Source organism: Artibeus jamaicensis, unplaced genomic scaffold (assembly GCF_021234435.1).
Source record: "Artibeus jamaicensis isolate MK-2021 breed Jamaican fruit bat unplaced genomic scaffold, CSHL_Jam_final contig_3142, whole genome shotgun sequence".
Classification (NCBI taxonomy): Eukaryota; Metazoa; Chordata; class Mammalia; order Chiroptera; family Phyllostomidae; genus Artibeus; species Artibeus jamaicensis.
Genome location: NW_026521726.1, coordinates 721,079 through 865,257, shown reverse-complemented (window position 1 = coordinate 865,257; position 144,179 = coordinate 721,079).

Genomic DNA, 144,179 nt, shown 5'->3' with positions numbered 1-144,179 from the left:
TTTGCTTTAAGAAAGAGGTTGGACACTCTTTTGTTAAAAGAGAAACTTATTCCCTGTGGATAGAGTGGTGAGTTTGCTCCATAGCTTTGGCCAATGATGATGTACCATCTTTTTGGTATGGATAATAATGCACACCAGTTTAGTTTTGCTATAAATGCTAAATGAGATATAACACCTTTTTAAGCTGTGGTACTAGACGGAGTCATATTTTTACATGTCAGCTATTATTTATTTGGAAGGATGTTAACCAATCAGCATGTAACTGCCAAAACCTTAATAATCAGCAGATAACAGGATCCCAGTTAGGTCAGTGGAGAAGGAGATCAAGGAAGTCCTTTGACACCAGGTGCAGCTGGGGAGAGTGGGCCACAGAGAAGCACTGCGGAAGGCATCCTGGGCAAGCAAAGCCATGGGCATAAGGGGTGCATGTGTGTGTGTACACAGGCACATGTCTGTGTGCTTGCATGTTCATGTACACACGTGCAAGGTGGGCATGGATTATGGAGAGGAATGGAGCTATAGTGGATAAGCAGAAGAAAAGGAGTGGCCTCTGACAACTGAAAAAGGGCCCACTGAGCGAAAACCTTTTTCTTCATTCAGGGCAGGCCCTACATGTATAATCTAGTGGTTTCCAAACCTGCCTAAAGTTCAGAAAGAAGACAAGAATCTTCCCATGCACTGCTCAGGACAGATTTAGTAAGTCTGTGGTAGCGCCTGGGCATTTATACTTTTTAAAAGGCTTGCTGCCTGGTTTCAGAAGCTGTAACCACCCCCACCACCCCATGGCTAAGGCTGAGTGAGTGACCTTCGGACCATAAGCCGCTAAGGAAACAAAGCTTATGTCCCTGGCAGGGGTGCTGCCTCTGCCCCTTTTACTTCACCCTGCCTGGTTGCCAATGCATGATCAGTTAGCCAATGATGGGTAAGATTCCTCAAGGGAGGGACGACCTAAGACAGGCATGATCATGGGAGGCCTTAAGGAAGGACTAGGGGGGGCTATAGCAAAAGGAGGTGATGGGACCTCGCCCCTTGGCCTTGACATAGCCTGAGTCCTCATTCTGTCTGCGAGAAGTCTCCTAATCTCTGGGCTGCCTTACTTCCCCTGCCTGACTTAAGCCTGAAACAATGACAGAGGTCGGTAAAACCCTGTGCTGGAAAGGGTGGGCTCCCCAGGGTGATCAGGCCTAAGAAAGAATACATAAAACCCTGTGAAACTTGCTTTGCTAAGAATGCTCTCAAATAATGATAAAGGTTTGAGCAGGAAATGAGTTTGTTTCCCAAAGTTTTGTAGCCCTTTAGATAATGGACCCTGACTCAGAATAAGCCCTCATAGTTCTTTGTATGTTATCTATTGTTTGATCCTTACTGTCTGACAATGATGGATGAGTTTTTACTTGTATTCCTGTGCAAAATTAACCTAAGAAAAGCCCATTGAGGAAAAGTCTCTTGGCTTTCCTCCTTTGAGAGATTGGTTACCTTTCCTCCCCAAGCAAATAATGTCTTGGTAGACTTATTCTCATTCGTGGCCACCAGGGGCACCCTGTAGGTGGAATGCCCCCACATTTCTGGGTGATGTTCACTGAGTGCTCAGACATCAAGTAAAGACTCTGACCCTATGGCTTTTCCACTTCACACACTGTGCCCTCCCTTCCTCCCTATAAAACTGCACCTGTTTTATCTCCTACTCACCCAAAGCTCTCAGGCTGAGCATCCCCTCCCCAGGCTCCCTTCACTGACTTTGTCTACCTCAGGATCCTTTGTTATGCAATCTAGAAAGCTGAGTTCTGCTATGTCAGAGAACTCATCTCAATTTGTAAGCATATACTCAGAAGGTGAAAGTTATGAATGTGAAGCAGGCACCATGTTTGCTTCATACAACACCAGTCCCTCCCCAGCACCTAGAACAACCAGAACGTGACTGGTAATTAACCATGTATATAGTGTGTTTTCTTTGTCTTAGGCTGGGTTCCTTAGACCAGAGGTTTTTATCTGGTGTGGCACAAGAGTTTTTAAAACATGCAATACCTGACTATTTAGTCAGGGGTACTGACCTCTCTTCCCTTACATTGTGACATATAAAAGTGACAATAGTCAACATAGCAAGAGCCACTTGGTGTAAATGAATCAAAATTATACCTATTTTTGTCAGATTGGCAAAAATAATATAATATAATATATTTGGGGGGTATTGCAGAATTTTAGTAATTAGTTTATGTTTGCCATTAGATGAAAAATGTTGAAAATGGATGCCCTAGACATTAGAGACAACTAAGGGACTTAGCAGCTCTTTGTTGGGTAGTGTATGTATTCCAAGGGAAAAAACAGAAGGACTAAAGGGAACTGAGGCAGCGCAGGAGGAAAAGCAAACACGAGGAGAAACACTGTTGAATTGGCCACAGCTTTATAAAAGTGCAGCTGATTGCTTGGTTTACCGTAGGCCTTCCAGAAGGCCTTACACATTACTGTGTTTATGGGGGGAGTGAAGAAGGGAGGACTTACCTGCCTTTCATTGGTCAAAATTCAATTCATGAAGCATGAACTTCCCTGCACTTCTTTTTTTTTTATAAGGATTTTATTTATTTACTTTTAGAAAGTGGAAGGGAGGGAGAAAGAGATGGAGAGATACATCATTGTGTGGTTGCCTCTCTTGCTCCCTCTACTGGGGATCTGGCCCATAACACAGGTATGTGCCCTGACTGGGAATTGAAGCGGTGGCCCTTTGGTTCATAGGCCAGCACTAAGTCCACTGTGCCACACCAGCCAGGGAGCCTGCACTTCTTGGTGCTGTCATTAGTAGTGGGACCAGGAGCTCAGTCATGCCTGCATGAAGGGTTTCTCAATGTGTTGCAGTGGCAATGGCTGCAAGAGCTGCTGGGCTCTGTGACTGTGGTTAGAACACAAGTTTTGCTGTGGCCATGATGGCTGCAAAATGAGGCTAGGATGGAGATTTGGTATCTTGCATTAACTGAGTCCAGTTTGATATTAGGTGAATAAATGGATCCAGTCTATTTCTCTGTTGTAGTCAGGTTGAGTCTGCAAGTGAGCTGCCCAGGGTAAAGACTGTCAAGAACACAAAGTTGATGACCATTATGATGTTCCTGCTGACTGGGACAGGAAATGCTTCGTCATCTCCACAAAGTGCCATACAGGGAGCTTTGTAGAACATGCACATATACAGAAAACAGCCTACCCACTCTGAGAAAAATTTAAGGCAAGCTAATTCATTTCCAGCATCACTATCCTAACTAGACCCTCATCACTTTCACCCTGATCACCCGAAGAACTTCCTAAACTGGTCTTATTTCTTCCATCTCTTCTCTTTATTTCATCCCTTTACCTCTTGATCTTCCTAAAATACTGCTGTCACCATGTCAGTCCTTTGCTTCCTTCCTCATATTACATGAAAAGCCTCTACTCGTCAGCCAAGACCCTTTATTCTCAGACCCACCCTTCCTATTCAATTTGATTCTCAAGGATGTCCTCCTGAGTGGGATGGCTTCCTTCTTGTCCCACAAGCATGCTTTTGTTCACTCCAAACTTTGTGTTTCTTTTTTATGCCAGTTTCTCTCTAGAATGCAACCAAGTTGTCTGTTTATCTCCTTGACAAATCCTTTTTATTCTTCAAGATCCATACCATGTTTAATTTTCACCATAATTTTTTCTGTTATGTGTTGAATTGTGTCCCTCCAGCACATGTTGAAGTTTTAACCTCTGGTACTTGTGAATTTGATCTTATTTGAAAATAGGGTCTTTGCTGATAATCAAGTTAAGAAGAGATTGTTAAGGTGGCCCCTGGTTAATATTACTGGTGTCCTTATAAAAAGGGAAAATTAGGAGACAGACATGCACACAAGGAGAACCATGTAAACAGGAAGGAGAGATCAGGATGATGTGTCTATAAGCCATGGGGTATCAAAAATTGAATTAAACCACCAGAAGTGATGGGAGAGTCATGGAAGAGATTCTTTTCCACAGTCCTCAGAAGGACTTAATCTTGCTAACACCTTGATCTGGGACTAGTAACCTCCAGAATTGTGAAACAATAAATTTCTACCCAAAATAGATGCCCAAAACCATCTAGATAAAATAGCATATACCAAATTATTTGTAGGAAATTGAACATATTTTTTTAAGGAACCATCAAAAGGAGGAGAGTATCAGTGGTAGGGAGAATTTTTTAAGGTTATGAGAATGGCTGAAGCTTGAGTTATGCTTTTCCAGTTACATGTTCAAATTCTGCCTTGGTCACTGGTCTTTCTCCAGAAGGACATACAAATAGAGATGGGGGATATCGGGGTATTGGTCACGACAGCAAATCTGAAGCCCAATTAGAGAAAAGCCTTGTGACCTCCCATCCCCTAGGAATCACAGATTTCTCAACAGTCATTCATTCAGCTGCTTAAATTTCCTTGTAAACTAGGAAGTTAAAAAGTTGACTGAGGGCTGGATTCTCCATTCTCTCTTGGGGAATGGGACTATTAATCACTAAGTTGGGTTCGTCAAGCATTTACAACATTGTACAACCTGGTAAATCTTTGCAATCCTTGGACTTCATAACATCATGGAGCCTGTTCTTATTGCACTTCCTTGGCAATGAAGGCTGTGTCCACTTTGCAGTGAAGAGTTTAGGTGTGTCGCTCTGACTGGCAGGTGGAGTAGAAAAGCATTGCTGTTTGACTGGATCTGGCATAAATGACTTTATAAAGCTAATAATCATGTACTTTTGGGGGAGGGTTACATTTGGGTTAAGATAGGGGTGTACCTGAAAATCTGAATTTCTAAGAGCAAGCCTGATAAGATGGATCTGGCTTTGGAATTGGATTCTTACCTGTCTCTTCAGATGGGTTGGAATATATTAAGCTGTTAACTCTGCCCTGTAAAGGTTTCCATGATAGTTAAGTAAAATGATAGTTAACTTGGCACCTGCACAACCCCAGAAGTAAGAGTCTTCATAAAATGTGCACCCAAGCACTTCTTTTGTTCTGTCCTGTTAAAAATACCCAGTATGACATTTGGCACAGTGTAGATACTCAGTAACCAGAGTCCACTTTCTTTCATCTCAGTTAACGAAATTGATTAGAGCCACTTACACCTTTTCCTCTGGGCTGGACCGCAGACTCCATCAGTGTTTCCCATTCTCCTCTAGATCTCAAAGTCCTGCCCAGCATCAGTCCATGTGCGGGTGGAGAGAGTGAGATTTTGGGGTCTTTAGAAGGAGCCCAAGGAATTGCGTGGTTAAAATGAGCTCAAGGCCCTGGCTGGTGTAGCTCAGTGGATTGAGCGCGGGCCTGCGAACCACACGATCGCGGTTCGATTCCCAGTCAGGGCACATGCCTGGGTTGCAGGCTCGTTCCCTGCAGGCCAGTTCCCAGCAGGGGACACACAAAAGGCAACCATACATTGATGTTTCTCTCCCTCTCTCCTTCCCTTCCCCTCTAAAGATAAATAAATAAAATCTTTAAAAAAAAATGAGCTCAAGAATGCCATTCATCTTGTGCCTCTGGCAGGATGAGGAGCCAGGTGGCAGATTCAGCCACAACTCCAGAGGCAACTGTAATTTTAAAGGAAATGTTGAGAGTATGTTTTAGGTCCCTAAGACATATTTTGTTTGGGAAGGCAGGTTTTTCAAGGATTCCTTTTTGATTTCCATTAGATTGAGCTCCTCATTTGAAGTGACTTAGGAGAGACAGATGGCCTCTGTTTAAATCTGGGCTCGTCACTCTCCATGTGACCTTGAACATGTTGTATGACCTATATTTTGATTTCCTCATCTATCAGAGGGTGATAATATGGTGTCTACTTTATAGAGGATGTGAGAAATATACATAAAGTACTAGCACAGTACACATAGTAAGCTCTCAGTAACTGTTTTCAGTGGCATTGTTATTATGGCAGTGACCACATGGAAGAGGAGGGCTATCACTCAACTACAGAAATTCTCTTGCACAGCAATCTATTGCTTTATACACACTGGTTATGGGTAGGGAAGGTAATTTTGCTTCACAGAAGAATGCAGCTCAAGAGAATTTTAAACAGCATAGCCTCCACTACACTTAAAATATGACTCATTTCTCCAACCTAATTTACACCCTTTATTTAGAAATACACCTTTGTAAACAGCACATACCTGCAATATACTTGCGTATTAATAGCATCCACTGTAGAAAGTCAAGTTGAAGAAAAGAAAGACATTGAAGCAACTAATATTAACAGAGTACCAAGCGTGTGCTAGGGAAATATATTTTACATTATTTTATTGATTCTTCTAAAGAGTCTATATATAGTCTACTCTTGTGCCCCTTTTATAGATGAGGACATAAAAACTAAAAGAAGTAAAAATTTTCCAAGGTCAAAAAACTGGTAGGGGGAAGAGCTGCTATTTGAATCTCTGTCTATTGTCATTTTATTAGATCATGGAACTCTTGACAAGAGTGATCTTTATTCCTTTTCATAATCCTTTCCTGTCTCCCCCGGTTATCCCCTTCCTATTAACCAATTCTGCTCCCCTTGAACTCTTATCTAAGGACCCTCCACATTTCTCAGAGAAGAAAAATGAGCCTCATTGGCTCAAGAACACATTCTTCTGGGGTGTGGGAGAGCATCATGCACAATTGGAAGCAGGGATACAATACTGTAATGCAGCTTAATTAAATTAGCTCAAGATAATGGTAGATTCTGAAATGGGAACACATTCATTAATGCTGTTATTATTATCAAGGACACGAATGGCCCATTGAGGATTGATGAGAGAATAAACTGTCCATATGCTGTGAACCATAAGAAAACAATTGATAGGAAAAGCCTCAACGAGGAACATTGAATGGGATTGAAAATGCATCCTCCACAATAAAACACACACACACACAGTAAAGGGATATATGTTTGGCATCTGGTTAATCAATGAACTGTGAAGGAACTGAGGCAATAAAGTGAGCAGGTTCCACATTAATATTATAATATGATATGTTTATAAGATGGGAACATTCAAAAGTGATTCCAGCAGCAATGTATAGGAACTATTTTAATTGAGTTTGTGTTCTGCAACAGAAACACAGGCTTCATCCATCACTTGAAGAAGGGGGATCATAGGAAAAAAAAATTTCAGCCTTGTTTGTCCCTATAAGTGACCTTTGGTTTTTATTAGATGCAACAATACATTATTTAGCTATTGACTGTTATGCCGAGGAGGGTGTTTAGGATGACACAAGCCTTGTCTGCCCTATACCCAGAGGATGTTAAAATAAAATATGCATATCGTAATGCCTTCCTGAAGCCATAAACCTGGTTTGGTTCACTGGGGATCCATCTCTGCCTGTATGATCTATGGTGTTATGGACAGAGGAGAGCTGAATGTAGCCAATTATACCTATGGAGCAAATCCCAAGAAGAAGAGATGTAATACAGGTTCAAGAAATGATTTGCTGCTGAAAAGGGCTCCATTAGCCCAAGAAAGAGGTTAGAAGGAAAAGGCTCATAGCATAAGGATGCAGATGTATGCCAGAGAATGTCATGAAGGGCTGCCAAGGATGAAACGAAGGGGAACTCCCCACCTGGAAAATGTTCCTTCTGACAGCAATCCGTTCCAGGTGAAATCGAATGGTTTGCACAAATGTGTTGGGAATCATAAATGTTTTGTGTGTTTGGGATGTAAAATTATTCAATGATCAGGCCTTATGCATAGCCTGTGGATAGCTTATGAGTAGTGACATTTGGATCTTGATAGGGCACCCTGGATTTGCTCTTAGGCTCACATGTTCACAATGGAGATATTCTCTCCAAGCCTGTTCAAAGGAATAGAACAGCATCCTCCTCCAAAAGCCACTACCCTCTGCTGTCAAGCTCTGACATATCTTGGAAAAGTAACCCAACACCAGACTTCTCGGTTAGCCTCCTCTGGTGGCCTTAACTAGGTTGAGGGTTGGAAGAAATGCCCTGAGGGTATTTTATTTCATATTTCTAAGGATTCGAAGGGGATTTCTTCTGTATATCCCTGGAGGAAGCAATAAGGGGAAAGAAACATTTCTAGTCCCTCTGTCACCCCTTTATTTTCACTTCATGATGGAATATTTATCTGATTGACAACAATGAAGTCCACTCCCATTCCTCTGTCTTCCTCTTCTTTCTCCTTCCCTCTTCTCTCCTTCTACCTATTTTCCAGTAGTGCACATTCCATCTACCTTTATTCCCCTTGAGGTCAGCACCCAGAGCTTGGATTGTCCCTGGTCATTAACATAGTCTTCATTGTTCCTCAGAGACCTCAATGCATTATATGCATCCTTCTTTCCAGTATCTTCACTCTCCCTCCCTGATGGTTTCTCACCCCCACTTTATTTACAAACTCAGTTGTACTCAATCATGAGACAGCAACAACAACAACCATCTTCCCTGGACTGCACATTTCCTTCTGGGTCACCTAATCACTTCCTTCCCTTGCATTGAAGCTCCAAGAAAATGAACTTGCTCTAATGTGATCTCATGTACTCCCAGCCCCCAGCTCTGACTCTGCCCCCTGCAATGAGCCTCTGTCTCCACCACTGCAAACTGCTTTCTCAAAGTCACAAATGATGCCTTATTTCTAATTCCATGGAAATCTTACTTCAACTCTTACGTGAATTTGTTCCTGTTGATCAAATCCTTTTTCTTTCCCAAATTCTGTCCACCTGGAGTGTCTCTGACATGATGCTTTCCTGTTCTTCATGTTTCACTGGACATTTCTCTTTTTCACCTCCTTTGCTGACTCCTCTTCCCCATTGTCTCCTAATTGTTTGTGTTTCCAGGTTTCTGGCTTGGTCCTCTTTTCGTGCAATTCTCTCATGAATTTAACTATGCGGTACTTAAATGCTAATGATATCTCATCATTGCCACCTTCTGGTCACAGGACCTCATACCTGGACTGCTGAGACTGCTACCTGTCTTCACACTGTTCCTTCCAATCCATTCTTGTTCTTGCAGCCAAAGACAGCTCTCTAAAATAGAACACTGATTATGTGGATCCAGTCTTTAAGTTACTCCAATGGTCCCCCATTGTGTTTGTGTACCAAACACATTTTCTGGCTGACCCTTAATGACCACTAATTGAGTTGTGTATGCATATGCCAAGCAGTGTTGGGGCCCTATACTGTGCCAGACCCCATGCTGAGTTCTAAGAATACAAAAGTGACCTAGATAGGCTCAATCTTCTGCTCCTAGGTCTTGTTTATAGTTAGTGGTGGAGGTAGTTAAATCAGTAATTACAGTAAAGTGTGATAAATTCTAAGGTAGAAGTAGAAGTTACCATAGGAGCAGATAGCAGGGACTAGACTACAACAGCAGGGAAGAAAGACATCCCAGAGTAAAAATATTTAAACTGGAAAATAAAAGAGAAACTACTTCACAAAATTGCCCATTATTCTTGCAAAGAGCAATGCTGCCTCTTCAGTATCATATCACGCCCCCTTCCTCTCATCTTCTACTCTCCAGCCCTGAGGAAATCCTGAGAGGCTCCTGAAAGGGCCATGCTCTCTCATATCTCTGAGCCTTTTTATTATAGTATATCTTTTTCACAAGTCAATTCCTATCCATCCTTTAAAACTATTTTCATCAGGAAGTTTCAAGAAGGCAGCATGATTGGTAGTTAGTGCTGTAGCGTAGTAGACCAGGATTCAGTCTGATACTGCCCCTGAGTTGTTAATCCTTAGCTGAGTTATTCTACTTTTCTGATACTCATTTTTTAACTTGCAAAATGGTGATCATAACAGTACTTACTATTGAAATTTGAAGGGATCCAATAAATGGTAGTCCTCCTTTGCACACAAGATTTAAACAAATTGGAAAACATGACAAAATAATAAAGCAGATGAGACCCTGAACATCCTTTCTATTAGTGATTAGGCTGGTATTAAAGAACATGGTTACTGTATTTTACTGATTCTAAGATGTACTTTCTGTTCACATTTAACATCTCTGAGTTAAGGGTGTGTTTCATAATCCATAGCATCTTACAATTGCTGCTGGCTAGCTGGCAGTTATGACGTAGTTGTTAGTGCCTACATGCACATAAACTTAGGTTATTTTTGGTAGCAAGACTAGGTCACTGCAATTCTTGTTGTTTTTGTCAATAAACTATTGAGGATCATTTAAGGAAAGAATATAAGTTCTCATGTTGCCTAAAATCCTTCCATTGATACCATCTGAAGGTAAAATGCAAACATGAAAATGTACAGAATGGATGTCTGCAGCTTGGAAGATAATCCCCAAACGAGGAGTTTAGTGTTATATCTTGATGGCAATGAAGAGAATGTTATTTTGTAAATTAAGGATATAGATAACTTTGAGTCAAAATATGATTCAAAACACTCAGACTATGAACGTAAATTTTTTATATTTACATATGTTATTGATTATGCTATTACAAGTTGTCCCAAATTTTTTCCCCTTTGCCACTCTCTGCCTGGTACTCCCTTTCCCTCCAGCAATCTCTCGCTTATATCATGTCCATGGATTGTGCATATAAGTTCTTTGGCTTCTTCATTTTCTATACTATTTTTAACATCTCCTCGTCTATTTTGTGCCTACCAAATATACTTCTTAATCCCTATACCTTTCTCCCATTCTCCCTCTTCCCCATACCCACTGATAAACCCCCAGGTGATCTCTATTTCTATGATTCTGCTCCTGTTCTAGTTGTTTTCTTTGTTTTTTTTTTTAGGTTCAGTTGTTGATTGTTGTGAGCTTGTTATCATTTTACTGTGCATAGTTTTGATCTTCTTTGTCTTAAATAAGCCCTTTAACATTTCATATAATAAGGGCTCAGTGATGATGAATTCCATTAGCTTTACCTTGTCTGGGAAGCCCTTTATCTGCCCTTCTATTCTAAACGATAGGTTTGCTGAATAGAGTAATCTTGGTTGTAGGCCCTGGCTTTTAATCACTTTGAATACTTGGTGCCAGTTCCTTCTTGTCTGCAAAGTTTCTTTTGAAAAATCAGCTGACAATCTTATGGGAACATTTTTGTAGGTAAATCTCTCCTTTTCTATTGCTGCTTTTAAGATTCTCTCTTTATCTTTAACCTTTGGCATTTTAATTATGATGTGTCTTGGTATGTTCCTCTTTGTGTCCAACTTCTTTGGGACTCACCGTGCTTCCTAGACTTCTGTGTCTATTACCTTTGCCAAACTAGGAAAGTTTTCTTTCATTATTTTTTCAAATACATTTTCAATTTCTTGTTTTTTCTCTTCTCTTTCTGGCTTCCCTATGATTCGAATGTTGGCATGTTTGGAGATGTCCCAGAGTCTTCTTATTCTCTCCTCATTTTTTAAAACTTGTTTCATTCTGTACTACTTGAGTGTTTATTTCTTCCTTATGTTCCAAATTATTAATTTGAACCCCAGCTTCTTTCCCTTCACTGTAGGTTCCCTGTGTATGTTTTTTTTATTTCACTTAGTGTAGCCTTCATTTCTTCCCTTATGCTTTTGCCATATTCAATGACTTCTCCGAGCATCCTTATTGCCAATATTTTGAACTCTGCATCTGATAGATTGCTTATCTCCATTTTGCTTAGTTCTGTTTCTGGAGTTTCAATCTTTTCTTTCATTTGGGCCGTATTTTTTGTCTCCTCAATTTGACAGATTCTCAGTGCTTGTTTCTGTGTATTAGGTAGAACTGCTTAGATTCCTTGTCTTGGCACACCTGTTATGTTGTAAGAGCCAGAGCCTTAGGTAATGGGTAGGGTGGGGCAACCCACTTCACTGCTTTGTGGTGTTGTGTGTGGAAGAGAAGTCAGAGAGGGAACAATGATACTTGTTTGGCTCTCACCCCATTTCTGTAACTTCCCCCACTCCTGTATGTGCCTGGTATTCTTCTAGCTGCTGCCCTGGTGCTGAATCCCTGAGTAGGTGGGTTTGTGTACATTCTAGGACCATGAGGGTCCTTTAAATGGACTCTCCTGGGAGACCTGCAGTTTCTTCTGCCATCCTGACCCCCACTGATGTTTACAGCCAGAACTTAATGAGATTTTATCTTCCTAGAGCTGGAACCCTGGGCTGTGCAGTCTGGATTGGTCTGAAATTGCTCACTTCTTAGGTGTCTTTCCTGTTTTTTTGGCCACATATGAATGTGGGACTACCCATTCTACCGGCCATCGCTGCTGCTGCCTCACCACTACCTCCTTGCCACTGCCACACTGAGTACTGTATGACAAAGCTCCCTGTCTCCACCCCTCCTACCTGTCTGGATGAACATTTCTTCTTTAAATCCTTGGTTGTTGGACTTCCATACAGTTCAATTTTCTGGCAGTTCTGGTTGATTTTTATTTTTTAATATATTTTATTGATTATACCATTACAGTTGTCCCATTTTTCTATCCTTTATTCCCCTCCACCCTGTGCTCTCCTTCCTACCAGTATCTCCCCCACCTTAGTTCATGTCCATGGGTTGTATATATACATTCTTTAGCTTCTCCATTTCCCATATGATATTCACCTCCTCCTGTCTATTGTACCTACCATTCATGTTTCTTATTCCCTGTACCTTTCCCCCCATTTTCAGCCCTGTCCCTCCCTGCTGATAACCCTCCATATGATCTCTGTTTCTGTGAATATGTTCCTGTTCTAGTTGTTTGCTTAGTTCATTTTTGTTTTTAGGTTCAGTTGTTGATAGTTGTGAGTTTGTTGTTATTTGACTGTTTGTATATTTCAACTTCTCTTTCTTAGATAAGTCCCTTTAACATTTCATATAATAAGGCCTTGGTGATGATAAACTTTAACTTGACTTTATCTGGGAAGCACTTTATCTACCCTTCTATTCTGAATGATAGTTTGCTGGATAGAGCAATCTTAGATGTAGGTCCTTGCCTTTCATGACTTCTAATACTTCTTTCCAGCCCCTTCTTGCCTATAAGGTTTCTTTTGAGAAATCAGATGATAGTCTCATAGGAACTCCTTTGTAGGTAACTGTCTCCTTTTCTCTTGCTACTTTTAAGATTCTCTCCTTCTCTTTAATCTTGGGTAATATAATTATGATGTGCCTTGGTGTGTGCTCGTTTGGGTCCAACTTCTTTGGCACTCTCTGAGCTTCCTGGACTTCCTGGAAGTCTATTTCTTTTGCCAGGTTGGGGAAGTTTTTCTTCATTATTTGTTCAAATAAGTTTTCAATTTCTTGCTCTTCCTCTTCTCTTTCTGGCACTCCTATGATTGGGATGTTGGAATGTTTAAAGTTGTCCCAGAGGTTCCTAAGCCTCTCCTCATGTTTTTTAATTCTTGTTTCTTCATTCTGTTGTGGTTGAATGTTTATTTCTTCCTTCTGCTCCACACCATTGATTGAGTTCTGGTTTCCTTCCTGTCACTATTGGTTCCTTGTTCATTTTCCTTTACTTTGCTTTTCAAAGCCTTCATTTTTTTCTCTATTTTGCTACCATACTCAACCATTTCTGTGAGCATCCTGATTACCACTGTTTTGAACTGTGTACCTGATAGGTTGGCTATTTCTTTGCTCTTAGTTGTATTTTTTTTTGGAGCCTTGATCTGTTCTTTCATTTGGGCCATACATTTTTATCTCAGCATTCCTGTTATGTAGTAAGGGATGGAGCCTTAGGTATTAGCCTGGGCGGGGGGCATCCCTGGTTGCTGCCAACATGGTGCTATACGTGGGAGAGGGTTCCAAGAGAGAACAATGCTGCTTGCTCAGCTTTCAGCCGGTTTTCAGTCACTTCCTGTGCTACCTAAAGCAAATATGGCCCTTCTGGTACTGATTCCCAGGTGGGTGTGTTTGTGTATATTCTAGAATCCTGTGGGGCTTTCCAATGAACTCTCCCATGAGGCTGGGAGTCTCTCCTACCACCTTAACCCCCACAGGTTTTTTCAGTCAGAGGTTTTGAGGCTTTATTTTCCCACCCTGGAACTCTGGATCACATGGTCTGTCCCCTCAGTTGTTTCTTCCAGTTCAGCCACATGCAAATGTGTGACCACTTGCTCTGCTAGCCACCACCTGGCCTGATCCACCGGCCACCACCTTGCCATGATTCCTCACCACCCTGGCTGCCCATCTCCACCCCTCCTACTAATCTGAATGAATATTATTTCTCTAACTCCTTGGTTGTCGGACTTCTATACAGTTCAATTTTCCTGGCAGTTCTGGTTATTTTTTGTTTTTAAATTTTTTGTTGTCCTTCTTCTGGTTGTGCAAGGAGGCAAAGTGTATATACCTATGCCTCCATCTTGGCCACAAGTCTGTTTTTTGTTTTGAAGTAGTTCTAATCCTTCTTATGGTTGTGCAAGGAGGCGTGTCTACCTACACCTCCATCTTGGCAAGAAGTCAAAATCTGAATGTAAATTTTTAAAGAAGATTTTATTTATTTCATTATTTATTTTTAGAGAAAGGGAGGGAGAAAGAGAGGGAAAGAAACATTAATGTGTGGTTGCTTCTTGCATGCCCCCCCACTGAGGACCTGGCCCAAAACCCAGGCCTGTGCTTTGACTGGGAATCAAACCAGTGACCCTTTGGTTCACAGGCTTGTGCTCAATCCACTGAGCCACACTAGCCAGGGCTGAATGTAATTTTTTTAAAGAAATATGGTACCCAACTTATTTTCCTTTTTATGTATATAAAAGAGTGATGTCGTAAACACATGTGTCTAAAAGAAACAAGCTTATTAATAAGTACTGAAAAATTGGAAGTCAAAGAAAGGAACATGTTGCTTGATTGTCAGTGGTTTTCTTTCTCTGTAGTGCATAAAATAATGGTCCTGCCTTCCATGGTTTCTTCCATGAGATGAAATACAGTATCTTCAATCATGCAGGCTTGCACATACTCCCAAATGCTGACCCATAGAACTAAGTTGTCTTATTCACGAGGATGAGAGCTGGCTACTTTACAGTCTGTAGAGACAGAGGAGAACTATCTCTTCTTGTGGAAGCTTGCTTCCAAGAGGAGGGAGACAGAAGAAGCTGGATTATACACAACTAACTTTTTCTTCCAAACCTGCAGCTCAGATTAAGTAACTCTCTCTCCCTGAGAGAGGGTGGAATGTGAGCTACATGGAGGGAACTCTGCGTGGAAGAAAGCACCGGAAGTAAGAAGTGTCTGTCAGCAGTTATTTCATAGGTTTGGCATGAAAATAAAATAAAATGAGTGATTTAAATATTGGGAAATTGTCTTCTAGCATTTGGTGTTGCTGATAAGAAGTCTGATGCCTGATTCTTATCATTGTATCAGTAGCCTACTTTATTTTGTTCTTGAATTCTTTTTGTAAGATTTTCTTTGTCTCCTTAGCCTTAGTATTTTGAAATTTCGAAAAGGTCTGTCTAGGCATGAATTTTTATTTTTTAGTTCAACTGTTTAGAATTTTGTTTTCTCTTAAAATTTGAAACTAATAATGTGTCTGTTCATTTCTGGGAAATCATCTGTTACTTACTTGATAATCTCCATCCTCTATTTCTCAGCTTTAAATTTCTGGAACTCCCCTTAGTAAACGCTGGAGTTCTTGGATTGAATGCCTGTCTCTCTCATCTTTCCCATCTCTTTTCTGGATTTTATTTTTTATAATTTTTGAGACTATTCCATGCTTCAATTTCTAATAATTTCAGAATGCTTCTTTTTCATAGACTCTTGTCCTTGATTTTGTAGATGGAATATTTTCCCAAATCTCTCCAGAGACTTTTGGCCAAGGCTGGAGGAAGTTAGAGATGTGAAGGAAAATGGGTTTGATGTTGACTATTCTACTGATGTGGTCCTGGATGCTTCCCTAGGTGGTATGATAACTTCTGGTGTTACTGCTTCCTGGAGCAACACATTCTGTGCAGATGGTTTTAAAAATTACTGCTCCCTGGTGCTTCCCATCTTCAAGAAAATCTGGGTGAGGAATTTCCATATACTTTCTTGGCACCATGTGTTTGCCAGTATCAGAGCACAGATTTACTGAGTAGCTACTGTGTGCTAGATTGTCTACATTCTTGCTTCAGCACCTGGATCATCAGGTGCATTCAATAAATGCTTGTTGAATGAATGATTTCATTTTAATACATTTCAATCAATGATTCTTAATTAATTGCCTCCTATCTATGTGCCCAGCAGAAAACAAGGCAGTGTTGTCAAAAACAAGAATAATAAGAATAACATCAACAACAAAAAGTCACATCCAATGTCACTGTGGAATTTTGAAGTTAATAGAGGAATTAAACTAGCACAAAGAGCAAAACTCAAGAACAATATAAGAGCGTATTCAGATAGGTGTCAGAATGCACACATTGGACTCTAAGTGCTATCACTGTTCAGAAGTTGATGTTGCTGAATATGTGTGTTTGGGTCAGGCTTCAGGAAGGAAAAGATCTTCGAAGGGACCATTCCTATCAGGGGGCCACCTGCAACAAAGTTATAGAAAGACAAGAATATGTAGACCTGAGTATCACTGTCACTCCCTTGTTATTGTCATTCAAACAGTGCTACTTACATCACATGTCTTTCTCTAGCCTCTAGAGAGCAGAAGGAAAGTTCCGAGGCATTAAGTATGCTTTGCCACTTCCTGCTTGGATCCAATACTAAAATGAGTAGTTATCATCTGCCTAGCAGTATTCTGACCTGCGGCAGCTGTTGCTTTGTGGGAATGTGGCCATTCTTTTTCCCTCCTGCTCTGTGCTCATTTCCCAGGCTGTGTACAAGCCCATCGACTGCCATCTCTTCGATTTGTATTCCTGTGATGCCTTGTTATTTTTCCTTCATTGTTTTTCTTTTCTGCATAATGGCAGGTGGCAGCCACTTGGATAGGACTCAAACTACTGCTATTTCTTCTTTTTCGTAGATTTCTTATATTATTCCTACCAGAAGCTATTAAATGTTGCCGTTGACATTTTCTTGTTGGCCACATGACAATAACAACACTCAGTTCTCTAGCCAAACACCTGCTCAGGAAATATGTTACTGAGGAACTTGAAGACTTCCTTCTTTCTGTCATTCTTATCCTGCAGCCCTGGGGATGTTGCGTTCCTCCACAGCATGGCTTTAACGTTTACACTTCTTAGCCTGGCACTCACAGTCTTTGTAGTTAGATCTATGTCTACTTTGCCAAGGTACTTCTATCTGATGGGCCTTCTCTCATTTGAACAGGGATGTGAAAGGTCACAGGGTTAGGCAAGGGGCTTGTCAGGACAGAACAAAGATCTCTGATTTCTAGGATAATATACATTTCTTTTCAACATACAATCTGCCTTCAGTCTTCCTCTGCAGCCAATGGGAATTCTACAGCATGTATTGATGCTTCCTGATGAGATCCTGTAGTATATATTGACCAGGCCTATCAATTGACATTTTTGGAGGGGAGTAATTTTATATATATATTTACATATATTATATACTTATTTATAAAATATAAATTTTACGTTTATATATAAATAAATAAAAATAAAAAACATATATATATTTAAAGTTTTTAAAAAAGATTTTATTTATTCATTTACAGAGAGAAGGAAGGGAGGGAGAAAAAGAGAGAGAGAAACACAAATGTATGGTTGCCTCTCATATGGCCCCCACTGGGGACCTGGCTCATAACCTAGACATGTGCCCTGATTGGGAATAGAACTGGTGACCCTTTGGTTCGCAGTCTGCGCTCAATCCACTGGGCCACACCAGCCAGGGCTTATTATATTTTTTAATGACCATACAATAAAACTGACTTTTTTCTTTCAGCATAGAGTTCCATGAATTTTAACATATGCATAGATTTATGTAACTACCACAATAAACAGGATACAAAAGAGTTCTATTACCCACCCCCTCTCAAGAACTCCTTTGATCCACTGTTCTTAACTGAGATATAATTGGCATATAACATTGTGTAAATTTAAGGTGTACTATGTGATTTCATACACTCATTTATTACAATATTGTTATCACCATAGAGTTAGCTAGCCCCTCCATTATGTCACAACATTTCTTTTTTGTGGTAAAAACATTTAAGATCTAGTCTTTTAGCAACTTTCAAGTATATAATACAGTATTGTTGACTATAATCACAATGCTGTGCATTAGATCAGAACTTACTCATTTCCTAACTATAAATTTGTGCTCTTTGACCAGCATCTCCCCAATTCACCCATCCCTAGCCCCTGGTAACCAATCTTCTACTCAGTTTCTATGAATTCAGCTCTTTTAAATTCTCAAGTAGTGCTCTTCATTCTCAGTTAACTCTGTCCAGAGTTGATAATTAGTCAGTAGGTTCCAAATGTTAAAATATCAAAAAACTTCCATGGTGGTTAGTAAATAACTGTTACTTTGAATCCATAAGTAACAGGAATACTAGGGAAGGAATGTCACCAGCCTCCCACAAGCAATTTCTGTTTGGATTCAACCAAGACCTCCTCTTTGCACTTTTATACCTAACTATAACTTCATAGAGGGCATTTTCCTCCTTTATCATTCAACATAGGACTAGGAACCTTGTCAACATTTATTATAACTTCATTGAATGAAGGTGTGAATGGATGCATTTCTTTGATGGGATTATAGCTACAGTTTACACTAGGGGCTTATTTTGCTGTGTGTCATAAGGCTTTAACAATCTTATGAACCTCTTGGAATTAAAAACAAAGATTCTATATATGTGAGATTTTTTGAAAGGGAGGTCTATAGCTTTTTTCCCCCCAATGTTTTCAAACAAGTCTATACTCACCTACATTTAAGGACCCTTTAAAAGTAGACCTTGAGGATGTTAAAGGTGTCTTCTGCTCAGATAAGATTTCATAATATTTAGTGTCTCCATACCTCAGTCTGGAAAAATGTGGATGTGGGTGTCTAGGTAGGAATAGACCACTCTCCAATGTTGCTAATCTTAGAGGAAAGGACTCGATGTTTTGTTTTCTTAATAGTTAGACTCGGCACCCTCCTGCCTTAGCCTGGGCCTTACTGATGTGGAATCCTCTTTGAGATCATTGTCCCCTGTCAGCTGGGCAGTCTACCAACTCATGCTTATTTCCTGGTCTATCTGTGTCCCTGTGAACAATATCACTGCATTTTCAGGCAGCCTGCTTGCACTTGCCATTGAGATCATCTCTTTTTGGCAACTAACAGAAGGCCCCCAAACACACACCTGAGTCCTTTCCTTTGGAATTATACCCAGAGGGGCACTGAGCAAAAAAGGTGCTCTGTTAAGGACATCTTGGGTTGAAAACATACTTAAGATTATCCTTTCAAGTCTTAGAATTCTCAAATCAGGCTACTCTGAACCCATGTTGCTTTTATTAAGCTAGGATATTATAGAAGAACAATATTCAAAGTGGGAATGGGCATGGGGGTCTTTAATTGTGAAGCATGTCATCAAACTGATGTAATTACAGTGCTCTTTGACATGGGAACTAACTTCTCCAGCATTGAAATATCATGACCTGGCATTACCCTACTTTTTCAAAGCAGCGGGGAACAGTTTACTTTTAGAGCAACTAAAAACAGTATCAGCACTCTTAGCACTTCAGGAGCTGAAGTAATCACAACTTTCTTTTTATAATAATACCTATAACTGGCTAGACATTCATAAGACTTTTCACAGTCTTTGTATTTCACTGTCTGTGGGAGGGGTAGATGGGAAGATAAAAGAGAAATGAGTCAGGACTTGTAGTCAAAGCTCTCAGTAGGAGGCAGCCCTTCGAGGCAACCTCCTTCTTTTTCTTCGAAGAGGAAGGTATCAGCATCATAAATTATCATCCCTGGGGAATTGGCTTGTCCCTTTAAGGCTATTAAAGTGTCCAAGATGAGCAGCATTTCCAAATGAGCTTTAAGGATTACCGTGCCAGGTTGGAAGGTGGCTGCCCAAGGTGGGGAGAGAAATTGGCTTCTACTGTGTCATTTTGGAGCTGTCCAGCATTAATCCCCAGAGTGATTTAAGCAGTAGGAACTTTGCTTCTGCCTGATAATAGCCAGTGCTCTCAACAACAGCCGCTTATCCCCAGGTGAGGGAATGGGAAAAGTGGTAGCCTTAGACCTGGGCGTTATGATAAAGGAGTGAAGTAGGTGGGTGCCTGGAGAGGGAGGAACAGGTTTGGGGAATACAAGCATCATCTCAGCACCCAAACAAGGATGCTTCTGCATTAAATCCTGGGAAAAGAGATACTTCTGCCAAGATGGAGGCGTAGGTGGAAGCACTGTGCCTCCTCCCACAACCAAGTTTAAAAACAATAAAGTTTTAGCAACAAAAACACAGCCAAAACCACAGAAAATTGAACTTCACAGAAGTCTGACAACAATGAACCCTTCAGCCAAACTAGTAAGAGGGGCAGAGCCAGCAGCAGACCAGGGTCAGGCAGAAAAGATCCACCGGACCGACCCGGGTGCACAACCCAGGCGTGCTGGCAGCCGTAGGCGGATCCCAGGTGTGGAGAAGTGGGCGGACCCACTGAGGGCACAAGGCAGTGGACTCACTGAAGGCTGACCATGGTCACACATTTGCGCGCAGATAAACTGGTGAAGGAGGGAGCGGTGAGACAGACTTGGGCAGGCCCCAGTGGCAGGCAGCTGCAGAGGGGACCACCATTGTCCCTCTCTGACCCCGCCCCCACCTACAGCATCACAAACCAGCGACCTAGGTGGCCTCTTTCTGACCTGCCCCCACATACAGCGTCACGAACCGGAGACTTGGGTGGCCCCACCCTGGTGAACACCTAAGGCTCCACTCCTCATACCTAACAAGCACGATCAAAACATGATCAAAACAGATCAAAACATGGCTCAAGAAGAACTTAGAGCCCCAGAGCTGATAAATCTAAGCGATGAAGAAATAGCCAAACTTTCAAATGCACAGTTCAAAACACTGGTGATCAGGATGCTCACAGAACTGGTTAATTTTAGTAACAAATTAGAGGAACATATGAAGGCTAAACTAATGGAAATGAATGGCAATGCACAGGAAACCAATAGTAATGGAAAGGAAACTGGGACTCAAATCAAAGGAGTGGACCAGAAAAAGGAAAAAAATGACCAAACAGAAAAGAATGTAGAAACAAGAATTTAAAAAAATGAGGAGAGGCTTAGGAACCTCCAGGACATCTTTAAACACCAGAATTATATGGGTGCCAGAAGGGGAAGAGGAACAGCCATGAGTGGAACACTTATTTGAACAAATAATAAAGGAGAATTTCCCCATTCTGGCAAAGGAAATAGACTTCCAGGAAATCCAGGAAGCTCAGAGAGTCCCAAAAAAGTTGGACCCAAGAAGAAACACACCAAGGCACATCGTCATTACATTAGCCAAGATTAAAATGAAGGAGAGAATCCTAGAAGCAGCAAGAGATAAGGGGACAGTCACCTACAAAGGAGTTCCCATCAACTGTCAGCAGATTTCTCAAAAAAGAGACCTTACAGGCAAGAAGGGGCTGGAAAGAAGTATTCCAAGTCATGAAATCCAAAGACCTACATCCAAGATTACTCTACCCAGCAAAGCTTTCATTTAGAATGGAAGGACAGATAAAGTGCTTCTCAGATAAGAACAAATTCATGGAGTTCATCGTCACCAAGCCCTTATTATATGAAATGTCAAAGGGACTTACCTAAGAAAAAGAAGATAAAAAAGATGAACAGTGAAAGGACAGCAAACTCACAGTTATTAAGAACCACACCTAAAATAAAAGCAAACTAAGAGGACAGCTACATCAGGAGCAGAACCATAGAAATGAAGATCACATGGAGGGTTAGCAACAGGGGAGTGGGAGAAAGAGAAGGGGGGAGAAGGTACAGAAAATAAGTAGCATAGATGGTAGGTAGAAATAGGGGGGAGGGCAAGAATAGTAGGGGAGATATAGAATCTAAAGAACTTGAAACACGTGGTCATAAACTAAAAGGGGGAACGGTGGGGGAGAGGGTGTGCAGGGTGGAGGGGAATGAAGGGGGGAATAGAACAACTGTAATGGCATAATCAATAAAATATATTTAAAAAAATAAAAAAATAAATCCCGGGAAAAGAGATCAGGCCTGCTCTCATTTGGCAGAGGGACATCGCCTGGGGGCAGATGCCATTCTTCAAAGGCCGGAGCTAATTTTTCTCCCAGGATTAAGAAGATTCATGGGGTCAATGGTGCAAGCTACTCAGAGGTTGTCCTTTGAAGCATCAGTCAAGCCTGGGGCCAGCAGTCCAGTCACGACCATTTGCAAATATCTATTTTGAGCTGACCCTATCCTGACTTGCTGGAGGCAGGAGATGTTACTCAAAGTGTCAGAGAACTTATTAAACTACTAGATGACAGCTTTTTAAAGTTAACTTTTAATTTAAACACATTCTGGAAAAATGAGCTTTGAGAGAGTCTTGGGATAGTTTTCTGAGAGGTAGAAGCCTTAGCCAGAGCCTTCAGTTGGATGGATGAGTTATAGGCTTTACCAGTTCTCATACAAACAATTTCAGTCTGCTCCCCCATCCCCGCCCTTTCACCCCCTGCAACTGGCCTTATCCTCCGAGGTCTCCCCACATCAGTGCCTTCTGTAGTCTACACAGCTGTCAGTCTACTTTCTGTAACAGCATAATAATGAAATGCCTGTGCTTAAAAACCTTCAGAGAGTCTGTTTTTATCATTAATGCAGTCCTAATTCCTTAGCAAGTCTGTTACCTTATTTATAATCCAATTCTGACTTCCTCAGCCAGCCTTATCTCCTATCACTTCTTGCCCTGAGGGTTCTACTCTAGCCCCCAAGAATGCACCTGCTTTTCTGTACCTGTGCTCTTCTTCAGACCTTGGCTTCTGCTGGTTCCTCTAACTTTAATCCTATTCCCTCTTCCTTTTCTCTGGCAGATGGATTCTGAAGAACCAGTTCCAATGTTACCTCACTTGAAAAAGTCTCCTCTGGCCACCCACTGTCCCATCCTTTCCTATTCAGGCAGATTTCTTTGTTTCCTCTGTTGTTCTCCCAAAGCATTTTTGATGGATTTTTGCTAGAACACTTACCCATACTATACAACTTATATTGTATTTTTTTGTTTACACACCTGTCTTCTCCACTGAAGTTGAAGATTATTCTCATCCACTTTCTCACTCTCCCCTACCTCACCCCAACTTTAGGACCTAGCACAATGCCTGACAGAGAGGTACTCAGCAAATACTTAATGGAAGAGAAATGAATGAAGGCTTGAATGAATGTAGAAAGTGGAGTACAGACACAGGTTTAGAATTTATAGATAGAAAGACCTATAGAAGGTCATCCAGTTCTGTGCCCCATCAGCCCCTCTTCCAACCCTCTGCAGGCAATTTGCACTTTTACGTTTCTGTTCCATCATGTCTGGTTGCCCTCAATTGCTTTAGTCTGACATTGACCCAGCATGACAAGCAGATCAACTCCTAATATGCAAGAGCCCCAGTTTTTCTGGGGCTCCTGACAGAACTGGAGGAGAGGAAACTGTCAGCCCTCACTTGTCAGTTCCTTGAGCAGCCTGTCCAAGGCTTAATTTGCACCTTGAAATCCCCTGGGGCCATTGGAGCTCTGATTGCTGGTTTAGGCTCCTTCAATAGTTGCCCTTAGGAGATAAGTGAGGTAGAAGGGTAGAGGATAGGGAATATTATCTCGATCTTCAAGCATCTCTAAAAAGCAGTGCTGGTAGGGGTGTGGAGAGAGGATCATAGGCAGGAAAACAGAAAATGAGGAATGAATAGACTGGTTTTAAGTTTCATATCACATTGGAGTACTAATGGGGAAATCGAGTGGGGAAACATTAAAAAACTCAGAGATGAGTCCTTGTAAACAGCACCATCCAAAAGGCTGTAGAACATCCTCCACCCACGGAGAGGCTGTGAGTGCTAAGTTATACTCAGTAATAATAAAGGAGGCAGTTAAAAACCAGAGATTTCCCCCCATCTGCTGGGTTTCTATCGCTTAATCAAAAGTGACTCCAACTACGGCAGCTGCAAAAAATGTTCCCAACCTTCCATTAATTTCCATACAATAACCCTGTAATGGGGGAGCTGTTCAGGGGAGGAGGACAATCAATCTGGCCTAATGACACCCCCGGGACCTGGGGAAAATGCAAACTTGGAGCAATTTCATGGCAGGTGCAACCTTGGAAAGCATTACCATTTTTCTAAGTTAATTTGTTCCCTTGATATGTTTGAAATCCATATTTGTACTTTAAAAGTATAAAATGCAAGATGATTAAAAAATATAACCAGATTTTTGTAAACTTTTCCGCAGTAGCAGGTGATCTATTAGCCATCTTAATTCTGCCTCTCCCTGTGAGCAGGGACCACTTTGCCTTCTTTCATTCATCTGAGAGACTGTTGAGTCTCTGCTTTGTTTACTTTTTTCACGTGTTCCCCACCCCCTCTGGCCCCCATGCTCCAGCTCTGAATGCTGGATCCATGTGATACCCTGGGCAGAGCCAATCCAGGAAATTCTGACTGCTGTCAAAAAGGCTGACTCTTGAATGGGGTCCCTGACTCCTGAGGAGGCGGAGCAAGGAAATCCCAGCCCAAGATTGGTTGCTGAGAGACTGTGATGTCTTCTCTCTGTTCCCAGCTCCTCCTCCCTGCCTGGCTTTTCCTCCCAGCAGGGTGAGTGAGGAACAATCCAGTGAAATAGAATGAAAACCTGGTGCATGATCTTCTTTCAGTCCTGTGATTTCTCAGTTTTACTAGGTCTCTCCTGGCCTTGAAACTAGCCTCCAGACTTACACTGATGTCTTTCTTAGATGAACTTGTCTATTTCCTTTTTTCCTAGATCTTGTCTTAGGAAATAAAAGGAAAAGTACTCTGTCCCACTGAAATGCATTCTTCCCTACCTCACCCACTTCTACAAATGCCCACTCAGAAAATAACAATGTGCAGATTTCTTGTCCCCCATCTGACATCTTGCTAGAAGTTGAGTAGACTATCTCCATTTGTGGAACATGCAGGTCATTTCTTTCCCTCCCCTATACCTTAGTCTGGGGAACCTCACTCTGAAAGAACCCTTTCTGGAGTTTTAGGGATTCTTCTCCCCATTTTTTCACTTCTTATATTCCAAGAGCAGAAGTACATCAGGAACTCGGATAAACTCTCGTTGGCAGGACAATTCCAATAGCCAGAACATCACAAGTTCTTCTAGCCTTTAGAAATAAGGTGGCATTTCATTCCTTTTAATGTTAGGGTTCATAGATTAATCCAAAAACTCTTGGTAAATGCATTTTCCATCACATTCAAGGATTTTTAGATACTATAGTCAGGGATTCAGGTCTGAAGCTCAGGCTGGTGCTTTAAATTTTATGATACTCTCTAGTACCTAGTGCTCTGGGATGCATTGCCCCTGGAGCAAGTACAGATCTTTTAGAAGTAAAAGTTGGGAGATAGTTTCTTCTGAGCATTCATTAATTAGGTCTTTGGAGTCTTACTTTCTTCCTCAGGAAAAAGGAATTAACATTCATCATATATTTAGGAAGTACTCTCTTTACTGCCCTGCATTTGTATAATCCCTGCACCATGAGAATTTTTCATGTAGCAGCGAGGAGAATGTCCCTTACAAACTTTCAACTCCAGGGAGTATAACTGACCATCCTTGGTCAGTTACATGGTCAGTCCAACCCAGCTGATGGACTCTGAGCTCCTTCACTGCATTCAGGATGAGGCCATACCTCCCATGGGTGTCTCCCAGCCGCTGACTGAGGTTGGCAAGAAAACTAAAATCAACCAAGCCCTGGTTTTGGCTGGATGACTTCATAATGACCCAAGTGAACCTTCATGAGACTGCATGATGGATGGTGGTCTAGGACAACTTCTTCCCCCCTCCTTCCTTCAGAATTCTCAGACTTGCTATGTGGTCTGATGGCTTTCCAGCCTGCCCAGCTCTCTTCTCACTTTCTCTCTAGAAAAATCTCCTCACTATGTTTGATCTTACCTTGGTGCCTGCTTCTCAGAGGACTGGGCTATCACATGTAGTCACAGGCACCAGGGAAGTGTATCTCTGGGAGATGAGGATTCAATTGGTTAAAGTTCTATTGTTCTCCAGGAGTTCAGATAGCATTATTCATTCAGAATTTCAAGGTCAGGCCCTGAAATATAAAACAAAGCCCGAAGAACCTAGATTTGAACTCCTAGATTTTTTTCTTGGTTTTGGAATCTTCCAACTGTGTGCAGAACTCACTGTATTCCAGAAATGTGTTGCCTTTCAACTTCTCATCACATGATCTGTGTATGGCACTCCCGGTAACAGGGCTTGACATTTATTGTTAAACCTGCTTCTTGAATCACTCAGAGGGAGACTGTAAATGTCTCAGATGTAATTCCACATAGAGACTTAAAATGGCAATGTTATCTATTTGTACAATTATGATTCTCCTCTCCCTTTCAAGAGATTACCTTACAAGTGCTGGGAAGAGGCTGCAATTTTTTCACTGGTGAGGCAGGGTGAACAGTAAATTCAAACAAACACTGTACGGCCATGAAAACGTTATCCTGGTCCACCTTCTAGGACCAGATTTATTGAACAGAAACGCTTTCTTAGATCCAGAGTTGAAATAACCAGGTCAGATTCCAGGGATTGTAGTAGGTCTTCCATGTGGTACACTTGGATATGCACAAGTTCTAATGCTATCACTTCACCTTTTGCATATTACACATAACCCAATTCTAGTTCAAATCCTACAGAAAACTTCCAGCATTTTTCTAGCTCTACTATACATCTCTATTAATATTCCTCTTTTTATTATCATTTGTATGAAACAAGAAATATGCAGATAGACTGTTGGTTTTCAATCTCTGTTTTTCTCTTCTATCTTTTACTGAAAAAAATAAAGTCAGACCTTGTTGAGATAGGTAGTGTTTTATTTTGTAGCAGAAGCCAATATTTGACTCATATATTTAATCAGGGAAGTTTTATCCTTTGTGCCTTCCTTCATCCTTCTGGGCAGAGTGCTTCTGACATAGTTTACTTCTTTATAACATGGAAGAGTTGAAAAACAACTCTTGTTCCTTGTTTTCTTCTTATTATTATGTGTTTTATTTCTGTGAAAGCATAGCAACTGCTGTTCTTTATTATTTATCTAGAGGGAAGGTGTGAGATGCCATGCATTCATTTGCTCTTTCTCTCACAAATATTTGTTTAAATTTGGTACAACAAATATTTATTTGAGCAACTGCTATATGCTAAGTGCTGGGGATACTGGAATGGACAAAATGAATAAAATTTCTATACTCATGGAACTTATTCCTAGTTGGAGACAGAGAAAATAAACAAACAAATAAATACACAATAAGGTGAAACCAGTAATATTTCTAATAGATTCACTGTGGGGATGTTAGAAAAAGACAGAGTCAAGGATGAGTGTAGGGAATTTAGCTTAAGAAATGATGTACAGATGAGCAGAAGTTTGAGGGAGAAGCAGGTTTGGTGGCAGGCAGACCAGGAAGTGAATCAAGAACTTTGTTTTGAACATGCTTAGTGTGAGATGCCTATAAATATCCTGGTAGAGAACTTCAGAAGAAGTTGGATGTATATGTCTGGAGTTCAGTGTATAAATTGAGACTAATAATACACATTTAAGATGTTACTTAGGGCTTTGGGACTGGATGAAAATCTCAGAAATGTATTGATGGAGACAATAAGCATTCTAAAAACTAAATTCACCCAAGAATCAAGCAGAAGAAATAGATTCATTAGAGGAAGTACTCACCATGTGCCAGGAACTAAGCTAAGTGGTGGAAACACAATGCAGCTTTACATTCTTTGAGGACAGGAAATGTTTTCCTTTCTTTGGATTCTAGAATTTAGCACAGTTTCAGTCACACAGGGCTTTGTTTACCCAAAATATTGAAATGGAGGGCCCATGCAGAGCTCAATTATGAACCAAGCATTTTTCTTAATCAAATTCTGTGTGAATGGGGTCCTATTAGAAAATAAAACAAAACAAATCAAACATCATAGTTCAGTGGAATAGCCAGACAGGCAAAGAAGCCATTACAACATAGAGTAGCTGTTTCTCAAATGCAGCTTTGTCCAGAATGTTTTGGGAATGTCAGGCACAGCAATTTCTGAGCAAAGCTGTCACCAGATGAGGTTATGCTTCGGTGGGGAGGAGAAGAATGGATGGGTTATCACTAGGAATCCAAAGCTGAGAAGGGCATTCATCAAATTATGGAAGTCCAACAATTTTGTTGTACAATTTGGTATCACTGTTTCCTGGGTGGCAGGAAATTCTCTACTACGAACTCCCCATACTTCTCAGCTCTGACCTCATGTTTGGATCATTTTTCTGCTACAGTTATGTTTGTCTCTTAAAAAATAATTTAAACAAAAATGTCTCTTTTGTGCCTACCCAATTAAATTCCTTCCTGCATTCAAGAAGCTTTCAAACAATAAATTAGCAGTAGATGTTAGCAGTCAACAACAAGCCAAGTCAAGATAAAAACATTCTAAACAGAGTTAGGAAGATGTGTTACAGTCATGCATGGGGGTGAAGAATTGGTTCTGATCAAGGATAAAGGAAGGCTGCAGGGAAGAAGTAACACTGAGCTGATAAGTGGGGTTTTATAGGATAAGGAGCAGAGTGTATTTCAGGCTGAGGAAATAGCGTGAGCAAGCATAACTGTAAATACAATGTTTAGTGTGGGAGGAGCAGTGAGGCATGACTGTCAGTGTTTGGAGGGATGCTCTAGGGAGATTGGCTCAAATGCTATTTGCAGTCAAGTCATGGAAGGCTTAGGATGCTGTGGTGGAGAGTTTGGACTTCACTCTGTAGGCAGCAGGGGTATGCCTTCACAAAGGAGAGAGACTTTGGAGCAGCCCCTCAAATACCAACTCAATAGGAGAAAATTCTTCGTGAAGTTGAGAAATTTTCTTTGAAATAAAGAGAAAGGGAGAGCATTACATCCTACCTTTACTGGAAAAGGTTTTTATAAATCAGAATCCTAATTTTTACCATTCCTTTAAGACTTGCTTTTAGTCCATTAGTTTGGGGATGTTAACTTGATATATTTAGTCATGTGGCTCCAGAGTATTCTCAGAGATAGTTCTATATTTCTATATCCAAGACAGAAAGGTAAACCCTTAGCCTGGCTATGGGACTTCTGAGTAAATATGGTGGATCAACAACACATTTATCTCTTCTCCTTACTTAAGCTTCCTGAAGCAACCACAAAGAAACAAAAGAGCAAAGTGACTGAGGCAAATGACAACAGTGGACAGAATGTAAATTTTACTTTTGCTCAGTTATATTTCCCTGGAATCTGGCACATGGTAGGCAAACAATTTTTGAATGAATGAAAAGGTGAAAAAAAAAGAAAGTCTTTGGTGAGATGAATCAATAATGAAGGAGTGATAACTGCAGGTGGCAGAAAGGGGGTCATTACAAGCTATGAGTCTACAGATGGGAAATATTGATACAAGGACAGATTGTGCTCTTCGTTGATGTCCTGCTCTCTCTCTGTGGTTGGGGTGTGTAATCCTGGTGCAGTTGTTAATGTTGCTGCAAGTCAACTCTTATCCAATTCTGTATGCTCCTTAGATCCAGAAACAGGCATGTCATGTCTTTGCGGATCTATCTGCTCTGCCCAGTTAGATATTGTCATCCTTACCCAAGAAAAATCCATTGGCTCCGGTAAAAGCTTCATATTCAGCCTCAGCCACAAAGAAGAGTGAAGCAATTTCAAATTTGGTACCTTGGAACCTGTCCCATGGCCTTTGCTGAATGTCTGCAGGAAAGCACTCTGGCTTTCTGCTTTGAATTGAAGGTGGTTGCTGCTGGTTTGTTTTTTGTTTTGTTTTGTTTGATTTTGTTTTAAACTGTAATTTATTGGCTCTGGTGCCCGGGCCAGGCCTCTCTTTGTTCTGTGAGGCTCCTATGCAGGTTTTGGCCTGGTGGCTCCTGAGCCCTGTCTGGGGCCCCTGCAAGGAGATTTGGAGGGGCAGGTGGTCTTGCAGGTCCAGCTCCTGCTGTTATTATCAGACCTCACGAACAGCCCCTGCTGGGCCAAGGGGCTGGCTCCTTCCTGTCAATAAGTGACTGTCCTCGCGAGAACACTGCAGCCCCTGGAAGGAGCAGGTGGCTCTCAGCAGCAGCAACAGCCCCAGGTGAAGCGACAAGTTGGGGAAGAAAGGTGTGGGATTCCACAAACAGCAAGCCTCCTCCCACCACCACGTGGCTCATAGGGCCAGAGCAGAAGGGAAGGGAGAGTTTGCTTCCTGGGCCACTTCCTGCACCGGGCAGTTGCAGGGCAACATTTCCACTTTTATTTTGTATGTTTTAAAGTATTTTTTATTGATTATGCTATTACAGTTTTCCCAATTACTCCCCTTTTATCCCCTCTTTGCCCTGCACCCACAACCCTCCAGCATCCTCCCAACTTAGCTCATGTTCAAGGATTATACATATAAGTTCCTTGAGTCTTCTGTTTCCTATACCATTTTTATCTCTCCCTGCCTATTTTATGCCTACTAATTATGCTTCTTTTTCCATGTACCTTTTCCCTATTCCTTTCCCCTCCCCACTGAATCCCTCCATGTGATGTCCATTTCTCTGATTCTGTTCCTGCTCTAGTTGTTTGCTTAGTTTTTGTTTTCATTGTTTTTCTTTTCTTTGAGGTTCATTTGTTGATAGTTGTGAGTTTGCTGTCCTTTCACTGTTCATCTTTTTTATCTTCTTTTTCTTAGATAAGTCCCTTTAACATTTCATATAATAATGGCTTGGTGATGATGAACTCCTTTAACTTGATCTTATCTGGGAAGCACTTTATCTGTTCTTCCATTCTAAATGAAAGCTTTGCTGGATAAATTAATCTTGGATGTAGGTCCTTGCCTTTCTTGACTTTGACTACTTCTTTCCAGCCCCTTCTTACCTGCAAGGTTTGTTTTGAGAAAACAGCCTGATAGTCTTAAGGGAACTTTTTTGTAACTGTCTCTTTTTCTCTTGCTGCTTCTAGATTCTCTCTTTTTCTTTAATTTTGGGTAACTTAAATATGATGTGCCTTGGTGCGTGCTTCTTTGGGTCCAACTTCTTTGGGACTCTAAACTTCCTGGACATCCTGGAAATCTGTTTCCTTCACTAGACTGGGAAAGTTTTTCTTCATTATTTGTTCAAATAAGTGAAGCAAAAAGGGTTGCCCTGCCCTAGTGAATATATTTCCCCTTTTATTCCTCATTTTTGTCCACCAGAGTCTTGAAAATATGATCCTCCTATGAGAGTTACAATAGTAAAACCCAAATGTAATGCATGTGATTATCCATTTGTAGAAGATCCTGCAAAGGTATTCTGTAAATGGCAGCTGAGTAAGATATGGGGATAGTGATGGAGGGGAGTCTTTGGTGGACTGGTCTAAAGTGAAAATGACTCAAGAAAATAAAGCCTAATGGCATGAATCAGCTCCTTTCTAAAGAGACCAAAGCATGGTACTAAAGAGCATGACTTTGGGAATACAGATCTGGCTTGCCCGTCAGCCTTGGGTGACTTTGTGTAACCACTTATCCTTTATGACAACCAGTTTCTTCATCAGTTAAGCGAAGATGATTGACATGTCTTTGGGGTCATGTGCTGATTGATGAGGTGTAAAGCATTTAGCAGAGTGAGTTATACATTTAACAAGTGGGGCTGCATGGAGCTGAAAAAAGGAGGACCTCAAAGTACCAGAATTTGTCATTGTTCATCTAACACATCCAGAGGACATGGACACCAAGTATGAATGTTCAGGTCTCTGGGGAGGTGAACTTGTGTGGGACTGGTGTAGCTGCTCAGGATTTCCTGTGGCTTCTAGGACCTATCCTTCAAGGCTCCCCCCACTTCCCACTCTGTATTCTCATCTAGACAGCATTGTGCCTGGAAGAGGGAGCTCTAAACACTGGGTTCCAGTAATCTGGTAACTTACCAAAGAGTATTTCCATTCTAAATGTATGAATTATAATTTATACATTGTCTCTTGTGAGTTTTGTTTACATGAGCCATCATCTAATCTTGATCTGTCTGGAGGTGAACTCAACAAGTAAGATTTTTTTGCATAGAGTCATAATTTTTTCTACAATGTCTCCATTTTCTCCCTTCCTTTTTCAGGAATGATCTATATCCTCATAACATTGGTTCCTCTCTGTAGATTCTCCCACCATTTAGCCTGTTCTACTCGGTGGCCAGTCAGACCTCTCTGATGTCCAAAGCCCCTACTGTGGGCCACATCCTCTATCACTACAGGGGCAGCAGCTGTTTTCAGGTGTCCTTTGGCTCTGGGAAAACATGTGATCCAAAGGGACATACTGAGCCCAAATGTCTGATGTCTGGTTTTCCCAGAATACAAACCTCTTTGACCAAGGCTTCTGTACCCACTTGTCTTAAGGGGCTAATTTATTTTGGAATTGAGGTAGTTTCCTTCAAAGCTGGAGAGTGGATATAGCCCCTGCCTCTGGCCCTCAGAGGGGCTTCTCTCTGACTCAGAACCTGTTTGTTAGTGCAGCAAAAATTTGCTGCAAGCAAAATTTTCCAAAATTTCCATTTCATGTTCCTACATGAATGAATGTGATTCTGCAAGGGGGTTTGAGATTAACTGCCTATGGAGTAATAAGTCCCCCAGCCTCTCTGAGGTATTGGTCATTGTCCCCAACTCCAGCCAGTTAGTTCATTTAGGACCTATTAGAATTAGTTGCAGATATTGAAATTTTATTTTTCTAATACATTTCCCAGGGGAAGCCAACTTATTATCACTCCCCCAACCCTCACCACTACATCCAGCCTTTCACATCTTTGAACCCTAAATGTTTTCATTGAGTTAGTTTCTGGCTAGTCATAAGGGTAGGTACAATATTTTCTTTCTTTCTCATTTTTCTACTCTTCAGCTGCTTTTGAGGTATTATTTACTTTTCAGTAAAATTTACCCATTCAGCTGCACAGTTTGCTGAACTTTTGTCATCATATACAATTGGGTAAACCATCACCACAATCTAGACATCGTTTCTTTACAAAGTTTTCTCTTTATGCTGCTTTTGAAAGGTGGCTAAAGATCCTTGGAACACCATCTACCTCATACTTAAAGATCCTTTACAGGGAAACATTTAAGGGGAAGTTATATTTAAAAGTTTTAATCTGAGTGACAATGTTCAAACTTCTGGTTTGGGAGACTTGTAGGTCTAAAGTCCATTGTATCTCTGTGATATTCTCTCAGTTAAAGGCCACATTTGTCATCTATATCTGCTGTTGTTGTAGAACATTTTCACAGATGGCAGGTGTCTTGGGCAAAGACTAACCCACTGGCCTTATTCCCTTTCCAATCCTGCCAGCTGCTGTTTTAACAGTTCTTAGTCAGCCTTGCAATTCATCCATTAATGTCTAGTCTTTCCCCAGCCAAAGAAGTGAGTGAAGTGTCAGAGTTCCAAGAAGCTTTGGAGAACTGTGCTGTCCAAAATGTGATACAGTCTTTTCAGTTCTTTGTGAGGTCTCTCATTCCATTCAGCATTACAACTCTTCCTTCAAGCAGATGGAAGTCTTTATTTTTCCATGCTTCTTCCATTGTATACCAATATCTGTCTATTACAGTCAGGTATGACCTTAGTAGCGTAACTATGTCTAGGTAGATCTCTATTTCCATCTGTCCATGACAGTTAGGTATGACCTTAGTAGAGTAATTATGTCTTACTAGATCTCTATTTCCATTTTCCATCTGTCCACTCAGTCATTAATCAATAAGCATCCAATGTTTGAGTATGTAGTTTTCATATGGCAGCATTGCACCTTCAATATCATATAATTTGATTCCTAAAACAACACTGATTTTACATCTGAGGAAACTAGGTGACTTCTCTAAGGAAACCAATTACCAGTAAAGATAGTGTCATGACTCAAATCTGATTCTTCTCCGATTGCCAAGATTGTACTCCTTCCTGAGTTCTTGGTTGGTTGTACTTTGTGTGTATAATACAATAGTAGAGATATTTAGTAAGATTTGGCTCTATGAGTCTGAAGTTGACTTGAGAGGTATGGGGAAAAAACAGATTTAGGAGTCGTTGATGTGTGGATGGTCTTGGAAGCTTTGCGCATTGATGAGGTTAAAATCTGAAGAGGTGATCTGACTAGAATCATAGCCCAGATTTGGTCTGATTCTAACATTTCATGCTTCTCTGGACTCCACATGTTTATATGATTGCTTGTCTCTATCAGCCACACTCCCCAATTTAACCTGGACAAGACTGAAATTTATCATTGGGTTCAATTATTCTAGGAAACAAAAGTGTGGAAAAACAAACCTCAAAACAGACATGAATGCTTTTAGAAAGTACAAATTTTGGATCCTGTTTTTTATATATGTTACACATATGATATATGTATATATCATATACATATATGTATGATATATAATCTTGTTCCATATATGTGGAGTACATATATGTATATATAAATATACATATAAATATAAATAATCTAGCCAGAGACTTGCTTATTGGTGCTTTCTTATGGAGTCCTTCCCTAAACCTTGATCTTTCTATTTCAACACTGCCAAGCCCTGCCTCAATTCAATTTTTTAGAACTTTTGGCATTCTCCCTTCAACTTGTTCCTCTAGGAGGCCTAGATTTATCCTGTATTGGTTTTGGTTAATAAGAAGGTTCTGGTTAAAGACTATTTCACTTTTGCGGATCCCCCTTTAGACCCCTATGACCTCCTATTTAGCTTTTGTAGATCTCAATTTAGATGCTAAATTAGGTGGTTTATCCCACCTGCATATACTCCATACATTCAAAGGTGACTAAAAGTTATTATTATTCCAAGGATATCCAGAGCCAGACTTGGGACTGTGCTATGTATGTAATTAATGTTTATCCTGAGGAGAAACTCAGTAAAACAAAAAATAGGAAATAGGTTTGTATTTCTTTAAAAAGCCTTGGGTTAGATATTTAAAAGACACTTTGACCCTGAGGAGGAGTGAAATTTTTGACACAAGGGGATTGTGGCAATCCTTGTGGATATTTTTGTTTTCTAAAGAAAGAAAAACAAATCACTTTCTAAAGATAGTTTAAGTGACATCCTGCCTGGAGGAAGAGCAATGAACTAAATGACTTCTCAAGGTCTTTCTGAACCCAAGGATTTTTATAGTCACTCATCCAGAAAGTATAAATATCATCCAGGTGCAGTTTTCGAAGTAAGAATTCAAATATACTCTTTTTCCAGGTTTCAGTGGCATGTTGCTGTTCCTCATTATAAACCGGAGCACCTTCTCCCAGATGCCGGAATCTTCTATTACCAGGACAAGTAAATGTCCATTTGCCTCAGACATCTGAGAGATCTCCAGGCAACTCTGAGTTGACAGATTCAGTACTAATTATTTGCCTGGGTGGCGCTGTATCCTCAGTATCTGGGAGAAATAACTGAGGGCTCCGTTTGTTCCAGCTGTGGAATAAGCAGTCTATATTTGTGGTTAAGGGCTCAACATCAGGGATTGGGAAACTCCAGTCTGGGCCTGGCTCAGCCACCAGATAGCTGTGGCACAAACTTCTGTACCTCCTTTGCCCTCATGGTATAGAGGATAGAGGCACAGATGTTAGAGTCTACCTGGGTCTACCACAGTAACTGAGTGACCTTTTACAAGCTACCGAGACCACTGCAACTACGTTTACAGTTTTGTCTGCTATAAAATTTTGATAATAGTGTCCACTTTATAGAAGCATGGTGAAGAATTAAAGGGCATAATTGATGCATGTTGCATAGACAGTCACCGGTACAATAGCAGGTACTCTCTACCTGTTTGGTATTATCATTAGTTTAGTTTTCTTATTTGTAGAATGAGGAGATTGGGTAAAGATAGAAGATCTTTTCAGCATTGAGAGTCTGTGAGTTTATGTTACTTTTTCTACAATGGCACCTATTTCATCTCCTCCTCCCATCTTCTTCTGCTTGGGGTCCCCACAATCTCCCCCAACCACACGGCCCAGTGGTATGTAACCTGCTTTGCTGACTTTCCTCTTTCCATAGTACAGGGCCTTCCCATGCCACTCACTTCTCCACATGGTGGTGCAGTGTTTGACGAAGGATCCTGTCAGGTGTACAAGTGTACATCTTCCTCCTCCCCAGCCATTAATCCTGTCAAATGCTGAGCAATTGTATTGCCCAGCCTCTCTCTCCTGTGAGCAATCTGAGAGACTGCCTGGCATTCATAAGTTCCGGAGCTGAGGATTTTCTCCCCCTCCCTAAAACAAAGTCATCTCCAAACTTTTACATTATAGATCATCCTGGAGCTTTATTTTCACCATCACTGAGCTGGAAAGGGGACTAAGATATCCTATATTTCCCTGCTCAAAATCAAACATCTCAAGTAAAAACCCCTTTGCTTCTCATCTTTCCCATTTTCTCTCCTAGTGCTCAAATGAAAATGAGACTTTGTCTTTTGATTTTTGCTTCTTTGTCAATTTTTCAGTGGCTACCAACCCAAGAGCAGTGGGGACAAGCTCCAGCAATTCCCCATGGGTGAGAATGTGATGATGGCAGCCCCATCACCAGGCAGATGGGCAGCCTGGGGGTTTTCTCAGTGCCAGTTTTGCCAATGCCCTGGGACTAGTTTGATTAAATAGCTTTTACAACTGTGAAGTCTGTGAGGCAGTCTGGGAGCTAAACTATTCTAAATAGCATGGGTGTGTATAGTGTGTTCATACATAAGGTAGGCAAGAATGTTGGAAGCCAGTCTGAATTTTCATCGCCTCCTGGGCTTCCCTGTGCTTTCAGAATAATTTAACCCTCCAACCACTCTCAGAGTGTAATTGGGCTCTGGACCCCTAGTTTTCCACATACGCTTCTATTTGCCAGGTTGTTTCAAATATTGCTGAGAAAAATTCAACAACAAAACCAATAAGAAAGAGATGGTGAAAATACAACTGAGGCCTGGCCTGATGATGGGAGAGGCCACGCGAGGTGAGCCCGCCCTTGGCTCTTCAAGGAGCCAGAGGTGACCAGAGGCTTGGGTTCTGATGAAATCTGCCAATAGCAAGAGAAAATCATCCAAGAACAGGTCACAGACCTTGATGCCTTTTTTAAAAATCATAAGTTGCAAGAAACAAATGGGGTGAGAGATTGGGAATGAGCTGGATGAATAAAATGAGATAATCAATGACCTTGCCAATCTGGTGCGGAACACAAATGAGAAACTTCACCTTGAAACTGTGTGTGAATATGGCGGACAGAAAGTCAACATCTTGTGCTAAATTATGGAGAATGGATTTTGTAAAATGAGTGGCAGGTCAGTCCACTACAGTGGCCCAAGTAGGAGATGGTGGAATGATTGATGCCTTCAGGCCTCTTTCCTTGGACTTAGTATGTTTAGTGTGTTTAAACTAAAACTGGATGTATGGTTTCTTCTCCCTGAACCCCCACTAAAAAGAATATAATCAGATGTCCTAATCTATAAAAGGATGCTAATAATTTATTGTGTTGACTGTATCAACAGCACTTGGCATTTGAATGAAGACCACATGAAAAGGATGCTTAACCTCCAATATGCTCTCTAATGATGCAATCTCAGGGAGTCTACTAGCTGATTGTGGAAAATATATTTGCTCTGAGGTGTCTGCCTAGTGTTTCTCAAATCATAAATGTAATTAGTTCTGTGGCTGTAACTATATTTAAACCTGATTTTAAACACACACACACCCATGTCCCTGCCTTAGGCGGGGTTCTCTCCCCATTTTGCCACTGCCTGATGTGCTTGGACTGATATCAGACTGGCCCAGACTGGCAAGAGTTCTTTGTTTTATTAATAAATGATTATTAAGCTTAGTTCTTCTTTCCCTTTGAATCTTTGAGATATTGGTTTTTATTCCACCTGGCTCTCTACTGAAAGAAAGGGGAAATTTATTTGTCAGGCGTAGTTCATTGTTTTGTCATTTTTCTATTCTTTTGTCATTTCCCCTCTGAATCATTTATTTGCATGTGTTTTCACTGTATTTCTATTTCTGACTTTACTTTCCTGTCCTTATCATTGTTCCTCTCTCTTTCTCCTTTCTCTCTTTCCTCTCTCTTTTGCACACTGTCTCTCTCTCTCACACACAGAATAGTTTTCTGATTGGATCTATTTGATTTTTAAATAAATAATTCTTCCTGCCATGTTCCATAGCTTTGATGCTTAAGTGATATCACTCGCTGAGCTATTAAATTATGCTTACCCCATGGGAGGCAGTCATTGCTCATGCTTAGAAAAGGTGTTTGTTCCTGGATCCCGAAGTCCTTCTTGTTTCTTCCTTTGCTTAGACATACACATTCTTTTTTGCTTGATGGTTTCAGTTGAGAGTTTATTGACTACTATCTTGTGATTTATTCTAATGGAGAGTAACTACTTATATGCTTGAGACAGAAATCTTTGGCTAACCTTGTTAGTTAGCTTGGCAATGTTAAAATGTAGATGCGATCCAGATTTTGTAGGGCCTACAGCTACTATTAAAAAATGACTTTAAATTTACAAATAAAACATCATATGCTGGGCCTTAGAAGGGACCCATGCAGGTGCAGAGCCCAGAAGCTTAAGCATCATTCCTTTTATGGTAAATTTATTTCTACTAAAGTGGACTCCACTTTGCAAGACCCTGAACTGTTTTGCTTCTCTAAAGTCCTATTTGCTTTGCTATAGTTCTTTACAATGCCCTCGATTGTACACTTGCATGTAATCGCTTACACTTAAATAAAGGAGAATTGCCATTTGGCTTTTGAGCATTAGGCCACCCCATGGCTACTGTCCTGTTGCATTTGTTCCTGACTCATGATTTTGGTTCCAGCTTCTGGCACCTGAGGTCTTGGTTTTCTCTTCTGTTTATCCTTGGGTTTTATCACTTCCGACCACTCCTTTTCCAGGCTAGATTAAATTTCCCTACATTTCTGATTTAGATAGAAATTTTCTATTGTTCTTTAAGCCCCAAGGAACCCAAATTCTACCTAAATTTCACTCCTGGATGTAGTATCTAGATAGGCTAGATCTGGGCATCTGGTTAGAAATGGAGGAGAGGTTTTAGACAGTTACCTAGCTTTAATTTCATCCATAAAGAGTCCAGGTAAAAACTTATATAATTTTATTAACTGATATCATCCCAACAAATTCAATAACCACCCCCAACCCTGGCAAATAGGGTACAGGTCAAGCCTTTGACTTGTCTCCATCAGACTTTTTAGTCATATGCCAGCTCCTCCAACCACAATAGAGAAAAAATATCTTTTCAAAAACTGTTACAATCTCATGTTATGTAAAGACAAAGACTTCCTGTTGTATCATTTGATAACTCAGGTGTGCCCAGGTGGCTTTGGGAGCACAGGTGAAAGGAACCGAACCCACCCTAAGAATTCCAGAAGGTTTCCATGAGGAGGTCATAGAAGTCTATGGATGCCAAGTCAACCGGCTTGAACTTTATCTTTAGAAAAAGTGGAATCCACTGGCCAGGCTGGTGCGTTCATCAGCTCCTGCTTTCAGAAATCTCCTGCTAGCAGCTCATGGAATATAGGTTGGAGGACGCCATACTACAGGTGGGGGAAAGAATTGGTCAAGCACTGTGATCCAGAGTGAGAGACTAGGACAGTGCTGGCAGGGAGGGAGAAGTGACAAAGGAAATGTTTAGGAAACAAAGTAAGTAGAACTGAATATATCAGAGCTTGAAATTTTAAGTCACAGCCACTAGCAGGGCTACACGAGGTCCACATTTGTCCTGCCCATCTTGCTCTACCTCATCTCTTTTCTAGCTGGCGATAAAAAAATGGGGGAGGCATGCATGCTTCAGTTTTTTGTAAGATTAACTATGTTTATTTGCCAACTTGTGTTACCAAATATAACCCATGGAAGATCAGAGATGAGTGAAGGAAACACCACTCAAGGGGATGTGAAATCCTGATCAGCAACAGACCCCGTTCAGCTGCCATGGTTTTAGGGCTCCCACTGTCTTCGGTGCCCAGCTGTTCCTCACGGGCTTGCTTTCTCTCTCAGGCTGCTGATTTAACAGGGCAGCCTTGCCTTTCACTGGTGTTTATGATGGGTGACACATAGACTCTTGAGGCAGAGAATGCTGTAATTCACAGAGCTCACAACTTCCACTGGGCGAAGCTCAGATATATAAGGTCTGGACTAGAAACCAAGGCCTCCTAGATTCTAATCAGACAAGCCTGATTCCTCTCCTTCCAGTAGCTTTTACGACCCATCCTTGCCTGAGATGACAAAGTTCCTCGTTGTCCACCAAAAGGTAAAAATACATAAGAAGCAATTCAATTTCACAGGTCATAAAGTTATATGTCCACTTCTTGCACTTCTTCTTCTTGTTTATTGTGGCAGGAAACTTCTGAGTTCACCATCTATATTTTGTCAGTGGATAGAAATTGTTTTATCTTACACATTTCTCCTTCCTCCTGCCACCCTCTCTCCTCACCTTGGCCTTGCTTGTATCTCATTCTATTCCTTACCTAAGAGACCCCTTAAATCAAGGCCTCCCACTTCTTGGCAAATAAAAGCAATATGCCTGTTACTGAGACTAAGGATGTGTTCCCTCTAGGTGGTGGGTTTGTGGTGGAGCAAAGGGTAGAGGAGGAAAACAAAAGGAGGAGTAGAAGATGCTCCCTTTTTTGAGCAGCACTTAGAGTAATTATATAGCTTTTCTTTTTCTCTTGTACCCAAGTTTCACATACACTGATATAGTGTTCTCACCCAAAGTATGGTAAAAACCTACTTCCCCATGTTTATCGTTCCCTTTTGCCCATTAAACCTTGTGGGGAGGCATGTTTTGCCGTGTTAGTCTTGCGCACAGCCCCTTGAGGGAGCAGCCTTCTGTTTCATGTGGCCTCTTGCCCCCACAGCCATGGCTGTTGAACAAGAAATAGACCCCTGACCCAAAAAAAGCCATCCCATGACCTGGCCTAAAATGTACAAAACCTGGGCCAATTAGATTCTTTATTTTCAGATTTTTTTTGGATTGTTTTATTATGAGAAATTCAAACATTCAGAAAAATTGAAAGAATTCTACATTAAATACCTCTAAACCCATCAATAGATTCTATAGTTAACATTTCACTTTCTTTCATATAGCTATTCATTTAGGCATTCTTCTGGTGGTCCACTAATGTATCTTATTTATTTTTAATGCATGTCAAAGTAAGTTGCAAATGTCACTACACTAAGAGACTTGAAGGTATAGGGGTGGTTGTCAACTTGTGGGGCGTGTTAAAGCTAGAAGGTCATGTAGACTGGGGGGTAGAGGTGAAGCTGTCTAAGTCTTGGGTAGCTGGTAAATGATAGACCCAGTTTTCACAGAGAAGGAAATGCAACAGACATGTAGCAAAAAGCAGAGACTTGTGGGGCACAGAAAAGCAGAGAGAAATTGCTCCGGAATTTTTTTCTAGTACTCAGTTATAACTCCCATGGGGACCCAGCTGTACTTCTCTTTACATTTTTGTGTTTTGGATACAAGATTTCTGGGTCCATGTCTTCTTGCTTGAGTTAGCTCTGTATCTGGCAACCCAAAGACTCCCACTTTGAATACCTTGTTTATTTCAGCCCGTAGTCACTGGGGCTCGTACTATGGCTCAGGGGCTGTTAGGTACTCTGACAGTCATGGTTGCCCTGCCTGGAATGCCCTGATCCCATAACCTGCCTATCAACACTGCTCTTCCTTTCATGGCCCATCTCTGTGCAGCCTTTCCTGACTGGCCAAAGCCAAGGAATCAGTCTCTCAGTTGTGCTCCGAGGGACCTTCATACTTACTTGCACTCCACTGACCTCAATGTTGTGGTAGAGCTAACATGTATGTGTCTGAGTCCTCAGTGGACTGTGAGTGACAGTGCAGGTGATGTAGTCACTTTTTTATCACCATTATCTAAAAGATTGTTTGAGACATAGTAGGCCCACAATAAATGTGGCAACACTGATGTGTATTTTCTTCCTTTGGTATAAACCGTCAAGTATTCTGGACCTCTTCTGCTAGAAGCTTGCCACAGCTGTAGAAGTGCATGTGATCAGATCTTCCTTCAGGACAAAGTTCCCACAGGAGGGCAGAGCTGACAGTGTCTAGCTGCAGTGTTTGGGGATCTGTCATGGTGTTCCAGTTGAGGACCCATACTCCTCCAGCTGCCCTAGCCAATGACTGAGCACAGGGGTATGTGTATGGGTGCAGTAAGAGGATATAGCTATTTTTGCCTAACATGGAACTGGTCAGAACTTTCTCAGAGTGGCACTGCAGTCTGAGGCTCTTCCTACCCATTCTTCCTTCCTTCCTTCTCCCATTTCAAGGACGATGGACCTGCATCATGGTCTGAGGACCACACTGCTAGTTTTTGCCTCCTTGCTCTATTATATTTCGTAGGTATTATCCCTAAGTAAATCCATTGTATTATATCTTGGTGTCTGCTTCTTTGGGAAGCCAACAGACATAGTTATTACTAGACGTGGTAATAAAAAAGTCAGGTGGTAGGATGGGGTTTGGGAACTGGATCCCTGATCACCATCTGGGTGTCCAAAAGGATCTTGGCCAGAGTGGTATGTGGTTCACAGACAGTTCTTGGGACAAAAATGGCAGTCCAGCTGATAAACTTTCACTTGGTGTGGCTTTGGAAAATGTCCCAGTGGAAGGAATACCCTTCCTGGTGTGGTGAGCCCAGAAGCTTGAGCTTCATTCCTTTTACGGTAAATTTGTTTCTACTAAAGTAAATTCTTCTTTGCAAGACCATGAACTTTTTTGCTTCTCTAAAGTCCTATTTGCTTCACTATTGGTAAGGTATAGAGGAACAATGCGCACAGGACAATGGAACTGGCTGGTTATTACTAAGTTGCCTTGACCCCCTACAGAAGGACAATGAGAAACAAAGGGTAGTTAACAAAAAGCTAAAACAAAGTCTGTAGGCCAGAAAGCATTTCTAGTAGCCTAGGAAGATCATTATCTCCTGCAGTGGGTGACTATATATACAGCCGAGGAGCAAATGTAGGTTCTGATAGTTAGGGTCACAGAGCTTCAAATACTAAGTCATCAGCAAAAGCTCAGGTCAGAGTCCTGGATGGGAAAACATTAGACCCTGAAATATGGTTATAAGGACTTCTGGGTAGATGCCATGGGGATTGTACCTCTGCAGACTTTCCAGACCCCTCAGAGCATGCAGAGGTTAACTCCTCCTCCTCACTAAGAGCTAGCACTTCTCCTGTTTTGTAAGACATTGCAGAGGACTTTTCTCCATAAGGCAGCAGGGACTTCCATCAGGAGCCGCCCATACTTCCTTTGCCAGATGCCAAGCCAGTTATCAGGGTTATATCCTAACACAGCCTACCCGGGGAAGTGTTAAGCCTAAGAAGGAAGAAAAGGGCCCATATCCCATAGGAGATGCAAAAATTAGTCAACATTTCCTAGCAGATGCCAGAGGAGTACCCATGGAGGTGGATACTGAACATCTTCAGGGGCTGGAACATGAGACTGAATCATGTTCACTTATCTGAGGTACTCTCTCAGGATGTGGTTTTACACCCTGGAAAAGATGATAAGATTTGGGAAAAACTACTACTAGAGTGAATCTTAGTAGCCTGCAGAAAACTATAGTCTAAGCTGAGAAGAACCGAAATGCCTGAGTTGCTGTAAAAGACGGTGTAGTAGTGACTTAGGAGACTCGGTCTCAGGGAAGTGAGCCACTGGAATATATGTTATCAGAGGCCGGAACACCCACTAGAAGATTATGTTCCATAAGAGGGCCAAGAGGACACTGTTCCCAAGGCCATCCAGTCTGTGCTGAAGAGTGGGGCACAGCATCACTAACACATTAAGGGGTGGCTGTCCTCTGCAGGTGAGGGCTGTCACAACACTTGGCTTATTAATGCAATGGAAATGACTGGGCCCCAAAGCAATAGAGACCAGGTTGCTGTTATTAACCTTTCAGAAGCTGGTAAGATTGGGTGGGCAGCCAAGAGGAACTGACCTACAAGTCAGTGAGATTTTTACTTCTTTCTGAAATCTTTGATTTGGTGAGGAAGAATTTTATTTTCCAACCCTACAAGTTAGGAAATATTTTAAACTTCCTACATTTCCTTTTAATTCTGTGCCTAAGGCAATTCTTGCCTAAATCCATACCTTCCTTATCGTGTCTTATTAAATACAGTCAGCAGAAGCCAACTCATATTTTATTGTTTTTCCTTATAATTACTCACTCAACTCGACTAATTCATTAAGTATATTTTCTGTCTTTCAGATATCACAGGAGGCAGTTTTACCAAATATTTCACCACCATGTGGCACAGAGCCCCATTTCTTCAGCTTCACTTAAGTTTCCTTGAGCCAGGCCCATATATTTTAGGTTTTTGCTAACATAAACACAGATTTCTGTATCAGTCAGCTCTTGCTGCACAATAAACCACCCCCAAAACAGTGGCATATAATAATAATCATCATTTATTACTGTGCTCACAAACCTGCAGGTCAGCCTGGCCGCTCTGCTTCAGACTGCGTTCTTGCACATTGGATTGATGGCTTGGTTTCAAGCTGAAGACTGTGGGTTAGCCTCTGCTCCATGTGCCATTTTTTCTTGGAGCCAGTGAGGTACCCAAGGCATGTTCTTCCCATGGCAATGGCAAAAGTCCAAGTGAATAAGCCCCAAGGAACAGACACAGCTTAAGCCTTTTTTCATGTCACATTTATTCACCTTCCACGGGACAAATCAAGTCACATGGCCAAACCCAACCAATGACAAATGGGGTGGGGCAGTATATCCTCCCACAGTGGAAAGGAATGGAATGGATATTTTGTGAACAGTAGTCTGAACTACCATAAGTATGCTAATTTGGAGAAGTTTTATTAGATATCTAAATATATATATATATACACACACACACACACACATATATATATACTTAGATATCTAATAAAACTTTTAGATATATATCTATATATGCATATATGTATATATACACATATATACTTATATACACATATAAGTATATGTGTATATATTTAGATATATATATACACACATATATGTATACATATATATGTATGTATGTATAAATATGAGTCTTTGGATTTCAAGACAGGGGCCTAGGCTAGAGATAAAAATTTTGGAGTTTGTGAAACATAAGTGTATCTAAAGCAATAACCCCGATTTAGATTACCAAGGGAGTGTGTGAAGATAAAGGGTAGAAGAGGTCCACAGGTTCTCAGAGATTAATCAAAAGATAAACCAACAAGTGTATCAGCGAGAAGGTGATCAGTAAGTTAAGAGTAAAACCAGGAGAGCATGGGATCTTGTAATATTTGTAGAATTCATTTCAAAAAGTACTTAGGTGAATATTTTAAGACTTAAATACTAATGTGAAAAAAAGGGAAAACAGCAGGAAATTAATAAGATGAATATCCAACTTAAAAATTACAAGAAAAAGGCAACAAAAACACAAAGAAAAGAATAGGAGGAAAATGATATGATAAACCGGACATCAGTACAACATAGGAACAAAGATACATAATAAGGATTAACAACACCAAATACTTATTTTTTTAAAAGGTCAATTCAGTTGACACAACTATGATGAGTAACCGATTTAAAAGAGAGAAGATCCAAATAAGTAATATTAGAAATGGAATGAAAGACAAAACTGCAAGTGCTGCACAGATAAAAAAGATAATAAAAGAATATTATGATCAATTCTATGCCAATAAAGTTGAAAGTGGATGAAATGAACAGGATATCCCTAAATAAGTTATTAAATCTGAGTTAAGAATAAACAAAAAGCTTATTGCTGTACAACAATTAAAGTAATGAAGAAAAAAAAGTAATGAAGTAAATAAAGTAATGAGGTAATAAAGTAGTGTAGTAAAATCATTCCACAAAAACGTCATCAAGCCTAGAAGTATTTTCTTTTCTTTTATGCTAAATTGTAACATTCCAAGAAATACTTCTGTGTTTACCTGAGCTGTTGCAGAATATAGTAAAAAGGGAACACTCTTCAACTCATTTATGAAGTTTGCAAAATTTGATACCAACAACTGAACAACAGTAGAGGAAATAATTATAGGTAACTATCTTTTATGAACATAAATGCAAAATTCCTAAATAAAATATTAGCAAATAACTTCTAGTAATACATTAATGACCAATTTGAGTTAGATTCTGTAATGTAAGATCAGTTTAACATTAGACTATCAATTACTATAATTCAATGGATTAACAAATTAAAAATAAAAATAAAAAACTATATGGTTATTTTAATAAGCATAGAGAAATTACTTTTAGAATTCTATAATTTTTATTAGTTTAAAAACTCATAGAAAACTAGCAAAAGTAGAAAATTTCTTTATAAGTTAAATACAATCCACAAGACACCTAAAGCATCTGTAATATTTTAGTGGTGAAATGTTGAAGTTGTTAATAAAATGGACAAGTCAGGGGTGTTTATTCTCACCATTGAAACTCCTAGTCAGAATAGAAAGGTAAGAAAACACAATAAAAGGTAGAAGAATTAGAAAGGAAGAAACAAAAGTGTGATTTTTCACAGTTGTATTATTATATGTGCAGAACACCTACAATGACCTAATTTATGAAGTTTTAGAATAAAAAAGAGTTAAGGATGTTGGCTATAAATTCAATATACAAAAATTAATTGCATTTCCATACCCAGCAGCAAACATTCAGAAAATGTAATTTAAAAAAGACATTATTTGTTCTGGCTTCTAGTAACAGTGGAGTAGCTTGGCTGAACTAATCTTTCCTCAGGTAACAATTAGACAGTATAGAAAAATATTTTCAGAATTATCCACATTTTGGAGAAACAGGAGTGACCAAAAGCAGAATGAAACAAGTAGGGAATCAATCCTTGAAAGATAACGGTGAATTAGGTACTTTAGTTTGTGGCTCATTGTGTAGAACCACACAGCCTTATTGACTCAATGTATTAGAGAGCAGAAGTTGAGACTGGTTAAAAAGAAAGTAGAAAATTAGGCGGGAAATTCTAGCTGGTCAGAATTCGCAGAAGAGTGAACCCCAAATCTGCACATGGAATCCACCGCAGTCCTTGGGTGACCACTCTCCCTGCACGAAGGAGACTCCAGAGGAAGTGTGACAAAAATGAACACAACAAAGAAAAATCAGTGAGTGGAAGCTGAGAGAACTGAGGGCAGATTTAAGCTTCTGTCCATTGCAGGAGAGATAAAATTTGGAGTTTGAGTCCAGCTAAGTTTAAAAAAAATCACCCTTCTGGGGAAAATGACAGAATCCACATGACAATTTTTATAATGTCCAGGATCAATCAGTTATCAATAGACATGGGAAAGGAACAGGAAAATGTGACCAATAGCAAGAATAAAATAAGCGAATAGACCCCAATTCTAAGATGATGCAGATGTTGCAATGAGGAGGTAGGGACTTTAAAGCAGCTATTGCAAAGACGCCCAGGGATTTAGAGGAAGATATATTCATAATGAACAGATGGGAAATATAACCAGAGAACTAAAAGCTATAAAAAAAGAACAAAATGGAAATTCTAGAGCTGAAAACTACCATAACTGAAAGAAAAAAATCACTGAATGGGTTCAACAGCAGATTGGAGATGGCAGAAGAGTCAGTTAACACAAAGCTCAAACAATAGAAATGACACAACTGAGAAGCAGAGAAAAATACTGAATAACTTTTAAAAAGCTTTAGAGACCAATATGGCAATATTTAGCAATCTAATATATGTGTAACTGGGGAGGAGAATAAGAGGTATAGAAAGAAGCAGAAAAAAATATTTGAAGACATATCAGGTGAAAACTATCAAGACAGAATAGATAGTTCAAAAATCAACCCACAATCACAGAGTCAGTCGATTTTTGACAAAGATACCAAAAGCTATAAAATGGGAAAAGGAAGGTCTTTTCAACAAAAGTAGGACAACTGGATGTCTATTTGGGAAAAAAAAGCCCTCAAACCTTGACATATAAAAAGCATTAATTCATAGATCTAAAATTAAAAGGTAAAACTGTAAAGTTTTAGAAAGTAATATAGGAAGATGTCTTTGAAACCTGGGGTTAAAATTGTTTTTAAACATACACTGAAAACAGAAAAATTTTTAAAGTAACTAATAAATCATACATCAAAATTGAAAATATCTGCTCACCAAAATAAACTGTAATGTAAATGAACAAGCAAATGCAGACTGAAGAAATATGCATCTATAGGCCAACCAGTGAAACTGGATTAAAATTAAGTGTTAGTTTTCAAAAGGCAACAGGAAGAAAGTTAAGAAGACAAGATACAAACTTGGTGATGTTACTTGTAACTTAATTATCAAAGGATTCATATGAAGAATCTATAAAAAAATCTCGAGAACAACACAAATGTCTACAAAATGAGTAAATTATTAGACAACAAATATGAAGATTCCAGTAAAAAAAAGGGCAGACACTTCTGAGTAGCACCAAATTAGGGAAAAAAATTACCTCTTTAGTGGGAAAATAATAACTGAAACAATAATGAAATATTTCACATTCAAAATATTGATGAAAATTGAAAAGTCTACCATATCAAGTTTGACAAGCATGTGGATCAATCAGGATTCTAACACACAGCATGTGAAATTAAAACTTCGCATTAATGTCTTGGGAAAAAGTTGGCATTGTCTAGTATACTTGAAAATGCACAGACAAGGAAAGTTTAGTCTCCTTCTATTAATTTCTGGCATTTCAAGAGAAGCATTGATAAGCTCAAGTCGGCTCAGTCAGAGGAGGTTAACTAGAAGGCTGGGAGGACTGGAGACAATGCCACAAGAGGAACAGGTGCTGGGTGTGCTTGTAATCATGAAAAAACACAAGCCTTATCCATGAGGAAGGAATTCAATAGCTGTCTTGCAGTGCTTCAAGAGTTGTAAAGCACAGGAGTATAAGACTGATTCTTCATGCATACCTTCAGAGGGCAGTACCAAGGACAATGGTTGAAAGTTACAAAGAAAGAAATTTGAGTCAATATTAAAAAGTTCTAACAATCTCTTACATTTATATAATGCTGTATACTGCACAGGTATTCTCATGTGCATCATGTCACTTTAGGAAAGACTCCCAAACAATTGGTAATAGAATGAGCTGCGAGACATGTTTAAGCAGAGAAAAATGAATCATGTAAGGCTACTTGAACTTGAAAATAATTTTTAACTCAGACTGAATTAACCTGGAGGTGCTTCCAAGCCAGTTTCTAACCTGAGACTAGGGAACAACAAAAAATAGGATCTTCATCGACTCATCCTTATCTGTCTCAGCTTATACTTTTCAAAGTAGAAAAAAGTGGAGAACAGTTTAAGTTAGGCATGTAGGGTATTCAGAGGAATATTGGCTTCCTCTCTTTTGGGGGTCTCTGCACTGGGTAGGAAGATGCACCACATGACCCCCCAGTTTCCTTCTAACACCAAGATTCTGTGGAAGGGATACTTCACGTTTGGCTCTGTTGCCTTCTAAACTGGACTTGAGGGAGTTATTTTCACTCCTTGGGCCTTGTCTTTCCTATTAAATGAGAGTGTTCAACTATGTGATCTTTAAGATTTTTAGAGAAGGTACATTCTATAATTACAGGATTTATTATAATTTTTGGAGGTAAGCATGAATATATTAAACTGTAGAACAACACTAGAAATTGGAGGTGAGTTTAAAGAGTTGTATGGTGTTCACACATGCTTGAATAATGTCAGATAAAAGTAACAAAAAAGGGAGTAGAAGGGCGAGAGTAAATGGAAAGAATAATTGTACTGGTTACCAGTTATGTATGAGGCTGGAGTAAAAGACTATCAATGGAGGCTGACGATTCATGTAGTTAAGCTTGAATTTTCTTGCTGCTTAAGAATTATCATTAAATTAACATCAGTGACTTAAATTGAATGATGGGGGAAGAAAACAAAAGAAAAAGTGAGTATTAGCTGAGACAGTTATATAAGGAATGAGTACTGAATAATGATAACCACTAGAACATAAATAAGAACATTTTTAGATGTCAAAAAAAAACCCCACCAAAACCCAAAAACAAGCCACAAAGTAAAGGACTTTGTGTATGCGTTATATATTTTAGTGAACATAAAAAGTCATACACACACACACATATAATTGAAACACAAAATGGGTATTTTTGTAAGTTTTAAACTATAGCCTATCAGCAATTTTACTTGATTCAACAGAGAAACAGCATATAAAACAATGCAAGTGAATCAAGAAAAATAAGATTGTATCAATAGATATAAATGGGTTTTACTCACCTACTAAGAGAAAAAAATTCTGATCTTAGCAAAGCAAAATTCATGTTGTTATTAGAGACATACTAAGTTAATACAGTGGTTCAGAAAGGTTAAGAACAAAACTATAAAGATAAACCAATGTATTGAAAATAAGAAGAAAGCAGAAGACATCATCTGAATATCAGAAAATATAGATTTTTATGTCAAATAAAACATTGAAAGAGATGAAGAATATATTATGTTTAGAGTACAATTCACAGTAAAGTAAAATTGCTAAAATATATTCAGAAAGTAAAACTGTAACTTTATAAACAGAAAATAAAGGAGCTGATGCGAATAACTTGAGGTTTTGATCACATCTCATGCAAGACTAGGAAATTAAAAATTATTTATAATGTATAAGACCTTCAAATTAATAGGGTAGTCCATATAGTGCCTGGCACTCCATCAATGGAGGCTGATGATGGCACTATTTATATGTTAAATATCCTTCTTACCTCACTTTGTGGAGCTTGTACACTTCTGAGGAGTTAGCTGCCTGGGCTGGGGTATAGAGGTCTGGGCAGCCTCAGGGTGTGTAACTGAGTTGTGTGGCTTTGGAGTAGGGGCCATTCCCCCAACTTTTTCATGAAGCTGACTGATTCTTCCCCCTCACAGGAGATACACTAGCCCCAACTCCATGCTACTGGTGGCCCCACCCTCCAGAGTCCTGGTGTCTCCACCCTGCCCAGGTCTGGGAAAATCCACAGCAGACTGAGTTGTGGGCTCTGTCTAGAGGGCACTCTCCTCACCTTTACCCAAGCCTGATGGGCACCAATGCCTTATGGGAGATCCACTAGCTCCACCCTCCCTATGCCAGCAGTCCCACCCTAATAAGACCAGGCTCCTGGCAGAATCTGGGACATACTGAGTTGTGTGGCTCTAGGATGGGATCTTTTCTTTCCTGGCACACCTGACTGGTGCAGAACATACCTTTCACATGGCCATATCTTGGTTTCTTTGGGCCTGATAAACTCTGCTGGCCTTACCCTAACAACTCTCTGAGTCCCCATCCCACCACAAAGGTGTGTGAGCACACACCAGTTGGCAGCTAGACTTGGTATATACCCTATGACATCTGCTAAGTGACCTCAGACCCAGCATTGGTGCCACATTTAAACCTGTATTGATCTGGTGAACACCACTCACCCCTACATGGTGACTCACTGAGAACTTACCTGATGCAACTCAAGTGCCACCTTCACTGACTGAGGTGCATCACAGACTAAGCCTAACAGGCAGATGACATATGGAGGCCAGAAAAGGCAGATCTTGGAGCGCCTTGGGACATTTGCTGACCTGCTGCTGGGCCCAGTGTTGGTAAAAGCCAACCTTGGTGCACAGCTTGGTCCTTCCCACGCATACCCACACCCAGCAGAGACAGCCACAAACTGTGGATCACTTTGTAGCTCCAGAAGAGCTACAGAAATCTTGAGAAAGAAGAACGGAGTTGGAGGAATCATGCTACCAGGTATCAAACTATACTGCACAGCCAATCAAAACAGCATGTTACTTGCATAAAGACAGATAGATCAATGAACTAGAATAGAGAACCCAGAAATAAACCTACAGCTTTATGGTCAATATGTTAATATTTGACAAAGGAGGCAAGAACATACAATGATCTGGAGAATCTATTCAATGAATGGTGTTGGGAATACTGGATCAATATGTGCAAAAAATGAAACTTGACCACCTTCTTACACCATACAGAAGAATAAACTAAAAATGAATTAAAGAGTTAAACAATGGACTGAAAACCATAAAAATCCTAGAAGAAAACATAGGTAGTAAAATCCTGAACATTTCTTTTAGCAATATTTTCTTCTAATTTATTTCCTTTGGCGAGGGAAACAAAAATTAAATGAAAAATTAAACAAATGGACTACATCAAACTGCAATATTTTTGTGCAGCAAAGGAAACCATCAATAAAATGAATGGGAAAATATACTTGCCAATGATGCATCTGATAAGGGATCACCATCTAAAATTTACAAAGAACTCATGTCACTCAACACCAAAAAAACAATCAATCTAATTAAAAATGGACAAAGTACCTGAATAGATCCTTCTCCCAAGAGACCATACAAATGGTGAATAAGCAAATGAAAAGATGCTCAACATCACTGATCATCATAGAAATGCAAATTAAATCTTCAATGATATCATCTCACACCTGTCAGAATGGCTACCATCAATAAATCAATAAACAACAAGAGTTTGTGAGGATATACAGAAAAGGAAATCCTCATGTTGGTGGGAATGCAGACTTGTGCAGCCACTGTAGAAAGCAGCATGGAATGACCTAAACAAATTAAAAATAGAACTGCTTTATGACCCAATAATTCCACTTCTGTAATACACCCAAAGAAACCCAAAACACTAATTCAAAAGAATATGTGCACCCCCATGTTCATTGCAATGTTATTCACAGTAGCCAAGATTTGGAACCAGTCCATGTGCCCATCTGTAGATGAGTGGGTAAAAAAAGCTATGGTACATTTACACAATGGAATACTACTCAGCTATAAAAACAAAAGAAGGAAATCTTATTTCTTGTGATGGCATAGATGGACATGGAGAGTATTATGCTAAATGAAATAAGCCAGTCAGAAAAAGACAAAGAACATATGATTTCCCTTATGTGTGGGATCTAATGAACAAATAAACTAAAAAACAAAATAGAAATAGACTCAGATACAAAGAACAGACTGAGAGCTGTCAGAGGGGTTGAGTTTGGGGGCTGGGTGAAAAAGGTGAAGGGAGTCAGAAAAAAAAACACCTCATAGACATGAACAATAGCATGCTGATTGCCAGAGGAAAAGGGTGATGGGAGTAAGCAGAGAGGGTAAAGGGGGGTAAATGGTGATGAAAGGAGATGTGACTTTAGTGGTGAACACAGAATACAATATACAGATCATGTATTTAGAATTATACATCTGAAACCTACGTGATTTTATTAACCAAGGTCATCCCCACAAATTCAATAAAAATAAAAATGTTAAAAATTAAGAAAAGAACAGAGAGAAAAACTTTAATTAAATTTAGAAAATGGAAATAATAAACCAGCCTTTTCTGACCAAAAAATGCAATTAAACCAGAAATAATTAACAAATTATCAAAACTTTCTTTTAAGTAGTCTTGGGTCAAAGGAAAAATATAAACAAAATTTTAGAATTTCTAGAAGTAATAATAATGAAGATATGTATTTGGAAAACTCAAGAGAACTAAAGAATAAGACTATTATAAACAATAATAGAATTTAATAAAATAGGATAAAAATCAAGTGATAACATCGATAATCATGGCACATACAAACAATAACTAATTAGAAATTTTAGTGAAAGAGAAAATTCTATTTATAGTAACAAAATAGGAAAAAATACCTAGGCATAGACTTATCAAAATGTGTAAAATTTGTATGTAGAAAGCTTTCATACATATTTAAAGGATACAAAAGTTGACTTAAACATGGAAATCTATACCATCAATGTAGCAATATGGTAAAATCTTGACAGTTGCTGAATATGAGTAAAGAGTATATTGAGATTCATCACATACTATCCTTTCTACTTTTTTATGTTTGAGAATTTTAAAATAAACTAATTAAAAATGGTTAATTCTGTGTTAGAAATAAAGGTATTTAGGTTCTAGCTCCATCCTATCAAGCATACTTAGATGACTATGAGTTAATTAAAATGATTTGATTAAATTTTTACAGCCAAACTTAGTTAAACTAAATCTCTTTGGATTCTTTGCTTATGGGAAAACTAACTGCACACATGCTTTGGGTACTTTCAAGTGATAGCTCTTTCTTTCTACTCTTGCCCTAACTCTGGCAAGTGAGGAATCATGTTTGTTTGCCTCTGCTTTCAAGGACTGTACAGGATGAGCTGAGAGGCGGAAAGAGAATCACACAAAATGTTTGAGGAACTGATAGAAGTGGTTCAAGGTCTTAAGCTAGAAGGGACTTCACAGAGCATTCTTACTCTGCATCTTTCTTCTAAATGGAGCTATGTGAAATTCAAGATGCTGTCTTTAGGCTTTCCTCAGTTCTCTGAAGTGTTACCACTGAAAAGATAAATCTTCTCATACAATGTTCAAAAACAAAACTTGACAACATTCCGTGTTTATCCTCACTGAAAATTCAAGACAAACAATTTTATTTTGGAGGGCAGTTAATGTTTGTTATCCTGAAATAACAGTCATTAGTGCTATTACAATTGCCTTCCACAAAACAAAACAACACAAAGCAAGACGGGCTGAATTCTTACTTCCCACTGGACAAAGCTCAGCCTCCTTACCCTGGCATTCCGGCCCTAGAATCCTCACCCTCCATAGTATGGCTTCAATACATTTTTTTCCATTGACTCTTTCTATCATACCTCTGTTGATTTCCTGTTATCCAGACAAACAGAAATAAAATAATTATAAAACCTAATTTTTTTAGTTCATGGAATATAATTTTTTTGTTGTTGTTGTCACTTTAAAAAATTTGACAATCTTAGGGAAAAGAGGTCAGTGTCCCTGACTAAATAGTCAGGTATTGCATGTTTTAAAAATTCTTTTTTTAATTGATGTTCGAATACAGTTGTCTCCATTTTCCCACCACCACTTTCCTCCACCCCAAATGTAAATTTTTAAATATATTTCTTACTTAACCAGAACAAAAGCCTTAAGAGCTGGACATTATTTAGCTTTCTTTCTAACAAATTAAGTGGTGCTAGAGGAGCAAGAGCTTTGCCCAACGCCATAAAGCTAATGTATAATAAAACCAGAATTTTGATTTTGAATTTTGTGCTCATCAAACAGTAATATGTTTCCACTACGCAATGTACTCATTGACCCCTGAGATCATTCTGAATTAGGGTTCCTGATTTTGCTACCAAACTCCCTTCTCTAAGTTCCTCAAAATTTCGTCCATCCTTCAAGGTTTGGATAAGGTATTCTTCTTGATCCCTTGAGAGGATTGTGTTTCTCTCTCTCTCTCTCTCTCTCTCTCACACCTACACAAAGTGTTCTGTGTCTTCTTAGGCCCTTGACATATTCTGCCTTGTGTTGCTTTATGCTATGCACACTTGTTTTACTGGCAGAGCCTATGTCTTACTAATTTTTCTGTTGAGTACAGTGGTGTATAGTAGGTGTTATACTTAACAAATATTGGGGCAACTACATAGAATTTTGCTTAATATAATTGAAAGACCACCTTCTTTCCGAGTTTTTCTTTACAATAGAATCTCCTAAGGACGTGGGAACATTTTTGTTAAAAGTAGACAGATTCATATGAAGTATAAAAATAAAATAATACTGCTAATAGTAATAATCAGTGACCTAATAATAATGGTAATCTTATAACTTTGAATTGTAAGGTTCTCCTCTTTTAGTTTATATCAGTCTCATTTTTTTCCTCAATACATCTCTAAGCCAAGGAAAAGGTTGTTAGTATAGTGTTAAGAATAGAAACTAAAAATGGGAAGGCTACTTGTGTTTCAGGGCCAGCTCCTCCACTAATTCAACCTCTTGAGCTCTCAGTCACTTCTCCACCCTTTACAAAATGGAGATAATGACATGAAAAAAGTTGCAGGCTTATTGTGAAGAATAAATAAGATTAAGTAGGCTAAGTTCTCTGCATAGCATCTGGCGCATAGTAAGCACTGATTTAGTGGTATCAGTAATTATTGTTATGAGTAAAGGGAATGAGACCTATGACCCAGATGATAGACCTGCTTAAGAGGGTATAATGGAACCTAACTAGTATTTGGGTTTTTGCTCCATGGATTGCCTCATTTTTCCCCACTGTACCCTATTCCTCTGCCCCTTACATGCCCTCAATCATCTTTTCCTGGTATAATAAAGAATTTGGACTTCTAGCCAAGATAAAGGCATAGGTAGACACACTGTGCCTCCTCACACAACCAAAAGAAGGACAATGACAATTTTAAAAAATGAACTGTATAGAAGTCCGACAATGAAGGAGTTAGAGTAGACACACATATCCAGATAGGTAGGAGGGGTGGAGTTGGGGGGGCCTGGTTGGAGAAGGCTCAAGTCAGGGTGGCTGGTGGACCCCAGGCACGCAAGGCAGCAGTCAGTGGGCCCAGCGAGGTGGTGGATTGCGGAGGGGCAAGGCTTGCAATGTGGCTGGCGAGCAGGTGGTTCCACAGTTGCGCACAAGATAAACCAGGCAAAACTGGGGAGCGAGACAGACCTCACAACCCAGGGTCCCAGCACAAGAAAATAAAGCCTCAAAACACCGATTGAAAACACCTGTGGGGGTTAAGGTACCAGGAGAAACTCACAGCCTCATAGGAGAGTTGGTTGGAGAGACCCACAGGGTCCCAGGGTTTACACAAACTCACCCACATGGGAATCAGCACGACAAGGGCCCAATTTGCTTGTGGGAAGTGGGGGAAGTGACTAAAATCTGGTAGAGAGTGAGGAAGCACCATTGTTCCCTCTCGGACCCTTGTCCCACATACAGCATCACAATGCAGTGACTGGGTTGACACACCCTGGTGAACATCTAAGGATCTGTCCCTCACTATATAACAGGTGCCTCAAGACAAAAAAAAAAAAAAAAAAAAAAAAGGCCCAAATGAAAGAACAGATCAAAGCTCCAGAAAAAAATACAACTTTGTGATGAAGAGATAGCCAGCCTTTCAGATGCACAGTTCAAAACACTGGTAATCAGGATGCTCACAGAATTGGTTGAATTTGGTCACAAATTAGATTAAAAAATGAAGGCTACATTAAGTGAAATAAAGGAAAATGTACAGGGAACAAATAGTGTACAGGGAGGAAGGAAGTTTTCCTTCCCAGAAGGAAACTGGGACTCGAATAGTAGACCAGAAGGAAGAAAGAAACAACCAAACAGAAAAGAAGGAAGAAATTAGAATTTTAAAAAATGAGGAGAGGCTTAGGAACCTCCAGGACATCTTTAAACATTCCAACATCTGAATTATAGGAGTGCCAGAAGAAGAAGAGGAAGAGTCACAAGTGGGAAAATTATTTGAATAAATAATAAAGGAGAACTTCCCCATTCTGGCTAAGGAAATAGACTTCCAGGAAGTCCGGGAAACTCAGAGAGAGTCCCAAAGAAGTTGGACCCAAGGAGGAACAGACCAAGGCACATCATAATTACATTAGCAAAGATTAAAGAGAAGGAATCTTAAAAGCAGCAAGACAAAATGAGAGAGTTACCTACAAAGAAGTGCCCATAAAACTGTCAGCTGATTTCTCAAAAGAGACCTTATAGACAAGAAGGGGCTGGAAGGAAGTCTTCCAAATCACGAAAGGCAAGGGCCTCATCAAGATTGCTCTACTCAGCAAAGCTTTCATTTAGAATGGAAGGACAGATAAAGTGCTTCTCAGATAAGGTCAAGTTAAAGGAGTTCATCATCACCAAACCCTTGTTATATGAAATGTTAAAGGGACTTATCTAGGAAAAAAAAGATTAAAAACGTGTATAGTAAAATGACAGCAAACTCACAATAATTAACAAGGAATCCTAAAAAAAAAATAAACTAAGCAAACAACTAGAACAGGAACAGAAGCACAGAAATGGAGTTCACATGGAGGGTTATCAACAGGGGAGTGGGAGAAGCAGAGAGGGGGAAAGGTACAGAGAATAAGTAGTGTAGACGGTAGGTAGAAAATGGGCAGGGGGAGGGTAAGAATAGTATGGAAAATGTAGAAGCCAAGAACTTATAAGTGTGACACATGGACATGAACTAAATGGGGGGAATGTGGGTGGGAGAGAGTGTGCAGGGTGGAGGGGAGTGAAGGGGAGGAAATGGGACAGCTGTAATAGCACAATCAATTAAATATATTTAAAAAAAGAATTTGACGTGGCTTTGTCTATAGTTTCTGGGCGGTAGCCTCTTGGAATTTTCAGTGCAATAGGATCCTGGGAGGTTGTTTTTACTAGTGGTTTATGATAAGAAAAAGACTTGGGATTCAAACTGTCCATGCTGGAAAGATCAACTATGTGATTAGAGGTTTAGGGCTTTGAGTCACATTGTTATCAGACCAGTCTCCAGGAAAGGGTCAGGGGGCTAGAGATTGAGTCACGTGGATGATAACTTAATCAACTGTGCCTATGGAATGAAGTCCAAATAAAAACAATGGACATAGATGCTCAGGTGAGCTTCCTCACTGCGATAATCTGTGTATAGACACATATCATTGTGTTGAGAGAGTGATGCTTACTGACTCCATGGACAGAGGACAATGGAGTCTTCATGTTTGGGACTCTCCAAGACAGTGCTGTGTGGTTTTCCTATTTGGACACATGGGCTGGTTGTGATTTCTATCCTTTTTGTATAATACAACAGTTAAATAAGGATAGTGCTTTCCTGAGTTCTGTGCAACATTTTAGCATGTTATTGAATGTGAGGGAATAGTGGGAGCCCCTGAATTTGTAGCCAGTTGGTCAGAAATGAATCGGCCTGGGGATCCCAACTGGTGGCTGATGGGGGCAGCTGTGTAGGAAAGGAGACTTTGTTCTTAACCTGTGAGGCTTTGCCCACCTCCCCTGCAGGGAGCTGGTATCAGAGTCTTGCTGTATCCTTCACCCAGAACCTCAACAGGGAGACCAATGTTTTATAAGGTACAAACACTTTGCAATTTCAGACTCAAAACAGAGATTTGTTTAAAATGCATATTTTTATTTCTTGTTCATTTTTTATGCAGTGTTTAAATGAACACTGCATAAATGTGATCACGATGGTGATCACATTGGCCCTACCCAGTTTATCATTTAGGTAATAATTATATAGAAATTAAATAAAACTGAAAAATTATTGATATAACCTATTGTACACTCTTTTCTTTACAAAAACCCTTCTCCAATACCCAAACAAATTAATTCGTCTTCACTGTGAGAGGGGCAAACTGAGCAGTGGCCACCACTGTGAGGGCCACCAGGGGGACATTCACCAGGACAGCTGGAGTGCATATGTGGTGGCTCTGGCACCCTGCTGGGGACACATCTCTCTCACCAACAGCATGGAAATCAGAATGCACCCTGCAGTGACTCCAGGCTTCAAACCTATCTAAATCTATTTGCAGTGTTTTGCAACTCACTGAGAACAACTTCTCTCACATTTAGGTGGCTGCCTCCCGTCTGCTGCTCTGTTAGCCCTAATGTATTTAGATGGATTCTTCTTCCACGAGACAGAGCCCAAGTTCATTAGAATCATGTGTTCTGCTTCAAAACCTCCCCTAATCTCCCTAGGTGCTCTTTGATCTTTTCCGATTGTATTCACTAACCTTGGACGTGGGTATTTAGGAACAATGCTAATGTTTTTAAATTGCTTTGCAGTCTCCTCTCCTGCATTATGACAGCAGGCAAAAGAAAGAAACACCAATTAAACCCCAAGAGTAATTTTGCAAATGCTCTTTTTCTTCAACCAGGGAATGTCTAACTGTGAGCCCAAATGGAACAGATGCAGGATGGTGCTGTGATGTGCTGTGCATGTTGACTCTTCTTTCAGAGGAATCTAATCTGTTAGAGTGGGCATTAGGTAATGCTTTCAACGTAGTAAGAAAGGCAAAAAAAGAAGAAGAAGAAGGCACTTTATACATTTTGGATAATAACATGTTGGTGCTTTGATAATATTCATCTTAAAAGGGTATTTGTTATTCATTATGTTCAGTGCATTTGAGGCTTCTGCTTTCCATCAGCCTCTTTTCTAAGCACACTGCAGACAGTTTCAAAAACTTTCTGTCGGGAGAGGCTCTTCAGCTTGGATCTTGAACTTGCTTGACTATTGAGGAGAGTTGGGGGTGCTAGACTGGGTGTTGGTAAGTAGTAATGCTGGCTGCCTCCAGGAGGGGAACTAACTGGCTTGAAAGGAGTTCCTCTACTTTCAAGTAGAAAGGTAGAAAGTAGATATTTTGATATTAATCTTGCATTTTGTAGCATGTGAATATATAACTGATTTGAAATACAAAAATATATAGAAATTTTTACTTTTAATATAATTTTTATTTTTTATTGAATTTTGTTAACCAATGTCACTTTTCTGTGACATTGGTTAATAAAATTATAGAGGTTTCAGGGGTACAGTTTTGTATATCATCTGTATACTGTATTGTATGGTGCAGCCTTGGTGAAAATCAAAGTGGCATTTTCTAAGAAAATTAAATGTTATTGAATTACCTTACAATACAGCAAGTCCGTTTCTGGGTATATACCCAAGAGAATTGAAAGCAGAGACTCAAACAGGTATTATATGCCCATGTTCATAGCAGCATTATTCACAATAACCAAAAAGGGAAGCAAACACATGTTCATATGCATGAATGGAGAAATAAAATGTAGTATATACCTGCAATAGAATACTATTTTAGCCTTTAAAAAGGAAGGGATTTCTGACAAATGTTACCATGTGGATGCACCTTGAGGACGTTATGCTAAGTGACATAAGCCAGTTGTGAAGGGTCGAGCAGTGTGATTTTGTTTACGGGAAGCACCTGGAGTAGTCACAGTCAAAGATGGAAAGTGGAGTGGTCGCTGCAGGAGCCAGGGAAAGGGGGAAATGGGGAGTGACTGTTTAATGGGTATAAAGTTCCAGTTCGGGAAGATTAAAAGTTTCTGGAGATGGATGGCGCCGATGTGTAGAACAATGTGAATGTACCTAATGCCACAGAATTGTACACTGAAAAGTGTTAAATGTAAATTTTATGTTGCCTGTATTGTACTACAGTAAAAATAAAAAAAAGGTAGAAAAGATTTGTGATCATCCCCCCATTGATGGCTACACCCACACGGCCCATTTCAATCATGTCTGGGAGATAAGTGAGCTCCGTGGTCTGTCCACCTTTCTTCTCTTTCTGAGACCTCAGTGAGCCCTCAGTTCAGTAGGGGCACTCTTGGAGCACTGGGTAGATGGTTTAGCAAACGAAAACATTCAACGTCTTTCCAAGCAAGCAGTTGAAGACAAGCATCTGCAAGTGTTTGTTGAAGACCTACTCAGGACGTCCGAATGTACTAGGAAAAGTGAGGGCATGGGAATGGAAAAGATGCATTTGCTTATTTCAGCTTATTCAACTAATTACAAACATAGGTTCTTGTGTTTCAGGCACTGTACTAGGTCCTGGAGGTACAGAGAAAAAAAGGAATAGTCCTCGGTACTAAGGAGTTGACCGTCAATGGAGGCACGGAGATATGTTGACTAACAGGTCGGTTTTTATACAGGATACTGTAGGAGCACAGAGGGGGAGTGTGGAATGTCTCAGGCCTGACTTTAATGAACTTAGAAAGATCAAGAGGTCTTACAACAATTCTAACGGACAGATATTTTTGAACACCTATTTGCAGGCCCTGACCTAGTTTCTGTGAGTGATTCAGAAAACGTGTATGTGAGATTCGATTCCATTCCTCAGGAAGCTTCCATCTCGTTATATTCAGAATAGTTAGGGAAAAATACGGCAATATATAATCATGTGGGACACAATTTTACTTTTTTTCCCTCTCACCTGAGGACATGATTACTGATTTTAGAGAGGGGAGAGGGGAGGGAGGAAGAGAGAAAAAAACATTGATGTGAGAGAGAAACATTGATCAGTTTCACATGCTCCCTGACTGGGGTGTGAACCCACAACCCAGCCATTTGCCCTGACTGGGAGTTTAACCTTTCTGCTTATGGAACAGCCCTCCAAACAACTGAACCACACCAGCCAGGACTGACACATTTATACTTTTGCTAGAGATTAAGAGAAGATAGAACAGTAAGGGCTGGGATTTTCAGAAAAGGCTTCACTAAGGAGGTAAGCCCTAAGAGATAAGCTAAGCTTCAACTAGTGGAAAACAGGTGCTAGGAGGCAGTGAACATAACAATATATGTATAATTACCAGTAAGAATAGACAGTAGCTACTAAATTCACCTTTCCTGTGCTAAGAGGTAAAAAAAATGCATCCCATTAGAATATGTTTCTGTGTCAGAAGGGGCCCTTGTGCATTTAATAAACATGAATCAAACACCTACTAAGTACAGTCATTGTCCTAGGCCCTGGAAGGAATAGCAGTAAACACACAAAGTTCATGCTCTCAGAGAGTTTACGTTCTACTGGGAGAGACAGACAAGTAAGTAAATAAAATACACCTCCTGCTAAGTGGTAATAAGAGTTTGGGCTAAAAGTAAAGTAGGTGATTATTAAATAGCTGTCTGGCAAGGGTCTGAGGCATACACTAAAGAGACTTGCAAGGAAACTATGTTTCTGAGATGTTTGCAGAGCCATTCTGCTGTAGATATTAGCATGGACTAGAACTCCTGAGCCCAAGTAAATGTCCTACCAATTTTCCTACTGCTATGAAAATCTAAGGTGGTAACAGTCTCATAGACCATGTATTTTTATCCTGCATGGACCCTGTTGTGGCTTATTGGAAATATTCAATAGGTAGTATGTGGAGACACCAGTTTTCTGACACTGAGTGTCCCAAAATTTAATTCAATTGCAACATTAAAATACCTAGAGTCAGGGTTGGATTTCATGAGTTAAAGGTCAAGGTTCTAAACAAGACTTCCCTTCTTTTATATACCATTGTTAAGTGGGGTTCCCAGGCTACCCACACTTCTGCCCCATTGACTATAAATGTAGGGTTTCCCACAACCTCCTCAGGTTCTGTAATTCTCTAGAATGACTTACGAAACTCAGGAGAGCTCCATGCTTATAATGACCATTTTATTGTAAAGATGCAAATAAATAGCCAGATGAAGAGACATATTGGGCAGGTCTAAGAGAGGCATGGGTGGAGGAGCTTCTGGTCCCAAGGAGTCAGGGTGTACCACCCTCCTGGTACATGGATATGTTCATCAACCAGCATCTCCCCTGAACTCCTGCCAAGTGTCCAGAGTTTTTATTTGGGATTTCATTAAGGAGACACGATTTATCAAATCACTGATTGAACAGGATTTGATAAATCACATTTGATCTATCAATCACAGGATTGAACTCCACCTTTAGTCCTTCCTCTCCCCAGAGTGTGGAGTGGGTCTGGAAGCTCTAACTCTATAAGCAGGTGCTTAGTCCCTCTGGAGTGGCCAACTCCTCCCTTCAAATGTCTCGGGGCCCACTGTGAACTTTACTTCTTAGCATAAACTCAGATAAGCCAAAGAGGCTCCTTAATGAGTAACAAATGGCATTCCTATCACTCTGGAAATTTTAAGAGTTTTTGAAGTTCTATGTCAGGGATTGGAGACAAAGATCAGACATATTCTTTATTGTATCAGAGAGAGCAGTAACTCTATGTACATTTTTTTCAGCTAATGCTTGTATAATGGTCATACGGTTGACTATATTTTATCCAAAATAGAAGATAAATCAGTTTTCTTGCTCTCAACAAAGAGGTGTTGAAAAAGCATGGCCCCAGCAAAGCTATACTTTGCTGTAGATTAAAAAATCTATGCGCTAAAATGTAAGGTAACTGTCTCCTTTGCCTCTCTGGCTAATGACCATCCGTGGGATATGGATAAGTTCCAAATTCAGCCCTTTGAGCCTGTGCTCCTGCTGGTGAGCTCTCGGATCACCTTCCCTCTGATATCTCTTTAAGCATCAAGCAGCTGTTTAATACAAGATTCTTGTGTGTTCTTTTCCCTTTTTCTTGGTCAGTGGATTAGCCAAGATTGATTTTTCTGCATGGCTGCAGAAGGCCTAAGGTTAAAAGATAAAAAGATAGATTCCTTTTAAATGTAACTTAGATATTTTTCCCCCTGGCATTAGTTCCGATATCAACCAGAGAATCACTTTAGTTTTCCAAAAATGCCTGGGTCCCAGCTACAGCTGCTGGGGCAGGGTGACGCGAGCAGGACGAATTTGGGCTTCCATCACAGCACAGCTGGATGGTCAAGGTGGAGGTGCTGTAGGGTGCCATTCTTTCTCTCTGCTTTCCCTCTCCCCACCCCTTTCTCTCTCTCCCTCTCTCTCTCTCTCTCTCTCTTTCTGTGACTCCTTTCCCCCCACTCTGGTTCTTCTTGTAAAATGCAACTAGATATCACACAGGTTTATTCTATACAGTTGTTCTTTCAGGTCAATGTGTATTTATCTTCTGTAAACTGCAGAGCTCAAGGGATAACTGTTTCTGAGTCAACCAGATGACAAAACAACCAACAGATTCATCCAGAAGGCCAGCCAATTTAGCAGAATATCATTGGCACTAGTGGTATTGTGGCAGGAGAACTAGAGAAGTGTGTGAGAACACTTCTCTAATCCATATTCCATGAATGGGGCTAAGCAGGGAAAGAATATTTGTAAAGAATGAGAACTTGAGAGCATTTGAGTTAAGCAGTGCTTAAGACAGTGGCTTAGGTCATACTCTCACACAGTTCTTAATAGATCGGCTTGAAGGTTCTTAAGCACTTGTACCCTCAGGACAGGGCAGAATGACATCATGACACTGTTCGGTTTGTATGGGAGGTGGGAATAGGAGTCAAGGGTCCATGACCTGTTTCACCATCTCTCTTCTGCCTGTTTTTTCTTTTCTTCTTTCTGTGACCCAACCAAATGAGGATCCACCCACCCAATGTGCAGCAGAGCCAAACCCTGAACATCAAGTTTTGTAGCAGAGAAATTATGGCAACTTATCTGCAGAGCACCTAACGAGGAGAATGGGAAGCTATCATTTAAAACCCAAACTCCTGATGGCTTTTAATCAGGGTTTTCAAAGGCAAAAAATGCAGGTTAGAGGTTGCAGGTGGAGCTGATTGGTCAGTTCTTGTGCGAACATCAGCAGTCTCCCTTTGTCTGATTAATTTAGCTCCTGGTGTCATTGTGCAGTCCTGTGGCCAGGTGATCTAGGTGGGCTAAGGAACTAAGAGTCTGCAAAAAACACTTGATTGTGCATCAGTGATGTTATCTTTAAAGCAGGAGGCAGAAACTAAACATCTTGTAACCTTTGTTATTAGTTAAGCTATCATTGTTTTATGCTTAACTAGGTACATTTTTCTATTATGGTAAGCAAAGTATACTTTTAAGTATTTTTCTGGAACTTGATTTACAAGCAGGCCTCCAGAACATGACTAATGTGCTTTCTTACTCTGACTATAAGCTGCGGGACAACAAAAGCGATTGCAGTCTTCAGTTAAAGCTTGTACCTACATCTCTAGACTCAGTCCTCTAAACATAAACATGTTTACTGTTAGCTGTCAGTCTCTCTCCCTTCCTTCCTCCCTCCCCCTCCATGCTTTCATCCCTTCTTTCTCTCTCACTTTTGCTCTCTCTCTCTTCATTTAATCATTGCTAACATTGGAAAGGGACACTTGAATAATACATTTGTCTTAGCTGCACTGAGTTAAATTGAAAGGGTTGGCTTCAGTCCAGCCAGCCAGTGAGAAAGCCTTTAAATTCCAGAATGGGATTTCAAAGAGCCAGCTATCGGATGCCAGTGCCTACCCACCTCCAACAATCTGAAGACTCTTCTCTTATTGGGTCAATAGGTGGGGACAGCAAGAGAGTTTGGACAATTTAGCAAACCAATGTGAAGCTACACAAAGGGACAAAATGGAAACCCTTATATTAGTAATCAGGAGACAGAACACAGACACCTACAGACAAACTGGCTGTGAACATGGAAAGGAAGAATTGAAGAACTAAGAAGAGAAAATCTGGATTAGTCAGGATCCTCCTGGCTGCAAATAATAGAAGCCCATCTGACCAAGTTAAGGTGAAAAGGAAGTTTATTGGTTGATACAATTAAACTTTACAAGGGAGCATTAGCTTCAGGCACACTGGAGTGGGTGCTCCAATAACACCTGGTCCCCTCTCTCTGCCTCCGTGGCTTCATTCTCAGGCACACTTTTGCCCTTGTGGTTGTAGAAGAGGCCCTAACATTTTCAGACTCAAACTCCATCTCATCAACACCAGAAAAAGCTCAGTGTGAACTTTCATGGGAAAAATTTGGCTCATCTTCCCTCTCTGGACTGATTCATTACTGTGGCTGAGGAGACGGGAGGCTCTCCTTGATCCTGCCATGGCCAGGTGCTCACCCCTGGAGCTGAGAGTGGCGTTGGCCACACCTAAAGTACACGGTCTGGAGTGAGCAAGGAATAGTCTTTCTAAAAAGATTAGGGCTTCTCTTTATGGAAAAGAAAAATGTTGGCAGGCAGAAACAATAGGTGTCTACCACAGATGCCAAAAGAAAGCCAAAGTAATAAACCTTGAACCAAGCACAGTCATGTACCAGGTCCTAGAATCCATCAGGAATAGGTCAGATCTATGTGAAGACTCAAGGCTTAAGTGACAGTTGCCCAGACCACACTTGGTATAAACATCCTTGTTCAAGGCATTCCTGGCTGTCTCCCTGTTGCTCCTGAAAGAAACTTGCCCTTTCCAGGCCAGACCTCAGATACCCCATTCCAAAGGGAATCCCTTATGGAGTTCAAGAGTGTCCATCAGTCTTTCTCTTTTTAATCTTCACAAGCTCTAATCCCCTCCCCACACACCTACACATATTTTCGCAGTGACGCGACTTGTAATCAGAAAGGATCATTGGTGCGGCCATTCTGGTGAACATAGCCATTGAGTCAGACTACACACTCTTCCACACCTGTGGCAGATGCCTGGGGCCGCGAGGGGGAGTTTCACAAAGTGGCCAAGTAACATGAAATAAAAAAGATAGAAGAGAGGAAAAGAGGGCATAGATAGCTGCATGACGGTGGCATTTACCAAAATTTGAAGAAGGAAGAAAAATAGGCAGACTATTGGAAGAGTGATCTTTACTTAAAGAGCGCTCAGAATTTGCGGGCTCATCCGTGGCCAGCCCCTGACAAAGGAAGCCCAGGAGTTGCGCACACAGAAGGGGAGAGCGGAGCTGCAGGCTCAGGCGCTGGGAGGGCTAATTACAAAAGCTCACGTCCACTCTGTTGCTATCCATCCTGGCAGGGCACGGTGGCTGCTGCCAGTGGAGAGGAAAAATTACCAGGCTGATGCCTCCAAATAATTGGTAGTTTGCCTAAATGAACAAATCAAGTAAGATTTAATTGTTGGCAGGGATTGCCGCCCAGGAAGAGCAAAGTATATAATTGCTTAAGTGTTACACACGGTTTGCCACACGTCCCCTTTCTTTTTCTAAACAGAGTATAATTGCTTAATGACATTGATGGGGTATAGACTTGTGACATTATAAATGACACTTATGACAGAACTGTCAGTTGGTGACAGCGCTCTGACAGCCCAGTGAGAAATTAATCATTTTAGATGCTTAGTGATTTGCTCATTTAATGTCACAAATAAGATCTTGCTATAAACCACACACAATCTCATCCTCCGAGGGAGAGGTGGTTGTTTTCCTACCTCTGGAAGGGGGTCTGGGTGAGTCTGGAGCAAGTGGTGGGAATATTTAGTGGTGTCTGACCTGCACCTCCGATTGGAGGGAGAGGGTCAAATTTCCCCTGGGGGAATGTGCACTTGAGCAGAGCTGAATGAATTTTGTTTTCTGGCTTGCCACTTGTTTAAGGAAGCTTTCAAGGGGAAAGAGCTAACCTGTTGGGACCGATATGCATAAAGACAGAAAGCTGAGGAAGTGAAGTTATTTTTAGCTGGGTAATGGGGAGTAAATGGGGCCAGCCTGTGATATGCCTGCACTCATTTCTGCCTGGAACTCCCACACTCTCTGCTGGGCAGACATCTGTTAATTGCTTTCTGTTGGACTTCACTTTGACATTTGGAGAAATGGAAGGAGACTGCCTAACTTTTTGTTTTTTTAAACAATGTCTCTGTGGAGTTCTGGATTCAGGAAGGAAAGGAGCGAAGTGAGTTTGAAGCTTGCTTTCTGCTTGGCTTTGCTAAAACCTTAACACCGGTGCCTAAGGCACTTGGGCCTGGATTCATTGAAAACCCTGCGTGGGCCCCCAGACTATCAGAGTCGCTGGCGTTTTTCCCTCCACGATACACTGGCCTGTGCTCTGTTTTGTCAGAGCACTCACTTATCTGTCTACCCACCTTTCCATACATTTTACCAATCTGGTAAATAGAGTCTTAAAAAATAATTAGGCACACTTTTCAATTTATAAGAGAAACATTTGTTTCAGTGCACATGCATCAGTGCTTTCTTGATGAGACAGTTCCTGTCAGCGGCAGCAGGAAGCTAAAACTTCAGGGGGTGAAGGTCACATTTCATAGGTAGCTAATTTTTTCTCTACCTCCCCTGCTTCCCCTACACCCCATTTTGACACTTAAATGTGCTTGTGTTTGTAATTGTACTGTTTGGGTCGGTTGACCTTTGTGGATAGTGTGATTAGGGGCCACCAGGTGGCAGCAAATGACCTCCTAGCAGAATACAGGGTATAGGCAGTGACTGATACAAGTGAAATGGTCCCCCTTTCCAATGGTGCCAATAGCGACAGCTCATTGGGTGCTGACTATGTGGCAGGAGTCATCAGACTCCTTGTTAGTCTCCTTGTGACTCTTCTTGTTAGCCTCGGCTTCTTAAATTGATCTGTTCTGACTCCTTGGGTTTATGGTGTGAACTTCTGTGGCAGACGACTTGTGAGATTCGGTGGTGTGGTCTCCTTCAGGTCTCCTGGTGTTTACTGCTTCCACCTACTGTTTGTTGTGATCACTTGGAGGGGGAAGGCAAAATGGTTTAAGACAGCAAGAGTATTCTGTGATATTTACAGTAGCAGCTGGTAAAGAAGAGATAGGAGATCCTTTGGCTATGTATAGTGTTATCCATGACATTCCACCCAACTACCCACTTTTTAGAAGGGATGGAAAGAAGTTAAGACTCTCGTTGGGGAGGGAAGGACTGTGAATTGGATCCAGAAAGCAGTGAGGTTGTGAGAAGTCAGATTCTGAGGTAAGGTGAGAGCGAAGGATAGTAAATAGGTGTAGTGTGTGAGAGAATAGAGTTAATCATTACAGTAATAGAGTTCAGAAAACTGTGAAGTGGGCTAAGATCTGGGAGGGGTGTTGTGTAGTATTTACAATAGTATGGAGCAGCTGTTATTTACAATAATATTAGAGCAACAATCATGACAGAATCTATGAGATCTAGATACCAAGAATAGGGGGTATGAAACCTTCAGTAGGGTGCTAATAAAACACAGGTGAAGTGAAGGACAGTAAATTAGCAATACTCTATGAGTGAGAGAACAGGGGAAGCCTGTCAAATGATACAATATAACCAGCCAAGCAAAGAAGACTAAACAGAAAGAAGAGGAATACAAAAATAGTATTAAAATAAAAGATGTAAGAATAATGAGAAAATAATAATACAAATATGCAACGACTTGCACATTCTCTGTAATAGCAAAGTGAAATGTGTCTCACTGTCTCAGCTGTTTGGATGCCCCCTCTTTGGGTCCAACTCTGGTCTTTTCACAGTTCCAGATTTTTTTGTCTCATTTGTGAGTATTCCCCCCCCCCCAAAAAAAAAAGCAGACTAAGGAAGGTAGAAGAGATAAAATTGGGAAGAAAGGAAGAAGGAATAAAATAAGAAAGAAGGAAAGAGAAGCAAACGGAATTGAGAGAAAAATAATAAAAATTAAAAGTAAAAAATTACTTAAAAAATCAAACAAACAACAACAAAAAACCCTCTTGTTGGTTCCAAACTGGCCAAACTGGTTTTTCTGTTCTTGCTGGCTGCAGCAGGCTGAGGGGCGGGTTTACAGATGTGGGCTCCAGGCCTCCTGAGGTACATAGGTTCTCTCCCGGTCCACGGTCCATGGTCCACAGGTGTGGGCCCCTGGCATTCCACAAAGCTCTCTCTCCCTGGGTTGAGGATGTGTGCCAGGCCGCCTCCAGTTGCATGGGCTCGGGTGCACACTCTTTCCAGGGCTATAAGTGGATGCTCACAGCCCCTTTGTGTTTGCCACTTAGTCCTTACTCTCCTCTCTGTGACTTCAAGCAACCAGGTCTCTCCCAGTGCTGCTCAAACCCTGCTTGGCTGGGGAGGGAGCGCTGACCCAGTTATGTCCCAAGAGCCCTGTGGCCAGTCCTGCAGGCCTGAGCCTGGGGCTGCAGCCTCCCAGGTCCTGGTGCTAATCCCTGGGCCCTTATTGTCCTGAAGCACTTTCCTTACCGTGTGGTTTTTCAATGTCCGCTACAATTTTTTATCTTCTATTTTCATATATGCTGTGGTACTGTTGGCTGTCTGCTCTGTTCCTCTGTAGATCATCCAGGTTTCTCTCCCGTGTGTAGGGAGAAGTGGGATCTGCTTTCTCTTACCTAACCGCCATCTTCTCTCCTCTATATATACATATTGACATATATATATAGTATATATATATATATTATACATATACATACAATTCCATTTAGATGCCCAACCATTATCTAGAATTCTACATTGAAAAATTAAACCATTATATTTTATTTTAATGTATATTTATACCTATAACTACAACTATGCATCTCCTATTGTTTCTGTTTGTCTGGAGAACTGACTGACATGATGGGCGAACTAAGCAGGAGAATGTAAACAGAAAATCAGTGAGATAGGAGTCCTGACGACGTCGTGCAGGGGTGAGGAGGCATGGGCAGCCCAGCTGTCAGACGACCTGGGGTTCAGTGCTGGCTTCTCTCCCTCCTGGCTGTTTGTCGTGGGAAGCCTCGGTTTCCTTGTATTCAAATGAGGATAATTAAGAATGAGATGATGCAGATACATTTCTTAGCACAGTACATGGCAATTAGTGTCTATTATTTTTATCATTCTATCAGGTGCTAGTTGTTCCCCATCAATAAGTAACCAAGGAATCCTGGTAAAATAATGCATTCTATCTTTTTTTAAAAGAAAAAGAAAAAACCTCAAGGGGTGTTGTGAGGTCAATCTGGATAGGAGAAATAAAGTTTTGTGAGTAAATGTGCCCACGCATGGGGAGGCCCTTAACTGAGTTTTGTAACAAGGTCGAGTCCGATGAACAGCAGACCAGTGCAGAGATTCAGTCCTTTCATCAGTGAACGGTTCTGGGAGAGACTGCAGGGGCCCTATTGGGAGGGGCTTAGCCAGTGGAAAGTGTTGTTTCTCTGGCACAACTCTGGGTTTATTCAAATAGGAAAGCGGAGTGGAATGCAGATCACCAGGGCAAGACATTTTTAGAACGGACTGCGTAGAGACTTGCTGTCTTGACTGACAGGTCAGCCTTCGGGGAATCCCTTAGTTTAACAGAGTGTACCTAAAGACAGAGAGAGGTCTCTTGGTGTGCTTATAATATTCCTCTAGAGGCACCTGCACTTGGAAAATTTTACCTGAATGGAGGAGACTCAAATGTGAACATTGAACTTCTGAGCAAGTGAGTGTCCCTGTTCCCTCCTTCCACCCTACCCAGGCCCCAGGTCTCAACTTTTTGTTTTTCTCTTTTCACACCCATTTCACTCAAGTCCTCAAGAACAACAAATGTCCTTGGGGACTTTGTTGGTCTCATGGCTTTTGCTGACACCACTCAGAAGGAAAGTAGACTATCATAATCACTTTGGCAATGCACCAATAGGACATTCCCACTTAGAGGTTTAAACATCATCTCAACTTCTACATTTTAAAATTGAACAATGTGTTTAATCATTGAAGTTGCTGTCTGTCCAAAAGCCACAACTTTGCCTGAGTTACCACTTCCTGGACATTCAGGCTTCTAGACCCGACAGCTTGAAATTAACTTTAAACTCATCCCTCCCCTTCATCAGTTCCTACCATGATTTGCTCCCAAATGTCTCTGAGATCTACCCTTGCCCCTCCACTGCCACTGTTCAGGTGTTTGACCTTGCACACACGGATGCCCCCCGCAGCCTCCGGGCAGCACCCTGTTTCTCACTGTCTTTTGTCAAATTACCCTGTTTGTGTGCACCTTCCCCTGCTCCAGACCCCACGAACGTTTCTCAGTGTCTCCTCCCCAGGTTTAAAGTCTTCTGCCTAGTTTTTGTATTACTCGCTTGTAGTCTATTCAATCGTTTTCTGGCTCCAGCCTGTCAGGTCTCTCTGCCTTCACAGCCGCTCTGCCCTGTGCGCAGTGACCTCCGTGCTGCAAGCCCACGCACAGGACTCAAAGAACGTCCTCCATCTCTTCCACTCCCCCCCGTTTGCGCCCCCACCCTTCTCAGCCCACCAAACTGCACTCTACTGCTTAATCTACATTCTGATCCCATATTTTATAATTTAAATTTTAATTACACAGGTGATAGAATCTACATAGCCTTTAAAAATGAAATTATGTGGACAAGGCTAAGGCTCCCTTTGATCGCTTACTCCCATCCTGGTTGTTTCCTCGTTGCACAGAAGTAGCATGATTGAGTGTTTGAGGTATATATGCAGATCTGTTTCTGTGTTTTTATATACATATGTATGTGTTCATAGAAGATAGGCAGTATTTACACTGCGTGTGGCCATTTGTAATATAAATGGCACTGCACTGTTATATTTTGTAAAATTACTGTTAGCCCACCTGAATGACACTCACTCTGATTACCTGGTGGGTACTACTTGGTAGCATGAATCTGTCACCATTTATTAACTATTGCATCTGTGATGTGCATTAGACTGTTCCAGGTTTCAGTTTACAAACTTGCTTCACCTGACAACTGGAAAACACATCCCTTGGATGTGGCAGCTGCTTTTGTCGATTTTATTTTCTTCTCTGAGTCACAAAGTAAGACAAGAACAAAGCTGATTGTTACTGAAAGATTCCAAGTACCAGGACTGAGATATGTGTTTACTCAACAAACTTTGAGCTAGGTATTAGCATCCCCATTTTATAGATGAGAAAACTGAGGTTTAAAGAGGTAAGATGAGTCAGGATTTGTGATGCCTTTAATGTTGTTGTTCCTACCAGTCTCCTTGCTCAGTTCTTCTGCTTCAACTCTGCTGTGAGTCTTGTGATGGCAGGGACTGCATGACATACTTCCTTTCATTCTCTAATATGTCCTGATTACACTATAAAACCTGATTGATTATTTGGGAGACAAATTAGCACTATCATCTTAACTAGCAGGATATTTTATTTAGGTATTTTAGCAACAATAAGAAGACACTAGCACCATAGAGTGGCTGGTTAAAATATTATTATAAGTTAATTTATATTTTAGCAGATAATTTCTAATTAATTTGCTGTAGTTATCTTGTTAAATGTCAATTAAATCTCTCCACATCCCTCACAGGTTTCTGCTATTCATAAAATGTAATTATGCAGTTATTGCTCATGTATTCTTTATTGCTTATATAATCTACCAGTTAAATACAAGTCAAAAAGATTTATCTTCCAAATTCTTAATAACATCACTAAATGCCCTAATTAATAATTAATAACCTATTTGCATAATTAATTGGGGAAAGTATCCAAATGGAATGGTGCCTTGCAGCTATCTCCTATAGCAATCCCAGCTCAGAGTGGAAGAGTGTATGCGAGCAACTCAAATTCGTTTAGTGCTCCAGGAAGTGCTGGGCTTAGCATTAATCGTACATGGCTCATGTGATTCCAATGGCACATCTTTATTTACCTGTTTCTTAACAATACATAATATATGTGTCTCCATGAAACATCACTTATGGGTTGGATATGAATTGTTACTAACACAGGTCAGGTGAGCAAATGCAAATGTCTTTATTTTCCTAAAAGCCAATTTAATTTTCTGAATCTGAGCCCTCATTTCACCAAATGCAGTAGCTTAATCTAGTCACTTTAAACATAGCTCTATGTAGTATCTTCTGAGGCAAATAAAATTATAATTCAGTTACATTATAGATTTGGGGGAAAAACCTTCTTTTTTAGCTTTATTCCTTTCCCCTCTTCTTTGTAAACTGGTTTATAAACCAGTTATAACTGGGGAGGAAGGTGGTTTCACAACTGCCCCCCATCATGGTGTCATCTGGGCAGGGGCTGCCCACTTTCCAAGTCCCAAATGTTTTGGTCCAGCTGTCATCCTTTGGGATATAACATCAATGTTGGGTCCATGAAGGAGCACTTTCAACCTGAACCCATGACAGGGTGTTCAGTCATCCTCATTCACTGAGGTATTTTGGGTTTTGCTGTAGCCTCTACCTCCCAGGTTCATAAAGGTTGCTGTTCATTTTTTTGTTGTTGTTCCAACCTCCAAGGTCTGGTGTATCCATCTGCCTTTTAGCCCATCCTTGACCTTATCATGAGCTTGTGGATCACTTAGCCCTGAGTCACTATGTAGTAATAAAAATACTAAGGGGCTCTCAGGAGTCCTTGCTCTGTCTAACACACCCTCTTATAGACTCTCCACTTCATTGTTCCCATGCCCAAAGCCACAAGGGTCACTGAAAGGGATGTTGACATAGTACAACACAGATCTCTCTCTCTGATTCTTGAAAATCAGTGGTTTTTGTTTATTCCCCTCTTCCAAATTATCTGGGGGTGCGGCGTGATACAAAGATAGACCCACATCTCTGCTTCCAAGGTTCTCTCCCATTCTTTTCTTTTTCTAACATGTAAGGAAGAGAATGGGGGCAGAAATGGTTTACTTAGGAGCATTACTTTTCTTACATTTTCTCTCTTACACCAGAAATTTCAGCCCTTTTGTCTTGAAAGCTGACAATGTAGCATCTCTGCTCTCTGGCCCTTGAGTTAAAGGTGGCTCCTTGTCAACAGTGGGAGCAGTGGTGATCACAAGGGAATAAAGAAAATAATGTTCCAGGTAACATCTTAATGTGTTTTTCTGTCACATCTTTCTCATATCAGAGCCAAGGCTGAGAACACTGAAATATATGGAATCCCTGGTGTTTGTGCCCAAGATGACCAGCCAGAACCCACAACACAGAGGCCAGAACACAAGGCAAAGTTCTGGAAGGGCCCCTGAGGTGGGACTCAGCCAGCCATGCCATCAGTTTGTCTTGTCTAAAGGCAGGTAGATAAACGCGTGGATCCCTCACGAGGACTTCTAATCTCAAGCAAGTTTTCTGTAGAGCAGAGAAAAAAATGCTTGTCTGATTTGTTTTTCATCCCAGATCTATGACTTTACTGAGAAGAAAATGAATCTGTATGCTTGGGGGGTTAGGGCTGAGAGTGACACATTCTAAGAGTTTTCAAAGAACAACAAAAATAAATAAATAAAAGGATTTAAAATAAAACCCCACCATTGTTTATTGAACTACAAATTGCAATTGGTGAAAGAAAATAATATTTTGATTTGGAAGCAAAAAGCTCCCTCTCCTAAGCACGCCATGAATCTCTTAATGCAGTTGTCTCTCTCAGACAAACACTACCAGAGCAGCCACACATCAGGTCAACCAGAAGTATGACTACCCTCTTGAAAAGATGATTGCTTGTCATTTTTAATGAACCACCTGCTCCTTTTGAGTATCAACAACAAAGTGCCTCACTCTTCTTTCCTGCTTATTCTTTCTCCTGCCTCTTATAAGAAGGGAATTGCTTTTCTACAGTGATTCTGCTCACAGAGAAGAGCTGCTTTGTCTGTTCACAATAACAGAAATAACACGGAGCAGCGATGGGCCTACCTCACAGAGCTCCGCATGGATGGCCAGTCAGTTCAGCACCAGCACATTGGACAGCAGCGTGGGAAGCTCCCTGTGAGATCATCTCATCCTTCTGTCTTCTAGCAAAAAGTTCTTCCACTCCACCAAGAAAAATCTCTCACTTTGAAAATCTCTGAGGAAGGACACTCCTTAGACTCTTGCTGTTGACCAAACCAGTATCTTATATTTAGGAATACCTTTATGTCTAATCAAAATGTGTTCTACCATTTTAATTTTTTTTGTCTTTATAAGTATTGCCTATGAAAAAATGATGAAGTGGGTAAAGGTTGTTCTTGGTGCCTTTTCTTCCATCCTCCTTACTCTTTATAAATCTTCTGCTCTTTCCATATCTCAGGGTTTGGGGGGTTTTAGTTGTGATAGGTTAAGGGTTTTTTCTTTTTTCTTTTCTTTCTTTCTTTTTTTTTGACACCGGTTCTTGCAAAATGAGTCCTGCAAGCAGAGAGCAATGCTTAATACAAAAATTGAATTATTAATGGTGACATTTCAGGCACCTCTGAAAAAAAGACTGGGCTAGGTGAACTTTGTCCATATCCCTCAAATAATGTCATGCTTGTAAAATCAATCATGACTATTGAGTCAAGGCAGTCAGCTATGAACTTCAGGAGACCTGCATCTAGCTTTCCTTAATAGCTCTCTGTAATGTCACTTTAGCCAACTTGTAAATGTATCTTAGACCCATAGTCCCTATCTGTAAAATGGATGTAATCATCCTACTGCATAGATCATTGTGAGGCTCAAATGAGATGATGTAGACCATACACTTCCACGATGTCTTCCAGGCATATTATTGTTATAATCCTCAGTGACTTTTTATGTATACAACCAAAATATTTTCATATAGGGTAGTGGAATACTAAGAAGTGACAATAGGGAACGGTTGCTCTTTTTACAGATATATCTGATAAGTATTACTATATAACAAACCAATCTCTTTCTCCCTCTCCAGGAAAATATAGTCTGGCAAACAGTGAAGGAACAGAAAGACCCAGGGACGTGAGGGGCTCCTCAGAGCCTGAGAGGAGTGGATGGTTGGTCAGGTGACCACAAGGAAGGACAGCTTCTCTGTGCTCTACCTGCCTTAAACATTTAGTGATTCTCATTACCCAGAGTGAATGTCAACAAGGACTGGGAGTTGGGTTGAACCTGTGAACATTTCAGAACTCCATGTTTTATATTTTTCAGAACTGACCCGTGTACAGCCTCTTCTAAGACAGAGGTCTGCTTGGCATGTAGTCAAGTGGATAGACAGGCCATGATTTGGTAAAACTTGGAAGAATTATGAACTATAGTAAAAATGGCCAACTCAGGAATAGCTAAGACATATTTTCCTTTCCCGTTGATATCTGTGAAAATGTGCATCTTTGAGCATCACAGAAATAATCACCTGCTCTCTATATTTTTCTCCTCTTTATGCTTTTTATTGGTATACAACATTATTCAGCCTAGGCTCTTCCATCTCCCAGGCCAATTTCTTTTGCATCTGTGTTTATATTGATGCTATTCAAACAATGATCCTCCACTTCCCCTGTCAGTTTCCATCGTGCATTTCACATATTATGAACTTATTTAAACAAAAATCATCCTCTCTGGGTACATTTCTTTCCCATCTGTTTTTCCCTTGCCTCATACTACCAATTCTCATTTCAAAGCAACATTGTAATATCATTTATTGTTATTCTCTCATTTTCCTAAGCTTCATCTATAACATTCAGAGTGGGAGAGACGGTGCTGGGGAAATATAAGGTTCCATTGATTGATAGTCAAGAAATTGTTTCATAGTCAAAATGTTTCTAAAAAGATTCATAGCAATTTTTTAGAGGAATGAGACTTCAGTAATGACTACACTTTATGTTTCTAGAGTGCTTTACAGTTAGTTTTTAATATTCTTTCACTTACTATCATTTCAGGGAGTTTAGAGAAAGAAAAAAGGAAAAATACAGCTGGTTATCCAGATTATTCTAAAATCCAGATTTTTGGCAGCATTGTAGACTGGCATGCAGATGTTTGGTGTTGTGGAAATACAGCTTACTGTCTATTAGAATCAGTGGGAAGTGGTGGTGATGTGTGTGTGGGGGGGTAGGAAGTGGTGTTTACTTTATGAAATAACTTAAACATAGGGAAGAAAACCTATATCAGAAAATATTTTTAGCTCAATAGTATTTTTTTAGTTGTCATTTAGATTTTATTTCCCAGGCTCAGAAAGACCTGTTATAAATACCCTAATCCTTTCTAAATCAGGTGTTTGTGTATATATAATGAGAAATAATTTACTCTCATAATATGTCTACAAAGGATGAATACTTTTTCTTCCTCTGCCAGTGTTCCCCAGATGAAAGGCCCAGAGTCTCATGCATACTCCCAAGGCCAGTTGTGGGAGACTGGTCAAATTTTTAAAAAGAAAAAAGTCTTTTTTATCTTTGAAGAAATATGTGTGGGACCCATACTCTGGTAGACAACTTCCAGAGGTCACCTGATCCTACATGGAGTTTCTATCATATTTGTAAATGGGCCCTGTGTCTCTGAAATGACAGATTAGGCAAGTTAATATTATCTCACAGAACACTTCTTTTTAAAAAAAATTATTTATTTATCTTTAGAAGGGAAGAAGAAAGGGAGATAAATATCAATGTATTGTTGCCTTGTATGCATCCCCTGCTGGGAACTGGCCTGCAACCTGGCATGTGCTCTGACTGGGAATCAAACCGGGATATCCTTTGGTTTGCTCTTTGGTTTGCAGGCCCGCACTCAATCCACTGAGCTACACCAGCCAGGGCTCACAGAACACTTCTTGAATGAGAGGTGCTTTCATGATTTAGAGGCCCTTTTCAAGAGTTCCTGTTAGAATCTCTCATGCACAGGAAGAACATTGGTGAGGCATTGATGCTCTGGCTCAATCTTTCCTACTGCCTTGAAGCCTGCTACTCCTTCAAAGCCAGTCCCATATTGGGGACCCTCTGCTTGATGTTTTCTAGGCTAAAGAAAGCAAGATGCTTCAGTTGTTCTTTGCCCGTGATAGTTTTACAAGTGGGGAAGAGCCTATTCATCTCTTCTGCAGTTCATTGCACCCGAGGAACCTCATTTAGTCAAGGGAAATTGCCCTTTGGGGAATGGTTAGAATTAGCAAGGAGTAAAATCTTCAGGAGTGGAAAACACTCTCTGCATATTACAGAAAACACAAAACGCCCAAATCTGCTCCATAATGCGATCTGTCAGTAGTCAATGAAAGGACTTTTCTTTTTGTTAACTCACCCCATGTGAGTTTTATATCACTTTAGTTTTCTCAGGAGGATCTGGTCTGGTTTCACTTTGATAAAAAAAAGATACACTTTCTAAAAGTTGGAAAATTCACACATGAGATGCATCATCTTGAAGCTCATTACTGGAAGTTCCTATGTGTTCTTTTGGGTGGGTTGAGTCATGAGAGTCTAGCCTCAGAAGGGGCCTTTTGACCATACATTTTCTAGAGATCCCTTCTTAATGGGAGAGTTGAGTATCCTGGTACTTATAAATAGTTCACTCCTATCAGAAGTCATCAAGACCATCATCTCTATTTACAAAAATCTACCTATACTCTTACCAAATTTATCCTGGCCTCTTCTGGCTTGAAAGGGCTGTCCAGCACCTTCAAATTCTATAATCTTTGCTTTTTTAACTAGGGAGATCATGTAGCCTCTTCTCTCAGCACTGATTACATTCTGTCAGCTACCTTCCCCTGTCCTGACCAAATGTACTTATGTAATTGAAAGTAAAGGAATTTCTGAAATCAAGAGGCTCTGAGAGTTAGCTCCAATGTGACATGATCAACCAGGGGAATAGAACCAGGATGTGGCCAGTAGAGTGTCTCAACACTGAGTGGGAAATTAGAATTTCTGCCTGAAGTCTCCATGTCAGGTCTAAGAAATCTTTTACTGAACCCTTGGACACGTGATAAACTGAAATTTGAAGATTGTTTGAAAGACACTGTTCAGTTTTTAGGCAGTTTTTAACAGTCCCCTCATATGAGTAGGTTCCTAGTTGATGTTACTCTTAAACTCATTCTGAAGTGCCTGGTGGGCACATCCTGGTTTAGAAGTCAGGAGGCTTGTTTTAAAATGTTCTCCCTTCTGCTAATCAGGAGTGTAGTTTTTGGTAAGTCGTGCAGCAGCTCTGGGCTAATTCCATGTCTGGAAAATGGAGGAGGGCTGGGTGATCACCAAGGAAGCTGAAATGCTGGGCAAGCACTGCCTTTTATGTTGACTGTCCTAAGATCAGAAGTTCGTAAACTTTGCTGGGCTTCAGAATCATCTGATATTTTATTCAAGGGTAGGTTTGGGGGCTCACTCAACCAGGTGTTATTTAGATTTTGGGTGAAGAAGCAGTCCAGCGGACTACATGCTTAATCAGTGCACTAATGATTCTAATGCTCGGTCCTCAGACCATACTTTGAGAAACACTCCTTTGGAAGGTATAATTTCAGTCATTAACAACGGAAACGTCCTTATTAGGGTTCCAAGGGAAGACTTCTCATTGGTCTTAAGGCCCAAATGCCTTAGATAAAATATGGTCATACCAAACTATAAGTGATAAGTGTGAGTCTTTTCTAGAAGCAGGTTTTGGTGGGACACAAGGAGAAGCTTGAGGCCACTGAAGCCGCTGAATGTCTAATGGTGACACCAAGAATGGGGAAATAGTAAAAGTTTCAGGCAGGATGACTCAAAGACACAATTCATTGACTTTAAAATTTTTCGATAGGCTATCTTTAGAGATATAGACCAAGGAGTTGGTGAGAGGTAAGAAGGTATAGGAAGGAGTTGGGGAGAGTGGTTGGAATAATGCATCCAGAAAATAAATGCCTGGGGGCAGTTTCTGAAGGCACACAGGTGAGAAGTATGTGGCTAAGAGATGAATTGTTCTGCAAATAACCTATGGTACCTGAGTGTGCCTTGAGAATGTAGGCAAAGACACTTGATATTGTGTCATATGGGGTGATAAGTATTAGCTTGAAGTAGAAGAAGCATGTGTGCTGGGGTGGGTGTATTTTTTGTGAAGGAGAAAGGGAGGAATCCTGTGTAATGAGAGAGAGAGAGAGAGAGAGAGAGTAAGCCTTTCAAGAATTCTTCCCTAGTTTCAGCTCCACTGATACAAAGCAAGCCACCAAAATTAGCCTTCAATCCAGTTTATTCGTTGCTATCGAAATTCCAGTTTTTTTCCTCAAGTAAGTCCATTTGCATGCAAGGCACTTAGCTCTAATCTACTCCAATAATGACTTGGGTAAGCAGGATGAAAATTTCCTACTCCTCCCTAAAGGCTTGCAATGTGGAAAGGAAGGATAGTAAAGCAAGCTTTTCGTGATTAAACAAGGAAGAAAATTACTTCTTGTTTTAACTCTTTTCACTTTTTTTAATGCCCCATCTCTCATGTCTTTGGATGCAGAAGTAGTCTTGACGGAAGAGTGCTGGACATGGATTCATGGAAATGGGCGCCTTATTTATTGGAACGTGAACTTATATTTATTGCAAAGACATAGTGATACTGCCCAGCCAGTTTCTGCATCAAATGAACAAATTGAATAAGAGAAACCTTATTTAATCTCATCATGGCCAAATCTTAAGGGAAGCTTAGTCATCTTTTTTTTTTAATGTTTGATTTTCTCTATGATTTATTCTCAGACATACTTAATTCTTTTATGGCTGAAATTATATATTTTCTGTGTAAAAATTCAACAACATTTTTTCAACTCCGAGCCATTTCATTTGGTTCTGTTCCATTCTGTTTCTCCTTTTCTCTTATCTCATTTAAGAAATCACTAGAGTCAGACCTGGAACTTAATCCCTTTATGAATACCTGGATCAATTACCAAGCCTCCATTTCAAAGGTGTGGGTTAAATCCCTGTAAGGCTTTAATTCCTTTAACCGTCCCATTTTCCACCCTCTTCTCTGGCTCTGCCAGACATTTAACATAGAGTAAATAAGAATACATTCCTGTAAGAGACCAGAATCTGGGTGGATGGCCAGAGTACTGAGGCATCAGTGAAGGAAAATCAACCCAAGAGAAAAATTGAAATTGGTGAAATTTATATAATCTTCCTTTCTCTCAATGTTTTTCTTCCCTCAGATGGTGCTTATTAACCGCCCCCCCTTGCTCTTTTCTAGCCTCCAGAGCACTCAGCGCCACTCTCCTGCTGTCCTGGACACCTCTCTGTAGCAACATAATGGATGCCCAACCTCTCCTTCCCATCTGAACATAGTCATAAGCCTCAGTTCTCTACTTTCTTAAGGTAACACTAGTTCACTGATAAACTCAACTGTACTGAAGAATAAAAGGTTAATATGTTATCCTCTCTAGTGGATTTTTTAATTTTAAAAGGAAATTTCAGAAATGAATTCGCCCAAATGGCAAGGATGTGAGGAAAAAGGAACCCTTGTGCACTACTGGTAGGGATGTGACTTAGTACAACCACTGTGGAAAACAGTACAGAGGTTCCTCAAAATATTGAAAATAGAGTGACTATATGACCAGCAATCCCACTTCTGGGTATACGTCCAAAGGAAATGAAAACAGGAACTTGAGGAGGCATCTGTACTTCCATGTTCATTGCAGCGTCATTTACTATAGCCAAGATAAGGGAGCACCCTAGGTATCCAACAATGGATAAAGATATGACTTACATACATGTGTATATGTACTGGTATATATACACATATCATGGTATGTATAATGGAATTTTATTCATACTGAAAAAAAGGAAATTCTGCCTTTTGTGACATCATGGGTAAAACTTGAGGGCATTAACTGAAGTAAGTCAGACAGAGAAAGAAAAATATTGTATGATTTCAAGGGTATGTAGAATCCAGAAAAGGTAAATTCAGAACCAGGAAGTAGAATGGTGGTTACCATGCTTGGGGGAGGGAAAGAGGGGAGACGTGTTCCAAGGGTACAAACTTCCAGCTGTAAGGGGCACAAGTTTTGTGGATCTGAAGTAAGCATGATGACTATAATTAATACTACCGTATTAGGTACTTGCAAGTCACTAGGAAAGTAAATCTTAAATTCTCTAACCACAAAAAAAATGGTAATTTTATGACATGATGGAGGCATCAGCTAATGCTACATGGTGATAATAATTTTGTAATATATGTTATTTCAAACAGCATGTTGTACACCTTAATGTTACACAATGTTATATGCCAATTATATCCCAATGAAGCTTGGGAATTCTGCCTGTTTGCTTAAAAAAAGAAAGCAAAAAATTATTTAACCGGAAGGAATGAATTTCTTTGGTGGAATTCTAAGCATCTTGGTAGACAGTTTTCAAGCTGAATGGCCCTATTGTTCAAACACTACAATGTATATCATTTTCTATTTTGTCCCTAAAGTCAGTTGTGCCAGCTGGGACAGAAAGAGAAACTTTAATTAGAAATGCTACCTGAATAAATGACTCACTTCATACATATGCATCCATACAAAAATTTACTCATTCATTGAACAGATATTTACTGAGCACCTACTTTATTTCAGGCTGTGTGAAGTACCTTGGACAAGATGATGAATAAGGCAGCATTTCAGGTAGTGAAATTTGAACCAGAGTTTGATTGTCCTGCCTGACTTCCTCTAGGCTAAGAATATTTAGAAATATCTGCCAAACCCATTCTATCCATTAAAACTAAAAAGAAAAAGAAAAAAAATGCCAAAGATGGAGAAGAAGATATACGCACACTTGAACTTAATCCTTGCCACTCTCTTACTGTGGCTCCAGAAGAAAGGGTTTGGAAAGCAAGATAAACACTTCAGTCAGAGCAAGCTGGCTGCTGAAGCATATTTAAAAATCATATTACCATTTTAATAGTATGCATCGTTTCCATATCAAATGATGACATTATTGGCAAAGACTAGAAGGTGACACAATTTTGAGCACTTAGACTGTACCAACAATAGAGGAAGCTATGTAAAACGGACTACAGAGCCATCTGGCATGCTCTCTCCTCACCCTGGTGGGAATGGGAAAAGAGAGTGCTTCCAATTGGTGAAATGAAATTGGCTGCAGCCTTGAGTATGTGCACTGAGGAGGGCGCCTTCGCCCACCTGACATTTTGCTCACTGTGGCTGCCTAAAGAGATGGCTTCCTAATCATCAGTCTATAAACTCACTTTCTTTAGTATTACAAATACACAATGTGTTTACTGTAGAAAGCACAGTAGGACACAAAGCAAAAATTAGAAGTCACTTAGAAAACCAGGAGATAGTGAATATTGATATGTCAGTGTCTAGCTTTCTAATCCTTGAAAAATTTTTGTGTGTTCATGTGAGTGTGTGCATGTGTTTTCAAAGCTAAATTGAGATCATGCTGTAATTATTTCCACTTAATACAGGGCTGGCTTCATGAGAGTGTGGCTTGTGCTTGGCTTAATGTTCTGCTGTTGCCATCTCGAAGTTCTTAATTATTGTTTCTTAGAGCTTGTGCTTTGTAAGTGAAGTCCACTGGGACATGCAAGTGAGCAGAGCAGATCCATGCAATCGGGGTGACTCCAGTTCTTGCTGCCCTGTTTGCATATCGTGTTCACTGAACTCCATGAGCGCTGAGTTGCAGTGGGGCCACAACGGGACTTGCAGGAGACTGAAAGCAAGTACCAGGTAAGCATGTTGAGTCTTTGAGCAAGCAGGAGTGCTGGCGGTAGTGAGAGGCCACGCTTTCCATTGGACTGGAACTTGCTTCTAGTACAAAAGGAAGGCAATGATGTTCTAAGCAATGCGCATGAGCAAAAAACCCTATTATATCTTTTCTTAATCATGCGACTTTCCTCTGTTAGCCAATAATTATGCCAAAAATAATGATGTTGAAGGAAACTGAAAACTAGGGCAACCCGTTGTTCTTCCTTACTCGTCAAGAAGCTAAATGTACAGAGTGTTTGGTAGATTGTGTATATATCAAGAAATAAAATAAAAACAGCTGAGTTTATTTTGTGCAGCATTTCCACAGTTTGGTCAAGAAAGAAATATATCTGTATGAACTTCAAGATATGAATTATGTAATTTTGGTAATTCTGCAAGTGAGTTAAATGCTTTTATTATTTGTATTTTAAGCTTCATTGTACAATAGAAAGATGAATTGTGAAATTCATGCTAATAATTTAAATTTAAATTTTGTCTTACTTAGAATAACATTAAGTAGAAAAAAATGCCATGGCGAGTGAGAGGCCATGAAAGAAGGAATGTAATTTTATCCTGCTTATTAATGCTACATTTTCATTTTCTCCTGGACTGTACAAATTATGTAGCCAGCCCTGACTGAACCATATACGGTGATCATTTTTTCAAGTCATTAAATATGATTTTAAAAGATTATTACTAACAGCTGCATGGTAAATTGTTTCAATTGATGACTTCATTACCGTTACCTCCTATTACTTTTGGACATTTAAATGGTTTACCATGTATTTAAAATCAGTTGGTTTTTATGGCATGAAGAAATCTCTGTACATAACTCTTTATATACATCCATGGTTATTTCCTTAGGTAAATGCCAAGAAGGAGAATTGCTAAGTCAAATGACATACACATTTTTAAGGGTTTGGGGATACAGTGACACATTTCTCTTCAGAAATTTTGTAGCAATTTATAATTTTCCCCTTAATATGGCAACTTCAGTCAGTCCCTCGGGTATTGTTCATATGCATGCACTCCCTCTTTGGTGTGTGTTTATCAATTAATTCATTCATCAGCTATGACTGTGATGAGCCAGGCACTGGGTGTATTAGGGAAGTATGGGGCCAATACTGAGCAGAATAGGACTTGCCATTATGGAACTTAGGGTCAAAGAGAAAGGGTCTGACATTAAACAACTGTATTTACAAATTGTGATGAGTCCTATGAAGAAAAATAATGAAACATTTTTAGAACATTTAGCTGGGGACTTGATTTAGCTGAAGGGCCATGGAAATTTGTCTGAGGAGGTGATATCTAGGTGAGATTTGAAGGAAGAATAAGAGTAACTTGGTAAAGAAGGAGAGAGGTAAGAGATTAGAAGCACAGCACATGGAGGAGGGCCAGCCTGAGCAAAGCACTATGGGAGGAAAGGGCATGACGATGTTAGAACCAGAGAGCAGAGCGGGTAAGAATGGAGAGAAATGAAGCTGGAGCCGTCAGTTTGGACTAGCCCATGGGTCCGCAAACCATGACCAGCCAGACGAATCAAGCCTGCCATTTGTTTTTTGCAAATAAAGTTTTACTGAAACACATGAATGCTATTTTTTAAAAAATATTGTGTATGTGTGCTTTCTTGTTATAATGGCAGAGTTGAGTAGTTGCAATGGAGTTCACATGGTCTGCAAAGCTTAAAATATTTACTATGAATGGTCTATAAATGGAAAAAGTTTGCCGACTTCTGGATGAGAGCATGCAAGGCCTTGAAATCTGTGGAGAGCTATCAGTCTTTACTCCAGGGCAATGGGAGATGCTTGAAAGGGAGGATGAGGAAACTCTGGAATAGGTCAAATGGGGAGCCAAGGGAGATGCAGAGGCTCCAGGTGAAAGCCTCTGGCCCCTTGAACCATGGTTGCAGCTTTTGAGATAGAGATTAAGAGACAATTGAGAAGTAAACCATGTTGTGTAACATGTTGGGTGAGAGAGAGATATCAAAAATTACCCAAGGTTTCTTTCTGTCTAGTGGAATTGCATGGACCATAGTGCCCTTCACAGAACTAGAGACAAGTGAAAAAGAACCAATTTGGAGGGCTGTGGGAGGTATTAATGAGTTCAGTGTGAGGTACTTTTGAAATATGCAGGACGATTTTGAGCAGGCAATTGGAAAAGTATTTCTATAGCTCAGGAAAGTGGTAAATACTTGGCCAAACATGTGCATAGTATCTCATTATATATTTTCTACTGGGTTCATATTTGCCAATGGCATTTCTTGCTCTGTCTACAGTGTGCTAAGAGCTTGTGAGTTGCTCAAGGATACGAATGGGACAACGATAGGCTTTCTGCTCTCAAGCATATTTGTACCATGATCCAAGGCAGTCACAGGAGAACACCATTAGAAAATGCTATGGGAGCAAAAAACAAATGCAAGAAAAATAATATGGGAAAAGCAAGCAATTCTGTTAGAGGTAGGGAATCCACAGAGGAGGTAGGATTGGGGCTTTGAAGAGTTCATGGGGTTTCAGACAGTAAATGGGGAGGTACCTAGGCGTAATGGAAGGGGACTCGCGTGAGTAGAGCAGAGATATGGAGAAGGGTGGTCAGCCATTTTCAGAGCGCGGTTTCTATTTCTATTCTCGCTGTAACTGCCTCCACACCCTACCCTACCCTTACACTCTGAACAATGCTTGACACCCTCATTTTGCTTTGGTTGACTTGAATCTCTATTTCCTGTGAGCACATAGTGTTTCACCACCCATGCTGTAGATAAGAGATCTTATCTGACTAATCCCTTCCTCCCACTACAGAAATAATTAATTGCTTTCTCCTCTGCACTCTTAAATTGCTTTATCTTTTATGCGAAAATTGCCCTTGTCATGCATTGTTGGGGATAAATGCATATGTAAGTGCTTCTATCTATTGGGAACATGAACTTCTTTAAGGGTTTCTGCTATTTCTTCTATGTCTTTGGACCCCCAGTGCCCAGAACAATGCATCGTCACAACAACGACGATAAATGGCAGCTGAATCAAATTGAACAGAAGGCAATCACTTCTGGCTCCAGCGTTGGCAGTTTGAGTGATCTGATGAAAAGTCCCAGACTGGATGCTGGTGAGGACTGGGAGCTAGAGAAGAAATTGAATTTGAATAATTGAATTTTAAGAAGGAGGCATATGCTCCTGCTGTAACCTCCCACACCAGACAGCATAGCCCAGATGCAAGTCAAAATGCATTATGTATTTAATGTGTCTCGTGGGGTTGGCATCTGAGATAATAGGAAGAGAAGGCAGGGATTATAATCAAAGTGGCAACATCTGAAGACATTTAGCCGGTGGTGAAAGGTCAGGGCATATCTTTAGGTATTTAGTCAACCTTGTGCCAGAGAAAAGTGGATATGATTGAAGGCTGGTGTGTGCGTGTATGTGTGTGTGTGCAGTTTAGAGAGAGAAGAAACTAAGTAGCAGGGAAAGGTCTCTCTGCCAGATGTTTCTTAGAGTTGTAGAAGCTGGATGTCAATCCTGATTGTTGATGTCCATGCCCAGAACCTGAACCTGGGAAAAATGAAATGATTTTGCTGGGAAATTGTGCATCGTTTCTCAGTATTTCCTGAAGTTAGGTCAAGAGGAAATGGGTTTTGTGAAACCAAGAGGAGAGTAACTTCCCAGGAAGAGGGAAAGTATCTTAAAATGCCTCATGCAAAAAACACTATCTTTTTAAATACATGGCCAGCAAAATTATATGTTGGTTATCAGCACATTTTCAGCAAGAGAAAATGGAGGGTCAAGGAAATCAAATAACCTCATTCATGTCACACAGCTCAGGTGAAGCAGTGTTGGAATTCAAACCCAGGTCTGACCAACGAGACAGTTTATGGTTTTGCCACTACACTCTTGGCTCCCTAGATTCTGAGATTTCAAAAAGATACGAAACTTTTGTGAGATAGCCTCCTGCAAATATGACGTCTATCCAGAAAAAGTCCAGCCATTGTTAATATAATGACAACGGTTTGTGTGACATCAATGTAACCTGGCAGCCAAGGAGAGTGGACTGGAATGTGCATGTCTGAACAATGATGACTTCACTGTACTAGTCAGTGGAGGCGGTTGACTCAGTTGAATGGGCATCTGTACTGGGTGGCCATCACATTCAAAATGACTGAGTGAGTAGTGAAATGAACCTGCATCAAATTTTGCATTAAGCTTGAACGTTGCTCCATGGAAACTATTCAGATGACTCAGAAGTCTGCAGCTATAGGCAACTGGTGATTGGCAGCTTCATCATGACAACATGCCCGCTCATTTATCCTGTCTTGTGCAGAGTTTTTGGTGAAACATCAAATCATCCAGGTAACTCACGCCCTTTACAGTCTAGATTTGGTGCCCTGCAAACTAAACTTTTCCCCAAACTAAAATCACCTTTGAAAGGGAAAAGATTTCAGACCATTGATGAGATTCAGAAAATATGACAGGGTAGCCAATGGCAATGGGGAGAACTGTATGAAGTCCCAAGGTGTCTACTCTGAAGGGGACTAAGGCATCATGGTCCTACATACGATGCTTCTTGTATCTCATATATTCTTCAATAAATGTCTATTTTTTCATATTACATGGCTGGATAACTTCTGGGCAGACTTTGTATATTTAAATGGTGGAAGGGAAGGAAATGTGGGGGTTGCTGTGATATGGACTCATGATTAGAGAGAGTCAGGCAAATAGCCTAGACAAGTCTGGATGCTCTGTTTAGATCCATGTCACCCGAATGGGAAGGCCCTAAGTTTCCCTGTGATGTGCACAGTTCTAGAAGTGCTGTGATTTGGATCTAAGGGACTTAGTACTTTTCTCTAGGCTTCAAAGGGGGGGGGTCAAGAAGAGAAGGAGAACTCCCAGGCTGACTCAACGTAGTTGCAGCATATCAAAAACTGAAAAGAATAGTGATGTTCATTCTGCAACACTTTTGTTTGGCAGATAAAGAAACTGAAGCCCAGGGACTGACCCCAGAGTATTTATTTGTAAAAGATTAATTTATCTTTGTGGTTTTTCTAGAACTCCTTTCAACACCTAGCTTTCCAGACATTGCTACTCTTTTGAGGGTACAGGGCTCTTATCATTTTTTTTATAAAGCCTTTCTCTCAGGTAGTTTTCAAATCTAAGACAATTGATGGAGTCTTCATATATTACGTCCAGTAGATTAATATATGAAGCTTCTGTATTTTAAACAAATCCAAGTGTCAACCATTAAAATAGAATATATTCTCATTATAACATTTTATTAAAGAATTAATAGAAGAAAATTATGTTCTTTTTATCTAGGGATAACCATTCTTAATGCTTTAGTGAGAGTTTCCTTTTAGTCTCTTTTTATCTATTCATCTCTATTTAGCTCTTGTTTTCATGTTGTTCTGTGTTCTTTTATGAAGCTATTTGAGTAAGAGTTTAGGACGGAATTTCAGGCATGTTGGCAGGTGTTTGGCCCTAGGAATGCCTATATAGCGAGTATGTTTTGTGTGTGCATGTGTGTAGGGGTGAGAGAAGCAGACAGAAGGTGAGATTTGGAGGAGGGTAGTGAGGCCAACCCACACCCTTGGAGTCTCACAGCATGGTGCCCGCCGGAGTTCTCCAAGACCCTGAGGACAGAAGCTTTTTGGGGGCGGATGCTGTAGCCTTGTGCAGGAAGCATGACTCGTGTTCTTTGGTTGTCACTCAGAGGCAAACAGTGTAATTGAATGGGGGCTGGATAACCATGGTGTCTACTTTTGTCGTCTTCGCTCATGAAAAGCCCCTCAGAAAAGGGAAAGCATGAAGTGGGGGAAATCACCCCAAAGAAGCCAGACTCCTTTGGGAACTCATCAATGCCATGGTTGTCACCAGTCAAAGACAGAGCATGGAGAGAGATCAGGAGCTGAGTGGCTGCACCGTCTGCTTTCAAGTAACAGAGGAAGGCAACTGGCTCAGGCATCAAACTGGAATCCCCCAGGTGTCGGGGCAGCCAGAGCAGTGTGCTTGCCGGGTCCTGCGGATTGCCTCGGCCCTTCTCTGTCTCCACTGTGCGTTCGGTTGACAATTCTGAAGCCTCGCCACAGTAACCAGCTGTCTCTGTCAACCCCAGCGTTTTCCTGTCTCTGTCTCACCCGCTTTCCATCACACAGAAGAATTCTGTTAACTAGATGCCTTTGCAGTAAGGCAGTGAGGTCACAGGGTCAGAGCCCCGTTGGCCAAAGCTGCCGTGGCTGTCTGGGGCTCCAGACATTTTTGAGATCAAAATCTGAAGGAAAAAATATCAAACCACTTTTTGAAGCCGCTGCTCCAGCCTTCTTTGGAGTTGCCGGTCTCCTTCCCACCCACGCCCCAGGCACTGTCTGACCCAGCCTTTTATACACTTACACTCCAGAACGTTTCTAAAAATATATGTGTATTTTAACAAAAAATCATCTCAGCCAGCGTTTTCATTGTGGGAAGAGTCTGTCTGTGGGTCCCAAGCCCTCCTGCTTTAGAGGAGAGCAACGTGGGAAGGGGACGGAGACACTGTAGGTTGTCAGAACTGGCAGCAGCCCCATGCTTGCTCAGCCTTCTCGCCCTTCTCCCTCTGGAAGGACTTTTCCCACTGAAGAGGCTTCTGGCCAGAGAGTGCAAGGAGGACCTCAGGATTTGCAGGTCCCACACTGGTAACGATCCTGGTGCTCCCTTCACTGTTGACATGGCCTCAGAAAAGATACTCGACCTTCCTGAGTCTCGGTTTCCTCATCTGTAAATTATACTGATGATACCTCTCTATTGAATGTAAGGTGAAGTTTGCAGCATGTGCCTAAAGGCTAATACAGAGAGCTCATGGCCGATTCTCACATGTGATAGCAGTTACTCTTCTATTGTTATGAGCAGGTCTGTATCAGGAATTCTGCTCTAGTTGGGGATTCTACGGGGCTTTCCCAGCTTTGCTCATAGTAACTGTGAACTCACACACCCGAGGTGTTGAAACATCCAGTGAGGGGCTAAACTGAGCACCAGGGGTTGTCCTGCTCCAAAAGCCAGGGACAGTCCTGCAGGAGAGAATGTGACTTGAGGTTTAGGGCCCTTAGGGTGACTCGGTGCCTCCAAAGGTTCCTCCTCGGTCAGCCTGGCTCATACCTGGAGTCTCACCATCATGGAATCTTTATTTGATATATGAAACGTGATCTCTGTTAAAAAGACATTCCCCAGAGTGCAGAGACATTCTTCGGCATCTGCCCTTGGGTGTGACTGGGGAGGACGTTGAGAGACTGAATCTGTGGCTGTCTGATGGTGAAGGAGTCGTAGATTCATAGTCAGACCTGGGAGGAACTTCCTTTAAGTCGTAGATTCATAGTCAGACCTGGGAGGAACTTCCTTTAAGTCGTAGATTCATAGTCAGACCTGGGAGGAACTTCCTTTGAGCCCATCCTCTGTATTCTTTTGACGAAGAGGAATCTGAGCCCAGAGGCTGGTGGCATTGCTGTGAAGGTGCCACCATGAGGGGAGAGAGGCACGTGAAGCAGGAGGCAGGGGTCCCAAAGGCCCGCCTCCCTGAATTTCATAAACACGCCTCAGGCCGTTCCTGCCCACATTCTCGCTCCCAGTTTTAGACGGCAATTTATATATTAATGTGAACTCTCTGGAATTATGAAGACATCCAAATACTAATGGTATAAATGGATTTAAGCCTTCAGTTAGGAATGTGCTCAAGTCATTTTCACGTGGAGAATTTTTGTCTCTGGAGGAGGATCCAAGGGGGAAGTGCTGCTCAAAATCGGGGGACAATTACTCGGTCTCCCCTTATTCTCTCCTGCTCTTTTCTGAATGTTGCCTGGGTGTGTGGCGGGTGGAGTGGGGGAATCATTTGGCTTTTGTGGGACACAGGGAGGCAGCATTTATGTATATATCTACATATTCCCTTGAGTCCCCTACTTGCTGGGTGGTCTGCTGGCCTGTGGGGCTGAGACCAATGACTGGTGTTCCTCTCTGAGTTGGATCAAGGCCAGTAGCTGACCTGCCCCACCTCTGCTCTGCCTAGCATGGTAGCTTTGTTTTTCTGTCACACCCTCCTGTCTTCCTATCAGCTAATCTCTGTCCTGGGCTGCCCCGAGGCTCCCGGTCACAGTGAGCCTCAGGGCAAGTCCATTGACTGTCCACTCAGCTGCCTTCCCCGCTTCACCAGTGACAGTGAGAATGGGCTTCTGTGCGCCCCATCTGCGTCACGGAGGCTCCAGGAGGCTTAGAAAAGCTAAGCTGCAGCGGGTGTTTGTGCCTCACCCTGCTGCCAGGACCCAGTCCGTGTTGATGAGGCTGTGGCCCGAGGGGCGCCTGTGTAGGAAGCACCTCCCGGGGCCAGAGCCCCCACTGTGAGTGGGAGAAACAGTGAGGGCACACGCCATACTTCCTTTCGGCTAAATCCAGCCTCCTTCTCCTTTCCTCTATTTCTCTCCCTGCGCTTTCTTTCCCTCATCGCTTCCTGCGTCCTGTGCAGAGTAAACCCCTTCTGCCGCAGGGTGAAGAGTCTCGTGGCTTAGCTGTCTTGGGCCCATGGGTTGCTTTGTCCAGACTACAGAAGAGGCTGAATTCTAACCAGACTTAAAAGGGACATCACCAAATTTTGAAACATTACATCTCAAGACAATTACTTCGCCATGTAAATTCTGGCTTCTGATGATAATTACTGACCCTTTCCTCTTTCTTTCTGTGCATTCCTGCTGTTAAAATAGATCCTTACCTTTCCCAGGCAGATAGTTTCCTTGGGCTTGTGACACATTACAGGTGCTTCACAAGTTTCCTCTTTAAAGGAGCCTTGCACCGTTCTGCAGAAGCTGAAACCCAGGTGTGGGAAAGTTAGCAGAGGTGCTCACAGTTCTGAGTTCATGGGAACAGAACTGGAATCTCCGGCCAGGATTTGACTTCTAAGCCTCCTCATCTCACCATCATGCCCCAGCACACCTGAAGTGAACGCTGTACCTGGAGTCCCAGGGAAACAAGATTGGACAGGAGTAGGACCGGAAGTCATACGGAGAACTCGAGAATGGATGGGGGCACAAAAGGTGTGGACGAACAGATTTGAGGGAAGCGGGGAGTGATAGAAGCAGAGAGCAGGCCTCCAGGGTTTTACTTGCACTACTGCTCAGGGGGAGCTCTTTCCTTCCAGGAGGACTGTTTTCAGAGCTCAAGGAACTCTACCTGCATGAATCCCCTCCAAAGAGCAGCAGGGCTGGTCTCAAGCCTCAGGGTCCCTTCTGCACTCCAGGTGGCATGGAGCAAGGCTGGGAGACCCTCAAGATGTCTTCAGGATCTTTCTGCCCCGGCACCCGCACTGCCCCTCTGTGATGACCCTTCCTCCCATGTTCCTGCCTGACACCTAGACGCTGATGAGGGACCAGCACTATACAGATGCTAAGCAGACGAGGCCGTGCCTGTCCCTGGGATAAACAGACCGTCAGCCTCTGCTGTCTGTCCTGCACCTTTCATGGACACAGACACGTGTCTCCCAAGCAGGGGAGACATGTTGGTATTGTGTCTCCACTTATTTCTGTGATTTACTCTCAATCAAACTGAGCAGAATGTTGTGCTCAGTTTGTTGTTGTTGCTTCTTTTTTGGTATTATTGATTTTTTTCCAGAGGGACTTTATGGTTTGTTATTTTAATTTCCTGAATTCATATTCAGGAAATGGGATGCCTTTTTTCTGATTGCTCTTCCACAGCAACAAAAATAATAACTATCATTTGTATACTGCTCTCACATGCATTAGCTCATACAAATTCATGAGACCTGGAGTCAGCGGAAACAAATTCCAGTCTTGATTCCACTTCTACTCCCTGTGTGATCTCGGGCATGGAACGTGACCTCTCTGAGTCCTCGTTTCATTCGTACGAGGGGCATAGCGACAGACCTGTTCTTCTCAGCGCAAATGCTTGTGTGAGGAGTAAACAGGATAATTTATATGAAAACTCAAGGTAGGCATTGATTTTTAGATGAGAAATTTGAGACACAGAGAATCTAAATGGTTTGCTCTAAGTGCTGTAGCTTATAAGCAGCAAAAGCCATATATAAACACTAGTCTTCTGACAGCAAGTGATCTATCCTTAAACCACGGCTCCAAGTGATGACCGAGGCTTGGACACATGAATATGGAAGCCAATATTACACAGTATAACAACACTTAGCATTTGTGAACACTTAGTGGATGCCAGCACTCTGTACGAACTTTACTATATTAACCCATTGAACCGGTATAATAATCCTATATGACTATTATTAGTATGTTCATTGTATAAAGATTAAGTACTTTCCCTGAGCTTACAGAGCGGAATCTGAGCAGACTGGCAGCAGGAACTCGTGCCATTGACCACTGCCTGTCCTGCCTCTCTAAGATCACAGGGGTTGTAAGGCTACTGTAGGTCACAGAAGATGTTTTTTCCAAATTAGCTCCAGGGGAGGATGGGACCAAATTGGATTCTAAAAGCCTTTATACAAAGGTGGAGGAGGAGGCCCTGGGGTGCAGGAGCGTTTACCTGTGTGAGCACACGAGGACATCTCAGTGCTCAAGTGCCTAGAGGTGGTCCTCAGCTGTGAGCACACATCAGAACCACCCGGAGGGCTTGTTGTAACTCAGAGAGCTGCCCCTCCCCCCACTGCCATTCCAGATGTCAGGACCTGAGAAACTGGATTTCTAGCAAGTCCGCAGGTGATAGGGGTGCTGCTGATCTGGGGAGCCACATTTTGGGAAACACAGCCCTAGGAGGTGAGAGGTAATAAACTATAGGACATTATGGTCCAGATCCAGCCTCTAAGAACTCATACCATCTGAATAAGGAAGATGGGTCTGGACCCTAGAGAATCTGTAAGTCCACTCATAGGGTCTCTGAAAATGTTTCCTGCAGCACGGGGCTGGGGCTGCCGGTCCCAGGCCAGAGCGTCTCTGAGGAGTCCAGCCGGGCCGGCTGTGGGCTAGGGTGAGGGCGGTGTGTTCTGCATTATGGATGAGTGAGCCCATAGCCCCCGCTGCACAGTAAGTAAACAGCAGCCGCCAAAACCACAGGAAAGGCTGTCATCAAGGCCCCCAGCCCTCCCAGACAGAACTGTCCCTTCAGCTGTTGTTGTTTTGCTCTGCTGCTGCCTTCTCATGGCCTTGTACTGACAATAGTCGTAAATAACCGCAGTGCTGTAGAGAAATCATTTTAACAGCAGAGAGTCAAATAAATACATTAGAACTGACAGCTTAACTATGCGGCGTCCATTTGTATGGGGTGGCCAGCTGCTTCTCGAGACGTGTAGGGAACGTGGCAGCCAGCAGAGGGCGCGCCGAGCTCACATTGAGCAAGGGCGGCTTTTTCTCCCCCTAAGCCCAGCCTAGTCCCTGGTGCTGAGACTTCAGCCTCCATTACAACAAAGCTTTCGGACTCCAGTTTGCATGAGAAAATAATGCCCACCTGTGCTCCCACTCCCCACCCCTCCATAGAGTAAAGATTTTGTTTTTAACCAAGCTGAGAGTTTAGGGTTAGGGTTGGGGTGCTGAGGCCTGTGTTTCTCAGACCTGTGTCACACCCCTGGGGCAGAGTCACAGCAGGGGCACAAATCCTCATTCATGTGCCACCAGCATACATCCTAGTCCCACCCAGACGCTTGGTCGGGCTTTTCCTCCTTGGCCTTGGGTCTCTGCAGTTGTAGCCGATTCGCCCTATCATGGCGGTTTTAATGTCGGTCCCCCTTAATTCCCAGAAGTGTTTAACCGCCTCTGTCCTGTGTCTGGGGCCATGGTATGCTGGTTTACAGGCTGCCCACCCTTCAGGAACTACTGAGGCCCCGCTGAAGGCAATGATGTCTCAGGGCACTGACCCCTCCGGGCAATGGGGCATCCACGGAGTCCGAGGGACCCCACTTCCTCTGCAGCTGTCTGCCTCCCTACTGCAGCCCCCCAGCGGGCTTTGAGAAAAAGAGAGCTTCTCTCGTGATAGAACTGAACAACAGTGAGTGGACAAGGTCTCTCAATCCCGGGGCTGACCGTGCTTGGTTCAGACCCGCAAGCAGCACAGGAGCTGCTGGGGTTGGGGTAGAGATGGGTGTGGAGGGCGTGTTTTCATGCAGAGCTGGGTCTTCAGGAGAAAACATACCCAAATATGAATTGATGCAGGGTTGATTTTTTGTTCTTCGCTGTCTGCTTCGATACCAGGCCGAATCCCTTGTCAGTGCGGACTCCATCTTATTCTCTATGAAAACCCTAGAACTCAACCGGGTGCTATTGGCAGTCACTTGATTACAGAGGAAAAATTATAGGAACACTTAGCAGCTGCCTTTGTGTCTGTGGTCATGAAGTGACTATTTCATGCTCTCTAAAGGGAGTTGAGACTGCAGCAGTTTATTATAAAGAGGCACTTTCTAACAATAAAGTTATTAGATGCTGTAATGAATTCCAAAGAGAGTTGTTGTTGATCTCTTGGGAGCAAACCGGGTCAGACCATGTCTTGCCTCTCTCAAGCTGGCAATACTTCCCTGTTGTTTGAGAATGAAGTTCTTGGTGGAGTGGGCACCTCTGGAACTGTCTGCTCAGTAGCGCTTTTCGAGGGACGTACCACTTTCTCCATCCACAGGCTGCAGCCGAGGTGGGTGCAGTACAGGCAGCCACGTTAAAAAGGCCCTTCCCTCATGGCCCAGTTGCGTTGCATTGGTTGGGGGCCTGCGGTGTGGCCCAGGCTGGTTCAAACACTGTGGTGCCCATGGCCTTAGCAGATGGTTCCGCAGCAGACATTGACACAGCCTGGGGCGATCCATTTGAATTCTTCCCTGGGAATTTTGACACTGAATTGGAAAAAGGAAATCAACATCTTGAGTTCCAAGACAGTAAGATAGAAAACAGTATGTTCTTGGTACCATGTTTTTTATCTTGTGGGCAGGAAAAGCAGAAGACAAGGCCTTTTAACCAGGTACGTGCACACCAGGTGGAGAATGAGACAGAGAAAACAGAAGAACAGACACTTGACACAGGAGGTGGCTGCGTTACTGAGAGCATGCGGTCCTGACTTCCAGTTCTTTCTGAGGCCGACCTGCACATTTGTTCTTGAGTTCCCTGAAATGCCTTACTGGTTCTGTAAAAATTTCCCTTAAAAACAACGACAGCCAATCAACTTCCCCTCCCCCTAAACCCCAGCTCCAGTCACATTATTGTTACATGCAATCAAAAGGACCCAGCTAATTGTGGGCCCTGCTGCAGAATTCCTCTATTCCTTCAGCCCCGTAGAAGCTGCCCCAGATGGGCAGGGAAGATTGAGTTGTTCCCATAGCACTTTGCTCAACCCTCTTAGAACGTGTTCCTCTGTGCTGCAGTTACAGAGTTGTCTTGGGCACCAGGCTATACCATCCTGGAGGGCGGGGCACGCCTAGTCCGCCTTGTTTCCATAATGTCTCACGCATTCTAAATGCAGGCTTGCAGTCCTGCCCTCAAGCAGGAGGTTAGGTCCTGAAAAGGTCTTTATGGCCATTAATTCGTAAAGATCGGGGTGGTGACCTGGAGGTAGAAAGGAAGAATATGTAACATCAGTAGGCCAAATGTGGAGGCATAAGGAATGTCTGTCCCTTTTCCTTCTTTCTTACCCCCGTTTAACTCTCACTGCTCTCTTCAGTGCACACACACGTGCACGCTCACACCTACACACACCCTTTGCAACCCTTCCTGGCTGCCTTGGCCCCATCCATTGTTTAGAACTCTCCCCCAGTTCAATATCCTCTGAGCTGTTACATTCAGAGCTCCAAAGGCTTCAGAGCTTCTCCAACCTCTCACTCACTGACAGTGAGAATCCCCTCATCTCAAAGGCAAAGGGAAATGAAAAGAAAAGGGGAAGAAAAGAGGGGGAGAGGAGGCGAGAGAGAAAAGTGATATCCGATTTCAACATTTTGTTCTTTGCCATTTAAACTTCCGGAGGCAGCAACTGTACAATTTGTATGTTTTGTATCTTGTCTGCTTCCTTGTGGGAGTTTCATAAATTGATGATGATAACACAGCACATTTCTTTTAAGTCCTTAGACATTCAGTCTTTATTGCTTTATAAAGTCTGCTCGGGGCAGAGATGAAATGAAACCAGAGAGATTTTTGCTTTGTCCGTTCTGCAAGAACCTTCACAGAGTTTGCGCGTAAGATGCAACTTGCATGCGGAAGGAGCAAGTCACATCGCACAAGGCACTGGAGACCGGTGGGGGGGGGGGGGGGAGCTGTAAGGGACAGCGGGCGACCCGCGGAGGCTGAACAGAGCCGCCTCGGCAGCTGGTCGGAGCACAGCCATGGCTTTTTATAACTTCCACTTGCCACCAGGATTTTTTGAAAATTGTGCAGAATTCATTTTCCTCCAGCCCCATAATAAGATATGTACAATATATAAATAGCCGAGTTTCTAAGGTGGAAGCCGTAGTAGTCACCTGCCCTATTTAATTATTGGAACACAATGATTTTCTTTTCCATGGCTGAATAGCGGCACTAATAGGAATATTACCCTGATGGATAAACTCACTCCCCAAACCAATATGTTTTTGGCTTTTATGCTGATTTTCTGAAACAAATGTGTGTCATTTATAGTTCACACCAGAAAGCAAGGAGTTCTGCAGTGTATGATTACCCGCCTGTGCAGAGTCAGTGTGGCTCTGAACTTTTCAGGTTGGGAGAAAAACTTTCAATTGTTAATAAAAGGACTCAGACCTCTTCAGGCTGAGTTACAAAACCAAAACAGATGAAAGTAGTGCCTCTCCCTCAACACGTGCACACACACGTACGATTTGTTCTCTTCTATAATGAACTAATTTATTTCTGAAGCGCAAGGGTGACTTAACTCATGCCAGCTTATATGCAAATGACAAGCTGTAGCTGGCTCCTTTTTGTGAGGAGAGAATAGACCAGACCCCCCGTGGTGTGGCATTACCAGGTCAAACTGGGGAATGCTGCTCCCCAGGTTCACAGTCTGATAATCTTGGCCTTCACCTGCCAGCCTCCCCACAGTAGGGCAGCTTCAAGTTCCAGGGAGACTGGGAGAAGGGATGCCTTTCACTTGTTGAGTACATTAAAATACTGCCATTCCTTTCAAGACTTTGCACTGCAACCGTTTTCATATAAAGTGGATGCAAATGGATCAGTGGGTTACTCTGTGTGCATTGTTGATCAGTATAATGAGGTTGCATTATGGCTGGTTCAGTGTGGATGTTCAGTTACTTGTCAAATGAGATGCTGCCTGCAAAAGAGCTTGCAACCCTGTCGTGCTTTGCAAACTATAAAACGCTGTAGACACATGGGTTTGCAATTATCAGGGAGTGTGATTATGAATCCCTGAAGGGCAGAGTGTGACAACAGGCAAACCCAGGGTGCTCTCAGACATAGAACGAGTTAGGCTTGAAATCAGAAATGAGCCCGAGATTTACTGATTTTATTAAAGGGAATAAATGCTTGGAGACAGAGGGGGATCTTTTATGGCTGCTGTTAATATCTTACTTGGAAAGTGCACGTTGTGTTGCCTGCCATCTAGTGGCAGGAGAGTAAATTTGCAATTCCCTCAAGACCCTGGGAAATAACTTACAGATTGTCTCTGAGAAGGGCTGTCGCATGGATGAGGAGCTGTCAGTGGAAGCTCACTGTGCAGTGAGAGAAAAGAGAGCGACTGTCATCGCTGCCTCCGCCAGCCCAGAGCCTGACCTCAGGCACTGCCCCAGCTTTAACTGGCGTCTCCAGTGAGTGAACCTTGAGAGCCTGTGGGCTGTTTAGACATTAAGTAAAAATAACAACAGAAATGATCCGCGTGATGATAATATTAAGAAGCATAAACAATTATAATCATACTAGCAGATTGCTTCCACTGTTCCTTTCTGGGTGCTGAGTAGTAAACATACAAAGGACTGAAGTGGGGGATGGAGGTTGCCCAGGAGGCTGCAAAGGGGCTATAAAATCCTCCCTCCATTCCTCTTTCCAGGAGAGTTCGCTGAATTACAGTTCTGCCTTGGAGCACCTGCAGCTTTTGAAGACAGGGGACTCCCTTCTGTAATTCTCAGTTTTCCCAGGCAAATGTTCAGGGTGTCCTTGGCTGGAGCCACTGCTGGCCAGGCCCTGCCTTCTTTTCTCTCTCTGCTGTTGGCTCAGCCCGAGCAGCCAATAGGAATGAGGGTCTGGGGAACAGCTGGAAAAAAAACAACAAAAACAACTAGATAAAGCACTGGCTTCAGTTTTTAGAAAAACCTTTAAAATCAAGCATTTTGGCCATTTATTAATTGATGTCACTGGTCAGAGCAGACACGTATGGAGTATTTACTCTGTACTGGGTCCTCTCCATGCAGTGCCCGGTGGTGAATCTCACAATGATCCCGTAAGGTCAGCACAGTCACGGCCCCCTTTACAGCTGGAGAAATAGAGGATTCGAGAGGAGTTTAGTGAAGGGCACACAGTAAGTAATGGAATGAGGATCCAAACCCTATTTGCACACAGTCTGTACTCTTTGTACCTTATAGACTTGGGTTACTTGCCCAACACACCGGATATCAGAACCTTAGTGTGTAAAAGAGCTTTAAAGGTCACCCCAAGGCAGGTATTTCTTCTATAGCAGTGATTGCTGGACTCTGTCTCTTACTGGTATATTAAAATGATTTAAAACACCAAAACGAACAAAGCAAAAAAACAAGTTTCTGAGACCACCTCCTCCATTGCGCCTTTCTAGCCACGAACCCCTTCCCTGCTCTTATAATACTCCGATTCAGTGACTGAAGTGTGGAGATTCCATTAAAAGGCCTTCTGGGTGTTCCTCCAGCCTGCGCCCTGCAGAATCTCTAGCAGAATGCAGAAGCGAGGAATAAGAAAGGGCTCGGGGAGAGGAGAAGAGGGAGCTGGCTCACATGATCTGCACCCGTGGAGGAACAAAGGCTAGACAAGAGAATGGCTTTCAGAAACTGTCTGGTCCACTTTCCTAAAAAGAATGTGTAGAACATTAGCATCCTTTTTCCTTTTCTTTTTTTCTTTTTTTTTTTTCTGGTTATAAAGAGTCAAGGACATATGATTCAGGAGCCAGTGCTTGTTTCGCTTCACATGCTGCCTGAGCAAACTGGCTCGTCGATCATGTCAAAGTTAGGTAAAACCTTAACTGGTAGGATTTTTGTGCTTCCGTTTTTAATTGACGGTGGGAGCAGCTGCCGCCACAGGGCTCACCATGGCACCCTTTGCTCACTGCTGATCTCCTGGGCACCGTGAAATGCTACTGCCTCTTAACACTCCTGGAGCGTTAGAAAACTACAGGCAGCTTCAGGAAACACCGTGCTGGGGATGCCTCAGGGGTGCCGGTGGGAGCCCCCACACTTGCTATCCCAGGATGGCTTACCAGCAATGGGATGCCCTGTGGCCGAGGGTTTGCTGACTCCTACGAAATATGGGCAGTGGCTGAGACCCAGTGGTTCCTGACTCACACCTCCTTGTGGTTGGAAAACGACTCTGGCTTCCCACTTGACCTTTGGCTTTCCAGAGTTGAACTTGGGATTATTTGAGGACTTGGGTGTCTATGGCTTCCGATGAAAGGAACTGGAATCTTAGCTTCCCATTAAAGTGAAAACATTTATTTGGCCAAATAAAGCCACCCTAGGCTATTCTAAAAGCAAATGTCCTTTAGCTATTTTGTGTCTGATGTTTGTCTTCCTATGTATTCTCTCTTATCTGGAGACTTTGTGGATTTCCTAAAAATCAATATAAGAGGCTAAAAGGAAGTTAGCATGTGCCACTTGGAAGAGCTACACTAAAAGATAGAAAGAAGAGGGAGACAGAGAAAGAGAGAAAGGGGGAGAAAGAAGTAAAGGCAAACAGCCTATGGATCAGTGATTGTCTGTGTGCCTAACCCTGTGTTAGGAACTATTTGAATACAGAAAATAACAAATTCAAGTCTCATGGATTTCATAGGTATTTGAGGAGGCAACACAGTAAGGGAGCTAAAAAAACGGATTCTAATCAAAGTATTACCATAAGTAGTTGGCTAATTATTAATAAGAAAATAAGCACAAAGGGAATTAGACATTGAGTTGAATAAACGGGAGCATGAGCCTGTTGGTTTCACCAGGAAGCTACAGCTTTACATGCCAGGGGATCACAGCATTTCTCTGCCAAGGGGATTGCCACTCCTCCTTTCCCCCTCTGGTGCCGGATTGTTTGGGGGCACAGGGGAACGTGCTGGACCATAGAGGCTATCAGTCTGACTAGGGGTTACACCTATGAAAAGCTCACAAAAGCTTGGGACTGGCTCTTTTGAAAAAGCACCTGGCCTGTCCCAAATGCAAGCTAATATAATCGCAGGAGGAAAAAGCACTCTCTCTCGCCCACCTGGTAACACACTCACCCCCTGTGCTCACACATCCTCTCTTCCCCGGAGCACACATGTGTGGGTCTGTCAGGAACCAGGGCCTGCAGCAGACGGCATGGGCTCCCAAAGGCCAAGCTTTCACGTGGAGCAGATACTCTGGACGCTGGTTGTGTTTTGGCATTGCCGACGACATGGTTGGACCTTTTCCATGGTGAGGTGGATGGAGCTGAGACACAGGGGCAGCCGACACTGGAAACCCAGGGGCGATTTCTTCCCGAATAAACCATCTTGCTACACCACAGGTCTCCCGTGCATTGGGATGCTTTCCTCGAGATCCCGTGGGACAGTCTGATTCCCACGGACAGCAAAAGGACCTGGGTTCACATCTTGGGCCTGCCACTTTACCGACTATCTCACCAGTTAGCTCTCCACTCTGAGCCTCATTTTCTCATTGGCAAACTGGGGGTAAGAAAGGTATCTCCTTCATGAGCATAAGATGAGGTTACATGCTGACAGTAACCAGAGGGAGAGTGGGAGAGGACAGTGAGGGGAAGGAGGAACATCTATAAATGACACACGGACAAAACCAAGGGGGGGGGGGTGGAAGCAGAGGAGGGAGGTGGGGATGGTGGGGAGTAAATGCAGACAACTGTAATTGAACAGCAAAATAATTGAAAAAGACGGACTTACATGAGATTTATTAATACATCCAACATTGTAAGCTCAGGTAAGCAGTGTAATAAAATAGTTATCAGTGTAGACCAATAATTTAACTTCATGGAAATGAAAGCTTGTGCATGTAATAAACTGTTACAAAAATTTTTAAGTAAAAAAAACAATAAACTAGTAAACTATTGCAATTCATACCACAAAAGGCTTGTTTGCCAAGTATATCAAGAATTCCTACAATTGAATAATCAAGTCACAATTTATTTTTAAATAGTTCAACTCAATGCAGAGGATATGAACAGAGAATTCACACACACGGAAAAAAACACAAAATGAGATATAGAGAAATAGAAAGGAAAAAGAAAAAAACAATGGAGCCCTTGAACATTGGAAAGGATGCTCAGTTTTATTCTTCATAAAGTAAAATGCTTTACAACTAAATTGATGTTGGTTTCAAACATCAGTTACAAAAGGTTCTAAGGTTTGAGGATACACTATATTGATAAAAGTGTGTGAAAATGGTTCTATCAGAGTGTTGGTAAGAAGTTTAGCAAAAATATATCAAATTATAAAACAATAATTGATGCTATAATTCTACTTCTAGGAATTTATTCTATACTTGCAGTTATGTAATTATAAAATCTGTAAGGCAACATTTTCTATATCACGATATTGAAAACAATGTGAATATTCATTATTCATTAGTAGGTGAATCCTTAAGTAAATTGTATAGCTGTATAATGTGATGCAATGTATCCATAAGTAGATTGTCAAGGATCTTGCAACTATCCCTGAGATATACTAAGTGAAAAATCCAAGGTGTGAACACATGTGCACACACAAGGTCTGTCCATAAAGTATCGTCCAGGTAAAATAAAAAATAGAGACATTTACTAAAGATATGAAATACAAAAAACATTGTACATAGGACAATGACACCTCAGTCCCCTTCAAAGTAGGCACCTTGGGATCTCACACAGTTCTCTGAATCACCGTCAGCTGCCCTGTTGTATTTTCCTGAATCTCATCAATGGTCTAAAATCTCTTCCCTTTCAAAGATGGTTTTAGTTTTGGGAAAAGCCAGATTTCACAGGCCACCAAATCTGGGCTGCACAGAGGCTGAGTCACCTGGGTGATTTGATGTTTCACCAAAAATCTCTACACAAGATATAATACATGAGCAAGCACACTGTTGTGATGAAGCTGCCAATCTCCAGTTGCCTGTAGCTGCAGCCTTCTGAATCATCCAAATAGTTTCTGTAGAGGAAGTTCAAGCTTAACGCAAAATTTGGTGAGATTCATTGCTCTACTCGCTCAATTATTTTGAATGCAATAGCCACAGAGCACACATGCTTGCTCAGTAGCATCTACCACCCCCACTGACTAGTACAGTGAAGTCACCATTGTTCACACGTGCACATTCCAGTCCACTCTCCTTGTTTGCCAGGTTACATCAATGTTGCACAAAGAGTTCTTGTTATATTAACAGGGATTGAACTTTTTTCAGACAGACCTCATGTATATAACAAATAAATAAGTATACATATGTAGCAAAACATATATGTTTTATGTCACAGGTGGTATGTTGGTATGTTATTTTTGTAAAAATTTAAAAATAATATTTACTTATTTCTGCAGACTATCTGAAATAGACTTAAGAAACTGCTGGCACTGGTCATTTCCAAGGACTTGTGGGGTGGGCTAGGAGAGAGGGTTGAAAAAAGAAACCTTCACTGTACACTTTTTGGAACACAATTTGCAAGAGCACAATTTTTGAAGTCAAATGACTCAATGGTCAAATGTGTGTTGTGTTTTGCTTTTTGGAAAGATGTACATGAACATGGTGGCATATGTCCTCATTAATTTAATAAATATTTATGTAGTGTTACTCTACACTAAGCCTTAATCTGATGTTTGGAAGTGGGCTGCTGATATGTAAGGTATATATGATACTTTCAATGTACCAGACCCAATTCAAAGTGCCCTACTTACACTAACTCATTTAAACTTTGTAACAGCCCCACGAGCATGTTACAAAGCATGTCCTATTATTATCATCCCCACTTAATGGATAAGGAAACTGAGGGTCACAGAGGTCAAACAACCTTGTCCAAAACCAAGCAGGTAGTAAGTTGGCAGAACTGGGCTTTAGTCAGTTAGCTGGAGTCTGCTCTTAGTTAATACCAGGACAAGCTCTGTAATTTGTGGGAGCCAGTGACAAATGAAAATCTGGGATGCCTTGTTAAAAAAAATTATTAAGAATTTTACTACAGTGACCACAGAGCATTAATCTACGTGTGGGATCCATCTGAGCACAGGATCCCGCGGGACTGCACAGATCACATACTCACAAACCCAGCCTTGGTCAAGGACATCAGTATGTGCCAGGAAGAAAGTAACAGAGCTTCTGACAAACAGCACCAGCAGGCTGAAAGGCCCTGAAGCCAAGACACCTGCCTGACTTTGTGTAACTCTGTGTTTCCCCAATTTCTTTGACTATAGAATAATTTAATTCAATGTAAACCAATATCTTTACTTTTCCACCATATAGTGAGTTTATAGTACCTTTAGTGGTACTATAAACTCATTTTGGGCTACTCTGAATGATACAAATCCCCTTATTCTATAAATGAGAATATAGCAATCCAGTGAGTACAAGGGGCTTAGTCGGTGTCTCATGTGGCTGGTTGGTATTTAGAACAGATGCATGTTCCTTATTCCTCATCCACTGTTCTCTTTCATTTGCCAGGAGGAACTGAGGGATGACTAACTTACTTCATGTCTGTTCACATTTATCAGCAGTCAACTTGGTTGTGCTCTGCAGTGGTGTGGCTTTTATTTCTTACAGAACGTTCCTTACCACTGCTGAGACTTTTTCCTTCCAAAGCCTTCTTTCCTTCTCTTCTTCCTTTTTCTTGTTTTCAGTTCTAGGCCACACGTGGACCATTTCCTTCTAAACACAAGCTAATCTTATACACTTGATATTATCTTAAAAACTAAAGGATTAATTTACTTCCAAAATAGTGGTTTCCATTGTGAATATATCTGTTAAGGAAAGCACGCAAACCTTACGTGAAAAACTGGTGGCTTTGTCTTTTTGTGTGTGTGTGAGTGTGTGTGTAGAGAAGAAATATGAGCAGCTGTTTAGGTTGTTGAGATAGTGGCATTTAAAGTATGTGATTTGGACTTCTGGTCAAGATGGAGGCATAGGTAGACATGCTTTGCTTCCTTGTGTAACCACAAGAAAGATCACAAGTAACCTTGAAATGAAAGACACAGAACTGCCAGAAAATCAAACTGTATGGAAGTCCAACACCAAGGATTTAAAGAAGCCATATTTATCCAAGTGGGTTGGAGGGGTGGAGATGATGACCTGGGGAGGAGAGGAGGCAGTTTGGTGCTAGTGGCCGTGGCCAGCGGTAGAGGAGGTCCCACATCCGTATGTGGTAGATAAAAATCAGGAGGGATGCCTTGGAGATGAACCCAGCCCAGATTGCGCAGACCAGGGTTCTAGCATTGAGCAAATAAAGCCTCATAACTTCAAATTGTAAAAACCAATGGGGGTTGGGGTGGCTGAAGAAACTGCTGGTCTCTCAGGAGAGACCATTTAAAGGGCTCACATGGTTCTAGAACATATGTAAACCTACCCACTCTGGGAACCACCACCAAGGCAACAGCTAGAAGGGCAATAGTCACAACAGTGACCCTGATATAGATCATGTTCCTCTAAAACCCATGGGTGGGGGAAGGGGAAAACATATGATGTGGCAATTAAGATAATTCTCATAACAATGGTAAGCTGCTAGCTAGCTAGCTGATAGCTGTGCTACTGCCCTGGGGCAAAAGGCGTGTATGTCACTTTCAGAATATATGGTGACTTGTGACTTAGCAGGGGTCTGTACAGTGCCTACATAAGAGGCAGGAAGGCTCTTATGCAGAGCCTCTGCGTCATTAAGCCCTGCTTGCCCTGACTAAAGGTGGCAGCCAAGAGAATGTAAATGATAGGGGAAACTGGCAAATGTAGCTCATCGTGGGAGGATCTGCAGAGGAGCTCATGCAGGAAACTCCAGGACAGGATTTAAACTGGGGGTGGGCAGAGAGAGAGGCAGGTCAGCCATGAGGGCTGAGAAAACTGGTAGCAGCGATGCTGATTGGTAGTGCATGTGAGAGTGATTTCAGCCATGCTGCTGGCAGAGAGACAGGAGCCACATGGGTGGCGTGACTGTAGAGGAGAAGGAGGCATGATATAGCAGCAGGCAGTTTAAAGTCAGGATTTGGCCATGTGGCCTGGTGTAGTCAGGGAGAGAACGCCTGCTGCTGCTCTGATCATGCCCACTCTAGCTGACTCAGAAGCCATCAAGGACTCTGCCTTGCAGGATGCTTACTCTTGGGTCTCAGAACACACAGAGAGCTCACTCTTTGGCACTTGTGCTTCTCCTGGACTTTACCATGATCTGGTACAACACAGCACATGCTTTCCTGGACTATCACATGGAGGCTGAAGATAACATACCCCAGATCCTAAAGGAGAGAGCTGCTGTAAGAGGATAGTGACTTTGAGATGCACGAATGTGCTTTCCAGAGGGTCTGGAGAGCTGTTTGTGCAGCCGGCTTAAGATAAGGATATGAAGGAACTATTGGTCTTGGCTTTGGCTTTTAGCCTTTTGGGGAGCAAGGGAAGTCTTGGGTCTTGGGGAAGAACAGGGCTCCAAGCATAAGTGCTTTCAGCACCACAGAGATTGGAATCTTGCAAATAAAAACCTGTTTTTCCCAACACTGATTGGTGGGTCATGCACCAAGAAGCCATGTGAACGGGCCCCTGTAAGCTCGGTTAGAAAAGAACTGGCAAGAAGCATTCAAAGTGATGAAAGGCAAGGACCTACAACCTAGGTTACTCTACCCAGCAAAGCTATTGTTTAGAATGGAAGAGCAGATAATGTGCTTCTCAAACAAGCTAAAGCTAAAGAACTTCACCATCACCAAGCCATTTTTACATGATATGTTAAAGGGCCTTATCTAGAAGAAGATCAAAACGATGAACAGTAAAATGACAACAGGCTCATAAATGTCAACAACTGAATCTAAAAAACAAAAACAAACTAAGCAAACAACTTGAACAGGAACAGAATTACAGAAATGGAGATTATTTGGAGGGTTATCAGCTGGGAGGGCAAAGGAGTGTTACAGAACAGAGGTCCAAGGGGGGGCAATATTTGGCCCACCCAGGGATGCCAAAAACTGCTACAGAACAACAGGGGTCCCTCCCAAGGAGGGTACACTAATATCTACTGGGCTCGTCTGTCTGCCGCCAGAGGAAAGATCTCTCAATGCCAGAGATTTGTGAAAAGGAAAGGAAAGGTTTATTTAAAGCTATACAGACTTAAAGTAGTGACCCACTGTCCCCATTAATATATCAAAGTCCTTTAGGATAACCACAGATGCCCACAGCGCTTCCTTCCCCCCTGCCCTAATTCAGGAAAAGTAGCACACGTCTGTGTTTCAGGCCGCTGGCACCATCAGCTGTGTCACTGTCCAGGTAGGATCTCTAATTACTCCAAAGCCATGTGGCATCTTCTCATGGTCTACTGGCAAAGAGTTCTTTCACCCTTCTTCCCGGCAAAGTCTCTTCTGCTGCCCAGGCCACGTGGCCAAAACGAGCACCTCAAAGCCGCGTGGGCCCCTTCTACCAGAGCTGCAGGGGTCTGCACTCTGGCCCAAACCACATGGTTCTTTCCTTCACATGGCTGCAAAGAGGGTAGGGTCACCACTCTGGCAAAGCCAAGTGGCAGTTCTCTGCTAAAGCCGCATGGTGATTCTCTCTCACATGGCTGCGGGAGTCCCCATTCTGCCTGAAAGTGCGTGGTTCTCTCTGCTCACATGGCTAAGAGGAGGTTCTCACTCTGCCAAAACCGCGGGACTCCCTGTCCAATGGCTGCCGCGTCTGTGTTTAAATCCCTGCACCAGTCCTCCTTTGCAGCCCCATTTCCGACTCCTCCCACAATTGGTTACACCTGCCAGAACTCCTGTATCCTCCCAGCTCTACTGGGCTGCCATAGTGAGTCTGGGCAGGTGTGGCCCCATAGTGTGGAGCCAATCAACTCCAAGCTCTCACGCAGGGGCTGTAACCCAGGGGACCTGCCCCTACTTACATCTTGGGTGGAAGTCACTCCCTTCTCCCTGGCTCAAAGGATGGCCACAGCTATTTAACATATCTATGAAACCAGTTAAAGGTTATAGACTTGTTAAATGACCATTCTAGAGGCTATCTGCAAAACTGTTGCTATGCAAAACAACGCTCAATGTCCCTGCTCCATTTGTCCCTTCCCCCAACTGACACCTGTGTGGGGGGGCGGTAAGGGGTGAGGACATCTTATATGTCTTTCTAATATTTCCTGGACACCTTGAGTTCTGGACCCCATTTCAAATCCTTTTTTTTGGAGGGGGGGGCTCTTGGCTGCGCCCTGTTATAGGAGGAGAATGGGGGAAAGGTACAGGGATTAAGAAGCATAATTTGGCCCTGGCTGGTGTAGCTCAGTGGATTGAGCATGGGCCTGCGAACCACATAATCGAGGTTCGATTCCCAGTCAGGGCACATGCCTGGGTTGCAGGCCAGTTCCCAGCAGGGGACTCATGAGAGGCAACCACACATTGACATTTCTCTCCTTCTCTCTTTCCCTTTCCCTCTAAAGATAAAAATAAATAAAATAAAATCTAAAAATAAAAGAAGCATAATTTGTGGGTTTAAGGCAGACAGGGAGTGTTAAGAATAGTGTAAGAAATGGAGAAGTCAAAGAACTTATATGCATGATCCTTGGATGTGAATTAAGGGGGGGATTGCTAGAGGGAAGCAGGCACTGGGCGGAGGGTGGCAAAGGGGAAAACTGGAGCAACTGTAATAGCATAATCAATAAAATATAACAATAAAATAAAATAAATGAAAAATAAAAATCATTTGTTTTATCCTACATTTTGCCTTAGATAAGATGCCTTCAGAATGAATTCTCTTCACAGCCTTTTGCTACTTATTGAAGGGGTGGACTTTAAGCTTTCCTATTGCATTTAGATCAACTTTTGAATGAAATGGTGACTTTTTTTAAACTTTATGAATTACTTGTTTGCTTGGACTAACTCAACCAGCTGTTTTGGATTTGTGTGAACTCAAGGTCAAGTGCTGATGCAGCTTGCAGAATTGTAGAAATTAATTCTGAAAATGGCAGAAGGAATAAGAACCTAAGCCTGAATCCGTGCTTGGTAGGCTAAAACTGATCAATTTCTCAGTCTCTAATTAAAACAAGCCACTAAACACAACAGCATAAAATCCAGGGCTTTTCCTGTTGATGAATGTGACCGGCCTGCAAATTTCTCATTGCTGGGACCAGAGAGTTCGTGTGCAGTAGCAGTTAAACAAAAAGCATACTGGCAATTTATGCTTGGTAACAGGTATGTATTTACTCGGTGCCCAGACCCTAACCTATTCAACCTCCGCCCCCAACCCAGGCCATCCCCTCAATTAAACCAACGAACCCAAAGAGGAATTTCTCCCTCTCACCTGTGTGTCTTTGAAGGGGTTCCTTTCTGGATATTGAAGGGGTAAACAAATATGGCAGGATATCTATATTCTTTTGTCTGACTTGAGTTGTGAAAATTTGCATGGGAACCATCTGCTTTTAAATTGAATCCTATCTTTCCACCAATTAGCACTATAATTTCAGATGTAATATAGGTTAACTTCTGATTGATCTTCAATTAACACTAGTTCTTAACCATTTACTTTATTTCAAACTTATTTTCTCTCTCAGATATATAAAAAAAGCTGCAAACTCACCTTCCTGCTTTTGAAATGCCAATACCTCTTCTGGATGAGAGAGAGTATCCACATTCCTCCCACCACCCCACCCCCACCCTGGGCCCTTTATCCCCGAATAAGAGCTCAGGTAATGCAAAGTCAGTATAATTTTATTTCCAAAAGAGCATCAGGGAATCAGCCAGGAAAGCCTTATTACATGCAAATATGTCTTTTTTTCCTTTTCTCGTATAGAATTTAGAATCGGAAGTTTTTACAAAATAAGTTACAAAACTATTCCAGGAAGCCTCAAAACAGCAATTGAAAACCTTAAGGAATTTGGAGGCTGTGAAAAATCATTTCACTCCTTCCTGAGGGTACAAACCCTCTGGATTTAAAGAGGACTCAGATGTCCTCCAGGCCTTATCCTCCCAGGATACCTGATACAGGGTGCAGCCAGGGGGGCCCCCCAAAAAGATTTGGAATGGTGTCCAGAATTCAAAGTGTATAGGAATATTGGAGAGACATATAAGACATCCTCACACCCCGCCCCCCCAGGGGGAAGGGAGGAATGGACCAGGGCCATTGAGAGCTGTTTTGCATAGCAATAGTTTTGCAGCTAACCTCTGGAATGATTATTTAACATATCTATAACCTTTAACTGGTTTCATAGATATGTTAAAGAGTTGTGGCCAAGCTTTCAGCCAGGGAGAAGGGAGTGGCTGGGACTGAGGATGAAACGAGGGGCTGCGCTCCTGAGTGAGAAGTGCCGGTGTGTGGGAGCTTGGAAATGACTGGCTCGAGGACATGGGATGATTACTGCCCAGACTAACGATGGCAGCCCAGTAAACTTGTATTAATACAGAAATACTGGCAGGTGTAACTGATCTTGGGAGGAGTCGGAAATAGGGGTACAGAGGAAGATGGGTGCGAGGATTTAAAAGCCAGACACAGCAGCCATTGAGGGAGAGAGCTATGCGGTTTCAGCAGAGTGAGGACCCCCTTTTGGTGAGGTGAAAGAGGGAGCCATGGGGTTTTGGCAGAGTGTGGACCCCCTCACTCTGGGAAAAACCACGCAGCTTTGCCAGAATGGAGATCCCTGCAGCCAGGTGAAGAAGAAAGCCACATGCTTTTGGTGGAGTGCGGACCCCTGCAGCTTTGGGGTGCCCCCTTTGGCCGCGGGGCCTGAAAAGCAGGAGAGACTTTGACTGGAACTTGGTAGAAAGAACTCTTGCCAGTGGACCGTGAGAAGGTGCCACATGACTGGATTAACTCGAGAGATCCTGCCTACATGGTGATACAGCTGATGGTGCCAGCGGCCTGAAACACAGACGTGTGTTCTTTTCCTGATTTACGGTACCCGGAGTTGGGACAGTGGGAGAAGGGAGCGCCATGTGGGTGTAGGTGTATACTCTAAAGGATTTTGATATTTTAGTGGAGGCATTAAGTCTAAATAGCATTAAATAAACATTTTGTTTACTTTTCACAAATCTCTGGCATTGAGAGATGTCTTTCCAATTGGCGGCGGACAAAAGAGCCCAGTAGATATTAGTATTTTGTCCTTGGGAGGGGCCCCTGTTGTATAGCAGTTTTTGGCATCCCTAGGTGGGACGAATATTGTATTGCCCCTCCCTCGGACCTCTTGTTCGGTAACATACCCACCAAGCGTCTGTGCCAGAGGCTCCACCAGCTTTTCCTTGTTGCCACCATTGGATAAAGGGACAGAATCTCTCTACTGAGGTTGTTACAGTGAAGTTCTGGAAGCTGAATAATGGTTACTTATTGATATAACTCAGATACTTCTTATGTAGTCTAGAATAATATACAATATTGTTGCTAGTTTCTGTACAGTTAATGGTAGTGTAACATTGTGATATGCTATTCTGCTTTCTCTTCATAAATTCAATTCATATTTGTTATAATACTAAGGATTTAATTTTATAACATAGGGGAGTATCTTTTTCTTATTGTGGAATATGATTTACTTAACAATCATTTTTGCTATGGTCAGCTTACTGGAAGCTTTTTACCACTAAGCAAGGATAGTTTTGTTTGTTTGTTTTTTTTTAGTGAAAAAGATTTATGACTCTTTTCCTTCTTATCTTATATTTTTATTATGTGCATCACTGTTTCTCTTATTAACTTGCTATGTTGAAAATAGAACAACAAGGGCCATTGTGCTCAGTGGCTTTAATACAACAGGTTTACTTCTCACTCGTGTCAGAGTGGGACATCCATGCCATCTTTCCTGGATGATGTCCTGTCCTGCATTAGAGTTCCACTGTCCTCTAGGGATTGGAAGTCTTCTCCATTCAGCCAGGATGAGGAAAAAGACAGAATGGAGAACCAAATGTGGGAGTTTTTCTCGGCCTCAAAGTGACACTCATCATTCCCTCACACATTCCATGAGCTAGAGCTCAGCCACCAGCCAAACCCAACTGCAAGACTGGCAGGGAAATAACTTGTCCTTATCGTCAAGAATGACCTGCTGGGTTGCAGGACCGTTACCTGATTCCCCCTACTACTTGCCCAACACTGTGTCACTGAGACTGTGAAGAAAGACATCCAATTGCATGGCCTCACTTCTCTGGAAGTACATCTTATGGATGCCCCAGAAATTTCCCTGTTTTGTGGGATTGAGCTTTGAAATGACTCTCCAGTTAGACCCCACCTTCTGCCTTAAATAAGTTACTGCTTATAGGTTTTAACTTACAACAACAGCAAAAATAGTTACAGTCAACCACCTGTAGTGAGTCCTGGCTGCATGTCAAGCACTGTTCTATGTGCTTAGCTGGACAATCTCATTTAAGTATCACTGCGTCTGTAAGAAGCAGGCACTTTCTTATCAATCTTTGAAATGAAGAAACCGGGTTGCAAAAAGATTCAACTGTATTATAGTGCTGTTATTTCAACTTAGTTGCAAATGCTACATTTGGTTTGGAAAGATGTAGCTGACTTATTTGAAAGAATTAGTGTAATTCTTGGCACAGATTCCCAGCACATGAATGCCTAACCATCCCTCCTACGGGCCATGCTGACTTCCAGGTAACCACTTGCCTTTGGAGCAGCCTAGCATACTGGTCCCTGCTGGAACGTGCCAGTAGAACTCCCTGAGCAAAAGAGGATGCGTCACTTTTTCAAAATTTACAGGCTGCCGAGACAATGTCTACCTATCAGCACTGTCCTCGCCTTGTTTGGAGCTGTGAGTGTCACAGCTGTAGATTAGATGTTCCCCTTTTTTCTCTTCTGGGGCTGGGAGACTAGCAGGTGGCATTAAGGCTTGTTTCTGTTTTACTTACATCTAGTGAATCTATAGGAACTTCTATGGGAGTCTACGTGAACCTCCTGTGAAATGGCCCGTTTGGTTAAAGGAAAATCCCTGCTCTTAGTTTTTCCTTTAGCACGTGGATATTAATTTTTAATTGGACGAAAGCAAAGTGTTTACTCAATGACCCTAGTTTCACTGAATTGTAGCCAAGAACAAGGAAGCAAGTAAATGAGACCCTCAGTGTGAAAAGAGACGCCACTAACTAAATCCAACTGTTGGGAGGAAGAGATTATGCAGGCAAAACACTAGTTCCTACAGAGAGAACCCTGGAGTCTCAGGAAGGTTTGGTGCCCCCTTCCCTTGGTGCAGGCAGTTGAGAGCTGGCTCTGCTCACTCCTGAAGGTGACAGAGATGAAGCGAGGCAGGGGGAGGGATGTGGCTCCACTTTCAAAACCATGGTGGCTGTCCATGTTCATTTACCAAAGACAATGCCTTTAACCTGTGTTTAAAATTATGTAATTGCCCTTCAGATTCTGTGCTTTAGAGGTCATCATTAGCGAAGGCTACAGTATTTGCTTTTTTCCCAACAAATGACTCAATTATAACAGTCAATCTATCTCTGTTTTTTGCCACCTTGCATATAGACCTATATTTTTCCTTGCTTCCCTTATCAGTGAGTCTCTGGATATTCATTTTTCAGTTTAACTTGAAATAGTGTATTTTCCCTTTTCTAACAGGCAAGCAAAGATTGAACAAGAAACTAATTCACTAGGGTTTAGTCTTGAACTTTAGTATAAGTTAGATTAGGAAATCTAGATTTAAATACCCCATAATGAATAGCTGTAATTAAATAATTACTCTGCCAAGTGTCTGTTATCTAGGGAACATCACAAGTGAATCCGGTGGGTGAAAGACTCACAGGCCTTATGAAGGATTGGCCTTGAATAAGAAGGTGCCTGTCCTTGATCTCTAGTGTATAAGAATGGGAGACAGAGAAGGGTGAGGGATAATTTATCCCCCACAGGGGGATACCACAGTGCCTTAACCACAATGGACACTTAATTCATGATTTTCAAGTGTGCTAGTGGAAGCTGGCCTGCCAGTGTGAGAACAAAAGAGGAGGAAAATTATGTGGAGGAGGGGGCAGAAAGACTGTTTTTTAAAAAATTTAAAAATACTGACATGCTTGAGAGGGGAAAGGTCAGTGCACTTTGATCTCTGGGAGATGAAACAGCAAGTTGGACAAGACAGGAGGAAACTCAGAAAACCACAGTTCGCCTCGGAATCTATAAAAGACTCTGCTAGAATGTGTAAGGGTAAGAAGTGCCGGAACGCGTGTCCTCTTCAAGTCCCACTAGTGGGGAAAGTATTTGCACAGCCACATTTTTAAAAAGTGAATGGCAAGAAGCAGGATTCTTCTTTCCCTCTGCCCGCCCTCCCCTGCAGAGACAAGTGGGGGGGCCTGAGCAGGCATATTCAGAATAATGGCACAAGAGCAGTAATGAGACCTTTCTCCTGGGACTGATTTGTCTGCAGAAAGAAGTTGTCAGGTATCCATTGTGAGAAGACTCCGAGACTCGCCTTCTCTTAACAATGGCTCTGATGAAGCTGCTAGAAGGTTCTTATCAGAAAGAAAAGACCCCTAGCAGCAGGAGAAGGAGAGAGGGGGAAAAAATGAAAGTCCACAAGCCCCCAAATCATCCTGTAGGCTCAGTGCAGTGGAGAGGATGAAGGGAGGCATGCTTCCTGAATGCCAAGTGACACTGGCCGGCCAGTCAAACTGAGCCTCTAAAGAGAGATATTAAAAAAGATGAGAGAGGGCCAGCTTCCCTGCAGGAGGGCTTGTAGCAGGGAGAGTGAGGTCGACAGGTTTGAGCTGTGGAATTTTAAGTTTCTTGGGCTGAAGTAAACAGCTAAAGGTCATAAAAGCATATCCTCTGGCCTCCACCTGGAGATTCTCCAGACCCAGGTCACAGGGTGACCCCTTCTTTAGCTGGGAAGGAGGAAGAAATTTGCATACAGCAGAGTCTCAAGGAGACCCTAGGCCCATTTTTGTGAGTTGCAGACACTCAAATTCTGAAAACAATAGGTTTCCCAGGTGCTGTAAAGAAGAGAATTAGAATCAATTTTGTACTTTTAGACTTTTGTTAGGTGCATTACTAATTTGGGCTCATTTATTCCTTATCACCTCCTGAGAGGTACTATTATTTACCTCATTATTAATGAACTCTGATCAAACTTTAATCATACTGCCCCTTATTCAAAATGCTCCACTGGCTGTTTATATTTAATTTCAGATAACCGCTGTCCTTCCTCCTGCCCAGAATGAAGAGCCCCCATGATATGGCCACCACCCACCTCACCTGCTTTTCCTCCCACCACTTACATGCATGTTTTTCCCTTTAGTGCTAGGCAAAGTTGACTTCTTGGTGCTCTTCCATCAAGAGCTCACTCCATCCTCCTGCCTTGGCTTGTGCTGTTCCCTCCACCTGGAGTCTTCTTTTGACATTTCTGGCTCTGCTCCCTTCACTTTAAAAATCTTATCTCTCTTTCAAAGTTGTGTGAATCCTTCTTCATGAAGTTTTTATCCAAATGGAGGTGAAGTTTTCCCTCCCTGGAGCTCTCAGATACTTTTTTCCCTCATGGAAGTACAACAGCTTCTCCTGTTGTACTTTATATTGTGATGATTTTAAACTTGTGGCTTATCAGATGCTAATCTCTCTTTATCTCCCAGTGACTAGTATATAGTAGATGATCATTAAACAGTGATTGAATTGGATTTTCATTAGCATCTAGATTTCTAATTGTGAAGGAGTATAAACTTTCTTTTGTTATTTCTAAGTGCTTTTGAAAAACAAAGTTCACAGGAAACATTTAGATTTGTTGAGGTAATATTCAAGTGCTGGATGGAAGGGCACATGGGACAAGCTGGCACTGACTGGCACCGTTATCCGGTACAGGCTGTTTAAATGCTTTTGGATTTTGGTTCCTCTCATGTGTTTTCCTTCTCCTTTCAATAGGGTGGAAAAAGCAATTCATGGTGGAATTTATTGCACACTTTCCCTGTGCCTAGCACTTTGTTAATCATTTTACATCATTAACTGATTTAATCATTGCAACAAGCCTTCGAAGGAGGCAATATTTCCCTTGCACAGTTGAGTAAACAGGCATCACAAAGGTAAATAAGTTGCTGAAGGTCATACAGCGAGCAAAGATTCAGCTTAGATACTGGCTCCAAACCTGTATACTTGCCCACTACACTATGCTGCCTCTTGGACTTGCTCCAGAGGATTTATTAGGAAAGAAATAGCCAGGGAGAACATGCAAGATGCAACGCGGTATTAAAATTGAAATTTTAAGAAGTCCCTTAAGACTCATGAACATGGACAACAGTGTGGTGATGGCTGGAAGAATAGAATAGACGGATAACAGGATGTAGCAGTTGGTCCTCTGCCTGTTCATGCTCATAACTGCTGAGGCGATTTTGATTATCATCAGATCTCAGAGCCACTGCTCTGTAGACAGAACATGGGTGTCGTCAGAAAATTACGGTTCAAAACCTGTCTCTCTCACTGCCCAGTCAAATGAAATTTAGGCAAGTTATGAAGACTTTGTGGGCTTGGTATTGTCATCTGAAGAACGAAAAGGACATTAACCTTTGGAATGTTTGCTGCAAGGATTGAAGAAAAGGACTCAGTGTGATGATATGGCCATGGAGGAGGTGACATTGCCACCATGACACTTGAGAACAACCAGTTAGAACACCCTTTAAAAACGTTTTCTTTCAGATGTGTTCTCTTATATTCCCTAAAAGGGACCAACTTAATGTGATAGAATGTTTTATTTTAATCCAGTTCTGTGTCTGTGCAGAAAGCTTCCCCAACCTGACCTTCAGCTCACTGGTGCCCTTTCAGGCGTTCCTGGGGGGCCCTGTGCACACATTCCTCACCCTGCCTCACTCTGCAGAAATTATCTACAGCAATGTCTGGTCCAGATGGTGCTTAGGCAGAGAGCCGAGCAGGAGAGGCGCCAGTCTCCCATTTTTAAGAATACCAAAAATGTTTCAACACTTGCCTGAGACCATGGGCTTAGTTAGTGGAAGGACTAGGAATCAGATCCCAGGGTTCCTCTCATTATGTCAGCAAACAGCAACTTGGAAGGAAACCTTGTTCTTGGCCCAGGGAGGAGGTGGCAGTCCAAGGACAGAGGAGGCTTGTTTTCCCCTCGTCTCTAATTTCCTTTGATTTCTGGACTCTGGCTACATGTTAATTGCTTGGCAGAAACTTCACAATTGAACTTGTGAGAGCCATTACTGCTAGTGGACCTCTAGATGACTGCAGTAGCTGTCAAATGTTTTAGAGCCAACACCCAACGGGACCCTTTCTAAGTGACTCAACAGTGGCATTTTAAAGAGAAGTAAAAGCAGAAAAGGTGTTTGTTTGTTTTTTAAACAACAGTTCCCCACCCCCCCTATGGAGAATCTGGTGCTGAATTTTACTGCCCATCCAAAGGGTACAGGGCTGTTGACCTCAGTTGGTTATTGCTACTCCCTTAGCTCCTCCCCCTGGAGTTGCTCTCAAGTCACAGGGAGGGGTGCTGAAGGGTTATCCCTCCCACAGGGATGTATGCTTGTGGATGCATTTGGGAAAGCTGAATGACCAGCTTTAGTTGTTCCTCAGTGTCTTCTTCATCTCTGGCCTATTCAAGGGTATCCTATGGAGTTCCAAGACTGAGCTACAGTTTTGTAAAAGACAACATTTACACACTATAACATTCACCATTTTAAAGTACACAATTCTGCAGGTTTTAGTACATTTAGTATTTTAACATATTAACAGAGTTGTGCAACCATCACCACTGTCTAATTCCAAAATATTTTCATCTCTCCAAAAAGCAACCTGTGTCCATGAGCAGTCACCCCCCATTCTCCCCTTTCTAAGCCCCTGGTAACGACTCATCTACATTCTGTTTCTATGGATTTGCCTATTCCAGACATTTAATAAAGATGGATTAGTATGATATGCAGCATTTTCTGTCTGCCTTCATTCACTTGGCATGAGGTTTTCAAAGTTGGTACATGAGAGGAAATAGTCTGCAAGACCAATCTCACTTCTGACACCAATGACAAGTTGGGGGTCTCCAAGACCACCCAGTTGAATAAGTAGCTAGAAGGACTCACAAAATTTGGTGGCACAGGAATCAGAGCAGAATCTCCAAAGCTGCCCTAAACCTAGTATATAAAAATATGCATTTTAGCAGGATTCTCTGGTGATTCCTATGCACAACAAAGTTTAAGAAACAGTCATCTAAAATGTTTCCAGGTGCTTGCTCTAGAGTGGTTTTATTTTCAAACAAATGTTGGTATCTATAGGCACAGCTCAACCTGAAATAATGGGTATCTATGGAAGCCTTATCTCCTATTGATAAAGTGAAATCAGCAAATAGTAGTTGGATCCCAATTGGACAGCTGGTAGGTGTTTCTTTAAGTCCTGTGAAGTGAGGAGGCAATATAGTTGCTTTCTCTAAAAAATAACTCAGAGCCTGACCAGTGTGGCTCAGTTTGCTAAGAGTCATCCTGCAAAGTGAAAGGCCCCCAGTTTGATCCCCCACCAGGTCACATACCTGAGTTGTGGGTTTGGTCCCTGGTGGGGGTGTGTAGAAGAGGCAACTGACCGATATTTATCTCTCACATAGATGTTCCCCCTCCCTTTCTTCCTCCTTTTCCCCTCTCTAAAACTAAATACAATCTTAAAAAAATAACTCAGTAGTGGCCCACAGGGGCCTCAAAATTATGTCACAGTCAATCTTTTGAATTCTGATTCCTTTGTCACATAAGTGGGGACAATGAGATAAACTGTTGTTATGTGAATTTGATGAAAAAGGTTTTAGCAGAGATTGTAAGAAACAAACAAAAGGAAAAAGTCAAGGCTGCTTGTGGGTGACTGTGGGACAATGCTGGGAACTGGGGTTGCTACAGCAAGAAGGGTTGCTCTGCAGGGAGAAGTGAGAAGTCCAGTTACACCTCATACACTTCATAGTCTTATACCCCCCTGGGCTCAGCTACCAAAGCAATTCAATCTGACTTTCCTAACTCAGGCTCCATGTTCCCTTAGGGAGAACCATCCCAAATATTCTTGTTATTGGACCGTGGCAACAATGAAATAAGATGTGCTTTCTTATCTAATTCCTTTGGAGATGAAAAGATTGATGGAAAACAACACAAGCGTCTTTCTGGCACAGATGGGTGAAACATTTTGCTCGGGGCAGATCAGTCCTAGCACATTGGAGACAGTTCCAAGAACCACAACGGCAGGACTTCAGGGAATAAAGGAGTTGGCTGGGAAACAAGTAACAACAGGAGCTAAATATGGACTGGCTGGCTAATCCCCTCCAATGGGGGAACAAAGCAGTAGGGGGAGGATCTTGTTGTTAAGTGCTCTGAGGAATTTTCCTGGACCGTAGGGCATAAAATGAAGCAAATGTAAGGTGAGGGAGTCTCTAGGAAAAAGCCCTTGCATGGATGCATTTATGGGGGACTCTCTCTCTTTCCTGTATCTGCCCCTGATGTTATACGTTCCTCATCTTGTGTGTGCCTTTCCAGTGTAAGAAATCTAAAAAGACAACTTGAAAATTGCCCGAAGAAAGAGCACATGGTGCTTGTCAACCTAAGCAGATGATGTGATAAGCAACACCTGGGCCTCCTCCCATGTTTATGCTCCTTGATAGGCAGCCACTGTTTGGAGAAAGTCTTTTTCATAAAACGTTGGGGTCTAGATGGAAGAAGCTGCCTTCTTTATTTCTCTTTTGCTTGCTGTAGGGGAGGAATCAATATTTTCCACTTACCATTCTAGGCTCTCATCTGAAGCTCTGTTACAAAAGACCCACCAACAAGAAGAAAAAAGCATACAAATGTATTTAATATGTTTTATGTGATACAGGAGATGTCATATGGAAATGACTGAAAATAATGGTGAAACGTGTGAACTAGGTTTGATGAGAGTGATGAGAGTGGGAAAACGTGTCAGGGCAGGGCTAAGAGCTAAGAGTGGTAAACTCGGGGACACTTAGCAAGGCCCGTTCATTTGGACTCCTCTCCAAGTCTCTCTGTCTTGCAGGCAGGAGACACCTTTCCTACAGGTGTAGGGAGGGCACCTCTCACAGGAGAGTCTTCTGACCTCTTTCAGGGGAAGGTCAGAAAGTCCTTCCAAAACTTACCATTTCTTAAAATCCTTCAGCTTAAATTATTCAATATGACAAGGCATCCTATTTGAGGGTAGTGTGTTCTGAACCCCACCCTTGCAGAGAGAAGAACAAGAAATGGTGAGGGTTTTTAACTTCATTTTTCAGTCCATGAAGCAGTTTGGTATATGAAAGGAGATTTTAGCGAGTCTTATCTTGATATGAAAACATAATCATGGTGATATTTTTAAGTTAATTGTTTTTCTTATTTTTTTAAATAGATTCAAGTTGACACTGGATAATGTCCTTCTTAAAACAAAACCCAAACCAAAAGCTTTGTGGTCCCGCCTGCACATCTGTGACACTTTTTGACACCCAGTCTTAGACCACTGCCATGTCAGTGAGCAACAGTGATTACAGGATCTGTTGTAAATATCCAGGAATTGACTTTTTAAAATTTTTTTAAAGTTTTATGTCACTCATTCAGAGTAATATGGCTCCCTCATTTATTTGGCTTTGACGGTAGGAGAGAAAATTTTATTCTACCCTTCTAGGTTCTTTTGGCTGGTCTAATAATTAAATTGACATAAGACATTAATAAGAGAAAAAAACAAATGTAATTTTGTGCATACTAGAGCCTCACATGAACATGGCAGGCCAACAGGCAGGCAGTTGAGGCTTTTGAACCATCCTGAGCTATGAAAAGAGGGTAGGAGTCTGGGATGTTAAAGGAACAAAGCCATACCAGGAAGATGGAAAGGGCAAATGGCAGACAAATGTGTCCCATGCCATGCAGAGAATTTGAACAAACAAATAAGTGTAAGCCCTCACACCTGGTCTGTATCCTTTGTAGTTATTTCTGGTGTTAATTCTTTTTCTGGACCAGGCTTTCTATTTAAATTCCTTTATGTAGTTATGGGGCAGCTAGAAAACTCTTCTGACCCTTTCGGGCCTTGATTGCCCTCTGTTACAAAGCAGGACTATGTCAGTTTGAGGCAGGAGATAGTCAGGAGGAAACTCCAGAGGCTAAGATAAAGGGCATCCATACAAGGCAAAGATGCTCTGAAACCAGTTGTTCCTGTTTTCTGGAAAAACGCTGAATCATGGTAACTCAAGAATGCACCTGTGCAGAAGATGCTACATGACCCCTGCTTCATTATAATAGCATTATAATAAATTGACATTGTGGGACCTCCTTCTCCAGTAGCTAATCAAGAAAAATCATGGGAGACCACATGTGCAGTACCTTTGAAATGCAACTAATTGTACATGCGCAATAGAAGCCCGCCAAAAACTAGCCAGGAAGCTTGCGCCCTATAGGGATAGAATCCCTCCAGCCCATGAGACCAATCTCTGCTCAGAGTTGGCCCATTCCTATGTTCCGTGGAGTGTACTATCACTTAATAAATCTTCTCTTTCTTTATGCTATAACCTCTTGTGTGTTCGGTTCAATTCTTTGTTCTTGATCACCAAGAACCTGGTTACTTGTGCCACCTGTGACAAATTCAGCATATGACCTAGGCCTTACTGGTTGGAGGACAACTGGCTTAGACTATTAGCTTTGAGTGAAAGAGAAAATAGTGACTGATATGCAAGATGAAGGGGAGAAAACAAGAGAGCTAGGAGCTGGGCTGTGCCTAAGCCTTCCTAGCAGTAGCCAGGCACTGGAGGACTGTTCAGCTTTCAGAGGGAAGTGGAGGCTTGAGCAGTTATTTGTTCTTTATGGGGAGTACCCCTGGAGCCTAGCTCTGAAGAAACAGCCCCGTCTGGTTATCCTGTAGAAATGGCTGTAAATATTTATGCATTTGGAGAACTTCTGGCAGGTGCAGGCAGGGTTTTCAAAAGCAGGTTGTTGTCACTTGCCCAGCACACCGCAGGCCACTCGTAAACACTGTCTCCTTGGAAATGGGCTGATTTCTGTTTCATTTCTTTCTCACCTCCCTTTGACTTCACTAACTAGAGTTTCAACTAAGTCCACTCCTCTTTCCACCCTTTCCCAGGGTGGAAAGAGGAGTGGACCACCACATGATAGGATTGTCTACAAGCATCCCCATTTTATGAAGAGGGGCCTCAGTGTTGCAGGCAGAGAAGTGGCTATGGCCCTATGAAAGTAAGCTGGTTAATCATGAGGTAGCCCAACTCCTCTGGAAGAGAAAATATGAGGCTGAATGACATGCATCCAGCCACAGATGTACTAATTTAATTTCATGCCTCAACATCAGCTGCTCCTCTCCACTTAAAAGGAACATTTGCATCCATCTGTCATTATCTCTCCCTTTCATTTTAAAATCTCTTTGCTTTCTTTTCTTTCTTCACACTCCTCCCCCACTCCCACCACAACTTGATGAAATAATGGGGCACATTTAAAACCCAAACTCAGGCAATTCAAATTCTGAACTGATGTGATTTTGTGCTATTCTAAGTCAACCCTGAGAGTGTCTGGGGAGTAGAAATCAAAAGACCCAACAAAAAAGCAAGTGAGAGAGGGAAGATTTCGAATGCAAATCAACCTCCTCAACCATCTGAAACAACCTGCTGTGAACTGGGCTAGAACGTATGGCCCATTAGCACCTTGTTAGGCTGTCCCTGGAGCAGTTTAACAGGGTGATAATGGGGAGAAAATGGCTGCGACCTTTGCAATCCTGGCCCCAGCTTCCTGCTATTCTATCCTACCTACATCTGGGACCCATGGGGCGAGGGGGGTAATTGTTGCTCAGGAGGAAACAAAGGTGGAAGAGAAAAAACTTCATTAAAGACATCATTAAATTTTTTAAATGCACCTTTCTAGCAAAAAGAAATACAGAGGTTAATTTTCATTTCCCAACGTAGGGGACAATTGATGTGTGTGTGTGTGTGCACGCGCGTGAGAGAAAGAGAGAATCTCTTTGTTTGCTCTCTCCTGCTTCATTAAATATTGAAATTTAGTAAAAAAAAATTATAGCATGTTAAAGACTGCATGGGAAAAATCTCAGAGATTAAGTCTTAATCCTCAGAAAGCAAATCCTCAAATATAAAATACATGGTCGACACATATCAGTAAAAATTCATTTGCAAATACTTTTAAGAACACAGTGCTTGCTTTAAGATCGGAAGTGGGAGAGGCTTACTGCGACGCCCTGGCTCCTCTCCCCAATGCTTTGGTGTGGAGCGGGGTGGCTGGCAGTATCTCCGACGCCATGACACGTGCCTTGTAGAAAGGCTAGAGCTCTTGCCGATGGCAAAATCTACTTCTAGATGTTAAAGGTATCAGATATTTTGTTACTTTGACAACGTATTTTCTTTCTTTCCTTTGCAAAGATGCATAATTTGTTTGGTTTAGTGTGAAATCAACTAGAAGCATCATACTGACTTTAATGAACCATTAGAGATGGCAGTGGGAAAATGAGACCTTGTTAGCATAGGCAGCTAGTTAGGTACTATCAAAAGAGAAGGGAGAAGACTGGCTGAGTCTGATTAAGTCTGGAAACTACAGGTCCACAGACACTCCAGAAAATAGCCCGATCACTCTGCCAAAGTGTTAGCGAACAGAGGTCGGGGAGGGGACAATATTTGGCCCACCTAGGGATGCCAAAAACTGCTACAGAATAGGGGCCCTCCCAAGGACGGAACACTAATATCTACCGGCCTCTTCTGTCCGCTGCCAATTGGAAAGACATCTCTCAATGCCAGAGATTTGTGAAAAGCAAACAAAATGTTTATTTAGAGCTGTACAGACTTAAAATAGTGACCCAATGTCCCCATCAAAATATCAAAGTCCTTTGGGGTATACACCTACATACACAGCTCTCCCTTCTCCCACCGCCCTAATTTGGGGTACTGTATCTCAGGAAAAGAAGCACACATCTATGTTTCAGGCCACTGGCATCATCAGTTGTGTCGCTGTGCAGGCAGGAGCTCCAATTAATCCAAAGTCATGTGGCACCTTCTCACGGTCCACTGGCAAACAGTTCTTTGTACCAAGTTCTAGGCAAAGTCTCTCCTGCTTCCCAGGCCACGAGACCAAAAGAAGCATCCCAAAGTCACATGGGCCTCTTCTACCAAAGCTGCAGGGGTCAGCACTCTGACCAAAAGCATGTGGCTTTCTTCTTCACCTGGCTGCAGGGGTCTGTGCTCTGGCCAAAACTGCGTGGCTCCCTCTTTTACCTTGCCAAGAGGGGATCCTTACTTTGCTGAAATGCGTGGCTCTCTTTCACCTGGGCAAGAGGGGAGTCTGCACTCTGCCAAAACTACATGGTTCTCTCTTTCACCTCACCAAGAGGGGTCCTCATGTTACCGAACAAGAGGAGGTCCGAGGGAGGGGCAATACAATATTTGGCCCACCTAGGGATGCCCAAAACTGCTATACAACAGGGGCCCCTCCCCAAAACCAAAATACTAAAATCTACTGGGCCCTTCTGTCCGCCGCCAATTGGAAAGACATCTCTTAATGCCAGAGATTTGTGAAAAGGAAACAAAATGTTTATTTAATGCTATTCAGGCCTAATGCCTCCACTAAAATATCAAAGTCCTTTAGGGTATACACCTACACCCACACAGCGCTCCCTTCTCCCACTGTCCCAACTCCGGGTACCGTAAATCAGGAAAAGAGCACACGTCTGTGTTGCAGGCCGCTGGTGCCATCAGCTGTGTCACTGTGCAGGATCTCGAGTTAATCCAAAGTACTGTGGTACCCTCTCATGGTCCACTGGCAAGAGTCCTTTGTACCCAGTTCCAGTCAAAGTCTCTGTTGCTTTTTCAGGCCCCGCGGCCAAAGGGGGCACCCCAAAGCTGCATGGGCCTCTTCTACCAAAGCTGCAGGAGTCCATACTCCACCAAAAGCATGTGACTTTCTTCTTCACCTGGCTGCAGGGATCTCCATTCTGGCAAAGCTGCGTGGTTTTTCCCTTTCACCTGGGAAAGAGGGGGTCCACACCCTGCCAAAACCACGTGGCTCCCTCTTTCACCTCACCTAGAGGGAGTCCTCACTCTGCTGAAACCGCGTGGCTCTCTCTCCATCTGGCCAAGTGGGGACCCTTCATGTCTCGGAGCCAGTCTTTTCCAAGCTCTCACACAGGCCTTTTCACTCAGGAGCACAGCCCCTTGTTACCAGCTCGAGTCCCTTCTCACTCAGGAGCGCAGCTCCTAGTTCCATCTTGAGTCCTCCCAGTTCCATCCTGAGTCCCTGCCACAACCTTCTCATTCAGGAGTGCAGACTTTAGTTACATCCTCCTGAGTCCAAGCCTTTCTCACTCAGGAGAGCAGCCCTTAGTTACATTCTGAGTCTCTGCTAGTTCCTTCTCTCTGGCTCCAAACTTGGCCACTGCTATTTAACATATCTATGAAACCAGTTAAAGGTTATAGATATGTTAAATAACCATTCCTCCAGAGGTTAGCTCCAAAACTGTTGCTATGCAAAATAGCTCTCAATGGCCTGGCTCCATTCATCCCTTCCCCCCTGGGGGGGCGGTGAGGACATCTTATATGTCTCTCCAATATTTCTATACACTTTGAATTCTGGACACCTTTCCAAATCTTTTTTTTGGGGGGGCCCCCTGGCTGCACCCTGTATCACTCACTCTGCCCAAAAACGCATGGCTCTCTCTTTCAATGGCTGCCACATCTGGGTTTAAATCTCTGCACCCATCCTTGTTTGCAGCCCCATTTCCGACTCCTCCTACAATCAGTTACACCTGCCAGGACTCCCGTATTATTACAAGTTTACTGGGCTGCCATCAATAGTCTGGGCAAGTATGGCCCCCATGGTGTGGAGCTAATCAACTCCAAGCTCTCATGCAGGCGCTGTAACTCAGGGGAGCAGCCCCCAGTTAAATCTTGGGTAGAAGCCACTCCCTTCTTTCTTGCTCAAAGCAAGGTCACAGCTATTTAACATATCTATGAAGACAGTTAAAGGTTATAGATATGTTAAATGACCATTTCAGAGGTTAGCTGCAAAACTGTTGCTATTCAAAACAGCTCTCAAAGGCCCTGCTCCATTTTTCCCTTCCCCCAACTGACACCTGGGGGGTTGAGGACATCTTAATATTTCCTGGACACCCTGAGCTCTGGACCCCATCCCAAATTCTTTTCTGGGGCCCCCCTCTTGGCTGCGCCCTGTTACAATAGGGGTTACTATCAGAGTGGGCAGGGAAAAAATCGACTTTCTAATCACTTGAGGGAGCAACCAACTAGTTCCTGGTATTAACTAGGAGAAGGAAGCAGTGAAGGTCCTTCACTGAGCACATGTGCAGTAGAAGCCAAAATGGAGACCATAAAGGGGGCCAACCTGGGAAACTGGGGAAAAGATCAGATAAAGATGCAAGCCTGGAAAAGTCAGGAAGGAGACTGGATGGGTTGAAAGAAAGCCTGCTCTCTCCGAACTCAAAGAGATACTTACTGGGAAGCTTAACAAAGGCCCTAGTCTCTGTTTAGCAACCGCACTGGTCAAAGCAAAGCACCAATCACGAGCCAGATGGGAACAGAGACTAAGCTAAGTCACTGGGGTGGTGGGTGCTGGGCTAATAGCAGGGCAGCTCTGGGCCCTGCCCACCTTCCTGGGTCCGGTGAACCTAAGTGTGGGCTCCTGTCCCAGAAAATGGACTTCTGCAGCTAGAGGGAGCTAAACCACCTGGTCGTGGATGAGACACTGGACGTGCGCACCTGGGGCTAGTGAATCCATCTACCAGCTGAGTGCCGGGAAGTACCTCATAGAGAGCAGGGGCCTTTTGAAAGCGCTCTCATACATCTTGCCACCATTACTTCTAGGCGTGTGCCTCTGAAATTCTTTTCCGGAGACACTGTGGAAGGACCTATTTCCGGACTGGTCTTCCTCCAGTAATGATCTTACAGGGTTTTTGCCAAAGGGTTTAGTGGGATGATGGTGCCTTAAGGTCCGGTGTAATGAGCTTGGACTAACTTAGGGTCAATGACCTTACAAAGGTCGGACTTGTGCAGAGAGATACAAACAATAAGTACATGGATTAGTGTGAAAAATGTTTGAAGAAGGTAGTTACTAGAGAATCCATGGTTTCCAGAATAAACTCTGCCATGTAGGAGCCAAATTTTTTTGAAAGAATTTCGAGATTATTCTGTTGTTACATTGGGATGGTTTTTATGTGGTTTTGCATGGAGCGAAGGGAAATGTTTCATAACCTCTTAAAGTCACCAGAATACTTCTATGTTCTTGTGCTGTACTTAAATACAAATAAGAAACGAGTAATTCAAGAATATGTTTAATTTTTATTTCCAAAGGCGGTGGAGATTAGGATTGACAATACTAAGGTGATTCATTTGTCTGTCAGAGTAAGAAATGAGTAATAACCATATTATACTTAATTTGATAAAAGTGCCAAGTAAGTGCAAAATTTTGCAAATTTTTAAATAGTGCAATGTAAGTGCTAACTGTTAATAGTCCTTTACTTTCATTCCTAAGGGAGATTTCTCCCACTTTTTTTTTCTATAGGCTAACTCAACATTCTGCTTTTCTTAGTGGATATGGAAATGTCCCTGGGACAGCTGTCCTCTGCCAGCTGAGGCACTCAGAAGGTTAATGAACACCCACAAAGACTGAGGAAGAGAGCGCACTTTTTTTGCTGATGATTAGCATGCCTGCATTCTTCCCTTTGTGGTAATGATGGTCAAGAAGGTGCCTGGTGATAGAGGGGAGAATGGAGGGTTTCTGCTTCTTGTGCCTCCAACGCTTATTAAAATTCATTTCCATTCAAATAGCCATGGTCTGATTTTCATCATCAAATAAGCACACGCTGTACATATTTAACAGGCAGGAGACCTGTGCCGAGTTCATGTCTTTTTGAAGTGAAGGCCTGTTCTCTTAATGACTGTCCATGCTTATCTCTGTATGTAAATTCCTCCCCCTCCTCTTTCTTACCCCCTCCACTTTACTGCTACCCCTGTTCTGGGATCTTTGATGGGCAGCCTAGATGCCTATTATAATGATAATTCATTTGGAGCCGCATGGAATCTCCTTCTCTAGTCCAGCTCATTATAAAGGTGAAGCCCTCGGGAGGGCAGGCTGGGAACGAAACGGTTTACAGTTATTTTTTCCTCTCCACGAGGCAGAGGTAGGATGGGGGTGGCTTTCTTTGCTTAGCCTTGGATTTGTCTCCCTTTGGGGTTGGCCTCCATTCCCAGTCATGGTGATTGTCCTGGAGCACTCGGGGGGACCACCATCAGCTGGAAGGCATTTCAGTTCACACAGTTCTACACTGAACAGCTGCTGGGAACAGCTGGGCCTGTGTGACTGTTGTCAGTGAGAAACCAAGTGGCAAATGTGAGTGTATTGGGCTCTTTAAAGGGTGCATGCGGTCGAATAGTTCAGGACAGCGCAGAGATGAGCCAGCAGGGCAGCCCTGGTAAGGCTTACTTTAATATTTTTCTAAACACAATGGCCCTAAAAATCTCTTTGAAAGCTTTGAGAATCTCAAAGACAATGATCAAGAAGGATATCAATAAAGCAATCATATTTGGAGTGAAGGTTCTATTAAACGCATGACAAGATTTTGCAGTATTTTCCAGCATGATTAAATTGGTACATTATGTCCTTCTAGTTATCATTCAATCAGGACAGCTTAATGAATCACTTTCTTTCATTTTCTTTTTGTTTTTCTCTGATTTGCCTTAAAAAGAAAATAACCAAAAACTTTTGGTCTAAAATAATGGAACTCAGTCTCATGAGTTGAAAAATCATCTCTCCCTCTGCAAAGAGTCCTCGTGGGAAGAGTGGGGAAGAAATTGGTTTTCCAAAGCATATGCTGAAACAAAATATAAGCTACATGAAATTTGGGGTAAAGCAAAGAAAAATATTTCTCGCTCAGGGTCTGGTGCTTGTGATTTTTGTTCTGTGGAAGCATACTGTGTCTCCTAATTTTAGAAACTTGATTATTCACAGGAAGTTCATTTTGATGAATCGATTTTCCTGTTTTAACAAAGAAATTGGACAAGTTCTGAAAATTTTTCTAATCTTATTTATGTGTCTGTGTTATAGGAAAATGAAGCAACCAGACACTGAGGGATTCTGGAGTACGAGATTTATTAACGTGTACGGGCCCAAAAGAATCAGTCTCTAAATTCTGAGCCCCAAACAAAGGATTCTTGTGGTTTATATAGCCGAAGGGGTCTTCCTGTCTATGTAGCAAAGTGAGATACAGAAGCGGAATACGGTAATTAGTTCTATCTACGGGGCAGAAGCAGAGTACAAAGGCTAAATGTGAAAATTAGTTCTATCAGTGGGGGTGCTAGTCCCAGTCCTTGTGACTATCCTGCTATTTGCTTTTCCCAGACGGCCTTATCACTCTCCCAGAGCGCCTGGGATTTGGGTGAACAAAGGTCTTCCAAAGCTTCCCACGTCATCTGGAGAGACTATTGCTGTCACTAATATTTGGTACCAACTGCCAGGAGGTCAGGTATATTTCTAACCTTCAGGAGTTCCCAAGAGTTGCCTGGCTCAGTCTAACTTAGGTACCAAATGACCTGACAATATCTGATTCTTTATTGCTTTGACCACAATTTTTTTTGCCAGTTGAACAATAAGAATAAAGTTGTATAAATGTAGAATTACTAGAGTTGCTGTTTCAGTCTCATCAACATCAAAGTTGGCAAACATTCCCCTTTCTTATCTGTAACAGAAACCAAGACAATGTGAAGGATTCCAAGAGAGGTAATATGGATGAAGCCATTTATTAGATTTATAAGAGCTGAAGGAAAGTGCTAAAGCTATCCATCTTCTACACTTTCTTGAGAACAGGACCAATGACTCAGACTATCTGGACAGCATCTCCAAGGCAGAACTGAAATCCTAAATCGAGCCAATGAGAATATGTTCATGCATTTTAAGAAAAGAGGAATCAAAGGCCAGAGTAAAAAGCCCATGTAAGCCTCCAAATACACGGGGTACAAATCTCACTGCAACAGTTATGAAGCAGATCTTTGTAAATAAAGATCTCATTTCAGAAGGCTTTGAACATTTTTGTCCCCTTAGTCCTTTTTTCTCTTGGAAATCATAGCTCCAAACATTTAGGTTATATTAGGCAAAATTATTATTTGTTTCACTTGACAAGGAGCTGTGTGTGTTTGTAAATAAATAAAACTAAGTGCTGTAAGAACAGATAATACCATTTAATCGAGAATCGCATAAATTACCTCTTTTGGCATGATGAAATTATCAGAGTAAGTTAAATTGGCTAAAAAATTATTTTTTTCTGTGTTGAAAAGTATCTTGAGTAAGTCTAAAGGCACTTGGTTTAGAACTTTGACAATTTAAAGTTCTAACACATTCACCTAAGGGCATGGATTTTATTTTTTAAATTAGACATTGATTTCAAAGTCTTTTTTTTTTTGCACACATTCCATCAGATAGAGCTGTTTTCAGCCCCTATAGAAGCCTTGTTTGCTATTTACAAGCCATATGACCTAGCACAAGTTTTACTTCTTTTTTTTCAGGCTCAGTTTTGTCTGTTGTAAAATGGGAATGAATAACAGTGCTTAGTGCAAAGAGAAAACTTGATAATGAAATTAAAGCACTTAGCCAAGTTCTCAATAGTAAATGCTGAGCTATTCTTATTATTATTAAAAAGTGGATAGCAGGGACTTGCACTCTTTCAGAAGGAAGTTCAGAAGCAAAAAGAGGGTGGGTCTTCTTAGAAGATTGAGGCTAACGTTAATTTCACTGACAAAAATACTCACTGAGCATCTACCAAGTTTAAGCACTCTCTGGTCTTACAGACTGTATTCAAGGGATGAAAATAAGGACCCTGGATGACTTTGCTCCATGCCAGAATGGCACCATTCTACAAGAGCACACCTGGAGATATGAGAGTTTAGAGGAAGCACCTGCCCCCTTCCGCAGGGATGGAGGTGATCCGAGAAAGCTTAATGAACGAATGAGTAAGGATGAATCTTTTAAGGATGAATATAAATTTGAAAGGCAGATCACTCATTTACTTTACAAATATGTATTGAGTATCTGCCAGATACTCTTTCATGTGCTAGAGATTCCGCAGTGAGCAAAGCATATGAATTGCTTTATTTGGTAGAACTAGGAAGAAACTTTTGAATGAATGTTCTTTGGATTAGAAGAAAAAAATCTTAACTTTATGATGACAAGTAACAGTGATTTCTGGATAAATATCCTAAAATCACAATGCCTCACTTCCATTCAACCAGCATAAAAATGTGATGCATTTCTCAAAATTAGAGGATTAGAAAGAAAATTTTATAGGTAGGCATAAAGTGACAAAATCTTAAAGTGAAAAGTATATTCTTCACTGTTTTCTTGACTCATCCCCTTATACATTGAATTTTTCTATTTGACATAAAGATAATTTTCTCTAGATATCCATATTTATACTTATACCTTTTTCTCCACCTCTGATGAGTTCTTTCATAACTAAGAGTCTACATTTCATTTTCTAACTTGCCCACTTCACACATTTCAGCTCCTGCCCCTTTTTGTCTTTTTGTTTACAGCAAATGTCTCTTCATAGCACTCAAAGTAGTTTACTGAAGGGAACAAAACAAATCCAATTATAAAATAGTAACAGATGATGCTGACCTGAGCTCTATCAATCTTCCCGAGGGAACAAGGTAGACACCTAATGTTGATGGATCCTGACACTCTGCTCCTCAGATGTAAAATTATTGCATTAAATACAACCTAATTATTAGTAAATCTGGTGACATCAAGATTTTTTTTAAAGATTTTTTTTCTATTGGATAGACATATTTGCCCTTGATTTGCCTGAAGGATTCAGCCTTCTGGGCAATATCAATCTTCATTGAGTTTTGAAATCCCAGCAGCCCCTTTAAACCAGATGGCCCCCCAAAATTAAGATGAATGCATGTAATTGTCATTCAAAATTCTGAACCTGCAATGTTGTCATATGCAGAGAGGAGTTTGCCTCCTTTGTGTGTCCCCTGTTTGTGGTCCTAAAAAGGCCTGCCGTAGACTTCAGTTGTGGGAGAGACATTAATGAAGACAGTGGCAAGTACTAGAAAAGCATGCTTGAAAGAAAGGCTCCGACTGTGCTGTTGCTCAGACAGGCAGTTCATTTATAACTATTTTTACAGTGCTGTGTTACTAACAGTCTCTTTTTAATTATCATCATCTCTCCTCTGATTAATTGACCTTGGGTCACAGGAAGAAAATGTCAGGGTTTGCAGGGGGAAAGGAACATGTATTTATTACAGGCAGATGGTTAAACTGAGCTAGGATTTGTCACTTCCTATTATAAAATTCTATTTTCAAAGGTTTTACAACTCAACCATAAAAAATTATACTGTCGGATAAAACTTAGAAAAAAAAACAGGAGTCTTTTAAGGCTCACTAATTAAGGAAAAGTCCTATAACCTGCAAGTTATGCTCATGGAAAATAAAGCATCACTCAACTATAAGTGCCTAACTATCTATCACCTATTGTGTGAAATCACATAATTTGAAAATCAATAAGTAGGTAGTATGTTTAAGACTTCAAACCCCAGAATTGTATAACACTAGCAATTAGGATTGGTATTCAGAGAAAAACATTGATAGTGATGCCAAGAAATGGCTGAGCTGTTGAAGTTCATGAGCCAGCTGTTATGCATCTGTTTTACTTTTTTAACCAATATCATCATGAAGAAGAGGGCTAGTGAGTCGGCAAGAAAATATAATGCCTGATGCTTTTGAAATCATTAAATAAGATGACATTACTTCAGCTTACATCAGGGTCACCTAAGCCCTTTTAGAACGGATATAGAAATTACTTTAAATAATGGAATCTTAAAGTAGAAAACAGGTCAGGTTCAATTTAAAAAATTCTAGTCTTGTATTATAAACTGGATCATATATCTCTTGTTCAACAGAAAAATAAAGAGCAAAATAAACTCTTTTTCTTGGAATGGCTGAAAAAATAAAGCCTATAATAAAATATTTGAAACTTATATTTTAGATCTCCACAATCATTAATATGTTTGTTCTAAAAAATAAATTACTGGTTTTTGATTATATGACAAATTCTTCACAGCTGTGACTATATAAAAGAAAAGAACATAGAAATGATAATTGTGTGAGTGCTTCATTAATCTTGTGAATGAGTAATTTATTAAATGATTTACATTGAGTGAGTAATTTGTTAAATGATTTACATTGAGCACTTAGAACAATGAATACCACAAGCAGGAGGGCTTAAGAAGCCCTCCTGTTACAAATACTTTTTGTTGTTGCTAATGGTGTTTTCTTTATTGTTGTCATTACCACAGGGTCCATAATTTATCCTCTGGACAATGAACCTACATTGTCTGTTAAATATAATCACCAGAGGTGGGTGGACAACTTTCTTCCCTTCTCTTCTCTCTCTTCATCTCCATCTGGTTACCTATATCTCAACATGTGCATTTTCTGTCCTGATCATCTTAAGTTAAATTATTAGAGCTGAAATAAAAGTTAATTATGAAAAGTCAAAAAGTTCTTTGTAGGTGATCTAAGAGTCACAGAATAGTCTTTGGTTTCAATAATAAAAATATATCAAAAGGATAGTTAGAGTTTTAGTTTGCAACCCCCCCAAAGAAAACAATAGCGTCAGTTTCCTCTCATGAAAACAGGAATAAGTTCACAGACTGCAATGAGTATCTAATTACATATTTTCAAAGGAGTTAACACAATGTTTGACAGTTGCTGAAGTGTTTTAAACAATTTTTTAAATAAAATGCTTATTTTTTATTTCCATTCTTGTTCTTATTTTTTTCATTGGGACCAGAATGGACATTACAGATTCTCAAATGTTTCTGAGTAGAAGCCAGAGAGCAAAGCACTGATTCAGACACTGTCCTGTCTGAGGAAATAAAATTAACTCAACCTCTCGGATCCAGGGAGCTCTCATGCCAGGCTCCACTTTGTCTCTGTGTAAACTTTCCCTTATATGCCACTTTGATACTTTCCTTCTAAGTAGAGAAAGCACTTAGGCCTGTTCAGTCAACCATGGGGCATGCGAAGCTACTGCACTCATCTTAGGGCCGAAGGTCCTACCTGGTAGCAATTTATAGACTTCAGGAGGCAATGAATCCAAAAAGATTGCTGAAAGCCATGCTCAGGATTCAGGGTAGCCTCTATGTTTTATCTCCTAATTCTTCCTTGGCCTTTACCTCTACTCCAAAGTAGATGCCAACCTTTTCTGTTTCCATGAGAATGAAGGCAACGGTCCTGTCTAGTTTCTGGCTTGATCCTACAAGACTTCTGTAATCTAGGCAGCCTTCAACATTCTGAGTGTCCCTGCCCCCTTGCTTTTTTATTTCTGACTATCTTTGTGAATTTGTTTTGTTATTTTTTCAAGTCATAAATTCTATACCATCTCTTTGTTTCAAAAGTCTGTCCTAGGTGGGTGTTTCCCTGTAACTCTCAAATCTGTGTGGTGGCCTGATTTATAATTTTCCCCCAATCTCCAAACCCACTACCATCAACTGTTTTTTGCTTATTTATTTATTTTTTTTTCTAGATTTGGTTTTGTTGTACAGAAGTGCCTGAGGCCATTCATAATATGTTAATTCCATCTTTATATTATAATTTCTACTGCCAAAGTTAGGGAGATGTAAAATATTTGGGAATGTTTGACCGCAACTCAAGAGAACTGATGGAAATTTTGATTGCTCAGGTGACTTGAACTAATATTTCGATGTAGGCAAAATATTATGTATTCAACCATTTTTACCAGTCAAGAATTTTTTAGCTTGTATAGATTTCCTGGCTTCTGATTCTGTAGTTCCATATCAGAAAATGATAAATAAATTCATATCTTTTCACCACTTGCTGTGTGGATTGCAAACTTTGTTTTGGGAATTGTCGATTTGTTTTAGCTAGAGCAACTTCATTGGCCCATAGATTCAGAATTACAGAGAGGAAAGATAAAAGAGGGAAGGAGAGTCATTTTCCTAGGCAATAGTCACAAGAAAGAGGCGTAAGACTTCGAGGGGTGGCAGAATGGTGAGTAGTCTTCTGAGTCCTCACATCTTCTGAGTCTAGCTCTTTAAGACAACTCAGTAGGAGGACCATGCACACACAGCAAAACAATCACTTCTTATTTTTCAGAACATTCTCCAGGACATGCTTGTGGAGTGAGGAGGATACAAACATTATTCATTTTAATATCTCAGAAATTCACTTGTATCACTGAGTTCCTTTGAATTGTCAACTGTTGAATCTTCTGCTACCCCTGTGTAGAGAGTAAGGAGATAATTGCTCTGATCCCACAGCGAACCATCTGCTAGAACAAATTGCTCTGCTATCTGCTTCACTGAAATGCTTGTGTTTGTTCTATTATGCTGAAATGTTCTTGAAACATGGTTTATACTAAGCTGTGTTTCTGGAAAATTTATTGTATAAATGGTCAGAACACTCTTAATTACAAAGTCTCTTCTCTCTCTTTGGATTTATAAACAGCTTTGCTGATTTGAGCTGAGGTCCTGGAGAGCCAGTATCTTGAGGCAGCAGCTGATTCTTGATGCCTAGGAGGATACAGCAGTGATGATGCAAATTCTCAAGACTCATAACAGTTTTTGAAACTTCCTTCAAAAACAGATGTTTTTGAGTTCTGGAATCTGGAATAAATATGTCTTGTTATTATGATGTAATTCTAATGGTCCTTGTTGAAGCTACTACTACATTTTGCCCTGTATAATGCACACCCACGTTTTTGGCCCGAACATTCAGGAAAAAATCTTTTGTTTTAATTGTTTGATTTATTTATTTATTTATTTATTTATTTATTTATATTTAGATACTTGGATTTTTTTTGTATTGTAAAAGAATTTTAGCATTTAGTTTTGAATGTATTATGATACAAGAAATTTTATGTAACAAATAATTACAAACTGCAAGAACAGGTACAAGGTATTCCAGTGCTACCCATGTATAATGTGCACCCTTATTATTTCCTACAAAATATGGGCAAAAAAAGTGCACATTATACATGGTAAAGTATGGCATTAAATTAGCACATCATTTAGCATATCAGCTTCATGTTTGCATTATAATATCAGTCATGGGAAGGTATAATTGGATAAATTCCTATTCCAAACCTTTTTATTTTGCTGTATTAATGTAAGATTAATGAGTGTAATGGTTTGAGACAGGATTTTTTTTTGATTTGTTGCTTTATGTCTTTCAGTATCACACAGGTATACAAAATATATCTATGGCACAAAGGGAGAAAAGAATAATTTAAGAGAATATGGGGTAAATCCTTCAGTTAACACGGCACTGTTAACATTTGTAGGTACATCTCATAATTCTCCAAGCATGACTGGCAGAAATTTTAGAGGTAAAAGTGGGGAAAATCAGAGAGACAATGATTTTACCTCTTAACCTTTGATTAGGCCTAACAGAAAGCCTACAGGTAAAGGTGGATCTCTGGGGACTTTAAGACTTTAGCTGACTCTCCTTGGTGTCTAGTTCCAGAAAAAAAGCTGGCTTTTGTGAGTAACATAATTCTTTTTGCACATACCCATACCCAGCAGAGAGAGCCACAAGCTGTGGATCTCTGATAGCTCCGAACAGATTGCCCAGGGCCAATCACAAGCAGAATTTGACATAGGTCTGTAACAAAATATTTGCAAACCTACCTAATACATAGAATCAAAGGACAGATAAAGAGCTTCCCAGACAAGAAAAAGCTAAAGGAGTTCATCACTACCAAACCAGTATTATAAGAAACATTAAAGCTGATGTGTCAAACTCATTTTCACTGGCGGCCACATCAGCCTCATGGTTGCCTTCAAAGGGCTGAATGTAATTTCAACTCTTTAACAGTTAAGGAGTAGTTACATTTATATAGTCCTAAAATTAGTTTGGCTCTTTGAAGGCAACCTCAAAGCTGATGTGGTCCCCAGTGAAGATGAGTTTGATAACCCTGCATTAAAGGGTCTTCTTGAAGAAGAAGATCAAGAATATGAATAATAAAATGGCAATAAGTACATATCTATCAACAAATAACTGAATCTACAAAACAAACAAAAGAGCAGAACAGAAATAGAATCATAGATACAGAGAATGTTTTAAGGGTTGCCAGATGAGAGGGGCAGTTAGGTAAATGGGTGAAAAATGTGAAGAGATTAAGAAGTACAAACTGATCGTTACAGAATAGTCATGGGGATATGAAGTACAGTATAGGGAATATAGGCAATAATAGTCTAATAACTATGTATGGTATCAGATGGGTACAAGATTTATCAGGATGAACACTTATTACATTATTTAATGTCTAATCACTGGTTGTACATCTGAAACTAATAAAATGATATATATCGACCGTAGTTGAAAATGTAAAAATGATAAATAGTTGTGTATGTGACCAGTGAGTTTCCTATTACTCTCTAGTAGACTGGACTACACAGATAGGAATTTAGGCTCTTGTGTGACAAAGTTAAATTCAAAATTCCTCCTTTGTAATTTCCACCTGTTTGGAACAACCAAGACCAAGAGAAGAGCTGGTTAAAAGAAACTTTCCTCCTCTCTCGCTCTCATCTTTCATCAGTTGATTCCCTTTTTATTATCATTATTTATATTTAGTATAACTAGAAAAATAACTTGTCATGGATTACATCTAATTTGCAAGAGGCTGTAGCAAGATGGGGACAAGGCATGCACAATATATCATAATCTAGTGGCTTCACTTATAACTATATGGAAGTAATGCTGGAAAAAATATGTATAAACAACTCTGAGGACAGATTTTGAATGATCCAGTAATTTTGATTTATACTTGGTATTTGATGGAACTGTATTTGCAGTTAAAGTCAATGGCTAAATGATTCCCAGCACAAAAAGAGCCAGAAGTACAAAAGAAGCTTCATAATGCACTATTGAGAGCTCTGGGCCTCCCAGCTTAAATTTCCAAACTGCGGTGTATATTACAAGCTTGGTTGTCATTTTTAACTAACAATTCTACCCAGTATGGTCTAGGTAGGTAATTTGTCCACTCTTCCTTCATGAAACAGTGAACACCAGCCTATTTTCATTGGCTTTTCTAAAGCAAAGAGCTTCATTTCTCATATCTACTGCTGAGGAGGGGCGAATCTCCTGCCACTTATGATCATAAGCCCACTCTACAAACAACATGAGGAAACTGATATTGCACAGAAATGCTTTCCATGTCGATTAGTAGCATTGGCTGCTAATCATCTTGAAGGGATCTCACCATCCCAAGTCCTCTCAGGGGTAGAACTCTCTCATATTCCTTATTTCTCTTCCTTACCCAATATTCCTACTCATCCCAACAGTCATTTTCTCTTCATTTGTTTCCTTTCTGGCTTTCCCTACCAGCGAGAGAAAATAAATGAAAGCATTGGAAATCAAAACTCACACTCTAACTACCAATATTAACAGAATGAGAAAAAAACATTTCAAATATCAATAAAAGCTTCAAATCCAACCAAGCAAAATAAGCAATTAGGCAGGCTGGTTCAGCAGTCACTGAGATAGACTGATTTCTACTACTTCATTAATTTGACTTGCCTACTCTGGGCAGTTTGATCATACCCTCCCAGAGGATTTCTTGGCCCAAAACAGATTCCCAAAGATTGCAGATGTTATGAGGGAAATACCATCCAAACATGAGATTTCTGATTTTTTCAGGCCAGGTGGGAAAGCCAATAGATTGACACAAATGCTTCCCAGACTGTCTGTTTTGTGTAGCGGTGATGTGGAATATTTTATTCAAGAAGTTGGAGGTAGGCTGGAGAATTCTTTTTTCTCTCACCTAAAGTGGGCAGTCATGCACAGAGTGCAATCAGTTCTTACATCTACCCGCTGGTCTTTATTGCTCTATTTTGAATCAAAGGCTGTGATTCTTTGTGAGACTATCATTCCTTTGAAAAGAATCATTGAAATAATTCAATCATTTATTCATTCACCAAATATTTACTAAGTTCTTACTTGTGCTAAGCACTGTGATGGGCACTAGGGATGTAAAAAGGACCACTGCTTTGTCACTTTCCTTGCACAACTCAAGGCCTATTGGAAAAAACAGACTATTAAAACTATAATAATCACAATGAAATGTACAAATAATTGACATAAGAACCCTGAAGAGAACTGAAGAGGGAGCAACTAACTGGGAGAATTATGAAAGATAAATGAGACGGTATAAGGACTTTGGCCCAGGAATGGAAAAATACCGGGTAGTTGGGAAGCCAAGTTAAGACCAGGTGGCCAGAAGATGAGAAACTACAGTTCCAGTCATGCAGTTGATCAAGGTTTGGCCACTACTCTACCATCCTGTGGTGATTGTAATGAGCAATAACACCATCTTACCTCCACAGCGCAGGTGCTGAGAGAGTTGTCAAGCAACTGGAAAGAAGGAGGAAGTAACCCCACCATGACACGGAAAATTCCACTCTAGAACCCTTTACAAACCTGCCTTTTTAAAAAAGCCCACCCTTTCAGGCAAGGCTGCTTTGTCTCCAGCTTGTAAAAGCAGCTGAGAAGAGTCAGTCCCTGGAGCCAGTTCAGAGGGTCTTTTCTTCCTTTGTGCTGTCTCTCTTGAGCTTGAGCATAGACTTAATAAAATCTGTCTGGATATTTCTCTGTGTTTCTTCCTCTTTATTTCTGTATCGAGCAACCCAAGAACCCCAACACTAGTAATATAAGAACAAAGTGTTTCTGAGTATGTTTCTAAAAGATGCCTAAGAATTTGCAACTTTGGGGAAGGAGTTGCTGTGGTGGTGAGGGTCTGGGAGTGTGTGGTCACTCCTCAATTAGGAAGATTTTATTGAGCCATTACTGTATTTTCAGACCTCTGCTAGGTGAACTCATTATACCAACACAACTCCATTTTTCAACACCCAATCTTCCTGAGAGACATCTCCCCCAAGATTAAAAAGAAAGGTGTGGAGTTGCAGGGCAGGGGGGAGGAAACTTTGAGGTTCATTACCTAAAGGTCATTTGGAGAACAAGATAAATGTGATGTATTCCCCTTTGGAATTGCATCTTCTTCTGAGCTGCCAAAATGCCACCATTTAAGAAGACACTAGCGGAGTTTTGCTCTTTAATTTCTCTGCTCATTAAGCCTTCACTTCTGAGGTGTGAAAATGACTCCAGGCTGGTAATAAACTGCTAGAGAAGTCATTATTTTAAAAACCGATCTTACTCCCAATGGGGATGGAGTGGTTCAAAGCACAATTGCTCCAAGATCAGCTCCTCTGTAGGACAATGATTGTTCAAATGTTTCAGTTATCAGAAGAATAAAAAAGGGCTGTCCAGTTACAGCAAGAAAAGATGAAGCACAGAGTATCCAGGCCTATTCAATAATCACACTGGTCTATTTCTGGGAGAGGATACATTTCAATGAGCGAAAATTATAGAACTGTTAGCCTGTGTATTGTAATGCAAAGAAAGCCAAAAGGGTATAGAAAGGGCCAAAGAGACAGAAGTCACTTTCAGAGGTTTTTGTGATGTTAAAGAAGGGACCAGGAGTAAGTTAGAATAACAATAATGCTATTAGTAATAACCAACTCCTCCTGAAGCTGTGAATATCACTCACTTTCACTCTTGAGAAAACCTAGTTGTGTGTGGAGACAGGATCTCTTCAGTGTTGCTTTTTCACATGGTTCTCATTTTGCCTCCAAATTGGTGAGGGGCAGAAATGCTTCTTTGGAGTAATACTTCCCTATGACAGTAAGTTCCAGACTTTTGGGACATTAACTTTCTGCATCCTTTCTCTTCCTTTCCTCCCCTCTTTCTTCCTTTCTCTCTTTTTAAATTCTAGTTGTTTGTTTAATACTTATAACTGTATTTCTCCTTTTAACACCATCATGTAGAAAGCAATCTCTGAATTTCTTTTTAAATAAAGTGAATAAGAACAATTTGATTTTGAGAAACCTTTGAGCAAATACTAGAACCCAGTGGGATAATCAGAGAGCTCCTGTGTTGTTGCCTAAGTAAAGACTGTGGGGGGTGTAGAGTGAAAAATGATTTTTGGATGTGGATAAAGTGTTATAAGGATTCTGCTTTTCATCTACTATTTTTCAAGTCTGAGCAATCAGCCCCCTTGTCATGGACCAACTAAGGGGCCTGATTAGAGGGAAATTGAAGCTGTTAGCTTGGATGCAGGGAAAAATTTTCTCTTTAGAAGGCAGCCTCTTCTCTGGGACTGGGAATTCATTCACTCACCTCACCTGTGGCCTCGAGCCAGTGCACCTCTGACGAGGAGAAGGAATAAGTTAAACCTGTGGTCTCTATAAAGTTTTTCATGTTTCTTTTGAGGTTACTAAGTATGTCCCTTCATGACAATTTGGTCACATGTCCTCACTGCAGACTCACACAGGAACTTCCCCTTCACCTTTAAAGAGCAGTTCTCAGTTTTTCTTTGGCCACCAGGGACATGGTTTTATTCAAACATATAGCAGATGTTACTCAAGGCATAGGATGACTAACTGTTCTTTTAGTAACCACTCTCAGATTCTACGGTCCAAATAGGAATCACAAGTGGTATCTTACACCTCACCTCTTTTCAAATCCCTTATGTTATGTGGTCAACTCCTACATGATCAGTTATAGTCAGCTGATCTGAACAGGGCTGGGAACTAATGAGGAGACTGAATTTTATGGATCGAAATAGACCTCAAAGGAAAGAAGATAGAACACATGATGATTTTCAACTGGTGGGATGTAATAGAATGTTCTCAGATTTTTTGGCTCATGTTGATGAATAAGGATTATCTCCTTGCCAAAACAGCGTCAGGAGTTTTACCATCACAGTCCCTGCCAAACCTCTACCATTACTTCTAGTACCACCACCTCCACTTTCACCTCCTCCATTTCTACCTTCACCTCCAATGCCACCATGCTTTCCTTGACACCACCCTTCATCGTCAAATAACTACACTACCACTACCACATCTGCCGCTACCATCCTGACCACCTCCATCACCATCATTCCATCTCCATCATCACTAGCACTACCTCCTCACTCACATGTGGTCAGCAGGCAATGGCATCTCCCTTATATATGAATGAGGTATTTGTGAATCTGCTTTTCCTCTAGTTTTCTTTGGGAGGGGGCCTTCAGCTAATCACTTTTTAAACAAATTTTAAAAGTTTATTTACTTAAAAGTGTAACTTTTAAAAAACTCAGAAGTTACGAAGGTCTTATAAGCACTAAAATTTTTCAAAATATAAATATATTCCTTTTCCACAAATGGTAGGAAACTGCATATAACATTTATTTATTTTTCAAAAGATTTTATTTATTTATTTTTAGAGAGAGGGGAAGAGAGAGAGAGGGAGGGAAACATCAGTGTATGGTTGCCTCTCATGCGCCCCCTACTGGGGATCAGGCCCACAACCAAGGCATGTGCCCCGACTAGGAATTGGACCTGAGACCCTTTGGTTCTCAGGCCAGTGCTCAATCCACTGAGCCACACCAGTCAGTGATAACACTTATTTTTAGTGCTTTCTTAACAATATGTCTTGGATATCATTCTAAAATAGTACATAAAAAGCCTTGTTCTTTTATATATTTTAGAATTGAATTTCAGCTCTTATGGTAAATCTTTGCCTCTGTTATTTGAGATTATTTTGGTGTTTTTATTCTAATTTTTTCTGAAGGATGTTTAGCTCATTAATTTTTAATCTTTCTACTTTTTGAATATGAAGAATTATGACTACAAATTTCTACATATTTTATTAGCTTCATCCAAGGTATTATATATATAATGAGGTCTGTCTGGAAAAAGTCCAGCCATTGTATTGTTAACATAACGAGAATGGTTTGCGTGCCATTGATGTAACCTGGAAGCCAAGGAGAGTAGACTGGAGTGAGCATATGTGAACAATGACAACTTCACTGTACTTGTCATGGGAAGCAGTAGATACTGTTAAGTGAGC